The sequence below is a fragment of the Hoplias malabaricus genome, chromosome 7 (genome assembly GCF_029633855.1).
Source record: "Hoplias malabaricus isolate fHopMal1 chromosome 7, fHopMal1.hap1, whole genome shotgun sequence".
Classification (NCBI taxonomy): Eukaryota; Metazoa; Chordata; class Actinopteri; order Characiformes; family Erythrinidae; genus Hoplias; species Hoplias malabaricus.
In genome coordinates, this window is record NC_089806.1 from 14,297,517 (window position 1) to 14,419,367 (window position 121,851).

Sequence of the window (121,851 nt, forward strand, 5' to 3'; positions counted from 1 at the left end):
TACAGGGAATACCAGGGAGAAAGGGGGCTAATAAAGTATGCAGAGCAACCGTTGGACTGCAAAGTTCACCTAAATAAAATGTGGATCTGATACAATGAACAATTAGCGTTAAAACAGGAAGGTGGTTTTAATGTTATAGCTAATCAGCATAAAAACTAATTCTATACGTGATGTAGATTTTGTGTGTTTGTGTGTGTGTGTGTGTGTGGGTGTGTGTGTGTGTGTGTGTGTGTGGGTGTGTGGGTGGGTGTGTACACACTCATTTGGGTGTAAACATAGTGCGAAAGCAGACCAGCTGAACCCCAGTGCAGCACGTACAGTTCCCAATGATTAAAGAGGAGTTATGATGAAGTGGAGTGGGTTGTTTTGTGTTGTTTGCTGTTTAGTTAAGTATATTCAAATTGCTCATGTCTGCTTCAGTGACTCTTTTAAATTCTTTGGAACAACAACACTGTGGGCTTATTTGCAGTGGCATAAACATACTGTTTCTCTCTCTCTCTCTCCCAGTTCTCTAAAAGACTCAACTCTTGTCATGTGTATATCTTTGCTGTGCCTGGATCTAATGGTATAGTGCTGAACATATTGGAGTTGCTTGATCCTCTCATGTTAAATATTGCAGTCAGAAACACACACACACACACACAATAGTAACACAAACACAGCGCAAAGTAGTGATACTCCTCAGTCTTGCAGATTAGGCTGTGAGTGTTGTGCTTTTTGAATGAGGCCCGTCTCTGTCGCTTGGTGTGTTTTTAAGTAAACTAATCTTTGGGCAAATATTCAGCAGTGCGCCTCAAGTCTTAATGTATTTAAAGTGTGTCTGTTCTGAAAGAGCGTACACATGCGGGCAAGTTTTAGGGGATCAAAGCCCCTGGGACAATGAGGCAGATTTAGAGTCAGGCCTCTCCCGGCTTTGCCTTCATTGTCTCGCTCTTTCTCTGAGGAAACTTCTTTGAATCCCTCTGTGGTGTAAACCTCTCATTGTTCCGCGCAGGTTAACAGAAGATATACGCTCTCAAACATCACCCTGCACCCCTCTCTCTCTCTCTCTCTCTCGCTCTCTCTCTCGCTCTCGCTCTCTCTCTCTCGCTCTCGCTGTCTCTGTCTCTTCCCCTCTTTTGCTTTCCATCTTTTTTCCCCTTTCATTCTTGTCTCCATGGCTTGCTTCTATTCAGAGAGACTTACATACACACAGACATCAAACAGCTCGGCTGTTCTGCTCGGAGGAAAATCACACAATCCTCCTGCAAACATCTCTTTACTCTCGTTCCTCTGCTCCCCTGCTCACCTTTTCCTTTTTGAAGTGGTTGTCACTGTTTGTATTTGGGCGTGGCCCAGGTGTGTTTGCTGTAGAAGAAAGGTAACACACACGCACTCACATACACACATATCCAAATGGATCCTAATAGGAAATTTTGTTGCCAAAGATACTTCAATGTGTGTTTCTCCGCAGTGCTAGCCCACCTGGGTAGAAACGTGTAGTTAATATTCTCCTCCAAGTGTGTTAAGCTGTTGGGGTATTGCATTAGCTGCAGTTTGTATAGAAGCTATAGCTGGCTTCACATTTCCTGGGGGAAGCAAGTTAGTCTTCATCCCTGCTTCAGAGTGTTTAGAGGATCTTAGTGTAACAGGGGAGTTGTAATTACAAAACGAACAATGAAAAATGTGTTCATCGGTTACTTGATTTGTTTATGAATATTTTTGCCGCAGAAGACATAAACATACCACAGGAATCGTATCAATACTGCTACTACGCCCCTAAAGGATTTCTAAATATATATAAGACACTGCAGCACATGAACCTTTTCAGGCCGTTCTAAATTAGAGACAAACATCTGAAACTTTTAGAAGACATTAACTTTGTCACTGACAGAGGAAATACTTGTGAAATACTTGTTTTAATTTTTTGATGTATTATGTTAACAAGCATATCCCAAAATGGTCCAAAGCGCTTATCCAGTTCAGGGTCGCGGTGGGTCCAGAGCCCCGCCCCATCATTGGGCACAAGGCGGGAATACACCCTGGAGGGGGCGCCAGTCCTTCACAGGGCAACACAGACACACACACATTCACTACGGACACTTTTGAGTCGCCAATCCACCTACCAACGTGTGTTTTTGGACTGCGGGAGGAAACCGGAGCACCCAGAGGAAACCCACGCGGACATAGGGAAAACACATCAACTCCTCACAGACAGTCACCCAGAGCGGGAATCAAACCCACAACCTCCTGGAGCTGTGTGACTGCGACACACTACCTGCTGCGCCACTGTGCTGCCCATGGTTCAAAATGTCAGACTTTTTTGTTACATTAACTTACATTGAAAGTTATAGAGTATTTGTTTTATGAAATGTTATAATTTTGGAGATATGTTTTGTTAAACTGCAACACAATGATTCTGACTGTTAATGTCAAGACTCCTGTTACAGAGCTGCTGCCTCTTTTGTCCTGAACCTGGTTAGACCCTCAATCACATTTACAGTCCTTGAAAGAACTATGATTCCGGGTAGGTTCCGGCCCCATGACCCGACCCTGAATTGGATAAGTGGTTTCAGACAATGAATGAATGAATGAACGAAAGAACTATGGCTTCTGCGAGGTCTGAACTAATTCCTTTTTCTCTCAAAATTGGTGTCCCACTTTTTTTTACTTCCTCCATGCAACTTACTAGATTATAGGTTTAGGTTTCCCTGCCCACCTCTGATGGCATTTATGACTTCAATTTTCTCTTTGAGCAGTGTTTCCTTAACAAGGTAAAAGGTAATAGATTCCAGTGTAAATGAGAGAGGAAACAATAGCTTCTCTGAAAACACTGATTTGCTAATCGTGAGGTCAGTGGTGAATCAGAAGGCACGAGAGGCAACTTCAAACTCTTCAGAGTCCTCACTCGTCTCTTCGACGGCTCATTAAAAGAGCATCTGACCGGTTTGACTGCATTTGAAAGATGTGACTGACACTTTCATATTAGTATTTTTATTGCTAGTATTAAGAACACGGAACAAAACCTGGTTCTTTGAAAGTGTTGTGGTCTGGGGATATTATGCAGCCTGAATAAAAATAGTTGTTTCCTCCTGTAGATTCCATTGAATTCAACCCCCTTGTTGGGGGTCCAGTGCTTTCTTCCCTCATTGCAGGGCAAGTGCAGGGTACCAAACAAACTTTTGACCACCGCCACTATCTCCATTGGATAAAGAAACACACCGTGTTGTTGATTTGAAGCAACGGATAGCATTTCCTGAATCTGTTAAATACGAGTGAGTGAGTGAGTGTGTGTGTGTGTATCAGTGTGTGTGACTCATGAGTAAGTAAATTATTAAGTTATTCAAGCACAAATATGTGAATAATAACACCCCCAAATCCTTCAAGTCACCACCCTTAAGAACAGTGGGTGCACTGTAACGTTGCTAAATTCAGTAAAAGAGGTGTCTAATAATGTAGGTACATATCGTGTAGAAGTGGCGCCTGAGCCATTTTATATTTAAATATATTTGATAAGGCTATTAACTTTCTCACACACCTCTCATCTGCTTTTAAATATCTCTCTGTTCTGTCATTCTGTCTCTAAGCGTGGGACGATAAAGAGAGGTGTGTGTTTGGAGAAGCAAAGCAGCGCAGTCAGGTTGATACCCTTGGGTGAGCCAACACTCCTAAATAAATCTGTCAGCTTCTGAAATAACATGGAAAGCAGTGTCCTGGAGGCATCTCACTCCAGAGATGCGCACCTTCCTCTAACCACCACATTAACACTCATTTAGGCTTCAGTGTGTCATCGCTTCCGCATGGTAACATCTAACAAACACGGCCAACCTTTAAAAGTGTAGGTTTCTTGTCAGTTTATCGACTTAAAACTTATTCCATAACTACTGTAAATGAACACTGACATGTTTTTTTTTAAATCTTAAACAGATGATACCATAATATACTTATGTATGAAAGGATCATCCAGGAAAGGCCTTGTTCTTTAAACATTTAGTTGGGTCAAGGCTGACTTCTTTGACATAAATATATTAATCAGCTTAGAATAACATTCATCAGTGATTGGCTGTTAGGAATGTTATGTGTTTTTGCCCTCTGCGGTGAATAAAATCATCAAAACATTCAGGGAATCTGGAGCAATCTGTGTGTAAAGGGCAAGACTGACAACACTACCTGAATGCCTATGACCTTCAATCTCTCAGATGCCACTGCACTAGAAAAAAACAGCATAAATTCTTGAATGAATATCACCAAAAGAGCTGGGGGATATGTCGGAATGCTGTTTATAGACTTCAGTTCAGCATTCAACACCACCATTCCACTGCATCAGACTGACAAGCTGAGCCTGCTGGGCCTGAACACATCCCTCTGTAAGTAGATTGTGGACTACCAGCCATTGGAGACCTCAGACAAGCCTGATCCGAAGCAGCACCTCCAGCACCACAGCCCCACAGGGATTTGTTGTCAGTACCTTGTTTCTCACACTGCTGACTCAAAAATGTACAGCTCGAATCGCATCATTAAGTTTGCTGACGGACACGTCTGTGGTTGGTCTCATCGGTAGGACTGTGTTGCAGTACAGACGGGAGTACAGTCAGAGTACAGAGAGGTTATGGAGTGACTAACGGTGTATAGCCAACAACATTCCTCTGAATTAAGGCTTCTGGTCACTCTCTACACAACGTCACTAGCCTGGTTTGGGAATTGTACTTTCTCTGACTGCAAGACCCCACAACACACAGTGAAGATGGCTGAGAACACTGGGGTCTCTATTCCCTCCATCACAGACATCATGATGTTCCTCAAAGGCGCCAGCATTGTGGATGACCCCACACACCCCTCACACAAATGTTACTCTCTTCTGACATCTGAAAGAATGTGTCATTCAGGCCCCCAAAGCCAGATTGTGCACCAGTGTCTTCCGTGGAGCCTAAATGTTAGAGTCAGACCTAAGAACTGAAGAAACACCGAAACCAACACCTTCTAAACGCCTGTATGTTTGTGCTTTGTTCTTGTTTTTTCTTTGTTCTCTCCAAAGTAGTTACTTTACAGGAGTAAAAAAAATGGTCAAAAATGAGATAAATGTTTTTCTTCAGACAACGATGATATGTTCAACTGCATACGCATATAATAGTCTCTGTAGATATGCTTGTAATGAACCGTGGAGCTGTAGAGCAGCTACATATGAACATAGGCACAGCATGCTCAATGCTTATTGCCAGCCACAGTGGTACAATGCCCCAGAGCACTGGGTCTGTAACAGTGTGGTGTGCACATGAACCCAGCTGCTAACCTTTACCTACTTCATCAGCTCTAAAACACCGAAGGAATACTTCTATAAATGTCTCTTCCACTTCTGTATTAACTGGTAATTACTTTCAAACAGATGCTGAGAATGTGCAAATGGATTTAAAAAATCTTGTTTTAGATCTTGTTTTACTATCACTTTAAATGTTTTTTTCTAGTTACTTTAATCACTCTTTGTGGATGTGTGCTGGCAGCACTTGAATCAGTGTTTGTAAACAAGGCCTTTATTGTCTATTTACCAAGTGATTGTCTAATCTCTCTGTTTCCTAGTGCCTTCTTTAAAAGGATTAAATAGAGGCATTAACAAATAAAAAGTTACCCATCTTCGCTCTCCACTCTTCATATATCAGAGCTTTTAAAGTTCACACTCGTGGATCAGACCCATGATTTTAGCATACATGTGTGTGTGTGTGTGTGTGTGTGTGTGTGTGAGAGAGAGAGAGAGAGAGAGAGAAATTATAACCTCTAGTAATAGCCTATTACAGTTATGAGTAGCTATTTCATAATAAATGATGAAGAATATAGAATATTTTGTTTATTGATTGTTTTATTTTTTTATTATTAATAAAAAGAGGTTAATGATTTACTAGAGATTAATATTCATCTACAGAATTAGCTGTCACTTTGTAGGGATTAGAGATGTTTGCTGTAATATGGACAGTTAAGTTGTGTTATTGGTCTAGGCTTTTACACAGAGAGTGGGGTGAGGAGGGGTGATCTGTTTTAAAACACATCCATGTCTAGTTCTTTTTTACTCTAAATAAACTCTGTACTCTGTCTTACCAAAGTTAACCTGATTTCAAAGCAGTTGTTTGTGGGGAAAGATAAACACAGCCCACAGCACACAGCACACAGCACATACTGTAATATTGTCATAAAGTTAAATCAGTGCACACGGAGATTAGCGCTCACAGAAAGATAAGCCTTTAGGTATTGATCCTGATTGGTGTGAGTAATTTATAACATTTATTACCGGAGGGCAGAGGGGTAGTCCAGACAAGTGGGAGACTTCAAAGCAATGCTTTAACACAGAACATATATATAATATATATATATAATTATCTTGTACCATGGCACCTGTCATGAGATGGAATGTTAGGCAACATGTAAATAACAGGTTCTGTGAAGTTCTGTGATGGGACTGAAGCAGAGAAAAAGGACAGACCTAAGGATCTGACAAACTTCGACAAGGGCAAAATTGTGTTGTTTTTTTGTTCATGCAACCTGTGATGCACTGGGCATTCTAAAATAATCAATCAAAGCGAGCGTTAAACTATTTAGCAATTAATGCTGCATTAACTCTTCTGTGGGATTGGGTTAGACAGACTAGCCTTCATTCTGCTTGTGCACCATTAAGCCTTTGGTGATATGAGGCTTGGTTTCTGACAGTAATGTTATAATGCATAAGCTACTGTATTTTTAAAAGACTAAAATAAATATGCAGAAAATGTGCCATATCTGTATCTGTATGTATTCCCTGTTAACTGATATTCACTTCAATAAATTATTATTATTTTTCAATATAGAGCTGTCCAATTGACAAAACATGTCCTTTGACCAGAGGTGTCCACTCTCCAGGCTTCTGCACACAACTGTACATTACAGTAGAGTTGTGTAATCTGATGTCATAGAAAGGTCACTGAATGGATGTTTGTGTGAGTCTGATCTTAGTCTTTGTCCCTCAACTGTGTCCTATGATATACAATCACACTGGACTAATAATTACTTAACGCCTAATAATTAATAACTTATTAATCTAATAGTGTATGTATTTACCTTGTTCTTAGTGCTAAAGGTCTTACCCTATCAAAACTAATGATAAGATTAACAGTGAAGTTATTAGCTGCCTGAAGATATGAACATGATTTATTTTTGTCCCTAGGTCACATCTGCAGTTCCTCTCAGGTTAGACACATTACAGGATTAAAAGTAGGCCTTTTAGTGGAAAATCTCCATTCAGAAAGCAATAAAAGAAGCCCTGGTCTAAGTTTAGTCCCTGATCAAAAGCATTTACATTATCCAGAGTTTCTCCTGAAAAGAGCAGTATTTGAGTTCTTCTGAGGCGGCTTTACGTTAAATATCTGAACATTGCTCTAAGGATTTCAGTACATTGTTTCAGAGCTTTAGCCATATCTGGGAGTTTAAGCTTAAGCTGTGTAATCTTGGTGTGTTTGTGTGGATTTTAGAGAAAATGTGGACATTTTGAATGCATTAGCACATTAATTTCTGGAGCTCCTCCCAACACACAAACTGTGAACTATAACAACCCAGTCAGCTTTTGTAATTTGTGAAATCTGAAAGCATGGGATGAAATGAGTCAATCTGTTTTTGTGCTTTGTATTCAGCAGAGTGCAAACACTTCAGAACTGTCCTGCCTCCTCATCTCAGTCTCTCCAATCACAGCGCTGGACCTGCTTTTATGTGAGAGCTCAAATATGAGGCTGAATGGTGCAAAACAAACACAATGAGTGTGGAGAAATACTGATTAAATATGGTGAAAATGAGGGTGGAGAGGAAAAACAAGAAGAAAAAGCTCCTAGTGCCTCACTCCTGGGTGTCCATCTTTTGGATTAAATGGTGGCTCATCCTCATTTAAAGAATTAAGCGCTGAAACGACTAATTTTGGACAAGGCCATTTAGACAGAGGGAGAAAAGTCTTGTGTCGTTTGATCCTTTTGATATTTTGACCAAAGCATTTCATAGACATTTCATTAAGACCCTGGAGAAATGTGTAAACTTGTGAACAGAGGTATAATATGTGCCATTTAACATCCAGTCCTGCTTGTGTAAAATCTGTGGATTTGGGAGCAGCTGCACATGAGCGTAACCTCACAACATGCAGTGTTAAGGGCCAGATAGAGGGGTAAAGCATCCCAGACAATGGCTTATGGAGTAGTGGAACTGTGTTCTCTGAAGTCATGGAAGTCCATCCAACATGGGATGAGTTTGAATGGATTTTGTGTCATCTATCATCTAGACCTAATCTCACTAATGTTCTTGTGGCTGAATGCCATCAAAACCTTACAGAAATGTTAGTGTTTAGCAGGTGTACACACAATTTTGGTCATACAGTCTAGAGTAAATTGACTTCTGGGCTTGTGTTCAAGATGAGTGTGTGTGAGGGATCAAAAGGCTTTGTATGTGTGTAAATGTATTATCATGGGTGCCACACACACACACAGTGGAGGATTAGTGTGTAGTTCAAAAGTAATCCACTGTTTTTCTTTTGTTCTCACACTCTGCTATTTGACACATTGACTTTCTAATGGAACTAGACTTTATTCAAAGCCATTAGAACCATCTCTATTTGACCGTCTAATCTGGATAAACACTTCTTGCTCTCCAAACGGAAGACTAGGATCTGACTCACAGCTAGTTTACTAACACTATGGCAGTCCTTGGGCTAGACCTTGAATGCTCCATTGCATTTTAGTGGGCTGTTATTAAAATTAGAAATTCATTCATTCATTATCTGTAAGCGCTTATCCAGTTCAGGGTCACGGTGGGTCCAGAGCCTACCTGGAATCATTGGGCGCAAGGCGGGAATACACCCTGGAGGGGGCGCCAGTCCTTCACAGGGCAACACAGACACACACACATTCACTCACACACTCACACCTACTGTCACTTTTGAGTTGCCAATCCACCTACCAACGTGTGTTTTTGGACTGTGGGAGGAAACCGGAGCAGCCAGAGGAAACCCACACGGACACAGGGAGAACACACCAACTCCTCACAGACAGTCACCCGGTGCGGGAATTGAACCCACATTGAACCCCCTGGAGCTGCGTGACTGCGACACTACCTGCTGCGCCACCGTGCCGCCCTATAAATGAAATGGCAAACCTATTTATTTTTGTTTGCCAAAATTAAGCCTAGGTTTAGTGTTGAATGAAAACAGTTGAACAAAAAAATGTTTTTTAATATTTGTTCAACTAATGTGATGTTAATTTAAAAATAGGGGCCTTCCTTTTCTTCCTTATGTCATTAACAGTTAGTATATTAGTATATGTTTCATATAACTGCATAGTGTAAATTGTAAATGCAACTGGGCATTTATGAATGAACAGGTATAGTGTGTGTGTGAATGTGTGAGGTGGGGGGTGGGGGTGGTGTGCAGGTGCTTATGTGTTTGCTTGTACATAATTTTTGTATCAGTGGAGAAGCACTTCATAATTACTGTTCCATAATGAGCCTGGGCTTAAAGCTGCTTTCAGGATGAACTGGGATTGGCAGGTAAGTCCTCATTAACACTGCTTTCAAATAACATCAACATAACACGCCCACTTAAACATGTAATGAGTGCATTTACCCTGCTCTGTTAATCCTCTCACAGCTACGCCAGTTTCGGTAGAGTTCATTAACCCCTTAAACTCTACAGATCACCACAGTGTTCAGTCTTCAGTCCCTCACACTCATAAATAGAACCTTCAAATCAAATCATATCAATTCCAAAGTAGTAGCAGAATCTTAAATATAAATATGTCTTGGTAATGAATACAACCTGTGGTTCCTTAGAGAACCTTGCTTTAATTTCCCTCAGCCATAAAATTACATTTTCATAATGTTCATGGAATATATTTCAGTGCAGATGTGTATTGTTTACAAAATACTTAGAAAAGTGCATTGTGATTCAGCTGTGTTTTATTTTGGTGGTTGTTCACATGTTTAATGTCATGAAAACTTCAGTATTTTGTATGATATTTTGGAGAGGTGTTAATTGTTTTCACAGTAGAGGGAGACTGACCTTCCCCTTTCCCCCTAAGTGCTCTCTAGCAGCTTAATAAAAATCAAAACATTTTTTTCACAAACGGCCAAAAGATGATTGAACAGAACTGCAGGAGAAACTGTATTATTTTATTATTCATTCATTCCTTATCTGTAGCCGCTTATCTCGTTCAGGGTCGTGGGATGTCTGGATTCATTGAGCGCAAAGTGGAGACACACCCTGGGTGGGGCCCCAGTCGATCTTATTTAATTTTACATATTACAGATATCCCTGACGCTTAATCTCCGTATAATGAATCAATACCTCACACAGTCACTTGTCACAGACAATAATTTAGTAACACTTCCCTGTATTTACAAAATAACATTAAATTGGTTCATTCAGAATGCTTCAACAAATAACTGCTTTCTGGATTCTATCAGAATTATTTTGAGCTCATAAAAGTAAATAATGTGTGAAATCTAGAGTGTGTGAAACATGACAACAATTTTTTCCTCTAAAAAGCATCCATTGAAAAATTAATTTGGAAATCAATGGCAGTTCTTCCAGAGTTTTTCTTTAATTATTTGACACTTCTATTTCATAATAAATCTTAAGATTAAAATTAAATCAATATGTTTGAATTATGCATTCATGTGAACTGGGATTGTCCTTTTGTCCCATTCATTATGGAAAATGAGCAGATTCAGTCTTGCAGCTGTTAATAGATCAAAATCAATCAGCACTGCTCATAAATGATGCATACAACAACAAATAAATCCATTCTTTAAGAGGTATGTGTAATTCCTGATGGCCTGGAGGGGCAAACAGTTAGTCAAGATGAGGAAGAAGATGTAGTGAATCTCTCTTTCTCTCTCCTCACACACACACACACACACACACACACACACATTTTACCCAGAGGTGGGGTTGTTATATTAGCCAGAGACATCAAGTCTGTACTTTCAAATGTAACTGTAATAGTAACGGTTTATTTTGAGGCACGCTAGGCTACTGTCAGGAACGAGAGCAGAGTAATCCATTAAATATAGCACTAAAGATGGTGTGTTGGCACACACACACACAAAACACAAACTTTACATGTGAATAATAAATGGCTAATAGGTAAATGATGTGTTAGATATGTACAAAACTCAGAGAATATTATTCATTTACTTTTTATTTACACATTGTTCATGACTTCATCAAAAAACTATTTTTATACAATTCTGAGGATGTTTCCTCACCATTTGTTAGTCGGTCTAATGTGTTTATGAACCCCTGTATCAGCTCAAGGCAAAGAAATGTATTCTGGAAATTTTTAGACAACAGAGAGAACTCCAAATATTGAAAAGCATGAATCGAGATGAGGATATTGTTCTATTCCTGCTCCAAAGGTTGGTGATATTTACTTATTTTTGCTATTTGGGATCATTTAAAGTGGAAATATCTCCATATCTGAAAGAAGGCTAACTGCATGAAAGTAAACACTGCTGCTAAAAAATCTGTTACAAAACTCAAATGAGTTTCAATTAAATCTTACAGTTTAACTTCAGTCACCTACAAACAGCAATCATTTGTACCTTAAAAGTTCCACATTAAAAAGACGTGGTGCTCCTAACATAAACAAACCACAGAGAACAGCGTATCCCCACAATCGTAGACATTCCCTTGTAGCTTTTTCACAGATTTCCGCAGTTTCAGATGTTGGTTGCCCTTTACATTTCTTATAATCCAAGTATTAACAAATGCATTTAAGGTGGTCTCTGATGTTTTTCAAGCAGAAAAATGAAAGAGAAAGAAACCAGAAAGACTACATTAAAAACTCAATGATGTGCGTGAGTTAGAAAAAGAGAGAAAGACAGTAACCCTCACAGAGAGGTGTGTACAGTGTTTTTTTATCTTGTTGCGTGTGTGACACTCTTAATTGGAATGCATGCCTGGAGCGTTGGGCAGCCCTCTACATTAACTTTTGTAAACAAACTTATAGCAGGAGAGCTACTAGACCACACACAAACACACCAAAACAGTCCCTATGATTCTGCAGTTTATCTGTCCATGTACCGTTTGATTTAACTGTTCTTTATATAGATTATAAGTATTTTAACAGAATAAAAAATGTCAAAATGTTATTAATAAAACAAATGCAAGACTAAAACTGAAAGTAACTACGCTTAAAGCAACAATCAACAAACGTCTAGAAATGATTTATGTTCCTGTTATGAAACAGCCATTACACTGACAAGAGGCCTGGATGTTTTTGTACTGTACGTGGGCATTCTGTGGAGCATAAACCTATTAATTCAGGGACATTTACACATTTTGATTCTTTATTTTGTGTGTATTTATAGAAATAATGTAAACGAAATATGATTTTACAATTTCACACAATGTAAATTGATGTGCACATAAAATCTAATTTTGGCTTAAAATTAATTACTTCAGTAAGAATGCTCGGAGCAAATTTAATCCTGTTAAAGGAGCTATCTGTAATACTGACACCAAGAGTTTAAAATGGGAACAACCTGCCGTCTGCTTTCTCCCCCTCCTCCCCAGACACAAAGCTCGACCAAGTTGCCAGGTTGAAGAAAACTGAATACACGAACAAACGCAAGATGAGTTTAAGGTCTTTGGACTTTAATGGCAAAAAAGAATAGTACAGTAACTATATTACAGATCGCTCCTTTAAATCACTCTGTGACATTCCAAGCCTGTGTAGCTAGTCTAGATACTGAGACATAATCATAGACATAGTCAAAGGAACATTAATGGGAATAATGAGAGATATTAAAGACGACTTTGATCCAAATGGCCAAGAATAAGGAGATTGTTTCACTAACACAACCACCCCAAGCATACAACCTTTAAAAGTGGCTTGAATCCTATTTAAACTTTATAAAGTATTTTGAAATTGTATGCCCAACAATGGGAGCCTCATTTCCTTTGTGAATTAACAGGTGTGTGTGTGTGTGTGTGTGTGTGTGTGTGTGTGTGTGTGTGTGTGTTTTGTCTCCGTGGTGGCAAGAACCCTCTGCGACTCTTTGTTTACATATGATAAAATTCCAGGTGTTAAACCATCTTTCAAACAAACACACGCAACATAGAACTGCAGTCTGTTTGCACCTGAATGTTTCATGCTTTTTTTGATAAATGACTCCTGACTGAACCATTCCCTAACACTCCACCCATAATGCTGCGATCAGGAGGTGAATATTAGTCAATGCAAATTCACTCTGTTTCATTTCCTGCAGGAGAGTGTGCAGAGGGTGAGCTCATTAAAGCAGTGCAGGAGATTGATTCCCAATTTACAGTACACACACTCACACACACCACTCACACACACACACCTACAGACACACACACAAACTCACACACACACATACCTGATTTGTCTGTGTCCAAAGGCTACACAACAGTGCTTAAATATTGTATTTTTTCCTTAATTTATTTTCTATTCTAATTTATATATAATTATATTTTGTTTTATTTTCTGTTTTATTATTAATTTTCATTTAATTGTTTTACTGCCAAACTCACTTTATCTTTTACTCTTTTTTTACACTAGATTTTGCTTATTCTTTATTTGGGTCATTGTAACAAATGTTTCTATCCCAAAAGTACTTTAAAATATTACTTGGAGGAAAAGAGAAATAGAAATAAATATTTAATTGACTGACTTTGATCATAAAACCTGTGTGTACACAACTGAATGTCTGTAAGTGCAGTTGGTACATATCAGAATTCACTAATACACTGTCTGCAATCTTTCACACATATAGTGCACGGGTGTAAGGTGTATGTGTCGTGTTCTGAGTTGATCACTGTGGTAGATTCATGTCTGTACAGATTGTGATATCTGTGCATTGGATTCTGTTTTACAGGCTTATTTGCATCCTCCCACTGTTTTTACCCCCCTCAGGTCACCACACACACACACACGCACACACACACATACACACACCACACACACACACACACGCAGAGGATGGAAATGACGTCCCTCTTTACAGTCTTTGAAATATCAAAGAGACCTGTGGTGCAGGTCATGGGAACTCAACAGCACATGGAAGTACTAATGACTTATTGTTCTCAAGCATATTTGTGAGTGTGTGTGTGTGTGTGTGTGTGCAGGTTATGGTTAGGGTAATGCTTAGTTTTAAGCTAGTGGTATTTAGCAGCAATGATAATAGTAATTTCCCCAAAATACATATAAAAGAAAACTCTGTATGTGAGCATGTGTGCGTGTGTGTGTGTGTGTGTGTGTGTGTGTGTGTGTGTGTGTGTGTGTAAAAACATGCATAGATGTGTTTTTATAGATATAATATTTGAAGCAAGGTCGAAAAAGGTTTTCAATTGTAAAAAAAAACAAAACTAATCACTTTTAGAATCAAGGAATATTTTATCTGTCATTTTTTTTAAACAAAATGTATTCTAATTTTATCATTTATATTAAATTATAATCAAATTAGTGTTACATGTGTGGTACCCATGGTGTTATTTATGAATACAAGAATGACAGAACTTATGGGATGAGAGGCAAACACAATGTTTTTCCACACCAATTTAACCATAATTCAAGACCTCAAGCAACAGCAAATCATCGATATCTAATTTTAACAAAATCACTCCCTAGCAAAACCTCCATGGACACTGTAAACCTAACAACAACACCAGAAATACCTATGCAAAGTTATTATAGTAACAAAACTATCAGTACCACTCAGCAAGACCCTCAGAACTAGCTGGAATATTAGAACAACCACCATAGCAACACTTTAGCAACCTCCTGGAATACTATATCAACAACAATAGCAAACACTGTAAAAATAATACAGAAACTGGTTAGTACCATCATAGCAAGCATTTAGGATACTGTATCAACATAAAATATCATAACAACAATAGCAACCATTTGGATATTGTTGCAACTGAGTAGCTAGTGACCACCATGGATACCAAAGCAACCTCACTAGCAATCACATGGAATACCATAACAACAATTTAGCAACATCTTAGCAATGGCATGTGATACTACAAACACAAAACCCTTACAAAACTGGATATAAAACCTATAAATCTATATTTAGCTAGAAGCTGGATCCTGGAAAATTTCTGTTTGGAATTTGATGGCATTCAGTCACATTGATATCAAATACTGATGCTAGATAATAAAAGCCACCCTATCTCTTTGCAAATGTGGTGAATGTTATGCCATTACCCCAGAGAACACAGTTCCACTGCTCGACACTTCAGTGTTAGGGGGCTTTATACACCTCCTCCCGGTACTTGGCTTTGAGAATTGTGAGCTTAAGCTCATAATCAGCTGAGAGCATCCCATTTCACTTCACGCTTTTATATGGAGATTATATAAGCGCTGCATGCACAATGAGTCCATCTTAAAGTAGCAGAGTTGACTAATTAAAAGTGCTGTCTTCAAATGTTTAAATGTGTTGTGTATAATGTGTTGTATATTTAAACTGACCTTATTAAAGAAAGCTGTATGACATCACACTACTGTATAAAGGGTGACAACACGTTAACACATTACTGTTTTTCTTACTTGCAGGACAGGATGCCTTTCATCTATTCGCTGTAAATGGATCAAAGCTTACTAAAACTGACCCTGATAGGTATCACCCTTCTCTCGCCCTTTACTTTCTTTCTTTCTTTCTCCTCCACTTCCTCTCTTCTATTTCTTGTAAATAAAGTTCATACGCATGTACATAAGTATAACACACTGAATAAAACCAATGTTAAATATGGTGTGTATGGACAGTTAATATATATTCTACAGATTAAACATCCAGCAGCATGAGTGATATCATGCATCAATCATGTACAGTTTATTTTTGTGGTTTTTTTTTTGACAGCTCCTTTTATTGAAAAAATACTGTATTAAATTCCCTGATAACAGTTTGCTGTATGTTGTGATTTAATGTCACTATAACTGTAACTAGTTAGTCATAAATACATCAAAACAATATGAGGCCATAAAAAAGGTAAACTGTAAAGGTAAAAGTATATAATGATATAAAATGAAATTACAGATTAGTTACTGATTATTGCAGATAGTGTTAGCAACATGAAAAAAAAGTATTAGAGTATTGAGTAAGTATTAGATAAATCCCAACAAAATTCACAAAGAAAAACAAAAAATTCCCCCTATGTTTATTACTAAACACGTTGGTATGCTGTGGAAACACAAACACACACTGAGAGAGAGAGAGAGAGAGAGAGAGAGAGAGAGAGAGAGATTCCCTGCTTCTACAGTTCCCCCTATTGGTAAAGTTGGTCAAATGCAAGAATCACAACTTCTGGCAAAGTGTAAGCAGGTGTGTGTGTGTGTGTGTGTGTGTCCATATACACCAAACAATCACTGGATTAGGAACAACTACCTTTAATCTACCCTCTACAACCCATACTACCAGGTAGGTTTTCCTAATCCAGTGATTCAGTCATGGAAATCATCGCGCACTGATCAGACTGATTATACAGGAAATTTTCCTTATTCAAAAAGCATTTCCCTATATTTTAACTCATTACATTTTAAGGTGTGAATAAAATGAATAAATGTTTATGTAATGTCCCTTGAAACTATAGAAGTTTTCAGTGTGTGTGTGTGTGTGTGTGTGTGTGTGTGTTTTACGTGGCGCCTTCCCCCCTGGCTGTGGGCCCATGGGAACACACTGAAACAGAGCCACTCAAACTGAACAATAGAAAGACAGCACACACACTGAGGACTGAGCACACATCATCTGAACCTGTGTCTATAAGAGTCATACACTCATATACATATAGACCTCAAAACATTTTTTGTTTGAAAGATCACATTTGGTTTTAAACTTTACACACACTTTACACTTACTAATCTCTTTAGCTCTAGACAACCAGAAGCTTCACTGTAACATTCCATTGTTTTTTTCCCATTGGAACATTTCATTTGGTTTACTCAGTATAAGACTTTGTAGTTTGTCAACAATAGATTTTTTTTATTTTAAAAATCAAAAGTAGCTTTGTTACAGGTTCTGTGGTTCTTCTGCAGATTGATGTTAAAACATCACTAACCTCTAATTTCAGCTACAGGCCGAACAGGGGGTTAGAGACACCGTGGCCTAATTGCTGAATGAAAAATATGAAAAAACCATAAGCACACCCCATTCTCTTTTACACACTCACACAAGCATCCACTAATGAGGGTTTTGTAGTTTGTTTTGATAAAATGTATAAACTAGAGTGAAGGTTTGTATTTAAGTTACTGCACCCCCCCCCCCCCCCCCTTGCCCCGTGTTCACTCCACAGCCTTCTCTCTGTCACACGGCACACAACACACTGCAGCCGCTAGAACCACATCGTTCCTGATCTCTGAGATTAAAGCAACATAATTAAAAGATTTGGGGCTCCCCCGGGACTCTGCCAGGCATTATCTTTTTATCAGGGAAAGTCTCCTCGCCTCAGATAACACTGCGCAACAATCCTCTGTATGGGTGGCCACACAGACACACACTTTCCCAGAACTGATGTCAGACACACTCACAGCTATACTCTAAATGTGCTGGTGTATGCATAGTTTGCATAAGGTTCCCATCTTATAAATAAAAGCAGACAGCTTCATTTTACTGTAAAATTGTCACCTTTGCTGGCTATTGCTATAGTATAGAAATATAATATGTCACTTTTTATAAGAAAGAAAGTGAAGAGTAATGGAGCAGAGACAGTGGAATTATTATCATTCAGTTTTCATGCGAAACAGATATTTAAATAAAGGCAGAAAATGTAAAAATGCAGTTACAAGATGTGGATGTGATCTGCTGCAGTAGGTTTTTCTTTCTTTTCAATATATTTAAAGAAATGCTAATTTCACAGAACTCTTTCTAAAAACGAGTTAATTAATCATTATGAACTATAAGAATGTGAAATATAATCATGCTAGTTAACAAACATGGTATTTGTACCATGGTAAGCAAAGATGCATTATGAATAGTAAACCCATGCTGTAATGTACAGCAGTTGAAATACCAGTCACACATTAGTCTCTCCACTACCTTACTATCTCTAGTAGAGCTATGCTGAAGCAATAATAATCCTCGTTTTGTCCAAAATATTAAACAAACATCAAAAAATGGTGATGAAGGATTTAACCACTTTAACCAATGATTAAACAATTATAAACTGTTTGAAGAAAAATCGTTCAAAGAAAGAAATCTTCAACATGTAAGAAATAATCAACATCAATAGACTCAAACCAGTGGTCATCGAAAGGCAAACATGGAACAGCGGACCAGTCCCGATTATCTACTGCTTTATGTAATTAATAAAATATTTATATAATGTGTATTTATTAAAAATAATCAGAGTGCCCTTTGCGTGCCCGTCTCTTGTGCTCCTGTCCTGCTGGAAGTCTTATATAATCACAGGATGTTTATTCTGTGTGAGAGAGATAGATTTGAGTGAATCGAGCTGCACAATGAGATGTTTTAGTTTTCTATCACTAACATCATTTCCTGAGAAAAGACTTGCCAGCTGGCCTCTTATTGCCTACTTTTCATTTTAGATTCTTATTTTCCCCCTATTTTTTATGACCTGAAATGTAAAATATTTATTGTTTTGTGGTTTAGCATGTCAAAAGAAAACATATATGCTAAGAGATTAAAATGATAGGGAGAACAGATTTGCCAAAATTTATATTAGATCAGCCTCATAGCCTAAATACAAACAGTTTTTATTGCTTAGTCAGAAACTACGAGCCAAAATTATTCTGGGTTTTTAGGAAAACTGGTACAGGTTGTATGTGCGCAAAATGTATGAGCTCCTTTCTGACATTTTCAGTTTAAGCTATTTCTAAACATAAAAACATGCTATGTTTTCTGTATTTTCTTTCTCTAACTAATCTTGTATATCTGAACATTTGTCAGTTATAAGTGCAAAAATAAATAAATAAATAAATTAAAAGTGCTTTCCAAATACACAGTTAATGCGCACCCAACACACACACACTCACGCACATCTAATTTTTAACATTTCAACTAAATAAAACCAGTTCATCATCATTCACATATAATCCACACATACAATACACTGCAGACTAAGTCAACTGCTTTTTCAGGTTGTGATGCTTAATTTTTTTTAGAAATATTAACATTAAACTAACTTAGAAAAGTGTGATTGCACAAAAGTTAGCACTATATGTATCACACTGACTTTCCATTTACTAAACATTAAAAGACATTATACCTAATTTCTTCTTCATTACCTATGAACCTTAACTTTCATGTCAAAAATTTTGTTGTAACAATATATTTCCTGCCCCAAATTTTAACAGAAACTATAATTAATAATTTTAAAAATAATATTTTTCTATTCCTGTATAAATATGTTTAACATCTCATTGTTGAAACATAATTTTTTCATCTATTGGACAGCAATGACATATTTTTCCTGAGGTGGGTTGTCTGTGTCAAATCTTTATTAAAGTATTGTATCTGTGTAAATTGCCGCCTCAGTCGTGAAATCACAGGACAGAATTTATCCTTATTTTTTTTATATTGCCCCTGCAATGTTGTTACCTTTATATATTAAACTGTTACATAGTGTTTCATAAAGCTGGGGTTTAAAATTACTCTTCAAGCGTGTTTTGCACCTTCCTGAGTTATTGAACTAATAAACAGGAACATACAGAGTTTAGTCTCAAATGTCTCTTCACCTCCTACATAACACAATACAAAAATCATAGAAAAACAATTTCTGGACACAGTCTTATATTTTACAAAAGAGACAACTGATGAACATGTGCACAAGGCCTTACTTGATACAGAGTGCACTGCTTGGTGAAGGAGACAAAATAATTCATATAATGTAGAGCAGTGAATCTGCACTGTGTAGAAAGCAGTGAATAACTCACATAGTACACACTATAGAGAGCAGTGAATAACTCACCTAGTACACACTGTAGAAAGCAGTGAATAACTCACATAGAACACACTGTAGGGTGCAGTTAATAACTCACATAGTACACACTGTAGGGAGCAGTGAATAACTCACATAGTACACACTGTAGGGAGCAGTGAATAACTCGCATAGTACATATTGTAGTAGGCAGTGAATAACTCACATAGTACACACTGTAGGGAGCAGTGAATAACTCACATAGTACACACTGTAGAGAGCAGTGAATAACTCACCTAGTACACACTGTAGAGAGCAGTGAATAACTCACATAGTACACTCTGTAGGGAGCAGTGAATAACTCACATATTATACACTGTAGGGTGCAGTGAATAACTCACATAGTACACACTGTAGGGAGCAGTGAATAACTCACATAGTATACACTGTAGGGAGCAGTGAATAACTCATATAGTACACACTGTAGAGAGCAGTGAATAACTCACATAGTATACACTGTAGGGAGCAGTGAATAACTCACATAGTATACACTGTAGGGTGCAGTGAATAACTCACATAGTACACTCTGTAGGGAGCAGTGAATAACTCACATAGTATACACTGTAGGGTGCAGTGAATAACTCACATAGTACACGCTGTAGGGAGCAGTGAATAACTCACATAGTATACACTGTAGGGAGCAGTGAATAACTCACATAGTACACACTGTAGGGAGCAGTGAATAACTCACATAGTACACACTGTAGGGTGCAGTGAATAACTCGTCTAGTACACACTGTAGGGAGCAGTGAATAACTCACATAGTACACATTGTAGGGAGCAGTGAATAACTCACATAGTACACACTATAGGGAGCAGTAAATAACTCATATAGTACACATTGTATGAAGCAGTGAATAACTCACATATTACACACAGTAGGGAGCCGTGAATAACTCACATAGTACACACTTTAGGGAGCAGTGAACAACTCACCTAGTACACACTGTAGAGAGCAGTGAATAACTCACATAGTACACACTGTAGGGAGCAGTGAATAACTCACAGGGTATACACTGTAGGGTGCAGTGAATAACTCACATATTACACACTGTAGGGAGCAGTGAATAACTCACATAGTACACACTGTAGGGTTCAGTGAATAACTCACATAGTACACACTGTAGGGAGCAGTGAATAACTCACATAGTACACACTGTAGGGAGCAGTGAATAACTCACATAGTATACACAGTAGGGAGCAGTGAATAACTCACATATTACACACTGTAGGGTGCAGTGAATAACTCACATAGTACACAATGTAGGGAGCAGTGAATAACTCACATAGTATACACTGTAGGGAGCAGTGAATAACTCACATAGTACACACTGTAGGGAGCAGTGAATAACTCACATAGTACACATTGTATGAAGCAGTGAATAACTCACATATTACACACAGTAGGGAGCAGTGAATAACTCACATAGTACACACTGTAGGGTTCAGTGAATAACTCAAATAGTACACACTGTAGGGAGCAGTGAATAACTAACATAGTATACACTGTAGGGAGCAGTGAATAACTCACATATTACACACTGTAGGGAGCAGTGAATAACTCACATAGTATACACTGTAGGGAGCAGTGAATAACTCACATATTACACACTGTAGGGAGCAGTGAATAACTCACATAGTATACACTTTAGGGAGCAGTGAATAACTCACATAGTATACACTGTAGGGAGCAGTGAATAACTCACATAGTACACATTGTAGGAAGCAGTGAATAACTCACATAGTACACACAGTAGGGAGCAATGAATGACTCACATATTACACACTGTAGGGAGCAGTGAATAACTCACATAGTACACACTGTAGGGAGCAGTGAATAACTCACATAGTACACACTGTAGGGAGCAGTGAATAACTCACATAGTACACACTGTAGGGAGCAGTGAACAACTCACATAGTAAACACTGTAGAGAGCAGTGAATAACTCACATAGTACACACTGTAGGGTTCAGTGAATAACTCACATAGTACACGCTGTAGGGAGCAGTGAATAACTCACATAGTACACACTGTAGGGAGCAGTGAATAACTCACATAGTACACACTGTAGGGAGCAGTGAATAACTCACATAGTACACACTGTAGGGAGCAGTGAATAACTCACATAGTATACACTGTAGGGAGCAGTGAATAACTCACATATTACACACTGTAGGGGGCAGTGAATAACTCACATAGTATACACTTTAGGGAGCAGTGAATAACTCACATAGTATACACTGTAGGGAGCAGTGAATAACTCACATAGTACACACAGTAGGGAGCAATGAATAACTCACATATTACACACTGTAGGGAGCAGTGAATAACTCACATAGTACACACTGTAGGGAGCAGTGAATAACTCACATATTTCACACAGTAGGGAGCAGTGAATAACTCACATAGTACACACTGTAGGGAGCAGTGAACAACTCACATAGTACACACAGTAGGGAGCAATGAATAACTCACATATTACACACTGTAGGGAGCAGTGAATAACTCACATAGTACACACTGTAGGGAGCAGTGAATAACTCACATATTACACAAAGTAGGGAGCAGTGAATTACTCGTGCACTGTGTGGAGCAGTGAGTCTAATACACACAGTGCACTCTGTTTCAGTGAAAAACTCACATAGTGCATTTGGTGGGAGCAGTAAATAACTCATATAGTGCACTGTGTAGGGAGCAGCACACCATTTGAGCTTCGGCTCGAAATCATTGCCTTTGCCTTAGGGCGGGACCAGAGAGCGAATGACCCGGATGTTCATCCAGCGACCAAAACAAGCAGAAACCGTCTCCCTGTGAAACAGAGGAAACAATACGTGAGTTTGTTATTAAATCTCAGACAGTTAAGTTAAATTGAAAGGAATTTTAATTTTAAAACTATTATGGCATGTACCAGGATCTTGAGATTTCTTTCTGATTTAGCTGCTTCTTTTTGGAATATTCCGTTCCACCTTAAATGGCGTTGACGTTTCATTCTCACTGCTGCGCAGCTTAAGGTGGAAGAAAAATTCCAATAAACAGCAAACAACTTCGTTAACGATACTAGCTAATAGCTTTTTGCCAAGAAAATCAGAAATTATTCGTTGTAATAAACATGCCGTTATTTAAAGTCACATACTGTTGTTCCGACATATTTTCCTGAAGCTCTTTTTCATTCTGAAAGTGTTAGTGAGTTGACACACCCAATCGTTTAAATTGCTGTGAAATTATTTTAATATGAATGAGTTATCAGTGTTTCTTTGGCCAAATTAACTACGATCCTACAAGTTTTTAATCCGTACCTCCTTAACTGAGCTGTTATTATCTAATTATATGACATAAGAAAACCTAGCAGTCTGAATCCTCCTTAAGGGGAGACAGCAGTCTTTGGAACACAGCAGGTTTAAAGCAGAAATGCGCAGTCCTTGCATTTCCTTTTTATTTCTGTAATGATACATCTTCTAGCATATCAAATAATGTGGTCGTGATTTTTAGTACAGGACTGGCCCACCAGCTTTACTGGGTTTAGAGCTGTTTGAAGGTTTCATAAGATATGATATTATGGATACATTTTAGGCCCAGGTTCGAGCCTCTGGTTCACACAGAGCTATATCCACAATGTAACATTAAAGACATCTGTGTGTTCATATTGCTGCATTCTGCACACATCAGTCATGAGTCTGTGATCAGTGGTGTGCTTTATGATAATTGTACAACTCATTCATTCATTATCTGTAACTGCTCCAGTTCAGGGTCGCGGTGGGTCCAGAGCCTACCTGGAATCATTGGGCGCAAGGCACCCTGGAGGGGGCGCCAGTCCTTCACAGGGCAACACTGACACACACACATTCACTCACACCTACGGACACTTTTGAGTCATCAATCCACCTACCAACATGTATTTTAGGATTGTGGGAGGAAACCCACGCAGACACGGGGAGAACACACCAACTCCTCACAGACAGTCACCCGGAGCGGGAATCGAACCCACAACCTCCAGGCCCCTGGAGCTGTGTGACTGCGACACTACCTGCTGCGCCACCGTGCCACCCTAATTGTACAACTGTTCAACAAAATATAACCATCTGTGGCAGTGAACACACTCACACTAGTAATTAGGAGCAGTGAAAACACACACACCTGGGGCAGCGGGTAGCCATCTCTGTGCCTAGGAAGCTTTTTGGGGCTTATGTGCCTTGCTCAAGGGCACTTCAGTCATGGATTTGAACCTATGTTCATAGGTTAATTTTCTTACTTATTTTTTAATTAGTAATTTGACATTTTTACAGCCACTCATTTAAAGCCACTCATAAATATAATGGTTTCACAGCATCACAGATTTAAGCAAAGATTTAATAAAATAAGACAATATATTACAGCCAACACTAACTCATAACTAATGCATTTATTTTAATATATGACAGCATTTTTAAGCATGCTTTTGAGTTTTTTTTCTTTGTTTTTTTGAGAGAATATGTTTTGTCTTTTATGCATAACTCTGTATTGAATAGAGCAGAAGAAAAACAATTTAATTCTGTATGTATATCCTCAGTTATAAGAATTTAAAATTTTAGGTCACTGTAGTTTTAAAAAGTGTAGTTCATGGGTTTCATTGTTTGACAGGAGCACTTTCTGAAGAAAAAAAGCTGCTGCATTTGAGGATATATTTTGAGAATGACATGCCCATTTGGGAGGTGCATCTGATGTGTGCCCTGCTAATCTTTAACTTTTATGTGCCTGAGTTGTTAAAGAGCCATCAGTAGTTGAATATAAGTTGTATGATTTATTTAGAGTGTTTTCTCCCACAGTCCAAAAACACACGTTGGTAGGTGGATTGACGACTCAAAAGTGACCGTAGGTGTGAATGTGTAAGTGTGTGTGTTGCCCTGAGAAGGACTGGTGCCCCCTCCAGGGTGTATTCCCACCTTGCGCCCAATGATTCCAGGTAGGCTCTGGACCCACCATGACCCTGAACTGGATAAGGGTTACAGATAATGGATGGATGGATGTTTGTCACATTAATGCAGTGTAATACAGAGTAATGCAGAAATGTGGCAGAATCAGCATGTGTTAAATAAAGATTTTAACTGCAAACTGTAGGCTGTGATTCCTGTGTGGATAAATGCAAGAAAACCTGCTCAGGTTACTAATGAACATTAGAGAAAAAGAGAACTCAGCTTTGAGTCACAAAGACGGAATTGCATTATAAAAGTCAGCACTGTGACAAACCATACCATTGTAAAAAGCCTAATCACTACTAGCAGAGTAGACTCTTCACTGTTTGAAATATGGTTGGATACTTTGCTTGGCGTTAGTTCATCATTAACTAAAATGTCTAATTTGCTTGTTGGTAATGGGATAGACTGGAAGAGGCTCCTCTTGCTCACTTCTTCTCCCTTGTGACAATACATAAGACCACACACACCCAAACACACCACTGTGATCAGATGGAACCCCACAGTCTCCAATGGCCTGGAGAAAAAATAAATATAAATGAATTCATAGAATGAAACACTGCTGGAGTTGGATCAGTGCATGGTGCTGCACTCTGCTTACACACACACACACACACACACACTTAGACGCCCACAGAGCAGGGGCCGGACAGACATATTTATTTGTTGTAGTCTGTGGTGGTTTCTTCTGTGTTGTTGTATTAGTGCTGGGAGTGTTGGCTGACTTTGTTGTAGGTGCTTCTGCAGAGCTGAATACACTGATAGGCTAGTTCACTTTCAGATCAGGATGTTTTGTTTTGCTTACCTCAGATTAGAAATTGGAAATATGACATAATGCTGAAATAACCATGGAATGTCCTCTGAAAATTCATCTGGATGGCAACTCTCAGTTTGTCTCTCTAAAATCTCAATGTTCTCCACATCAATGGAAACTTCTCACATATGCTGCACCCTCATGCCATGAGAGCTGCATTTGAACATACTGCTGATAACAGTTTTTTAGCATAGGAAACACCGCATATTTTTCATGAAACAAACTAAAACATGGACTCTCCTGACCACTGTCTTTTGGAGTATTAGTGATGAGACTAAGAATGAGGGAACCCGTTAGCACTTTAGTACGAAACTGATACATGGCTTTCTCTTTGTGTGGAAGAATTTCAGGTGGCATTTCTTGATGCGGTGGTGGATTCTGTTACGTGACAACAGTCTTTTGAAGTACTCAGAATCCCTTTTGGCTATATTTCTCACTGTAGCACGTAGTGCTCGGCGATGTGACTGTAAACCAATTTCACAATTAATTGAACATATTACGGAACAATTATTTTATTTGTGGCCCTCATAGGTCATTGACAAGTCTTGTACTGTAAATATGTTAATGTATTAAAGCTGGGATATGTTTTCTAATGTTGCTGGGAGTATTTCAGTCTCTTAGAAAAATGTCATGTGTAAACGATTTGTGAATTGTCTAATGATGTTTGGCATAAACCGAGGAGAATTTACCAATTGTTGCTTTCAAAAACAGAGACTTTAGTGAACGCTCTATATCTTTCATATTCACACGCTAATAGTTTTAAAGCTCCAAAACAGTGTGACATAAATTTCTATAATACATTCACTCTTATTTAGCCCCTAACCCACATTTTTAGTTTGTTGCAGGCATCAATTTGTTGATATTTACAAAATATAGCCAAGTTGTTCAGTGAAAACTTAAAAAATATTTCTTTGTGATTTTTTTCAGTTAAAGATACAGGAGTATAAAATTTAAAAAATAGTTTTGTTTTATTGAATTTTACCGTGTGTCTGAAAATGAGATTTGTAAAAATTGTAACAAGTGATTGGATTGTTTCATAACTTACTTTGTATTTATAACTATAGTAACATTTTGTTTTTTCTTCTTGTTAATTTTTTAATCTTTTTTTTAAACTATTGTCTACTTTAAACAAAATGCTTTTTGTTCTCATTATACTTCATTGTATTTTTAATATCTTTGTAGGGTGTGAACAATGTCGCGAGCCCGGCAACCCCCTCTGGTCACTGGAATTTCACCCAATGAGGGCACACCATGGACTAAAGTTACAATTCGTGGAGAAAATTTGGGCACAGGACCTAATGACCTTATTGGTAATATATTCACTGATCAATACTTAACACAGATGTAAAAAGCCACAGATTGTTTAATTAGATATCTTGAATTTTCCAGTAATATGGAAAATTGCATTGCCAAATTTTATGGACAGTTACTGTGATTTTATATATATATATATGTATACTAAAAGTATAGAATAAATGTTTTTTGTAAATTTGTACATAAACATTTTATATTTCATATTTAAATATTTAAGTATTTTAATTCAGCCGATAAATTAAAACGGACTAATATTTGCAGAAAAAAATGTCATTTTTGTGATATATTTTTGTCCAGTATTTGAATGTATTTTTTTACCTAAGGTATTCAAATTGTCATGATCAATTTTATAAATGATTAGCATAAAGAATGATATGGTTTGGAATTAAATTTAGCTCTGGTGTTTTGTAGAGTATAAATCAGGCAGTTTGAGTAATTGCCCCTTTGTGTTTCTCTCGTGCATCCCTCTCTCAGGTTTGTCTATCTGTGGTCATAACTGTCTGCTGACAGCTGAATGGATGTCTGCAAGTAAGATTGTGTGTCGTGTTGGTCCTGCCAAAGATGACAAGGGCGAGATAGTGGTGACGACTAGGAGTGGAGGAGGAGGCACATCCACTGTCTCATTCAAAGTCCTCAAACATGAGAAGATAGGTTAGAAACACCCTTAATTCATCCATTTACCAGCATGTGTAGAACTGACCATCTGTATAATCACATGTATTATGTTTCACAGTGGCAAGTAATCACTACAAACACATTGAAAACACTGTATTGTCTCTTGTTGCAACAAAATCATTACCCCATGAGTATAATTGGTGTAGATACTAGTCCAGCATTATGGATCAGTGCATTATTTATGGTAAAATTTCTTACAGATGTAGTACTTGTTTTTTGGGTATGTTTGTATGTGAATTTATATGTGTAGGTATTCTGGACCAGTCTGCTGTGTGGGTGGATGAGATGAATTACTATGACATGCGTACAGATCGAAACAAAGGCATCTCCCCATTGTCTCTGCGGCCGGCAAATCCTCTGGGCATTGATATTGACAAGTGGGTAAACCATCCATGCTCACACACTATGCATTTTACAAATTGCTAAATATATGTGACGTCTTTATGCTTGTCATTAAACTGAGATATCCATTTAAAAAGTGCAGGAGGTTTAAAATGACTAAGAATGAAAACACACACTGACCAAATGACGAAAAAAAAAAAAAAAGAAATCAAGTCATCATAAACAAATGCACTGTCTTTATCTCTACACACACACACACACACACACAAACACACACACACACACACACATGCACACATACATATGCAGGACATTTCTGTACACAAGCACATATAAAGCAGTGCTGCTTGTTTACACAAATGGATTGCTCTGTTTACACGGAAGGAGGTCTTGCAGAAAGTAGAAACAGTGTGTGTGAGTGTTTGTGCCTGTCTGTGGTTCTACCTTAATGATGTCACAGGCTGATCATTTCCTCTCCTAGGAAGATGGGAAGTGAAAGGCTTCCTTCCCATGACCTCATTAAGGTCACTGCCTCTAACCATACACTCATATACATGAATAATACACCATATATAATAAAAACATGCATCTCCAAAAACATAACTTTTCAGGAACAGGAAAAGACTATATTTAGATAAAAAATTGAGATACATGTTTTTAATCGGACAGCGACGATAAATTGAAAACATTGCTAGTTTAACATGCATCATTCCAACAAAATGATTACAGAAATATCTGTAATAATGAGGCTTTACATCCTGCAAACTGTGATGCTCTTTGTCTTTTCTAGGGCAATAGTTCCATTGAAAGATCTGGAGAATATGTTTCCAAGCATGAGTGGAGATTTCACCAGTGAGAATTTTTCTGCCACTTGGTACCTTATTGAGAACCATTCTGCAACAAGGTTCGTCAGCACAACCTTAGTATCCATACTGTCTGTGTTAATTATGGATGTGACAACATACAAAAAAAAACTGATAAAATCTTATTGTGTAGAAACTGTGTGTGTTTTTTTAACAAACTAACAAGTGATGGTTCTTCTAGTTTTGAACAGTTGCGTATGGCAGCTGGCAATCTGAAGAAGCAGGCGAGTAAGAAGAATGAAGGCAGTCTGGCTTATGTGAAAGGAGGGCTCAGCACATTCTTTGAGGCCCAGGACGCTTTGGCTGGTATTAGTGGACACACTCATACTCACTTATTGCAATTCCTGACTTTTACATAATGTTGGTTTAATTGATGTTTACCCAGTGATAATTTTTTTTACACATGAGAGCTATTGTTTCCTTTTTTCTTTATAAGATTTTCTCTCTTTATGAAATATAAGTGTTGGAATTAGTTTGGATCTTAGATTTGTGTGTAAAGCTAAAATTAATGAGAGAGGCACACAGCATCAGGCTCTGGAAATTAATTTGGTCAGTGACATCTGGTAGATTGCACAGATATGATACCAGGCAGAGTTAGCAGAGTCAGAAATTGTTGGGTCAAATATGGGAGAGAACAAAATATATTTGTAACAAATCCAACATGAAATAGCACTCACATTGTGTGATGCCATGTTCTTATTTGTGTTTTTAATGATGAAGACTAGTAGGGTATGAGCTGAGGATGTTCAATGACTCAAATGTAATTTTTATTAAAGCTCATTTTAATACTTAGCAGTGTTTAAAGAAGGAATAGACAGCTGTTGTTCGGAGTGTGCATGAATGTGCTTGTGCATTTGTGTGTGTCTTTTGAAAGGGTCAGCACTCGTGGGTCAAACACAGGAAGAACTATTTTAAGCCGAGCGTGTGTGTGTACGATGGTCAAGCAATGAGGCAGTCTCTGGGGCGTGGCAGCAATAATGTTTTGATGAGGTTGTAATAAGGTTGTCATTGTGCAGAGGGGGAAGTGGCAAAGCATATAAAGGAAGCTGCACAGATTCCCAGTGAATATTCCAAAACTAGAAATGGCTGAGTCAAAACAGAGAGCAGGGACACAGGAAACAAACCACACAGTGTTCCGGACCCCGGGGGCCTGGAGGTTAATCCTGACGTCAGCACTCTGTCTGTGTGGGTTTGTGTTGTGTGTGTGTGTGTGTGGAATGCACATAGCAAACCAGATTTCTATTGAAATCATATGTGGAAATGCTTGATGAGAACATATGGAAAATGCTTTTGTGTGCCTGTGATGCCTGCTGCACTGTGCCTCTCTCTTTCTTCTATACAAATGAGGATGGGTACTAAGAATCGTGATCATTATTTTTGTTTCCCTGTTATCTGACATGTCAGTTAATTAATAGCCTGAGGTTATATTAAACAGGTAATGTTAACATTCAGTAGCATTTTCATGACTTTTTGTAAATATACACACATTCAGACAATGCTTGGAGTACGACTCAGAATATTATTACTTGTGTAATGACAGAAACAATGTGTTTAATGTAATGTTGATTATTGACTGTAAACTCCCAGGCTGATGAGAATGCTAATTACACATTACATTAATTTAAGGTAGCGTTGTAGATGTTAAACACAATTATGATTAAACTAAATGTTTGGACATGTTTTCCACATGTGCCGAATGTGTAACTGCATTCTTTAGTGTCTCTGTTCCTGTACAATTTACTGACTGATTACTGCTACGGACATTACTCTTTTCTTTTAGATTAATCTGTTAATTAACTAAATATTAATCCCTGAACTACCTGCCTTGTCTTTTTCTTCTCCTACCCTGCTCCAGCAATTCATCAGAAGCTGGAGTCAGATGGCACAGAGAAAGTCGAAGGCTCAATGACACGCCGTTTGGAAAATGTCCTCAACAGTAAGAAAATAAAATAGTTTATTTAAACACATATTTAAATGGACATATACACTCAAACAAACCAGTTCATCACGGCAGATTTATGAAGTAAAAACCTACAGCCAATAAGGAATAAATTTGGGCCACGCTAAGGAATGTTTTGTATAAAAACACAGGAACCCATTTATGTAGGATTTATGAAATTTGTCTTAGCATTTGTGAATGCATATTATGTTCATTCAAGTGTGCGAGACAAAGAGAAAGAAAAGAGCCATCAGGGTTCTCCTACTGCATGTTAATTTGACTGATGTGATGGTGGGTCAATAAACACGATAATTTCCTGCAGCTCACGTAAATAAACCAATCACACTGACATGCTTTCATCTCTAACCCCCCTCCCCTTCCTCCCAGTGCCTGCCCGTCACTCTCTCAGCCAATCCAGGACTCAGCATGTGGGGAAAATGCAAATAATTGGCTGACCAGTCTGGTCAGTGTTTTTATTGTGGTTAGAGGGCTTGTTCTGATTAAAAGAATCTGATCTAGTGCATGTAGCATATCCTTGGCCACCCAGGCAGAGCAGACTGAAAGAGACAGACAGAATGGATTTCATCTGTGAGAGAGCTGGAGACTCTTTAATTCTCTCTTTTTTTTGATGTAATCTCTTTGTCTCTTTGTCTTTCTCTCTTACTCAGGGGCAAGTGACACAGCTGACACTTTGTTTCAGGAGGTTCTGGGTCGAAAGGATAAAGCCGACTCCACACGCAATGCACTTAATGTCCTGCAACGTTTCAAATTCCTCTTTAACCTGCCACTCAACATTGAGCGCAACATACAGAAGGTAGTGTGTAAGCCATATACACTACACACTTTGAAGGGTCACATATCTTCACTCTCTCAACAAAGCCTCACCTCATCAAAAAGTAACACTGCAGGAGAAAAAACAAACACATTCATAATAAGTTTACCTTTTAGATCATTTCTACTGCTCTTTTCATCATAGAATTATTATTATACAAAGTTAATGCATTTAACAAATGATAAAATGCACATAAATGACAGCAAAGATATGCTACTGAAAATATAAACATAATACGAATGAGCGTTGTGTCTGTGTATTCACTTCAACCGGTGCCAGTTTTTTGAATAACTAAAGATGAGAGGATTATTTTAAAAGTAATAATAGAGTAATTACCTTTAATTACAATTCTCTCCCTCTTTCTCTCCCTCACACTCCCTCTCTCTCCCCGTCGTCCTGTCCCCCCTGACAGGGAGATTATGATGTGGTCATAAATGACTATGAGAAAGCCAAGTCCCTGTTTGGGAACACAGAGGTTCCAGTCTTCAAAAAAGGTATATAAACCTAATATCCTTTAATATTCACCTATTAGACAATAGTAACAAACTGCATCATATCAATAATTTCCTTTTTTTTTCATTTAAGAGTGTTTAAATACACATATGGTGTGTTTGAATCCATATTCATCATTTTAGAAGTACTAGTAAATTATAAAACATTGTAGTTAATTATTGAATGCCTAGTAATTCTTTTACAATTTGAAAAGAGAAGAAGGGCTTCACTTGAAATAACGGAGTCTGTGACCTAATGGCATAGATCAGCATAGATGCTGACTCTAACCTGTCATGTAATTTCTGTGTTTTGTGCAGTGTATGCAGAGGTGGAGACTCGTATTTGTGCTCTGAGGAATCTTCTCCTGGATAAATTACTTGAGACACCTTCCACTCTTCACGATCAGAAGCGTTATATCAGGTACTGAACGTGCATAAGCGTGTGTATCTTTCTATGGAGTTACATAATATAGTTTTTAAACAACTCTAAAAAAAAGTGGCAGATAAACTTTAGAGAGGTATGTCTACTTCATAGGTACCTGTCAGACCTGCATGCTCCAGGGGACCCAGCGTGGCAATGTATCGTGGCACAACACAAGTGGATATTGCAGCTTATGCATAACTGTAAGGAGGACTTCATCAAAGAGCAGAGAGGTACACACACACACACACACAAACTAGATGTTTGCTATTTGTGTAGCATTCTAAGCATGCGAAATTCAACATGATGTCACACTACATTTGTTGTATGACCACTCAAAGAACAGGCATTGGGGTCTAATATAAGTGGAAGTTCAGTGGGACTTTTGTAATGAGATTTCCTCCAGTTTGTCACAAACTGAGCCCCACATATTCATCTAAAGTTTTGATTCTATGTGTTAAAAATCAGGAATAGTATTTACAGTGTTCCTCTAGGTTCAGATTTTCCTGTCATTTTTAATGGCCCTGTTCTTGCTCTTTGTCTTAGTCTTCAAGTGTCCAGTGGGATGTTTGAATAATTGAAACTATGTCCCTGATTTGCATCGGCACACTGTACAGTTTACAGATGTAGTGGTATCTCTGCTCCCTTGCGGGTGGTATGTCTAAGTGGACGGTATGCGTAGGAGAATGTTACGTGCCCTTGTGTGTTAGCCTGTGTTTAGACAGAAAGCAGCACATGTGTGGTCTAGTCATGACCCCACAGAGAACAGGAAGTGCTCGGCTCCACAGGGTATTGGGGGAGGGTAATGATCAGGGTTTGACAGAGAATGTCTGAGAAACTTAGAGGGAGCAACAGTGTGCAGCAGAGATGGAGAAAGAGAGAAAGCCATAATGAACAGTTAAGGGACACTGGGACCAATTAAAATTAAAAAAAAGTATATGACACAGGAAAATGGAAAGAGTCTGTGAGTGTGAGAAAATCGTTGAAGACATGGGACACCACAATCACCCCTAGTGCAAATGTTTCCGTTTTTATAGAGCTTGGGATGGATGAGTGTAGCTTTATGTGAGTTTTTGAGTATTGCCTTATTGTTGTGCTTCTGATATCGCATCATGGTCTTTTGACAGCAGAGTTTTACAGTATGAAACCAAAAATGACAACATAATGAATCTTATTCCTTTAGCGCCATCTACTGCTACAGAAAAGACATGGCGTCTATGTCACATTTATTCCTCTCAATCAAAAGTTTTATTTGTTAATCAAGCACGCATTGTCATTCTATGCTTGATTCTGTTTATGTTTTCATCTATGTCACAGTCAGTGGTGGAGTGTTGGAGCAGGATGGAGAGCTTCGCTCATCTGCTTTGAGCAGGATCAGTCACACAGCATCTCAAAGGAGAGGCAGCAGCTTCCAGACACCCAGAGATGACTGTGAGGAACTTTCACACATTTACCAAGTATAGATTAAACACAACCCAGAAACTGATATCTGTGAAATGACAGTGATTTGCTGTTATTTAGGAAACAGATTGATGCATCATGATCTCTCAAATAAAATTATAATTTTATTCATTATGTAAATAAAGAGCCCAAGAAATCCTGGATTAAAGGGTTAAACCCTTTAATAATTATGGGTTATAATTAAACTATTAATTATAATAATTAAACAAAGTGAACCATTTGAATAACAAGATTTTCATTTTTACAGCTTTGTTACATATGATTATCAACTTTGCTTCAGGAGTATAAGTGATATTTGTGATATATGTGATTTTTCATTTAAGCCTGGCGCTATAAAAGCCCTCAGCAGGTGAGGTTTGTGGAGAAGCTTTCGGATGTGGTCATTAGCCAGCTGCCAAACTTCTGGAAACTTTGGATCTCCTATGTAAATGGCAGTTTGTTTAGTGAGGTATGAACAAATGCACTCATTCATTAAAGTAAGAGTGATCACATTTATTTGTTGACATAAAAGCTTGGTTTTTGATCATATGGTTTTTGACAGACTGGGGAGAAGTCAGGCCAGGTGGAGAAGCTAAAGAAGAATGCCAGACAGAGACAGAATGACTTTAAGGTGTGTTACACTCTTGGTTTAATGTGCTGCATGTGCTGCATGTGTGGACAAATACCAGACATTACTTCATTTGAAAAGAATGTTGAAACTGAGCACATTTAACAATATCTATGTAATATCTTCGACAGTTTTGGATTTGTTAGAAATAATACTGAGTCATTGTTTTAAAAAAGGCCAGACAGTACAATTGTCCAGTCATAACAGTGCATGCATAGAATTTCAGGATTCAGTAATAGTATTATCCCAATGAAAGGTGCCCATTATTTTCTTGCAACTTCACAAAGAAAGTATATTTGTTTTATTAATATTTTTAGCACGGTGGTGCAGCAGGTAGTGTTGCAGTCACCGCTCCAGGGGTCTGGAGGTTGTGGGTTCGATTCCCGCTCCGGCTGACTGTCTGTGAGGAGTTGGTGTGTTCTCCCTGTGTCTGTGTGGGTTTCCTCCGGGTGCTCCAGTTTCTTCCCACGGTCCAAAAACACACGTTGGTAGGTGGATTGGCGACTCAAAAGTGTCCGAGTGTGTGAGTGAATGTGTGTGTGTATGTGTCTGTGTTGCCCTGTGAAGGACTGGCACCCCCTCCAGGGTGTATTCCTGCCTTGCGCCCAATGATTCCAGGTAGGTTCTGGACCCACCGCGACCCAGTGGGTCCAGAACCTACCCAGAATCACTGGGAGGGTGTCCTTCATAGTCCTTCACAGGGCGACACACACACATATATTCACTCACACCTATGAACACTTTTGAGTCACCAGTCCACCTTCCAACATGTGTTTTTGGACTGTGGGACCGGAGCACCCAGAGGAAACCCACGCGGACACGGGGAGAACACACCAAACTCCTCATAGACAGTCACCTGGAGTGGGACTAGAACCCACAACCTCCAGGTCCCTGGAGCTGTGTGACAGCGACACTACCTGCTGCACCACCGTGCCACCTGTTCAGACAACTATTGCAACAAGCATATTGCCTATCCATATTTGACATTCCTAATTGAAGAATATTGTATAATTAACATTCACATTTGTATTTGTGTGTGTGTGTGTGTAGGGCATGATTGAGGAGGTGACACGGCATTTAGTGCAGCTGGTGCGTGGGGCTCTATTGCCCTCCACTCTCCCTGAAAAACAGAGGCACCTCTATGGAGGGTGGGACACAAAGACCATCCTCACCGGAACCTGGCTCACACAGGTCATACACACTGTCAGGTGAGAAGACAGACCGACATTAGAAGATTAGAAGAAGAGTTTTTGGGTTCTGTGCTTGTATGTGTTGGTTATAGAGAAATGGAGCAGAAAGGGGAGTTTATGTTTAATTACAATTGTTGTAATTAGATAATAATGTAATTAGATAGTAATGTAATAATGTACAAATGTTTAATTAGAAACATTTAAGTTTATGTTTCTACTCAAAACTGGATTGACCTCTTGCACTCTCTCTCTTTCTCTCACTCTCATTCTCTCTGTCTCATAGGCTAAGTCATGAAGCTCTCTCAGCTCTAGAGATTCCCAATGACCTGCTGCAGGTTATTCAGGACCTGCTGCTGGACCTGCGTGCACACTGCTTGCTGACCACACTGAAACAAACTGCAGAGGGTGAGATACAGTTGTAGATGTGAAAACATAAAGCCTTATTATACTGGGTAAACCGTGTCATTAAAATAGTCTCGCTTTAGATGTAAAGGCCAGCAGAGGGTGGTAGATAATAAGATTTGCATTGCCTGTAAATGAGCAGCATCTGGAAAGTTCTGAGCATGGGGATTACCCTGCTGTATCGTGTAATGTGTCATGTATCTAAGAAACACTGAAATTTAGTTGCCAGTGCTCTGTATTATTATCCCTTCTACTGAGAAATACGAGAAAACCTAGGGATCCATAAAAATACAATCTATGAGTTTGGGAATTGTTTTTATCGGCCCAGTTGCCAAGTTCATAGATGGTATTTTATGTATCCCTAGATCTTCCATTAGACAACCCAATAATTAGCAAATGCTTTAAACATTTATTTGCTCTGTATGAGATTAGTGATCATGTTTATTGTCCAGATGTGAAGAGACTTCCAGAGAAAGAAGACTGGATTGTTGATAATGAGGGAATCACATCACTGGTACCCCTGAGTTTTATGTTGCAATAATCATAATAAAGCATATATTAATGCCTGCATGGAAGGGTTATTATACAGTGCTTATGTGTTTCAGCCAGCACAATTTGAGCAGTGTATGGTGCAGATGCTGCAGTCTCTCAAAGAGCCCATGGAGTGCAAGCCTGGAGAGGTTAATGTAAGATTCACTCTTCATATCTCAACTGAAAAACCCTGGTCAGGTTGCACCTTTGTTGAAATTTTGTGAAAGTTTGTCGTTTACAGTGAACAGAAATTAGTGTCATTGTAAACTATTTTAGAGCTTAACATATTGGAACAGTTATATATTACATTTGACACTCTCTCTTTTTCTCCCTCAGGTTTTTCAACAGGAGGTGGCTCAAGATGAGGCTTGTAAACTGTTTGTGGGCATCATGAAGGTACTGAGTATATGAGAAGAAGACTGTTTCTTCACAAGAGTCTGAGATTGTTTTGTGATATGGTACAAAAGTATGAATGAGTACAGCCTGCTTTTTGTGATCTAAGAATATCGACTTGGTGATAAGTGAATAATGGGTATTCCCATGAGCATTGTATGGCTCTTCTTTTGCATATTTGACAATTCTCATTTTCATATTCTTTATTATTAGGCTTTCATCAAATGTCTGGAACATCTGAGCACAAAAACAGATGGAGTCATCGATACATCCCAGTAAGTACAGTATGTGAGAACAAGCAGGAGTGAGAAAGAGTGTTCCAACATATCTGTGTTTGTGTTGTGGTAAAGCGTCTTTGATCTTTAGTTTGTCAGTGGACATGACATCACCTGACGTGTTTGGAAGTGTTCACGAAGACTTCAGTCCACCGCTGGTAAGATTTGTTTTGTCCAACTTACATCTATATTTTTTTTATTTTTTACATTTTTTTGTAGTAGAAAATAAAAAAGGTACATTTACATACTTTATTTCACAGCTGCAGTTAACATTAGCTTTATGCAACTGATACCACTTTTCCCTTTCTAGTTGCCTTCCCCAAGTATCTACATATATCTGTACCAATATTGGCCCTATCTCTGATGTAATAGGCACACTCTAAGTTTAAACATTGTTTTTTGGTATAGACAGTCTCACAAATGCTAGGCTTTAATGGATAATTTTACAATGGTTTCAGAGCTTCAAAAACGTGCTGTACTCTGGTGTAGTTTAACTGAATTTAAAGCACAGACATTCTGACTGCTAATGTCACCAAAATATATTCTGGCACTGCTGATTTTGCAGTTAGCATTTTATGTACTGCTTCCCTCGTGTGACATATTTCAGTTGAACTCCATCTACTGGTGCGCATGCATGTGTAACTTATTAGTGGCAAGAGGTTGCTTCATGCTGTCAGTAGTCTCTTGTGTTATTAGTAATATTACTGTGTTTAAGTGTCTATATTGGGACTGATGTTGGTGAAGTTTCTTACAAGTTGCAGAGGAGTTCTTAGATGTTTTATGTTATGCAAATTAAGTGCAGTTTAATTTCATATAAGGTGCAGTTGCATAATTAATGTATTTGATGTGGTTGCATACAATTTTACAGTATCAAGCCGAGCTAACTTTACTTTTGCATTCCCTTGTTCATTGTCGAGAGTGAAGCATAGTTTTAGAGACTGAGGTCAGAATGAAATGGGACTGTGCTGCAGTTCACATGGGGCTTTCCCTTTCTTGCTGTGAAAGAGCCATTGATTTCCCCTCTGTTTCTCTGTGCTTTCACTCACACATTGACTCTTTCAGTCTCTTACTCAACCTGGACCCCTTTATTGCTTGCTTAATGACTCACCTGCTTGTAAGATCTGATTTCTAACACAGGCTTCTCAGTCAGCTCCCTTATTGCCATTCTCGCACTGTCACTCACGCACATAACCTGCAGAGTGTTTACTAAAGACATTTGTAAGTGTTTTGTGTAGGTGTATCAGCTGCTTTACAAATGTCTGTGTCTTTGTAGGAGCAACGTCTCCTCATCATTCTCAGTAACTGTCAGTATTTGGAAAGGCACACCTTCCTCAACCTTGCCGAGCACCTCGAGAAGCACGGCTTCACAACAGCTGATAAAATCATCAGGGTAAGAGCACACACACACGTGCACACACTCTCACCTTTACAAATGTTGTACAAGGTGTGTGAGGGCATGTGTGTCTCTGTGTGAAGGAGAAGATTTTGTAAATGTGTGACTCATGACCAGGCTTCAGAGAAGTAACAGAGTTTTCACGGCAGAGCTTGTGATTAAAGTGCTGTTCAGTGACCTTTGTTAGTCACACAAATACATACTAACACCCACAAAATTATCTTGCCCTATTACATAGTTACTCACAAAGAAATGGGCTATTCTTCTAGTGAAGTTCCAGGAAAGGTTTTTTTTTTTATGAAATTCTATACATCACAGTATTTTTTAAAAGTATAGACACACTTGTTAAATACATAATACAAAATACGCCAACTATGAATATTTGATGGACAGAGAACAAATTAAATTAGAACTGTCTTAGTTGATTTGCAGGTCATGTTGCAACAACATTCAGTGTTTGGTAGTGATGAGAAGTACTTTGTTATGTAACAAAGAGTTAAATAGCATTTGAGAAAGATTAAAAAAACAAAGCAAGCCTATATACTTACTACATTACCTATAGAGATGTTTGTCAAGTTTTATTGGTGTAAAAATGGATGTTTGATTGAAATAAAAGAGTCAGTCAAACATGTCTGCAGCCAGAGACAAGAAACCAAAACACACTATCTGTTTTGATTGTGGTTTCTGATTCACAGCCAGGTCTCTGTTACAGCTTCTGAATTCTGGGTATTCTTTGATTAGTAATTAGCAGTTTGTCAAAAAGGCATGTAAAATGGCAAATAAATTGTTTGACACTTAGTAATAAATACCTTTTTATGTCTTATATGACTTATCAAAAGTCTAGAAGATTAAAAGATTTCCCTGCAGTTAAACTCTTGTGTGTGTGTGGTGGGTAATGTAAATTTTTTTTTTAGTGACAAGAAATGAGAGTCAGATAAATCATTAAGGAGCATTATTAGGAGAAAGGCATAAATGACCATAAATGACTGCTGTATGTTTTGTTTGTGTCTCCATGGACTGCAGGTAAGCAGAGAGTCAATTCGTGATTTGGATGAGCATCTATTTGAGTCATATATTGAGAAGAAGTCAGATCCTATTGTAGGCTCTTTGGAACCAGGAATCTATGCTGGCTACTTTGACTGGAAAGACTGTCTACCACCTACAGGTACTGCTTAACTGCGCAGGAACATTACAGGCAAAACATTTGCAGTCATCTAGGCCAAAGGCTTTCAAACCCAATCATTACATGTCATACAACTACAATAAACATTTCATGTCAAACATATGCTTATTTTGGCAGGTCATTAGGCTATATATTTTGTTCAGGGATCAAGTATCAGGGATCAAGTATGATTAAAGACCAGTTGACTTCAACTTTAAGTCATGCCATCAGTTTTCTGTGGTTCAAACATTTACATGTTTATTTAGGAGCCTCCTTTTACAACCAGAGGCATATCTAGATTTTGATGCATTGGGAAGAGTCCAGCAACTCAAGACCTCAGGAAACAATTGTGAGGTTAGGAGCAATATATATAAAAGGATCAGGTATATCCACCATTTAATCCAAAGAACAACATCCCAGCTGTGAAGTGTTGTGGATGGCTTCATCATGTAATGAAGCTGTTTTGCTAGGAAAGTGCTCTTCACAATGTAGGGTGAGTCAAAAGTCGCAGGACACCCTTTTATTTCTTTGATATGCTACATGACCTTCCACTGGAAAAACTTTACCTTGACCTAATATGGTGGCTTTCAAAATGGCGGCCATGTGCCGGACACAGCCTAAAAGATAGGCCCCGTCACCTATTCCTTGCTGGGGTATTCCGATAAAGGGGGTCCTGGGACGTTTGACTCACCCTAGATGGAAACATGAAAAATGAGGCTTATTCAGAAATACTGCAGCAAAACTTTAGGGCATCCGTCTGAAAACCAAACTTGTTCTCACATGGTTCTTCCGGCAGGACATTGATCAAAATAATCCTTTCAAATTTGAGACAAAATAGCTCAAGTTCAACAAGGTGAGATGACTGTAGTGACCATCACAAAAGATAATTTGTGGGCTGAAATGAAAAAGCACATTCAAGCAAGAAAGCTAGCAAACTTTCTTAAACTACATGGGCCAGATTTCTAGAAGATTATTGTGAGGAGCTTTTGCAAGGACACCCTAAGCCTTTAATTCAGGTTAAAAAATGGATAGGCCCAGCCATCAGATACTGATATGTGTGTGATGTGTATGTTTATGTACAGTGTATGTGAACATCCGATCTATTGAAATGTTAATACAGTAAATAAAACCTTATATAAATTAAACATCTAGCTATTATTTTGAAATTGTACATGCCTACTTCAACACATGAGAGGCATTGGGACATAAAATGTGTGAAGTTGTGGAAAAACGGACTTTGAATATCTATAGGTTTGGTGTATGTATACTTTTGGTTTGAAATGTATGCACAGGTGCGAGTGTACTGAAGCGTATGTACACATCAAGGAAACTAGACAATATCTTTTTTTATTTGTCTTAAGAAATCCATTACTCACATCCTTTTCACTTGTCTGGTCTGGGTTTTTTTTTACACATTTCATGCACATTTCTCAAAAAAGAACAAGGTCCTCAAGAGAGGTGATGGAAAATTTTTAGGTATACACAGCAACACACTATTACTTTAAATGTGATTTCTCACTTCTGCTTATTACCCTCCCTTTCAGTTTCATTATGTAATATTTAATATGGAATAAACTACTGTCTTTTAAAAATCCTGCTAAACATTTAGTGGCCTTAGAAATGTAATTTGCAGGGTTTGTCAGAGAAATACATTTCTCTCAGGAAGAATTGTGACAGTTAAGAAGGCTTCTGATCAGACTGAAAATCTGATTGCAGAACCCAGTCTGATCCAAATCATAAATAATGCCCAATGTCTGTATTTGAAACACTTCCCCCATTATACAGTAGAGAACAGTAATTTAAATACTTGATTTTCATTTGGAAAATTAGATCAAGCTCAGGCATTCCAGATTTAATAAAGATATTTATAACTCGCCACCAACAAACATTTAGTTTTAAACTATGGCTAGACCAGATACACACACACACACACACACACACACACACACACACACACACACACAATTCCGGGGTTTTTGTGAGGTTGATATGGAGCCGCTGTTTTTTTTTTTGGTTTTTTTTTAAACACACAGTCCACATGTTAAGAAAAGAAGAAAGGCCCTGGTTTCTAAGCATCATAATATGATCACTCCGATTTTGTTGTGTTTTTTTTTTTTTGTTTTGCTTTTTGTTTGTATTTTTCATAATATGTTTTGACATTTAATTCTATGTACAACACTTTGAACTGTTTTGCATGTTTGATTAATCAAATTATAATTATTATTGTGTTTATTCATTTGCATGCATGCTGAATAATGCAGGTTTAATAATGATAGTTGGCTACTTTCACCTCTTGGCAGTTTTTTCTTTCATCACTCAAATTCACACTCTCTTGTTGCATGTTCCACTTTGACCCCTTCTCCATTTTTTCTTCTTTCTTACTTGGTTAGGTGTGCGGAGTTACTTGAAAGAGGCCTTGGTTAGCATCATCTCAGTTCATGCTGAAGTAAGTTATGAAACCTTCTCTTATTCTTGATCTGCCTCAGCAATAATTTCGTTACTTTTATCACTGAACTTCATCCAGTACTGCTATGAATAAGCTAAAGGGTGTGACTGTCTTGTCTAGCCTGCAGTAAAAATCACCAGTTAGGAATAACAGTTTAGAACAGCAAAACATTTTTACTTTCTAAGCTGATACTGTCTCATTGTACTCAACCAAACTGTATAAATATACCTGATAATTTAGCATCAGTTTTAATCAGAGATTAAATCATTGTTTTTTTTCTATTTCTGAAAAAGAAATATGCATGTGCAGCACCTCATTATTCAAGTATATGTTATTTGTGTATGTTTTAATTGCTTATTTGGTTCCATCTTTCTTTTTTCTTGTTTCTCTAACATTGCTGATACTTTGTCCTCACCAGGTGTTCACAGTTTCTAAAGAGCTGGTTTCTCGTGTGTTGTCAAGGATTATTGAATCTGTGTCTGAAGAGTTGAGTCGCCTTATGCAGTGTGTGTCATCATTTAGCAAAAATGGGGCTCTGCAGGTAGAGAATCAAATACACATTGCAATGACACACACTTTGATACGTTTTTGAACACCCAGGATTTCTCTTACATTCTCTGATTTGCTTTTTGTTCAGGCACGTCTGGAGATTTGTGCACTAAAGGACTCTGTAGCTGCTTATCTGACCTCAGACAGTCTGTGAGTCGTCCAGATATATATTTATATATTTTCATTAAGAATCGTTTCATTTTTTTCATTAAGAATCCTGCATGCACTAAATGTGTTAATGCCTCATATGTATTTGCAGTTGTAGTGAAAACGTATGCTCTGCTCCAAAGTGTTGATTATGATGTCATGATGATGGTGGTAATAATACGGTTAAAATAGTACAATTATACAAGCAACAGGTTTCAGTTCAAGGCTTCAGTACATGTAGGGGAATCCATGCAAATCTGCCAGCCCTGACAACAACCCTGGACATGTGCTCAGTGAGTGTGTCCATCTGCTGTCACGGCACAGGCCCAGTGACAAAGTAGTTCTCAGTCACTTGCTTTAATGACTACCGCCCTGTTGCATTCACCCTCATTGATATGAAGTGCTTTGAGAGGCTGGTTTACTGGACCCCCACTATCACACCTACATATAAACCTCAACGCAGCAACCCTATTATCGAATGCTACTACAGTTGTGGGCTCTTTTCCAGTCACATAAGAGAGAGAGCCTAGTGATAGTTGTGACAGCAGGAGTGCTGGTGTAAGGACAATAATCTCTCTCTGAACATCAGCACGACGTGATGATTGTGGAGTTCAGAAGGACTTAGGTGCCACACATCCCTCTGCACGTCAGTGAGTCTGCAGTTTAGATAATGCTTAACTTCTGAGTTTCCAGTAAGATTTCTCCGCATCACATCTTCAAAACAGCTTTATGTTTGTGTCTTCGTCAGCTCTGTTTCTGAAAAGTATTCCAGCTGGCTCCTGATAAAGCTGCTTGAGTAAATTATTCAGAATATGGAAAAGATGTGGCAGGTTCTAAAAGAATATGCAATAAAATATGAACTGGTTCCATACCTTTTTATTATTATTACAGGCAAAATCATACTAGATATTATAATGCTGATGTTGATGATGATTATTTTTGTGCAGTGCCAGCTTTAAACAAGCCCTGGAGGCTTTACCACCACTTCAAAGCGGAGCTGACAAGAAGTGAGTCTGAGTTTTAAACATCTTTATGAACTACAATCAAAAATAAAATAGTCCTTTGCCTCATTTTGAAAGTAACACTTCTTACTTTATTCTCGTGCTTATTTTTCCCCCTTCGTATCTCACAGGCTCCTGGAAGAATTGCTGAACAAGTTTAAAAGCAGCATGCAGTTTCAGCTCACCTGCTTCCAGCCCTCCTCTGTTCAACCTATCAAAAGATAAGCCATACATACACTGTACCTGCAGAGCATTAGACTATTACTAACTGTTTCTGTTGTGTGTTTGTGTATGTTCATATTTTCTTGGAAATGATTATCGCTCCCTTAAATTGTATTGGTCCTGTTCTTCATTACTAAAAATGAAATATCACTACAAGCAACTGATGAACTGTAATATATTAAAGGAATCAAAACCTGAGAAACATCTTGCGTTTGTTATTCACATTTATAGACTAACGGTCTGTTAACAATGTTTGTTAATAGATTGGGTGTGAAATAGAAGGAAACAGATGGGGCAAGTTAACAGCGCATGATTAAGACTATTCTATATATTACACCTTCATTCAGGCACCATGCCCATCCCCACCCCAGACATGAGTGCACACACCCTGTCTGCTGTTAAACAGTAAGGGACACACCTTGCAGCTCCTGAGTAGGCAAGATTTGTGTCTGTTAATGTTCAAAGAGTGATGATTTAAAATGAGAACATAACAGTATGGATGTACAAACCTTGAACCTTGAATAACTGACTCAGAAACAGTTTATGATAATGTTTCCGTACATAACTGGAAACCTATCTCATCAGTATTGGCTCTATTCAAGTTTCAAACACTATGCATGGACTAAAGGGAAAACATATAACCTCTCACTTTAAAAATGATAAATTGAGGATAATGTGTATGAAAATGGCATCAAATTCTAAGGCAATGACTAAAGATTTGGTTAAATTAAATTAGTTCTGAATGCTCCAGCAATAACATTGACTGTAACATATTTTATAGATGTGTGTTCGAGTGCAGTGGGTGGCATGGTGGCCTTACAGGTATTTTCATTGCCTCACAGCTTCAGGGTCCTAATGTTGTGCGTTCAATATCCGCCCCTTGTCTCTGTCTGTGAAGAGTTTGGTGTGTTCTCCCAGTGTCTGTATGGGTTATTCCAGGTGCTCCCAAAATCCAAAAAAACCCACATTGGTAGGCGGGTTGCCTGTGCAAGGGTGTCCAGAGTGTGAGTGAAAGTGTGAGCTTGTGATGCCCTGTGATGGACTGGTGCCCTGTCCAGGGTGTGTCCCTTCTTGCACCCAGTGATTACAGGTGAGTTCTGGACACCGACATTTAAAAAGTGATAAGACAGATTTGTGACTGTTAGGACATACACAGGAGACTATTTCTGAAATAACCTGTGCGAGAAAAATTGAGAAGGAATGTTTTATGAATTGTATGAAAACAATTCAACACAAGGAGGCAGGTTTTTCCCCAATGGTATTTTTGTGGCATTAATTTACTGTCAGTCTTTCAACTGTAAATGTTATGACAAATGACAACAGTATTTTTCCTCAACACTGTATGCCTGGTTTGTTTTCATCTATTTATTTCTTGTCTATTCATAGATCTCAGCTCCTATTTAAGGGAACTAGTTTAGCGGGGGATGTTTTCAAAGCTTTGGTTTCAGGTAAAAAAAAAAAAAAAGAGGGTGTTCGACTGAAGGTGTTAAAGGAAGTTTTTGTGTGTGATTCTGTCTTTCCGTTATACGTAGGTAGAGTGGAATATGATCCAAACATGTTTACACACTTCTGTATAATCCCCAGAGTGAGAGACTGAGGACAGATAGAGGATAAAGACCTAAAAATAGATCCATTCACTGTTTAAATTTCAACTTGGCTGTTTTTCTGTTTTTTTTTCCCTCATTTTCTTTATAGTAGTTTCCTATGACTTACAAACAAAATAAATAAAATCACATAGTTATCTAGAAATTTCACTCTACACTTGTAGATACTGCAGTTTCAATTGAAAATAACTCCAAAATTCTCAAGTAGCAATGTCTCAGATGCAATGGCTTGGGTACTGAAAGTAACGGTGAAAGGTTTTGATAAATGTCTGCGCTTTTGCGGTTTGCGACCTGTTACACGTTTGTGTGAAGCCTAGAATGTTAAGTGGAAAACCAAATTCAGACATAGTTAGATATTAAATTCCTGGCATATTTAATGAACAAAAAAGTGTAGGGTACAGCTACCGTTTGCAAGATGGGCAGTAACATGCATGTGGAAATGTTCATTACTGGGATCAGTGTGTATTTCTAGTGCTGTTTAGACAACCAAACATTTCTAGTTGGAACCTAATGCTGTTCTGTGTAGCCTAGACTCTAGTCACTAATTGGTTTACTGGTTGTTCACTAATTACCTACTTGTTGTTTTTGCTGGAATATGATTTCAGACAATTTAGTAAGTGATTTCTTTACAGTGTCACAAATGTAGTCACTTCATTTTTGAGAAGTTTGTCCATGTGTTCATATAAATGGTGTATTATACATTATGCTTTTTTTCTTGTTTTCATTGTCTGTACCAGAACTTTGAAACCTGCAGCAAAAGTTTCTACACAGAGTGTTGTTTACTATTCTGAGAGTCACAGTTGCATCGGTTTGCAATTTTCCTGTTTACACTTGCACTAAGATCTGTTCCAGTCACACACTGGTGCTAATCTATTCTTTCCATTCTAATTCCATTACAGTGTGCATTACATTGTTTGTTTCAGTTTCTTCATTGCCTCAAAACAAATCTGTCCTCGTGTCCCAAGAGTAGACACTATTTTATGGGTTTAAATCTCCAATCTCTCCAATGTCATACACTAAGCTTGTTAAATAAGGTTCTCCCCTCCCCCCACCCAAGCAATAATACAGCTGAATCCACAGGAATATCTTTCCCAATCAGGGCAAACACTATGCTAGCCACATGTATCCAGGTGTCATGAACATCCCAACATTCACACACCATAGGCATAAATGTTCCCACTTGCTGTTGTGGGCAATGGTTACAGTAAAGATTTAAATCAACCTTTAATGTAAATCATTTCTGTGGCATCCAGAACCTATGATAATATTTAAGATGAATGTGTGGGTGGTTGGGGGTCTTTGATGCATAAAAATGTTTTTTCCACACAGTCAGATGTTTCCCAGTCAACTGTATCATTCCAGCTGTTTTAATGACTTTTCTCATCAGTGATGTGTTGCTTTAATATAGACACACTAGGCGTTCTGGACTTTGACATTGGTCTGAATAAATTTAGATAATTTGATAAAACCAATGCAGTTTTAATAGTTAGTGTTTTCTCATATGTTCATTTGCTATGAATGAGTGCATGCTCACACACTGTTCAAGGTGAGCCCCCTAGTGCCTGATGCAGTCCACCAGGTGGACAGTGGTTCCTGGTTGAGAGCATGCCGTTAGCATTTGGCTGCTGCTTCTCACCAGTGTGTGTTGATTGAGTGTTTAATTGAATGGCATTCCGCGCAGTGTTGATTGTGTAGCATCTTTGGGTGTCTATAAAGACACTATATATAAGTGTAATGAGTCATTTATATCTTTCACAAGTGGCTGGAAATGTATAAAATTGAAAGTACAACCGAATACTCAAAGCTGCTTAGGTGTGTTAGAAGTGGGATAAGTGATTAGTCTTAAACAGTTTTGTTATATTTAAAAAAATACTTCTTCCCTCCCAATAGCAATCAGTAAATCAAATGCACTTAGGACATAAATAAAATATAGATTTTTTATTTATAAAGGTGACAGGACACTAAAAATGTACAAAATGGCTGGAGGGCTTCCCTGTCTGTCTACTACATCACTCTCAAGTGATGAAGTGATTTTTGGATCTTTTTGGAGTTTTGGAGCATCTGGAACCATACAGACAATCAAACACACACACAGACACACACACACACACGCCTTATATATATATAAACAAACATAAACATATCAGTGTATGATAAGAAGCAGGCAGATGATTCGAGGAAATGAATTGTTTTTGTAAGTAACTGAATTGACTACTGGATACACATTGTTTCCTCAGTTGGAACACAGCCATCATCAAAAATATTTCTTTGCTGTGAAAATACACCTCTTCCTGTGTGATGTCATCACTTTGTGGGTCTATCAGCCATCACCTTCCTGACACAAAATACCACATTTCCTGTGTGCTCAAACACACACACACACACACACACACACACACGGGCACACAAACAAACAACACCTTACACACTTATTCAAAAGCCTCTTTACATTTCTTATGCACAAAAAATGTGATGAGGGTGAAGCTGCTGTTTTCTTAATCTCAGGCATTCGAAGACACTGCTTTAGCGTAGAAGATGTCTTGCAATCATTAACAGTCCTAGTCAGGCTCTTTTCAAATATCTAATGGCCTCTAGATGGCTCACAAGTATAACACTGAAAATTCAAATAATGTGCAATTCCTCTTTTAACAATTTCAATACTGTTTAAATACACAGCCCGCGGAGATACAGCACTAGTTCCTCTACCATGGATGAAACCTAGTCTTTGATTTATTGAATGGGTTTTACATCATTTATAAAAAGATTTGGCTTATTAAAAGACTAGGTTTATGCTTAATTGAGGGTCTGGGAATCTAGAAAATAAGACTACTAAACAAAGGATTGTCAAGTCCTAGAAAAACACTGAATAAGTTTGCAGTTTGCATTACTGTCCTTTTCCATCTTCCAGTAGCAACTCATTGTGTGCTTTCATCCTTGCTTTAGTTGGTTCATCCACTGTTCTTTGCTTTTAACGATGAAGCTCAGAGGCTGGGGCTGTGGTGATGGGCGATGACTCTGTGGAAGTCCTGGCTGGAGGGAATGGTGTGCTCCGGGGATAAAGGTGAAAGGTTGTGGCTGCGGATATAGTTCATGCTGCTGGGGTGAGTGAGGTAGAGAAGCTGCCGAGCAAACAAGGGTTCCACCTACAGCGGGATGGGAAGATCAGTTATACTTTAGACATATAACACAACCAGAAAATGAAATCTTAAAAAAACAAATATGATAACGGTATATATTTATTTCACCTGGTCAATTAAAACTGGCCTATTGCTTTCCAGCGTACTTAAACATATAGTATCACAACATGAAGTATGTTTAAAGTGCTATAGTTTTCATAAGTCCTGTAGGAGACTGAAGGAAATGTTCCCAGGTATGAGTTATTGTCAATGAGTACAATATGGTTGCACCAATGTTAGATTGGAAGATAATCTAATTGTAGTATGCAGAGGTTTCTTTAAATTTTGTGCTCAAAATTCCACAGTCCATGCATGATTTCAGTGCAATATATAATTAAATGAACACAGCTCAGTAGCTCAGTACTTCAAATTATTGACTTAACAGAGTAAACCAGCTTTTTACAGTGAATACTTATTTAAAAATAATTAAAAGCATGTCTCTAAAACACATGCAATGGTTTTTTTTTATTTTATTTACTGTAACAAGTTAATTCTGAGTAGATTTTCAATGTGGCCACTATGACTCACATTGTCTCTCAAGCTGATAATCAACAAGTACTAGAACCAGTTTACTCTTTTTGGGTCAGTTCTTGTTTTTGATATGCAGTAGAAAGACTAATTTAATGACCGTCCTGCTTCACAGTAAGTAAAGGGCAGTGTATTGGTTCAGGGCTGGCTGATAATATACAGCTCTAACAGACTGTAGTTCACTCTTTAAACAATAGAAATGCCACAGATCAGATGTGTTACCTGCACTGTGATGGTCTTCCTCTGCTTCTGTGACTCTGTGCTTTCATCCTCAAAGAATAGCACCAGCTGAGAGTAGGGTGGAGGACGTCCGTGCAGAGCATAACTCTGTAACTCTGAGAGAAAGAGAAACAGTGCAGTTTAATCAAGGGTTAAAAGGGAGATATCAAAGGTAAGAATATCAATATCTCAGCACAGACGCTGTCTTACACTACATGTACTAAAGTATAGTTAGTCCTGGTTTTGCTACAGCGATACCTTCCAGGACCTCTGGTGACCCTACCTCTCTAATCTTAGGGCCACATATAGTGTATCGACAGGTTTAGGTTAATTAAACCCTGCTCCATTTTAAGCACCAGTGGAATCTCAATACTTCAATTCGGAAATGACAACAAATTAGGGTTTTCACACATGTTCTTGTTGATCTGGGTTTGTTTTTCTAGTAATTAATTGGCCACGTTGGCTGTAAACAAACTCTATTTCTACACATTTCCATGATCTTTTTCTCTTACAGGCAGCTTATATCATGTGACTTATGGGGATTCTCATGTGTGCAAATCACTTCCTGGAAAGTCTTGTGTGCTGGTATGTAAATGTCCTGCTGTCAGTCAGCGGTGACGCTGGCTGGGTGGGCGGCTTTTGCTCTTCACAGCTTATCTCTTAGTGTGGTGAATCCTATCCCCTGTGAAGTATGTTGAATATTTACTGTAAGTCTTCGTGACCTTATTTACTGTAATAATTGATGAGTTCTCACTACTGCTGGGGTCTAATGTCAGCCCAGCGTTTACTAACAGGCAGTTCACAGAAAGGAAATTTATAGAATTCATTTGCTAATAATAACTAAAATGCAGATTGTGCTGTAAGAGACTGCTCAATGAACTTGATGAGATTAGTAATAAATAAAATAATACATTCAAACAGTCAGAAACTAAAAATTCTATCTGTCTGTCTGTCTCAAATAAACTATTATTAGCTTTGCACTAGGATTGGTATCGGTACAAGCATATTACTATATACCGCGTTGTATATAAACATGGACAGTATCTCAAAATGAAGCCGGTATTTCAAAATTATGACGTGTCTGATGTTTCGAAATTCTGTTCTATGTTTGACTAGTAAGTACATTGCCAAATGAGCTTATGTATGTGCATTTAACAGAGTCACAGGCAGGGGGTGCTGTGTGAGATCACTTTGTGCTGAGAGATATGAGGCTTTATCCTCTAAATGTATTTGATTTGAGCCTCAGTTCACTGAAACACTGTCTGTGCTGTGGTGTTTGTTAGCTCACATATCTAAGAATTGCTGACCAGCTACAGTTCCCAAAAGTTGCTGTCATCAGTGTCTAAAAAAACATTTATTCATTCAGTCTCTGTGAGACATTGAATCACTGGTCGCAAGACGGGAACACACCCTGGAGGAACCGTGGGAGGAAACCAGAGAATCCCCAGGAAACCCACGTGGACACAGGGAGAACACCCAAAGAAACACATGTATCTCCACAATACTAACTTTACAGGAGCAGGAAAAACCTTCTTAACTTTCAATGGAAATTCATGTCAAAAGTATGCCTGTGTACGCTACAGTTATGTTAGAAATCTTAACCTGGACATCGAACTGAATAACCAACTGGGTTAGAGCTGTTATCCACTCTGCTACATATTTGTATAAGTAGATATACCCAGCTTTAGGGCTGAAAACAAACGTGCTATGATCTGTTGTTTCTACGCTTAGTAAACATAGCCTAATGTTAGCAATACGTTTTGTTTATATTTGAATTTTTATTTTGAGTATTAATTATAATGAAAGAAATTGTTTATTTAAAATGTTATCACTGCATTTAGTTTTGTTGTTTGGAAAAATCAATGCTCATACAAAGACCACACAAAATAATTAAACAAAAAATAAAAGTAAATAAGCAAATAGGAGCATGACCTCTTGTGACCTATTACTTTGATAAATAGTGATACTTAATGAGAGAGCAGTTTATGCTCCTTCTAACCTGTGATGAAGAGCTGAGTGTCCAGCAGTTTGCAGGTCTGTTCTCTCTCCAGCTTGTTGGGTTTGTTGCTGCCTGCTGTGTGGCCTCCTTCCCAGTAAACTCTGCAGGGGCAGCGGCGGCGTGCATAAAGACCATCAGGTGTAATCCACAGCAGAACACCATGCTCTAGAGCTCCTCGCTCCATCTCAGGAAGCTCCACCAATTCTGGCCCTTCAGATGCTCCATACGGCACTCCATCTCTGCTCACACCCAACACACAACCCTCTGGACTGCACACGGTCATCTCCCGGACCAGGGCATCACGGTAAAACACCACCACATGCAGACGGTAATCTACAGTCAGACATGATGAAAGATTTGGATCAAAGCAGCACAGTGCATTCATTTGGAATATATTGCAAACACAGGAATTAAAAATTCTTCAGTATGCGCAGGCATCATTCTGTAATAATAATATGCCCATGTAAGGAAATCAATGTGTATTTAAACTGAAGAATGAATGCCATTTTCAAAAACCATTGTCACATCATGACAACTATGCGTTCCAAACCCAGTATATTTGCTACTACATGGTTTTAACCCCTTCATTCTCAGTAATATGATGCTAATAATGCCACACAGCAACAAACAAGCTACAATTTCTGAAATGACATTGCACTAAAATAGCACTTTTTAACTTCAGATCTACTATATCTTACCACTCATTCATTCATCATCAGTACTTTATCCTGATCAGTCATGCATCCCACCCAGATTCATTGTTCACAAATCAGGAACACCAGTACGGCACATGGCTACGGACACTCAAATTCACAGCTATGGACGCTTTTACACAGCAAATCCATCTACTAATGCACCTACAGAAACCCAAACAGGCTTGATGTCTAATACAGAACTTCAGAGGTCTGCATATGTACCTGAGAGAGCAATGGCCTCTGCTGACTTCATGCTGGAGTCCAGTGTAAAGGCAGATGGTAGAGGCTCTGAGGCACTGCAGGTGTAGAAAGAGCCACTGAAATGGTGGCCTGAACACAGAGCATTGGTAACAATGTTAGACCATTTTCATTTTGACTGTGTAACAACAACCAAAAAAAAAAAATTGGGAAAGTTCCCTCAGTAAAAATCAAGTGACAAATCAAGTGACATGTCTGTGCGATGTTGTTTATATGCTAGAAGCAGTGTCATGTGTGAAATTTCCAATCAATGATCATTTGTGCTTAGAATCTGCTGTGCTCCAGACAGGCTGATTCAGACAGACAGGGTTTCTTACATCATAAACGTCTAGAAACAAGTGCCATCGACTTTTCAAAGACTGCATTGGGACTTAAATAACCACATGTCGCACATACTGACATTTAAAATAGACTTTTCACTGAACAATCTGTACAATCTACATCCCAACTTTACCTGCATCCCAGTGAGGAGTGTAAGGGTTCTGGTTGTAGGGGATGTCTGATATTGGGGGCTTGTCTGGGAGGTAATCCCTCCAGCTCCAGTTGCACACCTGGGTAAACAACAAAAATACATATTCAGGCAACGTCTGGACAACTCTTACTGGCATCGAAATGTTTTAAACAGCTGCAACTTTAATCATATCCTAATGATGATATTTTTGTGGAGAAATTAAGTGTAGTGAATTTGAGCTTGTGAACTGTCAGCCTTCAGTCCTGAACAACACTGATGAGCTCATCTTCTTGGTGCCACAGAGTCAAGGATCTTACTTTACAGCGAATTATTGCGTTTAAATCATTGTCCAGAAAAACTGCATAAAATGTGTTTAGCTCTAACTCCATCTCAGGAACATGGCTGAGAGGAGAGAATGTGTAAAATAAATAAATAAATAAATAAATAAATAAAGTCTGTCTTGTCAGTTACCTGACTCTGGATGGGTGTATAGGAGGGGTGCAGTGGGTAACTGGGCGGGCTTGTGTTTGGTGGAGAGTCTTCCAGTGATCTGGACCCTGCAATGAATAAATTATAATAATTTACTCACAATAGTTGCCATGGTTTTAGCTGAAACATCGTTACAAGTGTAAATATAAAAATGATTTTGTTGTGTAATGTATTGTGCATGTCTTTAAAAGGGTTCATTAAAATGATGTTCTGACACTCTGTCAGTGGTCCACAGCAAGTTCACCAATGTTAAATCCACACTGTTAGTGTTAACACTGGGAGTGTTAAATTATTACACTAAAAGTGTTGATTTAACACTGGTGAATTTGCTGTGTTCTAGTATGTTCTCACAGTGGCTTCATTAATCTTTGTGTGTGAGGCCTTGTATTCAACTCTTTACCCCCTGAACGAAACTGTCCTCAAGATAGCTCTCAGAAAACATGAGAGTGTTGGCTTTTTTAAAAACCGCTTTTACTGCAGCTATAAAAAGGCTGCGATTTCCTTTTGGTTGCTGAGATTAAGGTTAGAGTTGGTTTAAGTGCAGCACAGCAATATATAAATAAATCAAGATCATCAATAAGAAAGCAGGGGAGGAGAATGCATTTAGTGTCCACGGTTCAGCCAGCACTACTTTAGAAAATATTTTTCCTCAGTGTCTTTTAGCACTCATTTAAACGTGGGATTGTAGCTTGGTTTCGTATTTCTTAAATATCTGTATTGGCCCACTGTCAGAACAAAGTTCAAAATTTTCAATGTAAGGGAATGTAAAAAGATTTATTCCAATTCGTTTTCCTAAAATTCATCCCTAAAATAAATAAATACACTTAAAAGCCATGGTAACTTCATCCTCCATGAGGTATAACAGGTACAGTTAAAAACTGGCCATCACAGAGTGCACACTGGACGGATCATAGAGTGTGACTCTATCAATCTGTATAATTTGGCTTGAGGTTGAGGGGCTGTTCAGGGGGATTTTTCAGGAGGCCAGCTCTGTCTTTGTGTGGTTCTGACTAGTCATACCCGATTCAGTAGAAATACACCACAAATGTAAGATAACTGATTTGCATTTTCTGTGTATGTGTGTGTGTGAATCTGTGTTATATTTGCCAGGTTCCCTTGCCTTTCTTGGCCCCCTCAGGGACAATCCTGTACACCTTGTAGGGATCAGAGATGTCCAGTTGGCTGCGCTCTAACAGCTCCTCAAAGTCGTTGCTCTTGTTGAGCGCACAGCGGAGGCGGGTCTTCCAGGTGGGAGGGTCTGGTTTATCAATGCCCTCTCGGTATTTACCCTTAAACAGAGCCCAGGCCTGCAGCAACCACACACACACACACATGGTTTAAGTACAACACACATGCGTTGAGACAGGTGCCAAAGCACTCTCTACTACTTACTGCCACACTAACTTTTCACCCATCTCTCCTTTCTTTCCACAATGCTCTTCCCTCACTGTCTTCATGCCTTCCTTTATTCTTTGCATCGCTCTCACATCACACCATCTCTTTCTTTTATATAAATAGTGATACATATTGCTCTTGTTCTGTCCACCTCCCTTTTCTTATCCTCTTTCCTTCTCCACATACTCCCCTCGTTTCTTTCTGCATCTGCATGTTTTCATTCCTTTTCTCTCTCTTTCCCTTTTGACTCCACACCACATTCTTTCTTTTTGTCCACTGTCCTTTCCTCTCACTCCAAGTTCAAATTTCAGTTCTTCATCTCAGTTTGATGTAGCTCTCATAAACACTGATGTTGGTCAGAGATGTTCATCCAGTGTCTGAAGTGAAGTGAGTTCAGTTCTTTTTTAAAGATGATCTACACTTCTCTAGAGCTACAGCGCCTGAGCGCAGTGAACCACAGTCTAGTTTACATTAATAGAAACTGACCGCATGCAGTCAATCACACCATTATATACAACCCCCACCCCTCAACTGTTTTTCAAATACTTCTTCTCCTTCCTGTCTTATCTGTTTCTATCTCTTTTCACGTTTCTTTAATTCTTTTCATCCCCTTTTCTGGTTTTATTATCTCCTCATTTCTTCCTATACTTTCCTCTCTCTCCTTCTCGCTATCCCCATTTTTTTCTCCACCTTTATATCAAATTTGTTCATAATCTATCATAATCATTCTCCCTCATCTCTCTCTCTCTCTCTCTCTCTCTCTCTCTCTCTCTCTCTCTCTCTCTCTGAGTGTGTGTACCTTAAAGAGTGCCGCGTCCTCGTCCCGGTTGTAGTCCTGTTTTCCCGCGTGTTTCCACGGGATCCTGAACACGTTTTTCTCGTTGTTCTCCCACACGAGCCCGGGGTACTTCCCCGCGTCCACCTGCTCGATCAGCCACTGCCGGAGCTTCCCGTTCCCCGAGCACATCTCACACTCACGAGACTACACGCTTTTCTCTCTCCCTCTCAGTCGCTCTGCGCGCGCGCGTAACCGAAACCGTGAAGGCGCGCGTTTCCCACTTCGGAGCTCTCGCTTGTATGTATGTGTGTGTATGTGTATGTGTGCGCGCGCGTGTGTTTCGAGTGTTAGTGTGTGAGCGCGCGGTTCAGCCCCCGAACCTCCACTTTTGCTTAAATCGGTTTTGCCTAATGAGGGGCGGGGCCGGAGCCTCGAGGTCTCACGCCGCAGGAGGTCGGAACCAGAGCGCGCGAAGGCCGCGACGAACATCGACAGAAACGGCGCGCGCACGGAAGGAAGGACGTCCAGTAAACAACCTGTGCGCGTTCAACCCACGCGCGGTGGAGTGGGACTTTTTGGGTCATTATTTTTAGAGTAACTTTTATTTCTTTGAAATCACATTTACAGCAGTCATTTACGCTTCCACAACATTCTTTACCACATTTTACGATAAAACCTTCAAAATATAGTAATCTCCCTGACATTCACAACACTGACAGGACCAAACGCTGAAAACATTCACATCATCCATTTACGTTCATGGTTGATATCGGAGTGTATGTGGGACACAATTTCAAACAAAAAAAGTGTTCCTTTATATTTTGATTTTGGAAAAGTCAAGCATTATGTTCTGTTCTCAAACACCAGACACACGACCTCCTGGAAACAACACAGCCTTGGTATAAACAATAATAATAAACAGGCTTATATTATAAGCATAATAAGTAGCTAATAGTACTAATATTTGAATTTATTCTAAACTTCAGGTGGTCATTATCTCAGTGACGTAATATCTCATAGTGTAGCATCTCACAACAATAACTCGGCATCTTATCATATTGACTTAATATCATAATAATGTTTTAGGATATCACAACAGTGACTTAGATGCCAAACTATTTTTATTAGATACTATGTCATTATTGTGAGATAAAGTCATGCTAAATCATTACTATGATATTAAAGGTAACATTCATGATTTTAATAAAAAAAAAAAAGCAGGCTTTATAAAATCTTGAGGATGTTTCCTCATCATTTGCTGCTCTCCAATCTGTGCACTGGGCTACTAGGTTCATGAAGTCCTGATGTCAGTAAAAACAAATCTCCTCAGTCCTGAATGCTCACCTCTCTCTCTCTCTCTCTCTCTCTCTCTCTCTCTCTCTCTCTCTCTCTCTCTCTCTCTATCTATCTATCTATCTCTATCTATCTATCTATCTATCTCTATCTCTATCTCTATCTCTCTCGCTCTCTCTCTCTCTATCTATCTCTATCTATCTCTCCCTCTCTCTCTCTATCTATCTATCTATCTCTCTCTCTCTCTCTCTCTATCTCTATCTATATCTCTCTCGCTCTCTCTCGCTCTCTCTGCTCATGGCAGACAATAAGCCATCATTGAGAGAACTGCAAATGTTAAAAATCACAAACGAAGATGAGAATATTGCTCTATTCCTGCTCATGTTAACATATATTTTATTCTGTTCCATATCACTGAAGGTGGAAATGACTCCAAATTCAAAAAGACTTATGGCATTACTGCAAAATGCTACAAAACTAAACAACCCAAGTTACAAATGAATATCTGTGGTCATCCCAACAGTGGAAAGGACTTACAGACAACTGAAACTTCAGCAACATACAAACTGTTTGAACACTTCTGAACATAAACAAACCAGGGACAGCACTTCCCCACAATCTTAGATGTCCCTTTTAAGTTAATATATTGAATCTAATGAGATGCTAAGTCATTATTGTGTACAAATCTACCTTGTATTTACACTCGTCCATTTTATCATTTTGTAGGTTTGTAGTTCTACAATTACACACTGTAGTCCACTTTTTTTTAAGAATAGTCCACCATCCAAAATGCAACAGATGAGCAGCTGCTTCTGATTTTACATTTACAAGGTGGACCACCAAGTATAGAAGTAAATGCATCTAATTGAGTGGACAGTGTGTTTAAAACTCCAGTAGCACTGCTGTGTCTGATCCACTCATAAGAACACAACACACACTAACAAACTACCCAATTAATACCTGCTCTGCGGGGGTTCACCACTGAAGATCAGAGTGAATAGGGGATAAAGTAAGCAGAGAAACAGGTGGACAACAGTCTGTAATAGTAGAACTATAAAGTGCCCCTTCATGGTAAGCAGAGCTGATACACTAAACACTGAGGGTAGATACGAGGTGTATTTGTACCAGTGAAATATCAATGTTTTTCAATGGATGCAAAATGAAGAGTGGAGTGAAGAAGAGATCAAAAGGGATGATGAACTCTTTCCTGATGATCATTGCTGGAATTCAGTGCTCAGGTGAAAGGCACCACATCCTCTTCTGTAATTCAGTTTGATGTGGAAACTACTCATGAGTGAGAAGAGTCCATGTGAATGTAACTGTTTATATGAGCTTAACCCTTCCTGCAGTTACACCATTTATCCAAATACCTGTCACACTGTAAATCCACACAAAGTATGAGTAGTGTCAGTTACATTAAGGTGCACTTAATGCTGACAGAGGAATTCCGATGCTCATACTGTTTTTACAGCCACCAAACTGTGGAGCAGTGGAACACATGCAACACCTTTGGCATGAGTCTGGCATCTGAACTACAGTCACTTTCAGTTCCAGATCTCGTGAATATAATTGTGGCTGAAAGCAATCAAGTCCTCGCAAAAATGTTCCAACACCTGGCATAAAATTTTGTTCACATAGATTATTTTTTATTGTATATAGGAACTCTATAGATTTGAGTCCCTGAATAGCCTGGTTTGAAGAAAATGAGATTTTTGAGGATAAAAAAACCTATTAAAGGTTAAACTTTCAGAAAATGTAAAAGTTCTTAAACAGTTCCAGGGTTTGTAGAGCCATCCCCTGAGAAGGACTTCTGTGGTCAGAAAGTAAATGTGTAAGACTGCTCTCTAACGGACTTTTACAATATCTGATTCACAAATAGCGGTTTAGCTGTCTTTTAGTACTATTAGCAGTTTATAAGTTTGCTGCTTCGGGATAAAAGTTCTCTTCACAGCCGTTATTTTCACGTTTCACGAGCTACTAACTTCCAGTTATGATCTGAATATCCGTCATACAGAGGCACTTGTTTATGCACGTAACATTAGCCCCAAGTGCTTTAGCACCAATACTGCCATCTGCTGGAAGGGTTGATGAACTTCTCTCTCTGAGCTGGTCCAATCAGCAATGAGCAAGATAGAAGAACACCATCAGGACCTACCTTTTGGTAAATGTTCAAGTGGTCTTCATGTATTCTGCTTATGGCTCCAGCTAGAACTACTTACCTGTACGTTTACAACAAGAGGCGCACACCAGAGCGACCTACGATTCTTATTATGTTATAGGTACACGCACATGTAGGGTTAGCTTTACCCAAAGGCTTTTATTGGGGTGATGTGGTGTGCTTACTTGAGTGTACAAGGCAACGGTGTTAATCACTACACACTACACCAACTGTTATAAACCCTGAGTAAACGCACCTCAGTGACACTGTTAGCCTGCGTCACCCACACAGGCTACTTTTTTAACCTTATTTCTAGGTGGGCTCCAGAACCATTTTGAACTGGATAAGCAATGAATTAATGTATATATAATGTATTATATGTTTTATATGTTTAATGTATTGTGATATATATACAGGAGGTCCTCGGATTACGTCAGTTCCGAGTTACGATGTTTCGTGGTTACGACACATCTCCCATTTACTGTATAAAGCCTTGTTTCGACTTAAGTGGTTTTGCGTCGTAAACGTCGTAACGCGATCTTCGTGTTTGGTGTGCGCGGCGGAAGAATACACGGTTACGCGGCTCGGGACCGAGGAGAATAATTGCTTACAGTATGTTATTTACGTACATTATGTACGTATGTTCCGACTTACACCGAAAATCGGTTTGCGACGTAGGAACACACTGTATATATACACACTATACTGTAAATAAGTTTATACTATTATACTATTTTACTGTAGGCACTATATAATACTGTAAATTATAGTATATTTATGTTGCAATGTATTATAATGAAAGTGATAATTAGTCCCTGCTGATATATTATATAGTTTGGGTTATTTTACCATGACCTATATCTATAACCTCCTGTATTATGTTGTGTAATAGTATTAATTCAGTTCTATTTTATTTTACCAAATTGTTTTAATTTCTCTTCTTTCCTTTTTTTTTTTTTTACTTAATCATAATCTGCTAATATCTTAATTAATCTTAAATATCTTAGCATTTACAGTTCATTTTATGCCTGTAAGTATATGTCACTGAATGGCTGTGTGAACAGATCTGAATTTGGGAAGGAAGGTAAAGGAAGTTTCTAGAATGTCTTTTCCTCATTCTCAAAGATAAGTGAGATCTACTAAAATAGGAAGAAGAGTAAGTATGGGTCATGTGGCTAGTTTGAAAAATAGAGACATGTTATACATAAATGTATGAGAAGAAAAAGGTCTGTTTCCTAGATCCTACACAAGAAGTGACTTACTTCATAAAATAGTCATTAATATCTTGTAAGACAATTTGAAGAACAAACTTTAAGAGTTTCCAGCTATCACATCAACATACGGACCACATGATGACCACAATTTAAAAGAGGGCTGTCTCAAAATTAAGTTAGCAGTGGTTTAAGCAACACGTAGGACTCTATAGCCATGATTAGTAAACCACCATTACACTGTAATTACAAGTAAACAGATAACCAGTCAGGGCAGATTTGTGTCCATCCTTATACTGTGAGAAGACAGCTCAACACTATGGGTCTGAAAGGAACAGCCTTTGGTATTAACATATGCTAAGAAAATAAAACAGGCAAAAAAAACCCCCAATGTACTGCCTGTCCCAGAGTCCAGACCTTAATGTGTGTCTGGAGCTACACTGACCGTGACCAGCAGAGAATGCCTCTAAGACTGAACTGAAGAGTGGAAAAATATCGCTACAAAACCTTAAAAAAAGTCTCCAGAAAGACTGGAAGATTGTGGACACAGTAAAAACTGAACACAGTGTTTTGTGTCGATGTGTAAATAAATATTTGTGTGTTATATGTCAGTTTTGTTTAATTATCTTCTAAAGATACATTCATGAAAACAACGACAAAATACAAACTTGAAACATTATGGTTTATTGTCTATACATTGTAACATTGTAATGTCACTTTCAAACGAGTGATTAATCATCCAAACAATTAATGTTATTTTAACATAGGCTTGAATCTACACTATACATTACTCTAACTGGTGTTATTCAAGGTTAAAGGGGAAGTTCACTTTTTTTTCATATTTGAGCTTTGCTAAACATACACTGGGGGATTTATAGAGACCTCAGAATATTCACTTGAAGGTTTATTTTTAGATCTTTTACATTTATTTCAATAATGATTGTTTTTTGAAACACATTATTATCAGATTATGAGGAATTATGCAAATTGAGTTCAACATGAAAAAACAGTAAAGATCAAAGGCCTACATTTCTTTGCAATGGTCAACACATTATTCAGTCTATTCACTTTTTGTGGTTTGCAGTTCAGGTGCTGGATGTGAGATAAAATTATACAGTGTTTGATCAGTTTCAAAAAGGGAAGAAAAATCCAATCATAACTAGAAAACACTGGGAGCTGCATAGCAACTTAGTCATAACTAAACAAGCAGGAATACATGCTACGTCAGCTGAACCATCTAGAACCAATTGTAATTAGGAGGAACATTTGGGACGGCATGCTCTGAGGACTGTGTTCACTATGTGTGTTATATGGATATTGTAATAGTATTGTGTCTAGTGGGAGAAGGGGGGGTTATCTTTAATTTAACTAGATTTATTGCTTGATTGAATAACTATAGAATGTGCCTAAAACCCAGGGGGAACTCAAAGTAAAAACACACAAACTTACCCACATAACAAGTACATTTCAAATGGTGACTAAGGAGGTATAGTAATTTATGTAATGTCTTTCATAATGCAGTATTTTACAGAGGTATTTTAAATATATGTACAACTTCAGTGGCTCCAAAGGAAAGTCAGCAATAGTTCTCTGTACTGTAAAATGTATATTAAATTAGAAATATTAATTATTGAGCACAGGCTACTGGAATCAAATTTTAGATAAAACAGCAGTTATTAAATCTTTCCATATTATATGATTGGATTATGTTTTTAAGCTTCCTTTTGTACTTATATCCTTGTAAAGTTATTTCAAATTGAATTTCCCCAAGTATCAGTAAGAAGTATAAAAGATACTAGAAATATATTACAATTTAGTTGAGCTAACGTGTGCTGACAGGAAAAAAAAAAAAAAAAATCATTGTCATTTGCAAAGCCAAAAGTCAGATACCTTGCCCATCATTTGACACAAGGGAAGCAGCCGCAGAACATCTTCTTAAATGGATTGTTGTTGTTGTGTCTCTTGGCTCGACCGAGTCGGATCAGGGCTTCACCAATCAAGGCGTCAGTTTTCTGCACGTTGACAAAGATGTAGTCTATCATGGGCCCTTGTTCTTCCACCAGCATGGCCACATCTAGGAAGACTTCATGGATGCTTTTGATGCGTTTCTCCAGCTCCAGCAGGTCCTGATGTCTGCTTTCGATCTGGTTGAGTGCAGATCGTGCTGTTTTCCCTTCTGAGATCACATTTTCACTGAAGACGTTCCACTGGCCATTCTCCAGCATCTCCTCAATCTCGTCTCCGGTCACCTCTCGGCCCACGATCTCCATCTGCCTCTGGATGTGTGACTTACACGTCTCCTTGTGACTCATCTCTGCGTCGTTGTACTCCATCATTGCATCTCTGAAGTTGTTGCTCAAGCCAGCGTACTGTGTTCTGGCGATTCTGGCCACTGCTGAGTTGATACCATGTTCTTCTTCCAGCTCTTTGGCATGAGAGTCAATTTTGCGAAGGCGAGCCAACAGGTCCTCTCCGCGGGTCTTGATGTCAGCTGCAATCACATTGGAATCTCGTTTTATTGTGCTGGTGCGAGTGGGCTGGGTGAGGATTCTTGAGTTTTGGTCCCTGAGACGCTTCACATCCAGGCGGATGAGCTGGATCTCACGCCTCGCCTCCTGAGCCTCATCAAACACAACTTCCATTTCATCGCTGTTGTCAAAAACAACAGCCTGCTGTTGGAAGTCATCTTCCAAGTCCACATTGCTGAAAGCGTCTGAGACAGACTCTGCATATTCCAACTCTTCTATGTTGCTGCTGGACTCAGAGAAAGCCTGTAGGTCACTCAGTCTGTCCCTCATGGCTGCCCTAAATGAGAATGAAAGCAAAACGTGAATGCCTCATCGTATGCTTTTGTGCATTAATTATCTGCTTAGAGTTGGTTAGCGGTGGCTGCCTTTAGCATGATGTACACTGAAGTATTCCTCGTTATTTACAGAACAAACAACGTTGCCTAAACAGGTGACATCTAGTGAAAACCCCACAAAAATCACCCCATAGCGAAGCTAGCTAAAGCTAGCTAACTCACACAAAAGCTAGTTTCTTTGTACACACAAACACATAGTTTCAGATGAAGTGTGCAGTTACATCTACATATTAAATATTTATTTTAAAATAATGTTCAGCTTACCACAGGTAGCGAGACATACTAAAAGAAAGAAGTTATATTTGATTAAGTTCTATAAAATACACACAGCTTTATTTTTATTTCTATGGAGGATATAGCTGCGTGAATATAATTTGTGTACCTTTGTGTACATCGTGTAGTTATATTCACAGATTATAAGTGGATTCTATAAATTTCTGGACATAAGGCATGGGCCTAACACTAACCCTAATCTATTTATTTTAAAGGAATTGGTTAATGTGCCTCAGGACCTAACCAAGGGGCTTAACATTATTATTTTTTCTTCGTATTGAAGAAAGAGTTGGCACTAGCTAAAATCCCTGAGTCATTGGGGAAGTAATTACCCATAATCTTTAACTTTAGCCTTTTATTGTAAAAAGGCATTTTACACAGTCTAACATAATTGGGAAAGTAGTTACCCATAGCCCTACCCGTAACCTTTTTAGTCTGAGCTATAGAAACAATTCTTTAGCTATGACTTCAGCTCTTTGCTAGCTGGTTGACTAACAATTTCTATTTTAGGCTTAGTTCCCTTGCTTTGTTTGGCCTGGGGCTCATCTGCAGGGTTGCATCCTGAAATTACTGACCTGTACTTCAAGATTAATTTACATCAATTTACATTAAGATGCCCACTGACAGTGTTTGAAACATGCATAAATTACACATCTTTATCAAAATAAAAGCCCTGTTTCCATTGCCTCACAAACAGAAGTGGTCAAGTTTTTCCTTGTGTCTAACACTGAAAGAGTCACTAGACAAGTTCTTCTGAGCAAAACTATTTCAGGGTGGCGTCACTCACCAAACAAGTTTGTGTGAATAGCTTAGATTTTACTGAGATCTCTCATTCCTGCATGAGGAAACTTTGTGAGAAATATTAGCAAAACATATGATATTTTAAAAGACATAATTAAAAAACCCCCAAAGTATGTTTTAAAATATATTGAAGATATTGTTCTGTCATGAATCTACAAACGTTTACTTTGACACAGAAAGGGGGAAAAATCCCTTAATCCTGAGTTAATGAAACAATAAAAGCTCTAGTTTTCAGTTTGTCATGAAACTCTCTCAGTGTCAAAATCAACTGCAATCATCTTCAAATTCTGTCATATAATATGTGAATAAATCATTAAAATGAAGTGAATGAAAATAATATTTCAGTATCAGTGATAAATCAATTGTTTACAGTTTATTTTAAATTGAATAAGTGAACATGATTATTTTACTGCTATGGGATACAATTTACTCTGTATATTAAAATCATAACAGAATCCAAATTACATTTTCAATGTGCCCTGAATTCGCATTTACAGCTTCATTGACTTCACAATTCATGTTGGTCCAGTGGATCTTGTAAATTGTACAATTAATTAAATTCACGTGCAGATAATAAGACACTAAAACTCTCTCTGTAAGTATTGACAGTACAGACCCAGCTGATTATTCTGTATATTTAACTCCAAATTACCTTAACGTTTCTCCTGCAGTTTCACAGACGAGAAGAGCTCCAATCACGCCATCTCATCTTCAGGGACTCGGGGTTGTCAAAAGCAGGAGAAGCGTCATTTTATCGCGTGCGTAAAGGAATGTGCGTTCCGGGACGCGCCTCTTACGCACGACGACGCGCACTGCGCCGCTGGCCGATTTAACCCCACACAGCAGGCTCGACCAACAGTCTGCAGGAATGAAGCTCAACAGAATCCAAACACGTACACGACACCATGAACACAAGCCACGCCCCCTTTATAATCATCATCACCACTCAAAGGTTCACTAAAAAATACTGAACCCCTCCTTTTTCAAAACTAGTTTACTAATCAATATGTGGCAAACAATAATGGTAAAAAATCATAATTATTAATTTTATTAAGGAAACTATTTAGTGTTTTAACATCACGAACGAATGTGTCCCTCAATCAAAACCGTGTCTTTAATGGGAACTGTTATAACATCATGAAATCAGAAACATGCACAGGTAGAAAGGGTCATGAGAAGGATGTCTGTATTTGTATTTAATATATCATCGACCCTATATCAGTGTCGTAGTTCATAGGGAGAATGGGGCTTCGTGGTCCAAGTGCACCATATAAATGTAATCACAAAGACACTAAGTCTAAGGAGCATGTGCTCGTGACTCTTTTTTTAAATCACTTAAAATGTCCGGTTTGATAGCAGCTTCTAAAGCATTTTCTCATCCCTGGTGGATATTCTAAAAGCCAGAGAGCTTAAGCACAGAGTCAAGCCTGTCCAACAGGATAAGAGCTGAGGGACATTCTTACCAGACAACTTCAGGCTTAAGTTATCATATAAACTGAGAAATCCTGTTTGGGGAATACCACCCAAACCCTGATACAATGTCCTGCACTTGTTTTCTCAGGTATCTGCCTGAACACCGTGAGAGTTTGCTAATGATGTGACTGGTGTAATAAGGTGAGCTGGAAGAAGTGAAAACACTCAAATGCAGGCCTCCATAGTCATGGCTGGTAATGTCTGAGGGATGTATGTTTTTGTAAACATGCCAAACAACCACAGTTTCCCGAGGTGGATAAACGGTGTTACATTTTCATAGCTGTTCAAGCTCTATTTGAATCCTACTAAATGATCTAATCTTTGTCTCTTTTGATATATACAAAGATACACAACTGTTTCTGATGTCAAGCAAGATATTATCATCCAACACTTTTTCAGAAACACACCAGTAAAAACATTACAATATACGCTGGGGTGGAAACCACGGGGCATCTCACAATTTCATTTAATTTCCTTTGAGATCAATAGACTATACATCGATCTATATGTTATTATTACTATGCATCGTCCATGATAATGCTATTACAGTAGTGTGATGCTCAATAAACTTCAAGACAATTCTGTTACATAATGATATTTGTGCAAAAGAGATGATAAAATGTACAACTAAGTGAATAGCTTAACTTTACGCTTTTAACAAAAAATACATTGAGTGCAGGTTCCATGGGGTCTATGCACGTTTGTTCCATTGCCTGTGTACTTCATTCTTACAATACATTTCTTGTAAATCACATAATATTTGTCCATTTTGTTAGTTCCTTCATTTGACATTGATATTTGGCACCAGTGTATCGCACATGATGTATCGCCGAAGGACTTGGCACATTATATCACCACATTTACATTTTGTATGTTACACTTGCCCTGGATCATGACAGGGCAACATGAAACAAAGTCAAGCAATAGTAATACATCTTCAGAAAGACATATTAAACAAACAAATAAATGAATCAAGATGCTGAAAATGAAGAACACCAGGGGCACAAATATCAAGAAAAGCAGCTGCACCTGGTTCAAACTCCACTCTGATAGGATACAAAAGAAAACATGAAATGGAAGAAACATTCATTCATTCATTCATTCATTATCTGTAACCGCTTATCCAGTTCAGGGTCACATTGGGTCCAGAGCCTACCTGGAATCATTGGGCGCAAGGCGGGGAATACACCCTGGAGGGGGTGCCAGTCCTTCACAGGGCAACACAGACACACACACACATTCACTCACACACTCACACCTACGGACACTTTGGAGTCACCAATCCACCTACCAACGTGTGTTTTTGGACTGTGGGAGGAAACCGGAGCACCCGGAGGAAACCCACGCAGACACGGGGAGAACACACCAACTCCTCACAGACAGTCACCCGGAGCGGGAATCGAACCCACAACTTCCAGGTCCCTGGAGCTATGTGACATATAAATAAAACAGCTAAATAAAATAATTAAAAAAATTAAATCCTGTGTACACACACCTGAATTCTGTTTCCTCTATAAATCATAATCTTCTTCAAAATGTGCACAGATCCACTTTAAAACCCACATGTATCCATTCATTCATATCTGTAACCGCTTATCCAGTTCAGGGTCACGGTGGGTCCAGAGCCTACCTGGAATCATTGGGCGCAAGGCAGGAATACACCCTGGAGGGGGCGCCAGTCCTTCACAGGGCAACACAGACACTTTGGAGTCTCCAATCCACCTACCAACATGTGTTTTTGGACTGTGGGAGGAAACCAGAGCCCCTGGAGGAAACCCACGTGGACACAGGGAGAACACACCAAACTCCTTACAGACAGTCACCCGGAGCGGGAATCAAACCCACAACCTCCAGGTCCCTGGAGCTGTGTGACTGCGACACTACCTGCTGCACCACCGTGCCACCCACATCCATCCATCCATTATCTGTAACCGCTTATCCAATTTAGGGTCGCGGGGGGTCCAGAGCCTACCTGGTATCATCGGGCGCAATGCGGGAATACATGTATCCATAAATTGCCAATTCAAATAACCTCATTAAATATTTAAATATGGGCTTCCCTATTCATCTTCGAGTAGGATAATGGAGTCAATGGATGATGGAAAGAAAATAATAATAAAAAAATAAAATTTTTAAAAAGTAAATAATATTAATAAATACATTTTATTTATAAAACACACTTCTCCAAGACCGTTTAAAAGTGCTTTGCAAATTTAAATTTTACAGATAAAACAGAATTAAATCAAAATAATTAAAATGAAAAAAAAAATACACAATTGAAAAACAGAGTGAAATAAAATAATCTACAGCCAAAAATGCGTACGAAACTAAAAGACCCTTCCATCCAAAGGATGCAGTATTTGCAGTTCTTAATCTGTGCACCAGGCGGCAGCTACATGCCTCAGACGGCTAATGCGCTCCCTGTCGACTGGAAGCAGCGTTGCCCACCTGCGGTATGGGCGGAGCAAGGCAAAAAAGTGAGACCTACGTGAACTTCCGCACTGAGAGCTTTGTGTGTGTGTGTTTTCGTTTTCTTCTCAGCGGTGAGTTTTCACGCTTCCTGCGTCAATCCTGCATGTTCATGCAGTGAATATTTAAAAGAAAATTCGTCTGCTTTATTGGCTTAATGTCGACAAACTACTGAGCACCTTGAAACAGGTAGGCCTTCGATACACATTTATTGGCACTGTCACAATAATGTTAAAATGTTGAGACGTGAACACTGCTGATTTTCTCAACGGTAAACCTCCTGCTGACTGTTTGTGTAAGTTATTTTCACTGTAACTTTAAAGTAAAACGAGAGAAGAAGAAAAAAGACAAACCAGGCTTTGTTTTTTCATGTGGAACTGATGTGGAAACATTAGCAAGCATGATTAGGAAACGGGTCTGCCTGGTTTGGCAGGGTCATCACGTGCAAATAGTAGATGTGTTTAAAAAACTAGCCATGTTTTTTATTATTATTATTATTCAGAGTCTTTAATTGCAGTTAATAAGTGAGTCCATCCTGTTCACGTATTTATATCCTTCCAAGAATAAATACACCTGTGCCAAGCAAATAATGGCTTTCTCGTCTTACAGGTTATACACCTCACTCCTTTATTGCTTTATAGATACTTTATTGTGCTGCAAGGGACATCTGTTATTTTGTGACCACTGGGCCTTGTCTGTGAGCAGTACTGCTTTGACACTGAGGGTTTAGCTTGCCCTATTTTAACTTTCTAATTGGGATTACCCCTATATCTAGGGTATTTTAGAGGTCATCTCTCAAGCGTGTTAGGGACCACAAGATGTGGAAGGCTGGGGAGTCCCCATTGACTGGACTCAGAACTTCAGATTTTATCACACGAGTACAGATGCAGCAGTCATGTCAACATCATATCAAAACTCTGAAACCTCGTCTCCATTTATACATTAAAAAAGACTTCCTTTTATATTGTGAGAAGTCTCTACTTACTTCTGTTCTAACAGAGAAAACATGGCTTATGTTCAGTTACATAATCAACACATTTCATAAGTTCACCAAAGTTAAGTTAAATGACACAATCCACATTTAAGTTTATTTTGATTTGAGTCACTGAGAATAATTCCCAATTAACTTGAGAACACAGACATTGGCATTGTGGCCCCTATTAAATGTTCGAGTTTAGACACTTAAATATGAATAATGTGCATACAGATCTGTCTTTGAATAAATAAGATGACCAAACACTTGGTTTTACATCCTCTTCAGACCTGTGCCACCATGAGGGACAGACTTAGCCAACTTCAAGCTTTCTCCCAGGCTAATGGCCATCACGTGGAGGAGGTGGAAAACGCTGTTGCTGACTTTCCCTCACGTAACACCCGTCATGAAAAAGGACCCCAGGAGCATGGCAGTGATGCTGAGATGGAGGCCGTGCTTGATGAGGCTCTTGGCATTCGACGTGACATTCAGCTTATCCTCCTAGATGTCAAGCACCTCAAAGAGCTTTATGCTCGAGTTTATGGTGAGATCACAAGCTGCCCACCAACTGCTGTTCAGCAGGACTCCCGTGCCATCGCTGCTAACGTTAAAACCCGTTCTGAAGACTTGTTGCAGCGTCTACAGAAGATGGACATCCATGCCAGAGAACTGGAGGAACAGCATGGAGCCAGCGGCACTGTTCCTAGAATTGCCCGGACCCAGTACACAGATCTGAGCAGTAGTTTCAGAGAAGCAGTAAAGGAATATAATGAAGCAGAGATGATCCACAGGGAGATGTGTAAGTCACAAATCCAGAGGCAGATGGAGATCGTGGGCCGAGACGTGACCGGAGAGGAGATTGAGGAGATGCTGGAGAATGGTCAGTGGAACATCTTCAGTGAAAACATGCTAACCGATGGAAAAACAGCACGTTCTGCACTCAACCAGATTGAAAGCAGACATCAGGACCTGCTGGAGCTGGAGAAACGCATCAAAAACATCCATGAATTGTTCCTGGACATAGCAATGCTGGTGGATGAGCAGAACTCGATGATAGATTACATTCAGACCAACGTCCAAAACACTGAAGCAGAGATGAAGAATGTGCTGATGAAGCTTGAAAGAGCCAAAAGACATGACCGGAGCCACCCCTTCAAAAAGATTTTCTTCTGGAGGCGCTAACTTTTTTTTTTTTGTTTTATTATTATTATTATTTTTTAGCCTTAGGTCATTATAATATTGAGTGCTATTTAAGGATTTTGTCAAATGCATGAATATAAATACGGTTAATATAATTATTAATATAATATAATAACGATGTAATACTTTTAATTCATTTTTAATTTGTTTTTGAGAACAAAAGTTGACTTTTAAATCTTAATTTATAATAAGTTTATATGTGTGTAAAACATTGTGAATGAATATTTGTCACTAACAGAGATTGTATAACTTTAAAGGGTACAATTAAAAAAAACGGTCCACTTCTGATGTCAAGTAAGTTTTTACCTCTTTCTTTTCCGAGCATCTCCAATCATAGCGCTAGACCTTTGCTCATATGATTAAAAATATGTGCAAATATGAGATTACATGGAAACAGACATACAGCTGACAGAAATAAGAGTACTGAGCCAAAACAGCAAAAAAGAATGAAGAAAGAAAGAAAAGCAAATCTGCTCACTTGCTCTTCAATGCCGTGTGCTTGGATTGGGATAAATAATGGCTCATTTAAAGGAACAGGTGTTCAAACCGGTCATTCTGAACAGGGCTGTTTAGAGAGGGTGAGATGGGTACGTTGACCAAAGCATTTCCCTGGCGTTCCAGTAATACTCCAAAGAACTATGTTAACTTGTAAACAAATAGATTATTATATTCATTGCTTGTCTGTAACCACTTATCCAGTTCAGAGTCATAGTGGGTCCAGAGCCTAACCGGAATAACTAGGTGCAAGGATCACACCCTGGAGTCTGTGCCAGTCCTTCACACACACTCACACCTATAAACACTTTTGAGTCGCCAATCCACTTACCAATGTGTGTTTTTGGATTGTGACATAATGTGATCTGTAGCCTGGATGTATAAGTTGATAATGCCTCTGTGCTAAAAACACTATGTTTAAAGTGGTTTTTACCTGAAGACCACAAATAAAATCTTATGTTTTAAGGTATATAGAGTTGCTTATACACTTCAAGTAAAAGTTGCTAAAGCCTGTGTGCTCAAAACCTGAAGTCACAATTACTGACGGAAGGAATAATAATTTAATTCATATCAAAAGTATTACATACAGTTTCATAAACAGAATTTGTATGTCACCATCTGCTTTTGTGTTTTATTTCAATAAATGATCAGTTTTTGACTTTTCGTTGAGCCTGTGTGCATCTCTCAGTCAGCTACAGTTTGAGTTAAGGTCTACATTTTCATTAAGGGAAAGATCTAAGCAGTCACTTGCTGTTACTCGTTAAGATTATTATATGATTTGCCAGTTAGCAACTTCATTATAAGTCTCTGTGACATACTGTGGATTATTAAACCTCAAATGTTTGTTATTCTGACTGCACTCACGTTGGTCTGAAAAGTGGAAATTTCTGCACTACTACTACTACTTGACACCAGGTGGCACCAAATACATTTTCATATCTCAGCTGTCCAAAGAAAAACCTATCTCCATTTTTAGTTTACTACATCATTTGAATACAGCAGCTGACCTTCACACTGTGTAAAAAATTCATGACGAATGGCCCAATAGAAATGCTCCTAAATTACTTGGAAGCAAATAACTTTACATTGACTTCCATTGAAAGTAAAACATTTTTCCCTTCTTCTCTAAAGTTGCTGTTTTTGAGATAAATGTTTTTCATTGGACATCAACTATAAACGCTCTAGTATATGGCCTGTATATTTTTTGCAAAAATGCACCCTCTTCAGCTTTTTTACAAGTCCTTTCAGGGCTGGTGAGTTAGATAAGGTAGGTTGGAAGCAGGAAGAACATCACAATGTGCAGAACAAGGTATAAACTGGGAACTACTCTTTTATAGCAGCAAAAACAGCTAACTGAAGACAGAAAGGCTTCAATGGTAAACTGTTTTTATAAATCCTGCCACATTAACATAGAATTTAACTGATGAACACACATCAAACTTTTAATCACGCACAAGTTCATTTCACCAGAGTGCATGTCTGTGTTACTGTAGGTATCGACCTAGACTCTAGATGTTGTTGCTCCCGAATCCTAACTAATACTCTAGAGGTGTCAGTAATAGGAGGACCATGGTCTTTGTCATTGTCCTGTCTAGACCTGGACCTGGTTAACAAGTGAGAACTTTTACATTTAAACTGGAGTGTTTTTTTTAACTAGTGCACCTTTTTTTAGCCATTACTGTGCAGGTTTAGTGTACAGTGCACATGCGTTGTACTTCACATGTGATGCTACTCAGCCAATCAGATGTGAGCATTATGATGAGTGCTCTGTGTATGTATGAATGACAAATTCAGAGCAGGGCTCCAGACACTGCTGTCCTATAGCCAAAAAACTAGCTCACTGGATGAGATAAAAGTTATTTGGGGACACTTTTGGAATGACAGGGTTGTGTGCGGTAAAACCAGAGATTTTAAATAAAGAGACTGATTACTGTATGTAAGGCTAAACGTGGAATCTGTTTACAGATAAAGTAACATGCTTTAGCAAAGGTGCCAATCAGCTTGCTTTTTATGCGTAAAATCCCACCATTTAACAAAACAAAAACAAGTTTGCTTGCTAGTTACACCATAAGAGCTTTTGTTATTAATAATTTGTCCAATTTCATGTGAAAGCTGACAAATATTGCTGAAATATATTGAATTTAAGGACGGCATGGTGGCCCAATAGGTAGTGTTGCAGTCACACAGCTCCAGGGACCTGGAGGTTGTGCATTCCAGTCCCGCTCCGGGTGACTGTGAGGAGTTTGGTGTGTTCTCCCTGTGTCCGTGTGGGTTTCCTCCGGGTTTCCTCCCACGGTCCAAAAACACAAGTTGGTAGGTGGATTGGCGACTCAAAAATGTCCGTGGTTTGTGAGTGTGTGTTGCCCTGTGAAGGACTGGCGCCCCCTCCAGGGTGTGTTCCTGCCTTGCGCCCAATGATTTCAGGTAGGCTCTGGACCCACTGTGACCTTAAACTGGAGCGGTTACAGATAATGAATGAATGAATGAATGTAATGTGATTTGAAATTCAGTTGCTGTTAACTACTGATGATGTTCCAGACCTTGGCTTGAGGAAATGTTCTCTAACTGGACTTTAATACATTTTCTTTAAACAGCCCTGTTCCGTTGCATTAGCCAAGGCGACCTCTAGTGTCCAAGCACCTGAAACACAGCAAACAATTGCTTATTAGTCACTAGCGTTCAAAATGTAATAAAATCACATTTAAATTAAACAATTCATGTTTTATTACAACTAACTAGCTTCTTAAAAAATAGACACTTATTAAAACATCATCAGAAATTAATATTTTTAACATACTGTGGACTGCTTTTATTTCAACCTCAGAGCAGCCACTGTGGTAACCGTGGAGAGAAAGTGTTCAAAATAACCGTCTGTCATTTACTTATTATTGTGGTTGTTCAATGCTGCTTGTGGGAAACGAACCCCAGGTCGGCAAAGAGCCGTGGGGCTGAGGCTGATTCTCTCCGGGTCTCGGTCCGTTTATGTGGGTGGGCCCAGCAGCTGTTCTGAAGACCTGCACAAACACAGGAACGACACACTGTTTTACTAGAACGGAAAAGAACAAGTGTATACATTCAATTTTCCATTCCACGCTAAGCCTATTAAGTCCAAGCTGAAATTAGTAACTAACTCTCTAAAACATCTTAAAATCACTGGAAAAATCTGAAGAAATCGGAAAAACTGGCTTCAATAACGCAAACAACATTCTTTATTTTCTACTCTCTGACCTCATCCACACGGATATTTTTTTAAACAAATTTTTTTGTCTGTATTTTGGCTCCCTGTCCTCAAGAAAACGTCGTTTATGTCACTGAGGGTGAGATTTTTGAAAACAGCGTTGTTTTCGTTATTGTGTGGACGACAGTTAACGGATTTTTCTATATTCTTGGAAACGCTGACGTCACACAGGTGTCTCATTCAAACAACTCCTCACTCCCTGTAAGGGTGAAACATGTCATTAGTCTAGAGTGTGTACTCTGTATACATATCACTAAAGTTCAGATTCCCATTTATGGATTTATATAAATTATGTTGTATTTGAAATACATAATGCACTATTACTTGTGTAGTGCACTACATAGGAAATGTGAAGTGATTTAGGATGGGTAATTTATATGGGCGGGGACTCTCACTACGCATGCGCGTTGCCCGTTTTCCCGCGTCAGAAGCTGATTGGCTGTTGTTAATTGAAGGGCGGGACTCGCTATGGCGTGTGTTACAAGTATTCAGATTTTTGAGACCAGGATCCTACCTTCGGTCTACTACGGAACTACAGCTGCTCTAACGGCTCCGGCAATTTTTTATCTCCTGCAGTAAGCAAGGTGAGGCGTAAATATTAATAAAATAAAAAAAGTGCTCTTACCCTGCCTTAATTACTGTACGACTCTTCATGATGAAGAGTAATCAAGTGTCCTGTGTGAGCATATATATTCTTAAGTAGCTTGAGCGAATAAAATATAAACATATTTATTATATAAGCTGAACTTAAATATTAAACCTGTTTTACTGGTAAATAAGCTGTTGGTTTGCGCTCCTTATGCTGTGGCTTTGAAAACAGCATCTGTGTCGTTGCCAAAGTTATAAACAAAAACTGGAGATTAATAGATCAAGGTATCAATTAGAATATAATTTGACTCATGTCTTGCTCAGTAGGGGATCTCATATGGTCCCCCGAGCAGATTGATTTATGTAACTTTTCGGTTTCTGTTGATTAATATGGATTAATTTTTAAATTTGTTAGGCTTGTTGTAGAAAATAATTTTATTACTTTGTGTTAGTGGACAAATATCCTTAAATGATTAGTTAAAATTAAGCATTTATAATTGTGTGAAATCCTGTATCTTATATGTACTCATATGAATGATTAACCAGTATTTAACCATGCATTTAAACAGTTTAGAATCTGCACACTAACTGGCATGATGACTCAGTATTTACAGGCTTTATTTGTAACATCTGAAGCTATAACGTGCGTTCTTCTGATGATTTACAATGTTTGTATTTTACATACACATCCTAGCCCGAACCACGTCTTGAAATTATGCTCAGTTTTGCTGGGTTTTTACATGGTGTTAATTCATTGCCTAGTGGTTGGCACCACAGAGTGTTAATCTTCCCGTAGCTCCTCGATTATATGGGTAGTTTTATCAGTAGGGGTTACTATTAAATATGTAACGATGCTTTGTTTAAACCCCGTGTGGCTTTGCTTTGTCTGCGGGTAACTGAGCAGATTTGTTGGGTTTGGGATTCTCTGTACATCTCTGCAAAGGCCTGGAACAGAATTCAAACTTTCTTAAATGCACATTGTAGAGTCCCGCCAAAGCCTTTAAAATGTTAAAATTGGTCCAGTTATGAAGTAGTCTATGGAAGTATTTTTGTTCTTGTGTTCTAACTCAGGATGGACACATTTTAATTAAGGTTTTATCTGTAGTAAATGTACTGTCTGTACATAAACTCTACCATTGTATTGCCAGTTAAAGGCGATGGCCAAAAGTTTGTGGGCACATTTTTGAATGAGTTCATGTGCTGTTTGTATGTTCTTCATAGAAAAACCAAAGATTTGGATGTGTTGCAGCTGCTGCATATGAGCTACGTGGTCATGCACAGACCTGTACAGCAAGCAATGGTGTCCTTTAGAGCCATGAAGCCCCATTTTCATTCTATTTTTGTTGATCTAAAGCAAATCCTATAGTTTGTGACCTCACTGAGGTTTGCCAGAAATACAGTAATTATGAGGCAAGCCAATATTTAGTATAATGCCTTTTGTAGAATAGCAGAAGCTATTGCTGAAGGCAAAGGAGAACAGACTTCTATTTATCTTTGCTTTCATGGGAATGTTTGTTGAGAAAAATGTCCATAAACGTTTGGAAATGTAGTGTCGATAGTTTAGTTTAGTTTAGTGAGGTATTTAAACTCTCTGATGGGTCTCTATGTTTAATCTATCTTTACTACTTAAAGGCTAAGCACCAGCTCTATGAAAGTGTCAAACAAATAAATACAGTAGAATTTGAGTTCCTAACTTGTGTTTATTGATATTCAGAAAACATGTTATTTCTTACTAATTCAAGGAATAAAGTTTAAAAGACCGTTGGTTTTCCCCCCCAGCGGTGTTCGGGAACTCTAATAGGCGTCTTGCCTGTGACGTAGATGGTGGACAACAACTCTAGAAGTTGCACTTAATTTAATGCAAAATGACAAAGGTGTGTTGTTTTTGGCTGCAATCATTCAATGTACAGTGGGACATCTGTGCACAAATGGCCCAAAGATCCCAAAATATCCAGAAAATGGACTAAATTTGTCAACTTTAAACGGGCACTTTGGAAAGGACCATCCGCTCACTCCGTTATCTGTAGCTCATTTCACTGGCGCTTTTCCAACAATATGGGCATGTAAGGACACCAACGAAAGGGGTTCAAGAGCCTCTGTAACATGGAGGTAAACAGGGTAAGTACACTTACTTCGTCTGTTTTAGTTGGAGTTAGTTAACGTTAGCTTGACTTGCTAAACTCGGTGGCTCAGATTATACTCGGCTACGTAGCTGCATTACGGAGGTTTATAGTGTCGGATGAATTCGAGTTCGACTTCGATCACATTTACAAGAATAACGGTACCTCTAAATTTGAGTTTATCTTATTGTCATGAATAATGTTGGTTATTTAGCTATCGCTAGATACTGTCTTAACAGTCAGTCATAACGGTCTTTTACCGCGGCGTTGTTCAGCTGTTGTCCACCAGTGACGTCACGGCTGCGTTCAAGAATTTCCGTAGCGAGCTCGGGTTTTTCCCTCAATTTAATAAAATTGTCAGTTTTAAAGCAAATTAAGCTGCTATTTTCATTTTAATTCATACTTATATATGTCATTAACTAAAATAATGTGAAATATTCATGGAGTTCCATTAAGTGGTACTTAGCTTTTAACAGGCACATGCTTTATAAGAAGAAATTTTATTGTAATTAAACAAACTTTCTCTGATTAGCAGCCAAATTTTACCTACTGTGGAAAAAGATCAAGTATGTAATCTCAATTTTATTCATACAGCCCAGTCCCAGCTTGAGCATGCCCACATATCAGCATGCCATTTGTGGACTTTAGTTCATCTTTTAATTAAACAGCACCCCATAAACTGGTAAACATCCTTAGCAACCTACATTTAAACTGCACTCTGCTCATAGATCATGAATTTTAGAAATTGTCACAGACCACAGAACTTTATAAAGACAGAAGATGGCAAATAACTGTCATATTCCTGATTAACTGCCTCTTTGAATGTTTTAAATATGTCCAGCCTCATCTGGATTTCTGTGTCTAAATACACCAAAGAGTAAAACTCTTATTTGGAAAAGTTTTTCTTCACTTTTTGAAGTGTTTATTGTAGGAATGGAACACTTGTAGACATTCTCACTCTACATATGGGCATTTTTGTATGTCAATTTATTTTATACATTTTTTTAGTTACACTGCATTTTCATATCTGGCCAATTGCTGTAGTGTAATTTAATGCACATGAGTTTGGTGTCAGTATGTTTTGAATGAAGTGCGCATGTGAAATACCTGATATCAACTCAATGACATTGCCACAAGCAGTAGTTATGTTGGTGGACTATATAGTGGAAACAAAATAAATAAATAAATAAAATAAATTGGTCCATGACAAGACTCCACTCTGTTAATCGGATCTGTCAATTGTTATTTATGAGTTTGGACCAGCCTGACGTCAGCTTTAAATGGTCTACAGTTAAAGTCCATGCCTCAAGACCAAGGAGAAGCAAGACAAGGGTGTATTTTTTTTTTTTTTTTTTTTAAATTTGCTTTGTAGTATAAAGCGTGGTGAAATGGGGCCTGTATGCCTATGGTTTTGGATTTGAAAATGCTTCATTTTGGTGCTAGCAGGTAGTCCACATGAAAACCATGTCTATGGCACATTTCAGAAATCAATGTGCCACTCTGTAATTTCCGTTAAAATGACTTCCTCAAGTCCTCCCAGGAACCAGTGAATGAACTATTTGTAAACTTCACACCCATGTACAACCTAGAGCTCTGTTCCTCTGCTGTACACCACCTACTGAAATGGGGAAAAGTATAATGGGAAACACGGCATGTTTTGTGTGTGGTGGGTTCCCCCCCTTCCCTCTCTCCCCTCTTACACTGCAGCTTTCATAAACACTAACTTTTAAGTTGTTCCATTGAATTTGGAATGTTAAGCAGCTTTTCAAGTAAACTGCACAGTATGGTGTCCCAAAAGTTCACTTGGGGTGTGTTCTCGTTAACTGACCTGGAACTGCTCGTAAACTTTCTTGTTTTTTCCCTTGCAGCTCCAGAATTACAGCTCTTTTCAGGCTTTCTGCAAAAGGTGAGTCAGGCTTTCCACCACAGGATCAAAGTTGACTTTCACTGTGAACTCCTTATCCCCACTATATTTTCTCATGTAAAATGTTTCTCATGTAAAACGTGCTGCAGTAATGTCACCCCACTGGGTGGAACTCTGTATTTATGTGGTAAACTATATCTTTGTCTGCATGTGCTTTATGGCCTCTGATTTATTAGTGTCTTTGTGAATGTCTCAGGAGCAGAAGAGAATTTTGGCCCTCGTGTCTTCCAACTGAAGATTGCTGCAGAATAAAAGGTTTATTGCCTATTTTATCTATATCTATGCAGTGGTCTGACATTTTGACAGTTAAGTATGTTTAGCTTTTGTTTGAAGTCAGTTTTTGGAACAGGGATTCTGAAAGTTACTTTGCAAGGTCACTTGTGGAGAGAGTACCTGAGTGTAATTTGGTGAAAATAACTAATGGAAAATATGAGCTTAAAGAATAGATGGTAAGATGAATGAAGTCATACACCGGCTATAATGTGTGAGCATTTCTTAGCGCCTATGTTTTCATCTTTTAACTAAATGCTTATATTGGAAGAACCTCATGATTGTGGTTAGATTTTTGGAAATCATTTTTGTTCTGTTTGTCCTGAAAAAGACCGTTCTGTTTTTCTTTTGGTTCTAGACATTTCATGTCAATTTCTGCTCCCAATATATATATATTGGGAGCAGACCTTAATTTTGAATCTTAACAGCTTTTTAAAATCAACTTTTGCCCTGTTCCACTGATTCCAAATTATGCTTTGAATTTGGAATTGAGTCCTGTCAAAAAATTGGTTTAGTTTAAAGCAAGTCAGTCTTAGTTGTACATAATTCAATCAGTGATGTAGTCATGAATGAAGTCATAAGACAAATAAATAAAAAAGGTTTTAACACGGAATGTGTTGCTGTACAGAGTAACTTCAACTTTATCTGATGTATTTGTAACAAACTACATCTGAGCTGAAAGCTACATTAAAGTGGCATCACAGGAAATTGTTGCAAGGCAGTTGCAAAACTGAGACAATGTTTGTGGGTTTTCTTGTGGGTTTTGTAACCCATTAGATTGAATGTGTACAGCTTTTACTGCAACTGACTGTTTTTGCATGTCTTCAAGTTAAAATCGTTCCTGAATTTGGAGATATTTATGCCTTACATAATCCAAAACAGCGAAAATGTCTTTTTAATCCCATTGGCTGTCAAATTAATTATTGCCTTTCATTAAGGATTAGAGAATGGTAATTCAGAATCTGCTTCTACCTAACCTACTGTTTTCTGGAACTAAACAGTATTGCCCAGTACTATACGGTCAATGATTTAGACCAACTGTGTAGTGTTTGTGTTATATCGCTGTGAAAGTGTTTAACCTGAAAACTGAATAGGAGGAAGGTTAAAGTGCTTGTATGTTAGTTCAACCTGGCCAAGAATATTGTGCAGTTTTCTAAGTGTCAAGTTTGTCAAGTCAAATCTGTTTCCTTTTTGTAGTGATAAATTTACATTTTCTATTTAGTGGTGTAATTAGTCGTCATGTGTAGAGGAAGCTGGTAGGATGGAGCCTTTCTGCTCTTAAAGAATGCCTTTTGGCTATATTTCCAAAAGAGGGAATGCAGGAATATGTAATAAAAATAATATTTCCCAAGCTGCCACAAATGGGTTCAATAGAAAGCTAACTTCATTGTACAGGTTTACAATGCTAAAAGCATGAATTTTAATCCTACTGTTACATCAACTTAACTTTATTACACTTTATTAAGGGGGCAGCCATGAGGTTGAGTCTGGAGGGTTGCCGGTTCAATTCCCAGGACTGACAAGAGTATTCATTCATAGCTGATGTGCCCTTGAGCAAGGCACCTAACCCCCAAACTGCTACCCGGGTGCTGAGGTGGTTGGCAGCTCCCTGCTCCGGTTGTGTTTACTGCTGTGTGCACACTAGTGTTTGTGCTCACTGCCTCGGATGGGTCAAATGCAGAGAAGCAATTACCCTAAGAGGATCAATAAAATTGTCAAAGTATATTGAATTTTGCTGATGTTTCACAAGTGAAGTTTGTCTCTTCTTGCTTGAAATATTGCTTTGGCTGTTCAAGAGTACATCGTCACCATTGAGGCAAATCTAGGCTACAGAAAATCCAGTAAAGAACTCAGTGATAGACTCAATATATGGCTTTGTGCATTCATTGATGCAGTAGTGTACTATTAAGTGGCACTTTTTTATACCCAAGTACCCCAAGCTCATGTGGCTATAAATCACAGTAGAATGGGGGCTTAAGTCATGCTCATTCAAAAGTCCTTATGTTGTCTGGAAATGAAACAAAGCCAGATAACCAACAGTAATTATAATTCATACACGACATAAGATGTAAAAAATTTGGTGATTCCTTTGCTCACACACCTGATTCAACTCATCTGTTAATTGACAGGTTTAAGGGTTGTGTTTTAGCAGAGGAATCACCAAACTTTGCTGGATACCGGCCCTCCAGGACTGGAGTTGTGCACCCCTGCATTAGAGCTTAATGACATAAGGGCCACCGTACACTCTTCCTACCTGCAGCCCCAAAATTTCTGTTTAAATCCTGTACCTCAGTGCTAAGGTTGCTGTGGCTGTTTATGATCTGATCAGCAAAAAACTAGTTACTCATTGAGCCCATCACATGAATACCCAAACCAGCCCCTGCATTACTAGCTCTTCACGAGGTCATCAGGTAGGCACCTCCCCTCATCTGTTTCAGTTAATTAAGCCTCCAGAAGGCTCAACAGTGAAGTCTGCTGTCCAATACCCACCCAGCTCCAAGCCAGTTTTACAGTCCTACATTACCCTTTACCATCAACAACCATAAATCCACACTGGCCTCTCTGGCTACTAAGGCTGTACCTAGTCCCACTGGCACTGTTAATGCATGCTCAGTGCCACCAGTCATGTGAACTTTTACATGCTACATCACCTCTACCAGTATTTGTAGCCTGTGCATGCTCTCAAACATTCCCACTCACACACGAACCTAACCATTTTTTATTAAACTAGTCCTTTGCCTTCTCTTTGGTGATGTGGCCTTAATAAAAGCTTTCCACCAGTCACCTGACCCAAGGCCTATTCTTCTGCATTGTACTTGGGTGGGGGCTAATCGGCCATTATTTTTGACAGTGGGGAGGGGATTTCTCACACATTGACTGTTCATGAGATAATGTGTGAACCACAGGTGTTGAGAAAAACTGTCACATCAGGTTCATAGCAATGTAGAAGAACAACTAATTAAAATATCAGAAAGCTGTTAACACCAGTGTGTAGCTCTAAAGAAAACTGCATAAATGTTTGCAGTGAATTTTTTCACCATATATCAGCACACCTTTTTAAACATGGACTTCCCAAAAAACTATTTTCAGAGTTAATTTTTACGCAAATCGATGAATGACATACATACCTCTCTCTTATTGTTGAGAGATGCATGTGTAGCTTTTTGGGAACAAACTTTTTAGGTAGGTGAAATTTGTTAAAATGTCAAGGCATGTCAGATAACCTCAGACTCCAGGGGGTTAAACACTGCGGCACCACTAACAACTTCCTTACGGCCTTGTACATAACCCTTTCCATCTTCTCCTCTTATAAACGGTCAATGGCCACCTAATGAGGCAGTAAACCAAACTGCAGACACCACAATTTCAACTTCACTGGCAAACTTGATCTATCAATGCTATTAACAGCCTTTACCAGTTCAGCTTTTAGTCCCACAACTTGCTCCGTATCATTTACAGCTGCATTTTACCGTCTACCTAAACTCTTCACTGGTTTCTCCAGTACCATAGGAATAATTTCTACTTCAGTCAAATTTCCTATACATGTTTTCCCTTGACAATCGACAGACTTCTAGACTTTCATATCCATTCATGTAAGCCCTAATTGGGGGGGAGCCTTACAGTCCAACCTCTCCCCCACCTACGACCCCCTTGGAGGCCCTATTTACTACCTCTGTTGTCATTGTGAATGCTAATGTTGAAATCCTACATCTAGCCATTTTACCTATTTCTAATCGCTGCCATAATGTTACTAATTGTCCTGTGCTAAAACAAAACTGAATATCCACAAAGTATACTTTAACCAGCTTACTATCCTTATCTGGCACCTGGAAGAATTCAGAAGCTGTCAACAAGTTTGTGGTGCTGAGCCAAATGTATTAGCTAAATCTAGGAAGAAGATATGGAAATCCTCCACAAAATCTCCCAAGACCTCAGGTGCATACTTGTACACTTGATATGGCACACCATTAGGCCCTGGAGCAGAACCTGCCTTTGCATGACCCACAACATCTTGAACCTCACTCTATTGGCTAACCTCCATTTGCCACTTAATTTCACCAAATGGTGGAATATCTCATGTCAACTCTACCTCCGTTGCCTTATCTTTTATCTATATACACACCACTGAAATGCTCTTCTAATTTTCCTCTAACTTTACCTAAAATATTAAATTTCTTCTCTTTTGGTCCCTTCAAACCAGCCCATAAACATTTCAAATCATCCTTAATACATTTCCAATCTAGCTTATCTACTGCAGCTGGCCATTTTACCTGCGAAGCAACCAGTACAGATGTATGGAGATGTGAATGGATGAAATATTACTTTTTATATATTTTTTTATTTTTACACATTAAAGTCAAGAACAAGCATAAATGCCCCTTTTTTCCTGTCTCTATTCTGTATTATTTTAGAGTGAATATATACTAACAAATTTTGATTCATAGTAAATTTTAAATGGATGACACTAAAAGCCATATATGCATTTTAAACAGTGAATGTTCGGAGGAATAATGGTAAAGTTTAAATAATGCAACACAATGCAGTATAAACACCATGTACAGAATTACTCTCAAATGCCATGACAACTAGAAGGGATGCACAGTGTTTTCAGAAGTAAGATGGGTGTTTACTGTACAAAACAATCTGATAATAGCCTGGGCCCTTTTGTAGTGCATTGGGATGCATACACACCTGAAATTGAGTGTGGTCAGGCAAGATGATTGAAGTTCTGTGTGCTTTTGGGGTCCCCCCCCAACGTCTCTCCATTCTTACCTTCTCCTTCTCACCACTGCTCTTCAGGTATTGATTTTTGGGTAGTGATGTTGCCAAACAAATCTGCCATAAAACTGTTCTTTGGTGACTTGGATTTACACTTTACTGAATTAGATCCTTATGTATGCCAAGATGCTTCAGGATTATTCCATGCCAACTTTCCTGTCTGGTCAAATCATGGATTTCTATGGAATGGGGGTTGGAGAAAAGGGTTCAAATTTCAAAGCCTGATCAGACCTTGGAGCTGTGTTCCAAGTAAATATGCACTCTTAAAAGAATGTACAGGTGCTGGTCATAAAATTAGAATTGCATGACAAAGTTTATTTATTTCAGTGAAACGTGTCTATTGTACTCATTCATTACACACAGACTGATATATTTCAAGTGTTTATTTCTTTAATTTCATCATTATAACAGACAACTAATAATTTTCTGCCGCGACCCTGAAATGGAAAAGCGGAAAAGATGATGATGATGATAATCTTCTGTTATTGCATTTTGCATGCTATGGGACTTTCAGCAGTGACACTTGAGCCAGCTTTCATACATTCATGGATTATTCTGGGAAAGGACTAGCAGTGTTTTTATGATGTTATGAATAGTTATACATTATAAAAGCACTAAACATTTCTTTTACTCAGCACACCTTGGGTTTTATGAAATAGAATTTGAATCACTTCAAGTCTTATTTGCATTTATGAAGTCACTACTGTAACCAAATTAAAACAATAATAAGAAATATATATTATTAAGGTCAGGTACTGATATTGGACAGTTAGTTCTGGATCACAAACCCAACATCAACTCATCCCAAATGTACTGACAGTAGGCTGATAATTCTCCACCAACCACCCTAAAATGGGCATCTGACACCACATTGGTAGGTGATTTAGCTGTGTAAAGTTGTCCACATGTTTGATTGTATGGGTGACTGTGTGATGTCCTGCAATGAACTGGAACCTGTCCAGGTTGGGTTCCTCACTTGTTTGCAGTCATTCTGGGTAGGCTCCAGACCCACACCGTGACCCTGATCAGGATACTGTGGATAGAGCAGATGGCATGAGAGAATGAATTTAAATGGTAACCAGGTTCTGAGAGACAACTTAAACACTGAAAACAAAATCAACAAAAACAATAATAATAAACAACTTTTTCATGATATTCTGATTTTATGACCAGCACCTGTAGCCTCACATACAGTATAAATGTAACTTTAACAAAACTTTAAAAATCATTTTTCTTTTTTTAATTTTCACTTATGCTTTCCCCTGTGTGAGGCACTGATTTTTCTGTATTGCTTAATCATGTTTGGTCTCATGCTTATTGTAACACTGACATGCCCTTTGGCATAAAGTAGTCAAGATTCCTGGAATAGCAGCCGTAGGGGCACGGTGTCTAGGGGACAGACTGTGATGATGTAAAATGCAGTTAATGAGTGGACAATTTCTCACATCACCAAACAGGAGCACTGCTAGCTTTAGCTCCACAAACAAAAGGGGTTTTCTCAACCCCAATTTCATGAGCAGCTGAGCATGTTGGTTTTGCTCATTTTCACTTTGCTCTGACCTCACTCTTCAGGATTTGACAGCATGTCTTATAATTGCTCTCAATTAGTCTTCCTCCCTTAACTTGTTCATCAATCTCAGCGTGGCATCTGCCCATTTTATGATCAATTCTGGAGTAATTCATTTTTCCATGGGTTCTGAAGAAGGGTTTGACTCTGCTGTGGCATCCTTCAAGCACATGGATGTCCTTAACCTGAGGATCAATGTTCCATCATTCAAGGCAGGGGCAATGCTGGTTTTGGGACATTTTGTCACTGTTGAAGTAGACTAGCACTGCCAAAGAAAGCACCAATTTTACTTCCTTGATGACAGAATTGTTTAGTTTGGTTCACGCATGCTGTTTCCAGAAGTCAGCTTAATTTGATGTGAAGCACCTGAAGTTTGTACTTTTTTCTTTAGTATTTTTCTTTTAAGTAGGTTTTTCTTTGTTAATTTTAAAGTTTTGGACATTGAATAGGACCTGTATTTCAACAAATTCAACAAATTTTTAAAAACTAAGCATTTTAAGGTAATCTGTAAGGAACATAAAGGAATATATTGATGAGTGATGAATATATTGATGAGGCTTTCTGACAGCTGTACATTATAGGCACATTATACTAGAGTTCTTTTTGAAGTAGCCTCAAGTTTTGACTTTTGGTTAAATTGTCAGATGTGTCTGAGGGACTAGGCTATGGAAGTATGTATATAGAAAGAGGTTCATGATCCTCAGGTGTCTTGGCAGGAATCTTCATGAAATAGCAGTGAAGGTTACAATATAATTTACATAAGCCTCCTTCATAGAACAAACATAAAACTTAATATACAACACTGTTGAACTGATGGTTAATTAGATGACCCTCTGGGTAGAGCTAGCATTTCTCTCAGGTGATCCAGCTCAGCTAGTTAACTTTGAGTAATGTATGATCTACAGGGGTTAGACAATGAAACTAAAACACCTGTCATTTTAGTGTGGGAGGTTTCATGGCTAAATTGGACCAGCCTGGTGGCCAAACTTTATTTATTGCACACTGCACCAGTAAGACCATGTGCATCCAATGGTTCAAACATTGTATCCTGAAGGCAGTGCCGTGTATCAGGACGACAATGCACACTGCAAAAAATCTATGTCAAAAAATAAGAAAAATAAACACAAATCAAGAAAGAAATTACCTGAATCAAGTAAAATTATCTGCCAATATAGTGAGTAAATTTATCTTGTTAAGCTTTCTTAAAATTAGAAAAAATATCTTGCATTGTTAATGGTCTTATAATCTTGAAATAAGTAAAAATTGTATTGATTTGAGGCATTATGGCTAGATTTAAGTAACAATCACTGGATTCCATCTCATAATAATGATTCAAAAATCACCAAAACTAGCCTAATAATCTTACTTTCAAAAAACCTAATTTGGTAAAAATTTACTTTAAATTAGAAACATTGAGCACACTTTAAACCTTAAAATGGAAAATATTGTAATAAAATAAATATAAATATATTTTACATTTTCTTAAATTAAAAATATAATGCTTAAAATTAGACACCATTTTTTAAATTCTTCTTGAAATGAGAAACAAATTGGAAAATTAAATATAATAATGAACAGCTTTATTATCAGAATATGCATAGCACTTGCTTACAAAACAAATCAGATGCATTGTAAAAACCAAGAAACCAACAGGCACTACATAAGTGTGTACAACATATTCATTATGCTTTTTACTTTATTCAGGGTATGACAATGCACCAAGAAATTCTGGAAGCCTAATGTAAAAATAAGATAAATGTGCATTGTTTAGAAGGGTTTTATTATTATTATGAAATATAATGCAGTTGTTTTGTCTAATTACCAATGACAACCAACACCCCTCTCCACCATAATATGTTTAGAATATTCTGAGAATGTCAAATAATCTCAATATTGTGAATCAAACTGGATTATATGCTATTATTACATTATTATTATTACCCCTACTGTAACAATACTGCAACACAGCAACTGCTGAATGGCCAATGGAATTTCCCTATTCTCCAATGAATTTTTTCCACTCAGATAAGGCTTTTTTGTAGGATGAAGTTGCATCTCGATCATGAATGGCATCCTGTAGGACTTCTGTCTGAAGTACTGACAGGAGTGTTGCAATGCACTTTGGATAGGTCAGATGAAATGTGTAGTAGTATGCCAGAAGGTAAAGCACACCTGTGTCTATGTTCTCTTTTGGAAATGTTGTCACAGGTGAAGAACCAATGGCCAGCATGCAGTTGCTATCACAAACCATCAAAACAGGACTAAAGATAGGTCTTCTCTGAAGATAGGTGTTTGGGTCTTCTGTGGGCTGTAACATAAAAAAATATTAGAATATTAGAAATATAAGAGTTATTAACACTTCAACTGAACTTTACTTTCAAAATTTGTAATGGAGAAAAGTTTAAAATCAATTAAAAAAGATTATAAAATGTGCTGAGGTGGACAAGGATAGAGGGTCCAAAATGTAAGGATCATGACTTGTTTCTGACAGTAATATACAAACAGAAATTATTTGACAAAATGCAATTAAAAATCCCTCTCCTAGTTATTCAGATCATTATATTCATGATTCTGATAAACTTCACTTAAAGCATTCCCATTAATTGCTTACCTCAAGAACATGCACTATCGCCTCACTTGGATGTCCCAGCTTCTTGGGTGGGGCCACAGGTGATGGGAACATCCCAGGCAGAGCCTTCATCATGGCTATACAGTGGGTCACTGTTTGAGACATAAGCAGTATGATACATTATACACTGCACTGATGCATTAAAATTGGACTTGAGTTTCATCGTTTTAATCTGACATAGATTTGATGTCTAACTAATTTGCTATCAATCTAATAAAGTGTCTCAAATTTACAGGGCGTGTTAAAGGCAACATCTACAAAAGTGGAAAAACGCTGTTCTTTCATTTGTCTAGGTGGAATGGTATGGTTGGGGGGGGGGGGGGGGGGGGGGGATTGTTGCTTGTAGGTGGCTGATGTTAAACTTATCTGTAAGTTATTATTCACTGTTGGAATTACCACAGAAAGTCATTTGTAACTTGAGTTCGCTCTCTCCTGAATTTAGAGTCAGTTCCATCTATAGCAAAAATAAGTCAATATTATACATCTATGTAGCAAGAATAGAGCAATAACCTCATATCAGTTCATGCTTTTCAAAGGTCGATTCATTGAATAAAAGCTTCCAGAAACAAAGCCTAGCATACCGGGCCGAGACACTTTTTTTTTTTAAACCCCATTTACTGACACTTGAGGTTTGTAAACACATTAGATTGATTTAGCATGAAAACCGACTGGAGAGCAGCAAATGAAACATCCTCAGAATTTTGTTAAAAGTGTTTTTTTTCTTTTCTTTTTTTTATTAAAATCCTGAATGTTGCCTATAACAAGGTCCGTTCGTATTAATGCATTTTTATCATAACATTCCATTTAGTTTTTCAAAAGTCAAGCTCATGTCTAAGTCAGAATTGAATTCCACCATCTGGGTTAAGTGTATGTTAAGCTGTAAGGATAACAGAAAAGTAGTACATCCTGTTAAGTTTCTCACTTTTGTCAAGTGTTGTCGGTGGCCTCAAAACTTTTTTAAAAACCCCATAGAACTGAGCTTTGCGATAAAAGCTCTCCCAGCGCGTCTTCAGATGTGAAATTAATTGAGGGTTTTGTCTGTCAAGGATGCGACCAAGTTCTTCCATGACCTATCATAAGAAATGGGAAAAATAAAATCATACATAAAGATTTAATAAAATTAATAAAATTTTAAGCAATCTTCAAGTTAGGAACATAGCTAAAATAAATACTTGCATGATCTAATTCTTTGAAACAGGGGTATGCTTGCAGTATGTTAGCTGGCCTGTCCTGGTCTCTCAAAGTGTCAGAGTTGATGAAGGCTCGACGGGCATCAAACTCAAGGTCTAGCAGCTGAGAAACAGCTTCCTTATTAGGTTTTGGTCTTTTATACAATTCTTGCAGGGTGCGATAATGTCTCGCTTGGCTTTGCTGACTGTCAGTGTTAGAATGGCCTTCCAGTTCTTCAGTATGAACACCTTCTCCACTCTGGTCAACAGCTTCTGCTTTTTAATAAACATAAGACTCTGTATTACAGTCTGTATAACACAGCAACTCATCTTACCTTATACACATAGCCAAGTAGATAATTTTCTGCTCCAAACCAGATTTTGTTCATTAAATACCAAGTCTTCATTTCAATATTCAAACAAAACATTCTCTACATACACAAACTCTATCAAAACATGGCAAACATGCCTCAATATTGAGTCATTCTTTCAAAACACTGGCACATTTTCTGTCCAAGAGGAACATAGTCAATCACAGCAAAACAACTCTAATAATTCTAACAGTTGATGGCATTCCAGAAACAGCTTTACTTTCCATGTTTCAGTTCTATCAGCAAACAATAGGTGTTATGACATCTACAACATTTTTTGCTTTAGGGTCAAATGTGTGCATTTATGGTAACATACTATCTAGAGGTGAATGAATAATATTTACTGTATGGTAGACAACCATGGTATGGTAAAAGTATTTATAAATGTACACTGTCGGAGAAAAAAAGATAATGTACAGGTGCATCATTGTCACTAAAGGTAAATTTATACTAAACGCAAAAAAGGTGAATGTATCTTTGAAGGTACAACAGCGGTTTCGGAGTTCAGTTGGGTTCCCTAAAGGTACATTACATTCTCTTCTCTTTAAGAACAACTGAAATAAACACAACTTTAAAATCTACAATTATAAAGGAGTGTGATACAATTATGTTCCCTAATTAAACTTAGAGTTTTATAAATGTGACTACAGATTGGAAAAAATGATGTTAGCGAATGTAAAAAACTGTAATATAAGATTAATACAACAAGATTAAACATAAAATGCAGATTTTAAATGATTGTTCCAATTATTTAAGAAAAAAATGCTCTTCATCCCTATCTGTCCCCAGTGAACAAGAAATTGCCCCTTACCTAATTAATCAACCAGTTTTCCAAATTCAGTTGACAATTAGGTTCAATTTCTCTAGCCACATTCAGGTTTGATTACTGGACAATGGGATATTCTTAAAATGAAATGGATTTACCTTCAATAGAATCATTGCCCTCTGATGATGGTGTGCTGGTTCTTTTTCTCTCCAAGATTACAGTTGCCGCAGTGCTTCCTGATGTATTAAAGGTGGATTCACTTGAGTCGCCATCAGAACACTCAAAATCCAACTGTCTTCTTTTCCTCTGTCTTTGTGGTGTAGGTCCCTGCCTCTTTTTTGGTGTTTTTATGTTGTTAAGTCTTTTCATTAATTGCTTGAAAAGCTGTTCCTGCATACAAAACATGTGTAACAAGACATAATAATGTATTTTAACTATATATCCCCAACAGATTCTAGATATTATTAATTACACACTGAAGGCCATGTACATTTTTTTTCTATCTAAAGTAATATACAGAGTCAGCACCTGAAAAGGTCCATGTGTTGTTGTTTAACAGTCATGAATCTAAATTTTACAGAAGTTTAACTGTGTTCTGATTACAAATAATTATTTCAACTTTCAGCTTAGGTAAACACTACACTGAGTTGCTCAAAAATATGTATTCAAATAATAAGATATTTTTCAATGCCATTATTCTCCACAATAGTTAGAATCTGCTGGGTATTACACCAACACTTAGAGGGCATGGTGTAATATGTTTTCAATCACAGAGTAATTTGGCTGTCTTCTATGACATTACTAACAAGTTACAGACTCATTTCACAGACAGAACAATCACTTACCCAACTGTGTCTGCAGTTTGCAGAGTTGTCACGAAGCATAGGATAATACTCCACAAGCCGCTTTGCCATAGCTTGGACATCATTTTTGGATGGATACATAAATTCAGACGTTGTTGCTCTGATGATTGACACCATGTTGGTCACTGTGTTTCTCACTAATCGGCAACGAAGTTCTTTTGACAGGGAGCATACATCTTCTTGGCCAACACGCTGCATTTCAAAATACTGCCCTCTAACATGTTCTAGCTCACTGTCAGTATATACTATATATTCAGGATTTGGTAGCTGCAGGGTTCTTGGAGGATCCACTGATTTGTGTACATCAGGTCTGGAAGGGACAGGGTTGCTGGACCTAGGAGTTTCTGAGATACTGGGGTTCATTTGTACTGCAGTCAGCCTTCTGTCACTTGAACCTTTCTCTTGAGTGGGGGTTGCTGCCTGATGGCCCTGATGAAGAGTATTAGGCTAAAATTACATGAATATAACCAATTAATAACTTTCTTTTAATTATGGATGAAAACAACTTTTGTTCAAATATCAAAAAACAAATATCATTTTTTTCCTGACATAATTCCATAAATCCAGATCAAATTTGTGAAACGTATGGATGGAAACCTGGCTATTGATTATGCAGCAGACTACAAAATATTTTAATGTATATGACTGGGACTATTAAAACAATTACAGTAAATATAATACAGCAAATTACTGTGAAACTTAAAAAGCTATTAGTAAATTATTGAAATAAAATGATAATATGACATTAAACATGCTAAGCCAATCAGGATGAGCTTAATGTGTACCTCCTGTTCCTTGTGAAAGAGGTCCCATATCGCCTTTCTTCTAAGAAAATGTTCAGGTCCAGGTAAAAGATCACGTATATCTTCACGAGACAGGGTTGGTAACAGGGCTTCACTGATGTTCGCTGCTATTAATAAGTAAGTTAGTAAGTAAGTAGTAATAAGTAATAACAAACACAAATGCCCTAATATTCCTGGGACTTGTACCCCAACCAAAAATTTATTTTAAAACAGATCTTTCACAGTAGGACTCCCACATTATAACTATCCAATACCACAGGCAATTCAAGCTTCATTGTAAGATAATTAAATTTAAATAACTAGTGACATCGAGTCCCACATGAATGACACATTTAGTTATTTTTAAATTTAGTTTCATTTTTTAACAAACACAAGGATTTATAGGTAAATATTCTATGTAAACATATTCCCAAAACTCAGACGCATCAAACCGCAGATCCAGATTTTAATTAACGTCACCTTGTTGACATGGTCAGGGACAAAGAAGTTATTTTTAAGTTATAAAAGCCAAAAAACACAACTGCTATTATATAGCTGAAGATGACAGCAATTGTAGCCAATTTGTCGACTTACTTCCAGATTCACATGCATCAAGCATACAGACACAAATTTGCCATTTTATAGTTTCCATTTCAGTAGTCTACAAGATAACAGGATAGCCCAAGTCATACAATCTAATCTAAAAAACTGAGGAGACAACAAAAAACACACATCTGTAGCATTCCTTTGTGAACATAACGGGTGCTCCGAATTTTATGTCTAAAATGGCTGTCACAGTATTAAGCTATATATGGTTTTTCGTTTTTTATTTATTTTTAACTAACACATACGGTGTCTTAAACAACACTGGTTGACCTTAATGTATGAGCAGATTGAGAGAAGGGCAGGGCATTTATTAACAGAATTTTTGGGGTGATTAACTTTATCCATTTGTAGCACCTGTTAGAAAAATTAGCTTTGCAAGTACAGTACTAAACTATAAAACCACATTAGATGCACTCCAAATGTGTCTTTAACTTCCTGAATTCGTCTGAATTAAGTAAACATTTATACCAATTCCTTTAACTGTGAAACCTTGAACATTTCCTACTCTAGGGAATAAAAATGATTACTAACTTTAATTACTTATTAGGGGATAGCTTATAGTAAGTCCACATACAAAAGTTAGTATACATTTTAGTGTAAAATAATTTGCTTTATAAAATCCATTGAATCTTATGCAAAAAGAAAATATTTTTTGTTAAATGTTTTGTATTAGCACTTTAAGGGGTTTATGGGGTTGAAGCCCATTCTGGATATGTCCTCTTTTCTGTTCTGTATTAATTGTTTTATAGCGAATTATATAAACTCTGTTAATTAAGAAACAAAATAAATAGAAAATGTCAAAAGATTTTTTAAAGACATGACTAAAAACAAATATCACTTGAATGTGTAATGATTTTAGCAAAGCATAAGACGATTCTGTACTTTCAAATATGAAAATGAACAGTCATTAATGGCTTATTAGAATCAATTTAGAGAATGGGCAGGAGGATTTTTACCTTGTAACGTAGCTCTTGTAACATCATCCATAATCTAAAGGAGTAACGTCCAGACAGGTCACGTTGATGGTAAAAGTTCACTAGTAATGTGAGGTTAAAATAACAACACTTAGTGTAGCACGGACTAATAAGCTAATAGCTAGCTAGGTTCAGCTAGGCTAGCATGACAGTTAACTGAATTAGTTTAATCAAACCAAGTTGCCGATTTGAAAATAAAAACTATAGTTAAACATTACTTAAAATAGTAAAATAAACGTATATATTTAATTCATTAATTTATCTGGTTTATCTTACCCAGTTTATACAGAGTTAAAATGTATTTGCATTCTCAAATACCTTTGCGCTGAGGTTTTCCAAGCTCTGCTTAACGAACTTTCCCGCTCAGATGAAGAAGGGTGATTCCACTCGATGGATCAGTAGGGTTCAACCTATGCTGTTAACATAGTAAAATACCGAAAATCTTTTCTATTGCCAAAGTTCAAATATGAAGACTATGATAAGAATGGATGTTAACCTGTCTTTTTATGTTATACAGGTAACGTTATATATAAAATGAAATGTCGACTAATTGTGACTTACCGCCACCCCCTTTCTCAGTAATGTAACCTTCCGCTAATGTATTTTTGGCTTTCCTCTCTGTGGTTGAGCATAAAATAAAAATGAGTTGGCAGTGTGTTATTTGTTGCCTTTTTGTGGCAGTAACATTAAGAGCATTGCTGAACCACATAAATACTGTGCATAGCCGTAGCCCGAATTTTCGAGTAATTTGCGGTATTGATGGTTGTACTCAGGAATACAGAGTGTACAACTCGTTTTATTATCATATCAAACGGAGCCATTCTTCACATCTTCTCAGTCGCAAATGCATCAGGTCGAGTGGAGTCCGAGGGTCTGATAATGCCACAGAGGACGATGCAGGCCCATGTGCATCTACAACTTTCCGAATTCAACCGAGAGAGAGATATTTCGAGAATTTTGATATACCTAGCATTCAGTCAGTGTTGGAAGAAAGTGGACCACCAGCAGCAGGTCATGCAGTGTGTAATACTGACTGTGTGAATGATGGTGAATATAGCCGAGGTCCCTCAGCTTCAGCTCCCCGTGATGATAATCCATATCCCTCTACTCCTGGAGCCCAAATCACAACCCAGACTCAACAAAATACGACACAGCTCCAGTCTACACAAGTAAGTTCACAAACATGTTTATTTGTATAACACAGTATTAATTCTATATAACCCTTTTACCAATACCTTTCAGCTTACAGTACTTATTAGCTTTATTTAAAAAAATAAAAAAACGGTGACCAAGTTTGAATTAGACTGCAGGCTGCATCCCGAATTGGACTGTCTTCGCACAGTGTGATTAAATAACTTTTATATAGCAAAATAGCAAGTTCGCTATGTGTTTAATAGAAGTTTTTCTATTAATCATCACTATTAGCTACATATTTAATGTAATGTTAGGGTACATAAGCCACAGATTTTGCCTGTAGTGCACTATAAAGGTCGTAGTTCAACTTTCGGTCACTTTGTTTATGACGGAGTTAAACATTTATAGCACATGTAAGATAAGCGTGTGTAATACCAGAATCATGATAGACAAAACAGAACATTTTTCATGACTATGTTTTCATGAGTAATGAGAAATTGACCGTTAAGAAAAGCATTTTCCGCTGTAAAACTACACTTGGAGCTAAGACGTTTGACTTCTAAGAGTCGGTTCTTGGACTAGTCGGTGTCGACTCCACCAATTTCTCTGATCATTTTAATTTGTGGGATAGCAATTGCATAAGCGTTGGATTACTAAAAAGCAAAAAGACCATTACGAACAGTATTTACAGCTGTAAAAACTACACTTGGAGTAAAGAGAATTGACTCGAATATATCGGTTCTTCGTGGAGTCGGTGTCAATCCTGAACCATTTTCTTTGAAAATGTAAAATTTGCGGGGCAGTAATTGCAAAAGCGTTGAATTATTAAATACTATTAAATAATAATATTTATTATACTTAAAGCTGAGTTTTTTATTAATTGCTGTGCGTCTTTATGTATAATTAAAATACCTATCTAATTGCAACAGGTAGGAGGTGCCACACATGAAGAGCTTGAGGAAATGGTACTGAGAAAACATGCCACTGCCCTTGTGCTCTCTGCTAGAGAGAAACATCATCTATCACAGGTAAGATATAATATGCTAAGCTGAAATTTACACATCTAAAACTGACTACAAAATTTGTCATTTGTGCTGCTTGTGCATATACACTGACACCAACCTTTGTCAGTACTGCTGGCTGGCTTTAATTGCATAATTTATGTATTTATGCAGTAACTAATAAAGCTTGGGGAATGTTGGGGGGAAAATCACTGAATTACATTTTGTACATGGAAAGTACTACATGCATATACATAACAAAACAAGCAAAAATTAATGATGCTCTGATTTTAAAATTACACACACTGCAATATTGGGATGTTGTCGGATGCTATTGATGGAAAGGTTCATATAATTTTTTAATTTTTATAATTTTTTTTTTTTTATGTGAACGTCTATAATGTTGACAGGGTTGTGAATGTAGTCATGGTCATAATGTTTTATTAAATTTACACATGACTTAGATTTAATATTGAGAAATACTGTATTACACATTGTGAGTAAATAACTTGCAAAAATATTTTGTTACCTTTTAGAGCGCAGTCAATGATATTGTATCTGGAGTGCAGCAATTCCAAGCATCATTGCTGGAGAACTTGCGGAATCAGATGGCACTGGTACTTCAGAGACATTCACAAGTTACAGATGAACTGCATCGTGAGGCAATGGACATTTTTGATCAGTTTGAAGACCCATTTGTCAGAGTTTCCACTACATATATGCAAGACTCAACTATCAAGAAGTTATTTGGATTAGTTGAAGCAGAGGAAATCGAGATTGGCCAGTCTGCATGCTATAAAACAAAGGAATCCTCTCGGGCTTTATCTATAAGATCTCAATACTTTTACTACATACCTTTGGTCAAAAGTTTGGAACAATTACTTTCACATCCTGTGGTTCTAGCCATGTTCGACAAAGGTATAGAGAAATGCAAGGCTGGATTTTTAAAAGACATAATTGATGGTGATATTATGAAATCACATCCATTATTCTCTGTTAAACCCAATGCCCTACAACTGATACTGTACACGGATGAAATAGAACTGTGTAATCCTCTGGGTTCACATGCCTCTAAAAACAAACTTCTAATGGTGTACTATACCTTAGGGAATATAAATCCGAAATATAGGTCTAAGCTGGCTGCTATCCGTTTACTTGCCATTGCAAAGGCAACTGATATTGCTCAGAGTAGTGTTGATGTAATATTGGACAGAATATACAAAGATCTGAACATGCTGTACCATGGTGTGAAAATCAAAATCTGTGATGAGGAGAGAACTGTATATGGTGCATTAGTCTCTCTTTGTGGTGACACCTTGGCTCAGCATGAGGTAACAGGGTTTAAGGAGGGAGTTGGATTTTCATTCTGTAAATGTAGACACTGTGAGTGCAGTTTTGAAGACATGCAGGTTCAATTTGATGAGGACAGCTTTGTTCAAAGGACATTAAGTAGACATCTCAAACAGTGTAATGAAATTGAGAGGGCAACAACTGATTTCTTGAAAAATAGTTTGAAAACCACATATGGAGTAAACAGGAAAAGCAAATTGGTTGACTTTCCATCCTTTGACCTAATTAAGCAAACTCCGCAAGATATAATGCATGTAGTACTAGAGGGAGTAGCGCCTCTAGAAGTGAAAAGTGTGTTGAAATATCTTGTGCTGTCAGGGCAGCTTGACTTGGACACATTTAATTGTGCTGTACTGGGATATCCATACTCAGTTGATGTCAGAGACAAGCCATGCCCCATCACTGTTACAACCTTATCCTCAAATGACAACAAATTGAAGCAATCTTCTGGTCAAATGCTTGTCCTCCTCAAGATTTTACCCTTTGTTTTGGGCAGTTGTGAAAGAAATGCCTATATTCAAGTACTTACTGAACTAATACAGATAGTTCAGATTCTGTTTGCCCCAGTAATTTCTCTTGCAACTATATCAAACTTGAAATCACTTATCAAGCAACACTTACTTCATATGAAGCAGTTGTTTCCTGAAAACACCATTACACCAAAGCAGCATTATCTGGTACACATTCCAGCACAGATGAAAGCTTTAGGACCAATGGTAAGACATATGTGCATGAGGTTTGAATCCAAACATTGTTTTTTCAAGCAGTGGTCTTCAAACTTAAATTTTAAGAATGTGTGCAAGTCCCTGGTAAAGCACAACCAGTTGTTTGAATGCTGTCAAAATGTCAGCAGTGTGGAACACCCAATTTTCTCAAAGGAGGTGGTAATAGGGCCAATGTCTGAGGTGAGAAATGTGCAGTGTGTACAGGACAAATTGAGAGATTTTTTGGGCATAGAAAACGTGAATCATGTTGTGTCTGTAAAGTGGCTTGAACTAAATGGCAATAAGTATGTTTGTCAGAAGTCAATGATCATCAGTAATGAAGTTGAAGGCACTCCTGTATTTGGACTTATAAAAGACATATTCATTGCAAATTCTTCATTGTATTGTTTTGAATGTCAGCTGTATAACACTATAACTTTCAACCCTGAGTTTCTCTCTTATGAAATTCAGGTGCCAAATCTTGCTCAAGCTACATTGGTGGATGCAGATAAGATTGTTGACTACACTGCATACTATGCCATTAGCTTTAAGAACCATACCTACATTCCTCTGAAATACTACCTCGGTGATGTGATTGAAGTACACAGATGCACAAATGTCTGCTAGTATTCTGGCCATCAAAGTTTCATTGTTTTAGTTTTTGTGTGATAAAACCCAGAATGTCTGAATCTTAATGAACTTACATTACTAAAAATGCTTTGATTTTAGAGTTTTGCTGAATTTATTACAGTTTTGTGAAATGTTACCTCATTTTAAACTTTGTTCTCAGTTTAAAAGTTTGCTCAACTTGAAGTAAAATAGCAATAAAATACTATTTAATCACAGAAATGTTTTGTCATGAAAGAGAAAAATGTATGAGTGGAAATGTTTAAAAAAGTTCTTAAATTAAGTAAAGCTTTCTTGAATTTCTTAATTTGGAGTGGGGATCGTCTTAATTTTTCTGGTCTCTAAAACAAATTTCTTATATCATTTTAAGTTGTCCTTAAAATTATCTCTTTTTTTCTTAATAAGACAATCCTAGAAAAAGTTTCTAAAAACTAGATTATTTATCTTGCACAAAAAAATCTATTCAAGTCAGTTTTTCTTAAAATTAAAAAAATAAGATTTATTAAAAAAATTTAAGTTTTTCTGACTTGTTTAGATTTCACTTTTTGCAGTGCACCAATACACACAGCAAGACTGGTGAAAGATTGGTTTGATGAACATGAAAGTGAAGTTGAACATCTCCCATGGCCTGCACTGTCACCAGATCTAAATATCTAAGCGAGTCAGGAAACTTTTTTTGTTCACCAGCATCACGTTTTGACCTGGCCACTATCCTGCAAGAAGAATGGCTTCAAATCCCTCTGACCACTGAGCAGGACTTGTATATGTCATTCCCAAGATGAACTGACGCTGTATTGGCCGCAAAAGGAGGCCCTACACCATACTAATAAATTATTGTGGTCTATAATCAGGTGTTTCAGTTTCATTGTCCAAACCCTTTTCCTCATAGACATGAGCAATTTGTATATTATTAAAAGTGCAAAGCAAAAAAAAAAAAAAAAAAAAAAGCCGAGATCAAGCTTAAGAAATACTCCAGAGCCCAGAAGGACAAAATCCAGAGGAAAAATAAAGAAAAACTAAACAAGAATTCTGTACATGTGGAAGAATGGAAGAAAACACTCTGCTGAAGGAAAATGTGCCTCCTGTTTGCATCTTTAGAGTTCTAAAACACAGTTTAACACAGTGCCACGCCTCTTTCACCTACTGATACAAGTGCCACGAGCTGCTGTGAGCACCTGCCTCAAGCGCCGCACTGTTTTTATTCACCTGTTGTCTATTAAAGCACATAACTGATATGTTGACCACATCTTGTTTTTTCTCTTTCAAAATAACATTAATATTACCCAAAATTCTCTCATAAATGTATAATTGTGTTTAAAACATTGTTTAGCCCTAGCTATTTATTTTCTCTCTATATTTGCTAATAATTTTTGATCATTTTGTGTTACGCATGCACATTTCAAGTAAATAAAAAAAGCACGAAAACATGCAAAACTTCAAACAAGTGTTTGCCTTATTTTTTCAGAACAGAGGAAGAACCAGGGGCATATGTTTCTGTGGTAAAAATCTTAGGATGTACTTGGAGGTTTTGGTTTGTTAATGGGTGGTACTTGGTCTAAAAAGTTTGAGAACCACATATCTACCCTATGTTTGGATCACTTATCCGTTACAGGTTACATCACAGCAAAAAAGATTTTTCATCCTCATTTCTTTTGTGGGTTTGTGATGATTGATCTCCAAATGCCATTTTTGTTGCAAAGAGAGAAAACCCTAGCATATCAACAGAGATAGGCTTTTTTTTTTTTTTATAAATCGTTTGTTAAAATCATGACCATCAGGTTTTTTTTTTCCCTTCCCCTCTCCTCCTTAGATTGGAATCTTTTTTAAATAATGCAAGCAGCACCAAATGTCAGCTTTTCATATTGTTCACTGTATTCTGATCTCTACCTCTTTAGTACAATAAATAAGCTGTAGCTTGTGTCACTGGTTAACCACACATACTGAGCTGGGAATGGATGCTTTCTGAAACCCTTTTTGAGGAACATCTGTCAATGTGGTGAAGTGCATGCAAACTGTTTGTGGGTGGTGTGGTGTGCTATTTTGGAGAGGGTGCTGTTTCTGAGTGCTGGTCTGGCAGAGAGGGTTATGGGTGTTTAGGGGAGAGCCACACTGGCGTCTGACTCCTGGGGCCTTCAGCAGAGACGCCCACAGAGAAACTCTACCATAACATTCAGCTGACTACTGCATCTCTACTGTACTGACAGCTGTGTGGCTCCTGCATGCACCAGAATATACATTGCAGGTCTTGAAATAATCTCCCAGCTACAAAGATGTAATGTTCTGAAATAATACTTAAATTACCCTGACAATCCTTATTTCCTTTGGATGGTTATGAAGTCAGCCCTCCAATGTGGAAAAATTGGTGCGCTATTGCCACTATAGTATGGCTCTTGGATATAGACACTGTGCCCCTGCTAATAGGTACTGCAAAGTAGGAAAATGAAAGACTCCTGACCAATTTAATGTGTAACAGCTTTGCTTCCAGCTTTGTGTGTATGGTGCAGTATTTTGTGGGTCTCCTTGCACATACTTTTTGTAAAGTACAGATTTATTATTTATGCAGTGTCCCAAGTGCTACCATAATGCATGGCAATTTAGTTGGAAGATTAATATTTGAAAAGCATGAGTGATAGTCCCGTTCAATCCTGTTGAAAATTCATACAAGTTCCCTAAACTGCTCACAGCTATAAAAGCACCAGTACACAGGCCAGTGTATTACCTTGATTTACCAAAAAAACAATTGAATTGGACTGTTGGAAGTATGGCCTAGATACATTAGGGCAAGCAAAGTATATTTTGGATAATTTCACTTAACTGGTCTTACAAATATTCCTTGGGAGGTCTGTTTATATATATCCAAGATGTGAGGGGGAAAAATGGAACCAGATATCCCTAGTCTTGTCTTGGAGATTTATTACTTATGTTATGGCGCTTTTTATGAAGATATTATTTCATGTGGCATTTAATCATCTTGAAACTATTTTAAGGCTGCTGAGCCAAAGTGTTATGGCATGACTCTCTTTTAAATATAATACTTTATGTATTTGGTAGAATGGTTTTTGAATATATAACCTTTTAGAACTAAAGAGATATTGACATTTTTTAATTATATTAACTCTTCTCTTCAGTGTTATCTGCTGTTTTCAACATGCAAGAGATGAGACAAGGATTTATCACCAATTGCACGTTTTTAAAATCAGTGCAAAATGTCCGTTCATAAATAATAATCATTTTTTAAAAAGTAGGAAAAAGCTACATAACTCTGGAAGAGGACTCTGGGCAAAGACATGACCACAGCGCTTTCACCAGAACTGTGCCTCTGTAACTGCCTCCATTGACCTTATTGGCCATGGCCCAACTCATGTACAATAATGCCTCTTAGCACAACTGTGAAACGCTGTAAGACTCTAATTGTTTCCTCAGATTGTGTACACACACAAACACACACACACACACACACACACGAGTCATCCATACTTGAATATCCTTCACAATGATTCTTTTCTTTCAATCTTTAACATTAATTCATTCATTCATTATCTGTAACCGCTTATCCAGTTCAGGGTTGTGGTGGGTCCAGAGCCTACCTGGAATCATTGGGTGCAAGGCAGGAATACACCCTGGAGGGGGCGCCAGTCCTTCACAGGGCAACACAGACACACACACACACATTCACTCACACACTCACACCTACGGACACTCTTTGAGTCGCCAATCCACCTACCAACGTGTGTTTTTGGACTGTGGGAGGAAACCGGAGCACCCGGAGGAAACCCACGCAGACACGGGGGGAACACACCAACTCCTCACAGACAGTCACCCGGAGCGGGACTCGAACCCACAACCTCCAGGTCCCTGGAGCTGTGTGACTGTGACACTACCTGCTGTCACCGTGCCACCCCCTCAATCTTTAACACTGTTCTTTTAATATATTTTTTTGACTTTTTTATTGCCAAAATATTGAGTCTAAATCTGACCATCTGAAGCAACTAGTGATTAACACTGCATCTGGAGTCTTGTACAATGGGCATAATGCATCAGTAATTTAAAGCATGGGGTAATGTTTTAAACAGGTTGCAGAATCTATTGTTAATTATTATTTACTACAACCTGGACTGCTGGAAAGGGGTAAATGATTTTGTAAATTGACAAGATTAATATTATGTAGTAGGGAGGTCTGAATCCAGAGATGTTAAGGAGCCAAATGTCAAAGTCAGCAATCCTGAGGTCTAGGATATACCTAGCTGAAAGGAAAAAAAATTGGAGTTATACATACAGGTGCACAGACCACAGGACTTAAATAACCTTTAGACATAAGCTGGAGTGTGTGCTTCCTTCTGAAATGCAACAGCAAATCTTTTTAATGCATAGCAGCTCTTTGGCCACGTGGCAAATCCTATAAAGTGCAGCTTTCTTTTTGTGACTCTTCCAACATAGTCTCTTACAGGCTGAGGCTGTTGTAGGCCAATGTGATGATATTTTCCCTGCTTTTTGAGGTGAACACAAGTGAAGACATTTGACTTTGCAGCAGACACTCTGGGATTGCGGTTCTGTTTTAATTATGTGCTTAATTTTCATCCCATGAAGCCCCCCCCCCCCCCCCTTACGAAATGTAGATTCCAGCATAGGTGAACAGAGTAGCCCAGATGGAGAACCACAATGGAATGAGCTTTAAATACATCATTTGATGATGGCCTCTGAAATGTTATCTTCTAAATATATTTTTGATCAGTGTACAGATTTGTAGTACTTTAGGTGTTGATTTAAACATATAATACATTTTCCTTATTTCCTTTTATTAATAAAAATGTATTTGCTTAGAGATTCATTTCATCTTTTTTTAATATACAGCTTTCAAGTGCTTACATACATAATTTGATGTATTTTTATAAAAATGCTGTAAAATTTTGGTAGGAACTACACTTAAAAAAATTATTTATTAATTATTATCATACACAAGAAGTAAACTATCCTCTGCCATCCATTAGAACTTCACATAGGGCCCAACACACTCTCTGCAGCCACCAAATTTCATGTTGAATTCTACACCTCAACACTAAGGTTGCTGTAGCCGTTTATGATCCGATCTGCAACCAGCTACATCTAGCAACTACAGTTACTCATTGAGCCCAGCCCATGAGTACCCAAACCACCCACTGTATCACTAGCTCTTCACAGGGGTCATCAGGCAGGCACCTTCTCTCATTGGTGTTTAGCTGAATTAAGAATCCTACATCAGACAAGAATTGGACAACATTCATCTCCCAAAATTCCAGCAATTGATCTCACTTCCCAAACATTTATAGACTTTTAAGAGAGGACGCTTCCCAATGTCAGATAGTGTCCTTTCCCAACCTTTTTGAGAGATCTTGCTGCCATCAAGTTCAAAACTTGTTCATATTTTCCTCGGAATAGTAAAATGTCTCACAATCATGTTTTTTGTGAAAAGATGAGATTTTATAAGCTTATTGCATTCCATGTTTTATTTACATTTACATATTGCTCATCCCAACGATTTTAGAATTGGGGTCATCTTGCGATACTGCAATGTACAGTAAAACCTGTCCAGTTGCTGTGATCTGTATACATTTTATATAGACCGTTCTACGCTTCAGTTATCAGATTTGGGCCACTACTATAAGAATTGTAGCTGTAAAATCTGTGAGGTGTCTGCTATGACATTTCGGATCATTTGAGCCCTAGTTGAGAGTTTTATATAAATTGATTCCTTCAGCCAGGTATACAGGTAAAGGTTTTTTGTCCTTTCTTGTCTCTAAATATATATTTCTGCCCTTGCCCCAAACCAGTTTTTCATCAGATGAAGACAAAGCACTGTTTTGTCAGTTGTTACACAATGAGCTTAGCCTTTCTGTGTTTTGTAGGAATGTTTGGATTCAGGTTATTATAAGTCATATGGTGGATTAGACAACTCATAAGCAAATTCTTTCCACAACAAATGCACACACCATTTGTTTTATATCATAGTCTTTTGTTTTGTTGAAATGTTTGTTTGAAATGTTGTGGTTTATTTTTATTTATTATTTATTTATTTTTTCGGTGGAGTAAATGCAGCAGAGTTTTTGAAGGCACAATTTTGCAGTGCCTGGGTCACCACAGAATTTAACTGTGCCATAAAGCCTTGGTGTGACAAAGGGTTTTTTTTTTTGTTTTTTTGTTTTTTAATAAAACCCCCTTTTGTGTGTGTGTGTGTACTTCTGCTTTTGTCATATTTCATTTCATTAGACAAGGATTTCTCACATTTTTTTTCCTAGGGCTTAATGTTTTGGGAAGGCATCCCTGTCTGTAGTAATATTCTTGATAAAGTCCAGCATCAAGGAAATGCTTAACGTTCCAAGATAAGCTAGTTCTCTATTTTGCATGGAAACACACTGCAGACCTGCTTGACACTAAAGATCAAATAGGAGAATATCCTGCTAAATCTCTGCTTCTCTTCAGACACCAGTGAGGAAACATGCAAACCAAATATGTTGATTTTTATTAGTAATAGTGGTATTGTAGCTTTTTGATTCATTCTTTGAACTACAGCTATGTAAATGAATAGCATACTGCTGGCAAAATATTTTCTCCTGTATATACTGTCAGGGGAAAGTCCTCAGTCATCTGGTTGCTGTCAAGGAGAGTGGGAAGGTGTAAATCAGCAGGGATGTGGCAATGGAATCTAGAAAGGCGAGGCAGATGTAAATCACATTAAACAGTGCAGTATGCCTGTCCCATAAAGACACTCTTCCTTCCACCCATTATCCTGTTCTTTTTTTCCACTGATGGCTAAAGTTGGCCTCAAATCAAGTGCACAATTTTCTCTTCCATTTTAACAGAAAACTGCCATCAGTGCAATCTCAGGGCTGTGTAAATTTACTCAGTTGCTGGTTTTGTCATTGTTGGATGACGCTTGTTTGCCAGAAGTTGCTCTATAGAAGGTAGGAGAAAGTAATAGTCTTAAATGTTGAAAACATTGTTGGAAAGGTGACAGATACATGGAAGAGGCTATTAAAAGGAATTATATGGGGAATTTCTGCTCCATTCCCACTTAAATCAGATGGTTGTATAAAAAGCTCTGGGCCACTGTATAATAGTGGTCAGCTAAGTATAACTCTCTCATTAAGAATGAAACTGTTTATCCTTACTCCATGGAAGCATGGGAAGTAACAGAAGTCTGTCAAGAGGAAATGTTTCACCCAGGCCCAACTCGGTTATTTTGGTCAGTGCATGTCAAGAAACCAAACCACTTGAATACAGAATATACAATTAATTCCAAAATATACCAAAAACATCCGAAAATAAAATTAAATTGTAATGTTCTGTAGCTGTACTGAACCATAGGGATTTTTTTATTTTGGTAAATGCCTTTAGCATGCTTTTTGAAAACGAATCCCTTCTTGCAAACATGGATTGAGTTGAGCAGATTGAGGGGATAATTAAATCTGCATATGAGAAAGATATTTACATTTCTTCTCTGTATTAACCTATGGCTTTTGTGGGTTTAGAATGGTGTAAATTGGATGAGCCTCAGGTTCATTAGTCACATTCTTAAGCTGTCAAATCATTTGCTTTAGTTTTCCCACAAAGTTGTGCCTGCAGGGGCTCCCCTGGGAGGAGCTGAACCTTACCACTCTGCAGACTGCATTCTGTGACATTGAGATTGGGTACAATTGATGTGTGTCCCAAAAGCCTTGGTTGCCAAGATTCAAAATGAGGAATGTTTTGGGGACAATGGATATCTGGAGGTTTATACTTGCATGTGCGAGCATTGAGGCTTTTTGTCATTTAGTGTGACGGTGGATGGTAGCGGTATTAAGTGCTTTATGGTAGTACTTTGTGGAGGTAAGGGGGGGGGGGGGGCATCAGTTTATAGCCCTAATTTTGCCTTTAGGAGCAAAGCAAATTTTTTTAAAGGAAGTAACTATACAAAAGGTTCTATATTTGAATCTGTCATTTTTATGCCAATCTTTTCACACCAAAATGTACTTGGCTATGTTTTCTTTCATTTTAAGAGCATTTTAATTTAACAAGGTTTCATGTTGCTCTTTTGAGAAGTAAAGATTTGTCTTATGAATAAAATCTAACACACATCTCAAATTGAAGATGGCTGTGTTACAAAATAGTAACCATAACATTAAATCTGCCTTAAGTCTAAACAGTTCCTCCAGCAGCTCCACTTGCCATTGATGCACTTTGTAGTTTCACAGTTAGACTGCAGGCTGTCTATTACTCTGCATATGTATAGCCCTCTTTTTAAGGTGTTCTTCAATGGTCGGGCAAAACACAGGACCCCCATTTTCTGTTTGAACTGGATCCACACAACTGCTTTGTACAACTACAGAAATGGACGATACAAATTGGCACCTTCAACATATTTGGTAGCACTTTGTTTAGAAGCAATACCTCATGAATAATTTATTGTGATCTTTGGAGTTTTGCACCACTGGGCAAACTGCTCCCGGTCCAGTCAATAGAACATTTATTGAGAAATCTCAAATCAGCACCTGGGGGAAAGGCATCCTTCCACTCTTAGGACACGGGTCACCAATCTTATCCACAAAGGTCCGGTGTAGCTGCAGGTTTTCATTCCAACCCAACAGGAGCACACCCTGTATAACAGTTTAGAGACTGAGACTGGTTGATTAAATCTGAATCAGGTGTGCTCCTGCTTAATGAGAAGGAAAACCTGCAGCCACACTGGCCCTTTGTGGATAAGATTGGTGACCCGTGTCCTAAGACTTGAAGGATGCCTTTTCCCCAGCTGCTGATTTGTGAATTCTCAATAGATGTTCTACTGATGGGCCTCTCCAGAGCTCTTCAGAGCGTTCTCTTAAGCTGTGGCTGGATGCAGGTTGAAGTATGCTTTGGGGCATTAGTCCTTTGGAAGACCCACAGTCTTACAGATGCATCTTTTTGACACTGGGCCCTACATTGTGCTGGTGTAGTGGGCTGTACAAAAATGACTGCAGTGTTGCTTTGTATATGTTTAATTTTGCTATTACAGTATGGTGTACAAAAACTTTATACAATTGTGTTGAATTATCTCCATTTAAAGGGTGCAAGTAGGATTTTCTACATTGACATTGACAGTTCTAGTGTTCTTACTAAGTCTTAAATTTTTTCAGCTTTTTGTTCCAATTAATTCTATTTTGGGACAATTGTGGAGCTGGTAAAATGGTCAGTGAGTTTAGAAACAATGTGGCTTGAATATTGAGGCTGATTGCTGTAAATACAGACTTTATTACACAGATCCTTCTACACCAGATTAGTTTGATCACTGGAATAATTAGATTAGCAATAAATATAACCAATACTTGTTCATTAACATTTTATTTTAGATTTAACTGTAATTCAAATTTCTGTACTGCTGCTTCTGTTTGGGCACTGCCCATTTAGCAATAGTTCCTGCACAACTTTTAATGATTAATGTGTAGACATGAATGAAAGTGTTAATCACTTTGTGGAATGACCTGCTGAAAGCCACTTTTGGTCAGCACTGATGGTTGAAATGCTTCGTGTGGCTTTTAAGGAAGATGAGCCACTTGAGTAAGGAGTGGGGCTCATCATGCAAGACATGCAGTGTCCAAACAATCACCATCTGACTGTACTTGAGGCTTTTATTGTTGAAAGTTTAAATGAGGAATATAGCAATATTTGTGAGGGCTTTAGTCCACAACTGAGGTCATAATTTCTCCAGACACAAATGCACACTTCTGTGTTGGAGCTACTGCTTTGGCAGAATGATGCTCCTTTGTGGCCAGACTACAATTACAGCCAACATCCAGGCCAGTGAGGGTTTCCCTCAGCTGCTCTTTCTGACTCTAAATAAGTGGGATTGAACAAGGGAGGAACACGGACAGAATCTGGATACTGTTTGGCTTAGATCCAGCTGTGTCTGGCCTGCCTTTTTGGCTGTCTTTACTTCCCTCCTTTGAGTGCAGGCACGTGTTTTTATGTTTGGAGCTTATAAATTACATGTTAGCCTCACTGAGGCCAGCTCTTTCTGTTGGAATGCAGATCTAATTTGGGAACGCATTCTGTCTGACCACAGTGCCATGCACTTGTGCAGGTCCATACACCCTTTTTTAAATGCTACATTGCAGATTCTGCATTCATAGATTGATACTGCCTTTCACATTTCCTAGAAACAACTGGGGACATATTCACCTGATCATTCATATGGCTTAGTATTTTATCAATCTTTTTATTTTTATTTTCAAACTAATTTGGATCAGAAAAAAATATATAAAAAATAAAATGCTGAATTTTGCCTGGCTTTTCTCTCTTTACATGGCTTTTCTATGAAACGTGCATTCGCGTTCAAGCTTAATTTACTCAAGGTTATATCCACATCCCTAGCAGAGACAACAGAGAACAGGAAAGCAGGCCAGTTCATGAAGATGTTTTAAAAATAAGCGGAATATTCTTTTACCTCCTGTCCTTTAGTCCCAAAGGTGAGCAGTTAACTTTGTTCAGTTGTGGCTTTAGCAGGTATATTGAATTTGTCATTTACTCTGGACCTTTTAGGTCCCCACACCTGGATTCAGTGACATGATACAATATTATATACAAATTGACACAATGTATGCATGACTGTCTAGGCATGGGGTTAAGGCAGTGTACATCAGTGAATTGGAAAGAAATTTAAGACATTTAAGCTGACTTTCTGGTCACAAGTGTTAGTGTATGTCATAGTTGTCAGGTTATTGCAGTATTTAACTCATTCCCTTTTGTTCTTACAAACCAGATGCAGTGTTTAGTCTTTATTCCTTAAACCACCAAAGCAATATAGACAGCCAAGTAAAATTCACCTAATTCTCATTCTAACTACCATTCAAGAAATCAAGTCCTTTTGTCAAGTTTTTCTTTTAGAAGAAAGCACTCCCCTGTCATCAACACCTGGAAACTGGTCTGGAAATGAGCTTCAGCTCTGTCAGAAAATCCGGGAGTATCTATACAACCCCCACACACCCAACATCCCAGCCCCTCCTGCTGTCTCAGCTGCTTTACAATTTTTTACATTTTTATTTTGCCCTGTTAATTTTAAACAGTAATTATTGATACATTAGGTGCTACTCTGGTAAAAAGCTGTAGTTGACTTACTTGCCATCTTATTTACATGTTTTGTTTCATCCTAAAATGTTTGGATACAAATAGAAACTGCTACACCAGTTAAGATGGATTGTGAAAGTTATGTGAAATTGGCAAATGGAAACCAGCTTCATCCTTGGTGGTTTACTTGGCTAAGTGGGATCAGGTTTGTGACCCGCCAGACTGATGTTTACAAAAAAACTGAATGTTAATAAAAGTCCTCTTTTGTGTAGAAAATGTTGATATATACAATTTTTAATAATATATATAAATTATTAATTTTTATTAATAATATATAAAGAATAATTTTTAAATTGTATATTTTTCCTATTATGAAGATGACTTGTGCACACTACTGTATGTGTAAACTCCTCAACACTTGTTTGTTTATTGAAAGTCTATGGGAAGGCGAAAATTGTTTAAGTCTAGGCTCCATGCTTCCATGGAACACTGATAAAAGCAGCTGTTATGGATGTTTAACAGTTCCACTTTTGAATAATCAGTGAAAGTAATGACCTCTCTGGTTAGAAATACAAAAGCCCTCTAATTTCATAATGATGTAGATATTTTCCCTAGCTAAAGAATCCTCTACAACTTTTATCCTAAATGCTGTGATTATAGGATTTTGTGCTCTTAACAGTTTCTGAATAACTGGTACGCAAATATTTGTGGCATCCAACCTTCACTGTTTAAACACACTTAAGTAAATTGGGGTTGTTTTTAGCAGCTTTAAAAAGTGGCCTTCAGATGGTTGTATAACTTAAGAGACCTTCAGTTATTTTGTCATTTTTAGTAAAGACAAATTTATATTTACTGCAGTTAGATTTTGAATGTGATATTAGTGAGTGGTCTTTTTTGTTGTGGGTAATGAGGACTTATGGATGAAAGCTGTAATTGTTTGAGTCATTACAACACCCCAGGTTTCTGTCAAACTCATTCATGATCAAAGCTATGTAACTTTGGACATCTACTGTGCTAGCCGCTCTGCACAATTATGGTTCATCAAGCACTGCTGAGTGACAGGAAAGCATTCCAAGAATTGGACAAGCCTGTCCACCAGTGAAGGTAACCCTACGCTGCATCAGCTCTGTGAAATCAGTAGATGCTCAATTCCTTCTCCATGAATTTTGCATGCATTTTATAACCTAGTGCTAGCTTTAGATTCGCATAGCTGTTTAAGGTAGAAATGAGTATTCAATAAGCTGGAGAATAACGCAAATAAGACTTTAAAATGGACATGTTTTGAAGTTGAAACTATATGCTTTAATACAGACATTGTGAATATGAAGCAAGGATCTGCTTCCTAAAATGACATTTATGGTTAAAGGGAAAATAACACCAGCCTCATCTAGTCTAAGATTGTAAGGTGGTTTAGACTGTACATTCTTGTAAATTCAGGGAAAACTGTGACGGTTCATTCCATTTATGCTTTTCCCTTAAGTAGGTAATCGTTTGACATCACACACAGTTGAACTGTGTGATTTAAATGGATAAAGTGGAATAAGTTGTTTAAAAAACTATCAGCTCTTAAGGTGGAATAGAGAATTCAATAAGCTGGCGAATAACACCAAAAAACTTAGTAAATTCTTACCCTGATACTGGCACCACCTTGCTACACAGATCTTATTGCAATGCAGAGTTTGTGGGACAACAGATATAATTAAGCTCAGGGCTCAATAAGGATCTGAGTCTTCAGCTTTTTAGAGATGATCTGAGGAATGCAGTAATTAGCAGGATAACCACCGGCTTTGACCAAACCTGTGGAAAATTGGGGAAAAAACCCAGCAGACTTTGACATGAAGATGGATGTGCATGTTGTTTTCCAAACATCTGGGAGGGGCATGTCGTTTGTTGTAACCAGTAGTAAATGCATTTGTGCTGATGCTTATGGGCTTACTAAGAGGTCTACAGTGTATTGACCTTGACTATGAAATTACTTGTTGTTGACATGACATGCATAGTATAATTGCCCCATAGCACTCATCTAAATGCTTTTCAAGTGTTTAACATTCTTCTCAACATTTGAAAATTGCCTACCACCAATATGTTTGTAATATGAAATGATCAGGTGTTAATATTTACGAATGCTAACATGACACTAATCAAGTAGTAAATGTTTTTTTTTTTTTTTTTTTTTTTTAAAGGTTATCATGTTACGAGTTTCGTTAAGGAATTGACTGGTATAAAAATGAGAGGTCTGTTCTTTTCATACTGTTGACTTGGCATACCTGCTCAAGAATAATTATTTTTTATTTCCTTGGAGAATTTTTATCTGCTTGTCTCAAACTACACAGATATTCTGTTCACTGCTGTCCTGAAGACCAGGACATGAGTCACGCTTGATGTGGTTGTGCCAAGGGGTCAAAAGTTCCCTGCTCACACAGTGCACACTGGTTTTAAGATGCCTCAAATACAGTACTTCATTTACAACAGGTTATTTTTTTTTGCCGGGCTGGCCTAGAAGTGGCATTTACACTGACCAACTGAAACCTAATGTTGAAACATGAATACACAAATAGGAACTGTCAGTCGTATTTCACAGAGAGAACTTAAGGTGGCGCCACTACACTGTTGTTATTCATTCATTATCTGTAACAGCTTATCCAGTTCAGGGTCGCAGTGGGTCCTGTGAGCCTACCTGGAATCATTGGGCGCAAGGCGGGAATACACCCCGGAGGGGGCGCCAGCCCTTCACAGGGCAACACACACACTCACTCACACCTACTGATACTTTTTAAACGTGTGTTTTTGGACTGTGGAAGGAAACCGGAGCACCCGGAGGAAACCCACGCGGACACGGGGAGAACACACCAACTCCTCACAGACAATCACCAGGAATCGAACCCACAACCTCCAGGTCCCTGAAGCTGTGTGACTGCGACACTACCTGCTGCGCCACCGTGCCACCACTGTCTGTTGTTAGTTATAACAATATGTTAGCCATATTTCACATTCCAGTTCGTGAACTAAATTTGGAACCATTCTTTGGTGACCATACGTCCCCGCACAAGTACTCACTAAAATGTCCGGGATTTTGCTGCCTGCAGGCAGTCCCCTACAAAACAAAACAAAAAGCGCAAGTGTTGAAGTGATCAAGGGGTCAGAGAGTAGAGAGCTGAATTGGGACACACTCACGCCGCTTCAGCGCTAAAGGTCCACCATCTACAGCGGTGAGCAGGTTTGAGAGATGCCCTGTAGAAGGTAACAATGTTCCCGGCTGTACTGAAAACTCGCTGTGAAGGGGCACTAGATACAGGTATGCAGAGGTATTTTTTGCAAGCTTGCTTAGATTGGGGCAGCGATAGGACTCAAGTCACACAGTAACAGGCTGCTGAAAGAGTAACAATTGATTGACTTCTTATTCGGGACTCGTGAACATTTTTGTGATTGTTGTTGTTGTTATTATTATTATTATCATCATTATTGTTGTCTTAATGTTGTCTTTGGTGTTTGGTTGGTGACCTGTGTTCATTTCACACCATGCGCAACGTAGCACATGCACACTGCTATTTACTTCTTACTATGCGTTCTGCAGCAAAGCACACCCTGTTTGAATCCTATTATTGGATGAAAACTGCAGACCTACCTTGAAAACCACTGGGATCAAGCAGTGTACACAAGATGTCGTATTGGACACACCAGATTAACTCATGTATCTAGTAAAAGTTGATGCAGCCCCATGTTGTGCAACATGCCAAACTGAGCTTATGATAAAACATTTAATGTTGGACTGTATTGATTTTGGCTCTGAGAGGAAACAGATCCTAACTGCAAAGTCCATAACAACTCAATTACTCACTGCAAAAGCATCAGCACTCTTAAAATTCCTGTCAGTAATGAAACTTAAGCAACACATGACAAACTTAAATAGATGGCAGCCTCAGAATATCTAAAATAAAACTGTATTAGTAAATCAATTACATTTTACTATCTTTCTTGTCATGAATGTGGTCCTATGGGCAGATAAGGTGTAAATTGCAAACTATCTAACTAATTACCCATGTGAAAGTTCACGCATGAAGACACACACTCTTTGATTGCTCCACGAGCCGAACTCTGAGCCAGAGCATCAGGCACAAGATCTTTTTCGTTTTCACTGCAGTAAATGTGCCATGCACAGTAATCTCCTCTAAAAATATGTCCTGCACAGACCGCTTAAAAATACAGAATTTGTTTTCTTCTTCGAACACAGAAAAATGTTATGCATGTGATACCTGGGCCAGACAGCCAGGTAATACTTTTTCAAAACTGATGGTACACAAAAACGTATCCTCTAGTGAAGACAAAAGCAGAAATATTGAAAAATACAGTTGTAAAGCTTTTTTGTTGGTTTCTACATTTTGCACTGTACATTTTTAACTACACAAGTGACCATACTGCTGATCAGTTTTGGAAATGTAGTGTGCTTAAATATAACAGTACAGTACATGATTTGAATGCATAAGAAACAGCAGTACAGTGCTATGGGCCAGATCAGATGGCATTCATCTAGACTTGGACTCAGGAGGAGAGACTTGACTTAGACTTGCAAAACATGACTTGTGAACATCTCTGGATTGGGGAACTTTGTTTCATGCAGTTTCCACCAGTGAAGTGGGTCCTGTGTCAGGGGAAATCAAGTAAGCCGTCAGCTCAAATTTGATTTTGTCCAATTGTCACTGTGGAGTTCTTTAAAGAGCTCGCTAACGACTTCCTCTTAGGTTCATCTTGTAGGCTGCAGGGTTGCCTGCGTGCTGGTTGCAGCTGAACAGTTGTCAGGCTGATTGGTGTTCTTCTCCGCTAGTAGAGACATCAACTCTGTAATAGCTTGCTGTTTGTTTCCTTCCACCTTCTCTTCTATGTAAGATTTGAAATGGGGGTCCATGAGGGAGGCAATAGACGGGAGTTCATCTGTGGCAGGGTCACTTTTTACTGTTGAGGTACTGAGCTCAGTCTCGTCCTCCTTTGACTAAAATGCTGCTGTTAAACAGATGGAGGAGTGGTTTGAGGTAGGAGACACTCGCATGTAAGTCTCTTCTCTTACAGTTGAAGGAAAATGTGCACTTAACTTTCTTGCACACCTCAACTGCACGATCAACCCATGGGTCTTTCACACCTTTTTTCTCTTGAGAAAATAATGATTATTTTAACACTTATTTCTTTGACAAAAAACCCACCATACATTTTGCTAATGCATATAAAAAATGCATGTTTCTTCCACTGAGGTCAACTGCTTACAGTAGCTTAATGAAGCCTTCTTCCTCAATAGAGAAAATGGGCACCATGTCTTCTCTTCTTGTCATACGGCACATCATTTGAAAATGATGCAGCAAACGTTAGTTGTGTTTTGTGCACCTTAGGACGCAGAGGGCTGATTGTTTCACGCATAGCTCCCATTCCACAGGGTGATTGTGGCGTAAATGCTGGAACAAGTTGTCGTACTGCTACTTTGCTACTAACTATTATCACCAGTAGATTGACCAGAGGAGGATGGGTCACCCCTTGTGAGCCTTGGTTCCTCCCAAGGTTTCTTCCTCAGCTGGGGGAGTTTTTCCTTGCCACTGTCGCCCCTGGCTTGCTCACTTGAGGGTTTTACATTTTGTTTTTACATTTCATGTCAAATCTTGTCTTACTGGAATTCTGTGAAGCCGCTTTGTGACAACATCAGTTGTGAAAAGCGCTATATAAATAAATTTGATTTGATTTGATTTGACTTTTGGTTGCAATAGAATTTTGGCACAACTTACACTTTACATGAATTTGTTCAACATCTTACTTCTCAAATCCGTACCAATTCCATACCACTGAATTGATATTTTCACTTTTCTTTGGTTCGACTTCTCTCCTCTGTGAAGCACTGCCTGCCTCCATCATCAACTGATCCAGTTGGGGGGCTGAGGTCAATACATAGGTCTGTGGTAGCTGGCGTTTTTCAAGTTAAGATGTCTTTTTCCTACATTTACCACTTAAATTTCAATTGCTTTTATGTTTATTCCAATTAAAATATAAGGTTTGTAATCTTGTACAATCTGGATTATGATGTTTTGAACATGATGTGTTTTCACATGAGTGAAAACGTTTGAGTTAAGCGAATGAAAATCGCCCAGCACTATTAGCATGCACACATGGCTGTGCTGTCTATGAAAACAAAGAGCAGAAAGCAACACAGTGGATGTATGCCTTCATTCTTTGCCCAGGGTACCTTCACACCATTATATCTTGATGTAGATATTAGTTGTTTGTGGAAGTAATTGCCCCTAAATTAAATATTTAACCAAGTTCAATAGTGAACACATTGGTTTAATGTTATTAGACACACCAAGGCATGATTTACATAGAATTCTTCAGGCGGTGTGAAGCAGGCTCAACTTCAAAAGAACAGTGGTGAACTATCCTAAGATTTGCCAGTCCCCCAAATTTTCTTGGGCACAGTGACTGCTCATGAGGTCCCAAAAGAACCCAGACAAACATCTGAAGAACTGCTGACCTCATTTGAATCAGTTAAAGGTCAGTGTCACATAGTGCCACAAGGACACTGGCCAAAATGTCATCCATGCCTCATGTAAGCCCAAAAAAACAGGACATGTGAGAGAATAGTGTGGACTCTAAGTGGAATATTTTAATCCCGTTATCTGACACAACGCTAACACTACCTCCATCAGAGTTTGACTGTTGGTCTACATTGTTCTTAGGATTCAATGTTTTTATTAAGAAGCATTCATTCATTATCTGTAAGCGCTTATCCTGTTCAGGGTCACAGTGGGTCCAGAGCATACCTGGAATCATTGGGCGCAAGGCAGGAATACACCCTGGAGGGGGCGCCAGTCCCTCACACCTATTCACTCACACTTACACACATTCACACCTGTGGACACTTTTGAGTCGCCAATCCACCTACCAACGTGTGTTTTTGGACTGTGGGAGGAAACCGGAGCACCCAGAGGAAACCCACGTGGACACAGGGAGAACACACCAACTCCTCACAGACAGTCACCCGGAGCGGGAATCAAACCCACAACCTTCAGGTCCCTGGAGCTGTGTGACTGCGACACTACCTGCTGCACCACTGTGCCATCCTATTAAGCAGCATCATTTGAAAATCATTAAAATAGGTATTCAGTGCTTCCATATAAATATATATATATATATATATGCAAAGATGCATATATTAATATACCCTAATATAAACACAGCAAAAATAATTCACACATTAAAAAAAAACACCCTCCCATGAACACTACCTGTCAAAGATGAGTGTATGTAATGAATCCTATAGCAGTTTACCTATACCAGAGTCTCCTTCAAGAAACGATATATAAGGAATCCAAATCTTACCAAATATAATAAGTTTATTCTTCAGAATAACCCTAATTTTCTCCAATTTTGAAGTATTTGTTATTTCTGCAACCCGCTGTCTAAATATCAGCACTTCCGACTTTTTCCAGACATTAAGAAGTTATTTCTTAGCATTGATTAAGCTATAAGAATCAAGCTGCTCCTGGGCTGAAGGAAGCTCTAATACCTTTTCAGATTTACCATGTATAATAAGGACTGGGTCCTTATTTTAAAGCTGTGAATATGTCTGCCCAGAATTCATAATGTTTAGGACAGAGCGTACCCTCTTTTGATAGGCATTTGTCACACAATGGTTTTGGAAACAACTTGTGCACCCTTACCTTTGAATAGTGTAGTCTATGTAATATTTTAAATTGGATGAAACATTGTCTGGCATTGATGGAGCAAAGGTGGATGTGTTCCAGACTCGCCTCCCAAATCTCAGATATGTTAATTCCTAACTCTTCTTGCCATGCATTTTTAATTGGTTCCATAGCTGGTGGTTTAATACTTTGAAACACGTTATATATGTAAGAAAACACACTGTTTATTCCCACACCATGTTTCAGACATTTGTCAAGATTATCCTATTATGCAGTAATGAAATCAGGTGTGATTTTTACATAATCTCTAAATTGTAGATATCTAAAAAAAGTGATTTCCAGGTATCTTATATTTCTCCTGCAGTTGGTGGAATGAGGCAAAGTTACCAGATAGATAGATATCCCCTATGGTGTGGTCTACTTTGTTCTTATTGTGTAATGTATGGTAATGGTCTGGGGCAGCTTTCTTCTGAGAGATCTGAATGACTTGTCATAATTGAAGGGACCTTAATTTCTGCTCTGTCAGTCCTGAAGGAGAATGCCCACGTAAAGCACATTAGGGTTATGCAACAGAATAATGAATTGAAGCCCACAGGCTGATCTAACTTGGCCACTCAAACCATTTTTTTATTTTGAGCCATTCAAAATCATCACTTGAATCCAGTTGAGATACTGTAGCAAGGTCATTAAAGGCAGTTAATTTTGAAGAAATCCTCTGGGAGAAATCTGAAGTTTTATATACAGCTCTATTTAATAATCATGGATATTGCTTGTGAATGTCTGAGAAAACCTACAAGTTTTCAGTTTTTTCCGCTGTCACACTAATCCATCTCTGTGCTCCAAGTTGGAAGTGTACACTGCGATCACTGCTCCAGGGGGAGTAAAGGAGCTTTATTGAGAATGAGCTTGGGGATCTGGTTTCTGTGGCTCTTTTGTCTAGCCTGGTCAGGATTGCTTGTGAAATGGGGTTGCGAGCAACCCAACACCAGCCCTCACGTGGACTCGCTGCCCCTCTGTACCTCCTCGCCTCGAATAGAATAGATGAAATCTCTGTTTTAGTGCAGCAAGTGTCAGCATGAGAGGAACATGTATTGTAGCCTCACAGTACAATTATCAAAGACATCTAACATCTTGAACTACAGTTCTGTAGTTATTAATGTCTAAAATACACAATTTGATTATGAAATACTTTAACTTGTGTGTCTTGGTGTCAAACCAAACTGGGCCTGTTTGCTTTCTGACGGCTGCATACACAGATTTTTTTTTAAAAATAGGAATGTGTTTCTGTGGGTGTCAGAAATCAAATTGTGGGCTTTGGTTTCTGTCACTACTACAACCTCGTCTTCCAAACCAAGAATGCCTTCTAAAAATGCAGTAAAGATGATTGATTGAACCTCTTTATAACTAAATATACAAAGGATTTTCAGTGTTTTGACTCGCAAACCTAATCGTGTTTGGTAAATATGAAACAAAAGAATTTGACACCTGAAACACACACACACACAGTTGGTAAAGAGTGGCAAAGTTTAGTTTTACAGGTAACATTCTTCATGAAATTTCACAAAATTAGTTTTAACAGGTAACAAGTGAGGTCATCGAGAATATAAAAGAGGCATCCACAAAAGAATTTACGTGCAATGATGCATTGTGGATCATTTTGTGGTTCAGTGTTAATCAGTGCACAATAAATATGATAAAACAAGCCCTTTCATTCAAACGTCAAATGTTTTGTTTTGTTATTTGACTGGATTTAAAAGCACCTTACATCTGACTCTTGTCAGCGTTTGTCAAGTGTACACAGGTGGAAAGGGCTAATTATGCAACACACAATCTCTGCCAGTTGCATCAGCAATTATTTCATTTCTCTAGTCTCTGGCTGCGCATTCATGCTTAAGAGAATACAAGCCACAGAAACCTTTAGAGGGATGATTGTTCAGAACTGGCAACATTCTCTGCCATATCAACAAGCTGAGCTAATCTGTGCCACAGAAACCATACTGGGCGTGTGAAATTTGAGTTACACCAGAGATGCAATTTTCTTGGCTGAACATCACCACGCTCTCATAACATTGCTCAGTGCCATGGAAACAAGATTCACTGCTGATTTCTCCTGTCAGATCAGCATGAATGTGCTTTATCTCACTCAGCGTCCTGTTTCTCTTCAGATGTGCAGAGAAGAGAAAAACAGTCATTTATTGCTGTTCCAAATATTCACTAAGCTTGTTACTTTCTTTAACCCTCAAAATTCTTACCAGTATTCATTAAGTGTTTTCACTGAGTAGCGTGGCCTAATTTTTATGTACTGTTGGATATGACCCCCTGTATAATCCAAACGTGAGGTGTCCAGTGGTGAGGCACTGTTTTGCTGTTTTTGATTTTGTTTCACTTTATGCTCACAAAAATAGGTCCAGTGTTGTAATTGGATAGACTCAAATGACGTGGGACAACGTAGTTTTTTCTTTTAACAACCTTAAAACTGCAGCTTCAGATGATTGTGAAGCTCATAGATAGGAGAATAGTGCCTAATAGTGCTCATAGATAGGAGAATAGAACAGACTATGCAATTTAAACCATTACAAACCAGACAGCAACATGGGATTAGTCAGATGCCTCCTTTTTAAACTGGAATGTAATAATGTTGCACTTTCTTGATGCATAGCTGTTGGTGATTAGCTTTGATTAGTAACACTAAAAGTTTTAAATGAGCCCCTGTGTTAGCACCTGCTAACTCTAGCATTTAGACATTGATTCTGGCAATAATAGCGGTAAAACAATAAAGCCTTATTTTAGACATTGGTTCAGGTAATAAGTGCTTTTCTCTCCGTCAGTTACACTGTGTACCGATTAAATACATTTTGACATGTGTTTCGGTCAGTTTTGCAGCATACTGCAAAACCTAATTCAGGGTCTGGTGGCTTGTGTTGCTATGATACTGAGTGAAATTGAGTGATCCATAGCAAAAACAATATAAAAATGCCTGTTTATTTTATATTTATAAATGATTTCAGTGCTGCACCAAACCTATAAGATTAATGCTGCTGCAAATAAATCCCATACCATCTAGTATGTTAGTTTGCAGTAGAGTTGGCATGGTCCAGTGTTTAGAACAATAAATAGCTTTTGTCATATAGTCTACATTAGAATACATTCATTAACCAGGCTCAACATTCAAACATTGCCATCAACCTAGTGTTACGACCCAGTCTAGGGTTGAGCCGTAACAGAATGAGGAATGGGTTGAAATTAATATATGTGAAGGGAATAACTGTAACAGATGTAAATGGTGAAACAAAAAGGACACAAACGGAAACACAGAATGAATAATGAATAGAATATATATTGTAAATGTGATATGTACAATGAAACCAAACACCAGTGAACTTCAGGATGGCCTTTAGCCGACAAAAACAACAAACAAACACCCCTCCTAACTGACCCACAAACAGCTCTAACTTACCTAAGTGTAAACAAAAGGAAACAAAAGACAACACCTTACCTTCCTCCCTGTCTATCCACAAAAACACACACAAAACCCACTCCCAAAACAAACGGCAGCCAACCCTACTTTGGTGAAATATATACACAGTGTTACAATAATTTACAAAAGATAGATCTAGCATCAGTTAATCAAAAAGGGGCAAACACAAACTCGTAGTCGAAATAAGAATGGATCAAAGTCAAAACCAGGCAAACAGAATTCAATATACACAATACAAATCACAGCACAAAACAAAAAGCTCCCTAACAGTGTACACAGAGACGTATTTATGATTCCCGCCGGGATGACGTAGACGAAAATGGTGACAGACAACACATGGATTGGATGGTGGACCGGACTCTGGACGATGAACAAACACACGAACTGGAACATGGAATGAACTCTAGACAGGGGAACAAACAGACTGGAACAGATTGCAGAACCTATAAATTGAGAGAGAGAGAGAGAGAGAGAACAAACACACACATACACAGCGCAGCGTAACACTAGCAAACACTGCCCTCGAAATAGACTGGAAATGCATCTCTGTGTCTGTCTGACTGGAAATGTGAATTTCACTCAGTAGCAAGTAGGTGGAGCCCAGGAGCAATAGGCCGGTTTTACTATAAACTGTTTTATTTCAGTTTGTGGGTGGGTTGGTGCTCCAGATCTCCAGATTACTTTGCGAATTACCCCCCACTCCTCCTCCCTTGGTGTTCTTTGAAGGACTCAACCAGGGAAATGTTAGGAAGGGGCTGACTGGTTCTCCTGCCGTTGTCTTTCCTCGTCTTGAATACTGCTGAGCTGCTTACTGTAATGTTCTGTATAATGTCTGTAGGGAGCAGGCGGGGAATGCTCAGGTTCAGGGTGCTTTTACAGTCAGGTTTGGAAATAATGCCAAAAGTACTTTATTTGCCACTTTTACTGTTGGTGTACATGCTTTTTGTTTGTTTGCCTTGGCATTAAATTGAAAATCAAATTCCTTTGTATCATCACCTCTTATGCAATGTCAAGCAGACTGCAGAAAAT

The 121,851-nt window shown here is 38.1% G+C and overlaps 6 protein-coding genes and 2 long non-coding RNA genes across 13 annotated transcripts; 4 read left to right on the top strand and 4 right to left on the bottom strand.

The window, feature by feature from the left end:
- Positions 1-22,650: 22,650 nt before the first annotated feature.
- Positions 22,651-44,542, top strand: exoc2 (exocyst complex component 2). The gene is made up of 28 exons (XM_066676907.1): positions 22,651-22,765; positions 26,880-27,007; positions 27,486-27,662; positions 27,937-28,063; positions 28,819-28,932; positions 29,073-29,197; positions 30,747-30,827; positions 31,499-31,644; positions 32,075-32,156; positions 32,472-32,574; positions 32,689-32,807; positions 33,892-34,005; positions 34,359-34,483; positions 34,577-34,645; positions 35,693-35,850; positions 36,116-36,237; positions 36,687-36,748; positions 36,840-36,920; positions 37,102-37,161; positions 37,372-37,433; positions 37,525-37,591; positions 38,707-38,823; positions 39,850-39,991; positions 42,379-42,434; positions 42,853-42,975; positions 43,072-43,133; positions 44,078-44,137; positions 44,263-44,542. The coding sequence occupies exons 2-28, from the start codon at positions 26,890-26,892 to the stop codon at positions 44,354-44,356; spliced, it is 2,766 nt and encodes a 921-aa protein (XP_066533004.1). The 5' UTR covers positions 22,651-22,765; positions 26,880-26,889; the 3' UTR covers positions 44,357-44,542.
- A 3,373-nt stretch (positions 44,543-47,915) lies between these two features.
- irf4b (interferon regulatory factor 4b) lies at positions 47,916-56,395 on the bottom strand. Its single transcript, XM_066676676.1, has 8 exons — positions 55,967-56,395; positions 54,893-55,079; positions 53,755-53,840; positions 53,287-53,383; positions 52,797-52,904; positions 51,880-52,212; positions 49,884-49,996; positions 47,916-49,100 (listed from the first exon to the last, which is right to left on the bottom strand). The coding sequence occupies exons 1-8, from the start codon at positions 56,132-56,134 to the stop codon at positions 48,939-48,941; spliced, it is 1,254 nt and encodes a 417-aa protein (XP_066532773.1). The 5' UTR covers positions 56,135-56,395; the 3' UTR covers positions 47,916-48,938.
- A 4,895-nt stretch (positions 56,396-61,290) lies between these two features.
- Positions 61,291-65,396, bottom strand: LOC136702298 (syntaxin-11-like). Its single transcript, XM_066677301.1, has 2 exons — positions 65,197-65,396; positions 61,291-63,412 (listed from the first exon to the last, which is right to left on the bottom strand). The coding sequence occupies exon 2, from the start codon at positions 63,403-63,405 to the stop codon at positions 62,506-62,508; it is 900 nt and encodes a 299-aa protein (XP_066533398.1). The 5' UTR covers positions 63,406-63,412; positions 65,197-65,396; the 3' UTR covers positions 61,291-62,505.
- A 3,138-nt stretch (positions 65,397-68,534) lies between these two features.
- LOC136702349 (syntaxin-11-like) lies at positions 68,535-72,097 on the top strand. Its single transcript, XM_066677377.1, has 2 exons — positions 68,535-68,675; positions 69,748-72,097. Exon 2 carries the CDS (start codon positions 69,760-69,762, stop codon positions 70,639-70,641), a length of 882 nt encoding a protein of 293 aa, XP_066533474.1. The 5' UTR covers positions 68,535-68,675; positions 69,748-69,759; the 3' UTR covers positions 70,642-72,097.
- Positions 72,098-72,253: 156 nt separating this feature from the next.
- Positions 72,254-74,509, bottom strand: LOC136701467 (uncharacterized). Its single transcript, XR_010803800.1, has 3 exons — positions 74,383-74,509; positions 74,037-74,168; positions 72,254-73,794 (listed from the first exon to the last, which is right to left on the bottom strand). It is a non-coding gene; the product is annotated as an uncharacterized lncRNA (long non-coding RNA).
- A 397-nt stretch (positions 74,510-74,906) lies between these two features.
- On the top strand, positions 74,907-80,975 carry LOC136702185 (uncharacterized). The gene is made up of 4 exons (XR_010803900.1): positions 74,907-74,976; positions 78,969-79,006; positions 79,221-79,279; positions 80,761-80,975. It is a non-coding gene; the product is annotated as an uncharacterized lncRNA (long non-coding RNA).
- Positions 80,976-84,945: 3,970 nt separating this feature from the next.
- LOC136702564 (uncharacterized) lies at positions 84,946-94,156 on the bottom strand. Of its 6 annotated transcripts, none has more exons than XM_066677688.1 (10): positions 94,119-94,156; positions 93,783-93,862; positions 92,224-92,348; positions 91,421-91,867; positions 90,734-90,965; positions 89,446-89,714; positions 89,192-89,339; positions 88,252-88,361; positions 87,813-87,948; positions 84,946-85,106 (listed from the first exon to the last, which is right to left on the bottom strand). In XM_066677688.1, exons 2-10 carry the CDS (start codon positions 93,811-93,813, stop codon positions 85,099-85,101), a joined length of 1,506 nt encoding a protein of 501 aa, XP_066533785.1. In that variant the 5' UTR covers positions 93,814-93,862; positions 94,119-94,156; the 3' UTR covers positions 84,946-85,098. The 6 variants fall into 6 exon arrangements, with proteins under 6 accessions (XP_066533785.1, XP_066533784.1, XP_066533782.1 ...); XM_066677689.1 differs by lacking the exon at positions 84,946-85,106 and adding an exon at positions 88,666-88,723 and having other exon boundaries at positions 87,814-87,948; XM_066677687.1 differs by lacking the exon at positions 84,946-85,106 and having other exon boundaries at positions 87,226-87,948; positions 90,734-90,959.
- Positions 94,157-95,875: 1,719 nt separating this feature from the next.
- On the top strand, positions 95,876-105,270 carry LOC136702683 (uncharacterized). Its single transcript, XM_066677835.1, has 4 exons — positions 95,876-95,962; positions 96,472-97,344; positions 98,461-98,589; positions 105,220-105,270. The coding sequence occupies exons 1-4, from the start codon at positions 95,897-95,899 to the stop codon at positions 105,268-105,270; spliced, it is 1,119 nt and encodes a 372-aa protein (XP_066533932.1). The 5' UTR covers positions 95,876-95,896.
- The last annotated feature ends 16,581 nt before the right edge of the window (positions 105,271-121,851 follow it).

Bases quoted from the DNA above. Each gene is read 5' to 3' on its own strand.
- exoc2 (XM_066676907.1), top strand. From the start codon at position 26,890: ATGTCGCGAGCCCGGCAACCCCCTCTGGTCACTGGAATTTCACCCAAT. The intron at 27,663-27,936 runs GTTAGAAACACC...TTATATGTGTAG, and splicing joins CCTCAAACATGAGAAGATAG to GTATTCTGGACCAGTCTGCT. The intron at 34,006-34,358 runs GTGAGGAACTTT...TTTTCATTTAAG, and splicing joins CCAGACACCCAGAGATGACT to CCTGGCGCTATAAAAGCCCT.
- irf4b (XM_066676676.1), bottom strand. From the start codon at position 56,134: ATGTGCTCGGGGAACGGGAAGCTCCGGCAGTGGCTGATCGAGCAGGTG. The intron at 55,080-55,966 runs GTACACACACTC...TGGTTGCTGCAG, and splicing joins AGGACGCGGCACTCTTTAAG to GCCTGGGCTCTGTTTAAGGG. The intron at 49,101-49,883 runs GTAACACATCTG...ATCCCGCTGTAG, and splicing joins GGAAGACCATCACAGTGCAG to GTGGAACCCTTGTTTGCTCG.
- LOC136702298 (XM_066677301.1), bottom strand. From the start codon at position 63,405: ATGAGGGACAGACTGAGTGACCTACAGGCTTTCTCTGAGTCCAGCAGC.
- LOC136702349 (XM_066677377.1), top strand. From the start codon at position 69,760: ATGAGGGACAGACTTAGCCAACTTCAAGCTTTCTCCCAGGCTAATGGC.
- LOC136702564 (XM_066677684.1), bottom strand. From the start codon at position 93,813: ATGGATGATGTTACAAGAGCTACGTTACAAG. The intron at 90,966-91,420 runs GTAAGTGATTGT...TTTTGTATGCAG, and splicing joins CAAACTGCAGACACAGTTGG to GAACAGCTTTTCAAGCAATT. The intron at 89,340-89,445 runs GCAAGTATTTAT...TTCTTATGATAG, and splicing joins GTTTCAAAGAATTAGATCAT to GTCATGGAAGAACTTGGTCG.
- LOC136702683 (XM_066677835.1), top strand. From the start codon at position 95,897: ATGGTACTGAGAAAACATGCCACTGCCCTTGTGCTCTCTGCTAGAGAG. The intron at 95,963-96,471 runs GTAAGATATAAT...GTTACCTTTTAG, and splicing joins AGAAACATCATCTATCACAG to AGCGCAGTCAATGATATTGT. The intron at 98,590-105,219 runs GTACACAGATGC...ATATACTGTCAG, and splicing joins ACCTCGGTGATGTGATTGAA to GGGAAAGTCCTCAGTCATCT.